The 144,179-nt window shown below is 39.3% G+C and overlaps 1 long non-coding RNA gene across 9 annotated transcripts; it reads right to left on the bottom strand.

The window, feature by feature from the left end:
- Window positions 1-64,594: 64,594 nt before the first annotated feature.
- LOC109143500 lies at window positions 64,595-119,300 on the bottom strand. 9 transcript variants are annotated; one of them, XR_005604331.1, is made up of 8 exons: window positions 109,115-119,300; window positions 79,196-79,363; window positions 77,581-77,726; window positions 75,065-75,151; window positions 72,231-72,286; window positions 71,511-71,649; window positions 69,011-70,077; window positions 64,595-68,249 (listed from the first exon to the last, which is right to left on the bottom strand). It is a non-coding gene; the product is annotated as an uncharacterized LOC109143500 (long non-coding RNA). The 9 variants fall into 9 exon arrangements; XR_005604332.1 differs by lacking the exon at window positions 77,581-77,726 and having other exon boundaries at window positions 69,011-69,092; window positions 69,466-70,077; XR_005604334.1 differs by lacking the exon at window positions 77,581-77,726 and having other exon boundaries at window positions 109,115-109,262; window positions 109,622-119,300.
- Window positions 119,301-144,179: the final 24,879 nt, after the last annotated feature.

Raw genomic sequence — 144,179 nt, 5'->3', positions numbered from 1 at the left:
ACAACAAGCCCCCCAGACCTTAAGTCACCCATATTTGATTTCACCTTACAAGGTCTTGCCACTCCTGCTTTTTTCATGCCAAATCAGTAATTACTATGGCACCCATTACTGCAGTGTAATGTAACAGTACCTGCATACAGTTTCCTGCTTTATGCAGGACTTTCAATTCTGTTGCCCGTTTTCCCTTCCAGATTTAAACAGCTCTCTAGGAGCTGACCCATTTCCTCATCTTAACTCCCAATGCTCCCCATTCTGGAAGGGTTTGTGTCAAGTGTAGTGACTGACCTAAATGCACAGTGACTCACGCAGCACTGCACCTAAATGTTGGCAGAGGAGCTCTGAAGAGTGGAAGGCATAGCCATCCATGAAATATGTGTACTAGGAAATAATAAAGATCATTAATTATCCAACCTCCGACTGATCAACACATTGTCAACCAGACCATGGCACTAAGTACCATGTCCAGAGGTTTCTTGAATACCTCCAGAGATGATGATGGCACCACCTCTCTGGGCAGTCTGTTCCAATGCTTAACAACCCTTTTCCTGAAGAAATTCCTCCTGATGTCCAATCTGAATCTCCCCTGGTACAGCTCGAGTTGAAAATAGGAACCTGAACCCTGAACCTGAATCCTATTGAAATTGAGCTAGCTCTGCATGTAGTCATCACATGTATCTTTGTATCTGTGGAATAATTAACCAAAATCTAAAAATTCGACCATCAGAGGAAAGTTACCTGGACTTTATTTGCCAGTGGCTATAAATAATTCCGTTTGAGCTCAATGACTGCCAGTCAGTGATTTGTTGGGAGAAGGACAGTGCAAGTCTTGCTGTTGCCCTTGCAATTAACTTCTGGAGACTGTTGTTGTGCAGCTACTTGCAACCACAAAACTTGCCTAGTTTACACTTTCCTCAGAGAATATATAAGCTCTGCAAAATCATTAGTTAATTACAGACATCAGTTTCAAAATTACAGGTATAAATCCTTGAGTTAACACCCTTGATCATTAAATCTGAAATAAGATTTTAAGAGTTTAATTTAGTTTTTGCCGTTTCTCCTGTCATGTCTTTTCCTCCAGCTGTCTTCTCAAGCAGTGAAAGGAGGCCAAGAGACTTGACTCTTTACTTTTCCTTCTCCAACATGGTTTTGCCTTATTGGGATTGTGACATTTAAATCCTAACAAGCCATCTTCAAAATAGAGCATAGAAACTTCTGCAATTATTATTTGCAAAACACTTCTTATACTGCAAGAACTTTGGGTACAAACAGTTTCATTGGGAGTTTGGGGTGACATTATAATAAAACCAATAAAGTATATCTTATATCCAAATCTAAAGTTTTCTTCAAACTTTTTGACTTCTCTCCACCTTTGGCAAAGCTGAATGAAGAGGGCTGTAAAAATTGGCAATTTTTTCTATGTTTGTTTTTTCTTGCTACTTCCCAACATAAGATTCCTGTGCTAAATAGTTGCTTTTGTTGCTTTGTTTAGGCCAGTGTGTATTAGTTAGATAACTAGCTTTGGTTTTCTTCACTGCGTCACTTTGCTGTGAAGGTGTATGAATATTTCATTGCCACATTTTAATTGGAAAGCTCACTCTTGTCGATAAACACCACAGATTTAAAGTATTGAATATATTTAAAAGACTGCTGACAAAAATCTATATATTTAAGTCCTTGAAATGATTTTATGTTTAGCTCACCATTTGTGGTATCACGGTGATATCAGTGAAAGTGCTCCATGAGCATCAAGCACATGTCAGTCCTACAAATAGTTCTTTTCATTACTAGTGTTTCAGCAATGATATCACTATTTTAAAAATGGGAAAATATGGCAACAGAGCTACAAAAAAAGCCAGCAGGAGACCTGGGTTTCAGTCCCAGAAATGCTGTCCAATTACATAATTTTTTTTCTTCCATCTCTTTCCTATTAGCTCTTCTAGTGCATTGCCTCAGTAAAGTACATGAACACTCATTTTTAGGAAGCAAGTGCTGGCATGCTGATAATAAGCCTCCTTTTACATTAAACTTTTAATTTGACAAAAGTGTTATTTAATAACTTCAACATTGAAATATGAGCAATTACCAGGACAAGCCTCTTATTTGAGGTGCAGCAAACTATAAACAAAAATGCTTATACTATTGAACCTTAGCTACACTTAACTGAAAAAAAAGTAAGTTGCACAGCCGGTTAATCATAGAAATATATTCAATGCATCTATTATTTTAAACCTTTACTTATGTTAAAATATCTTTTTTTTTAATTTTATTAAGAGTTAGGTTTTCTTTATCTCCTACAAAATTGAAGAATGAACTTGTCCACTCTTAGTCTGCTTTTCCTATTTCTTTCATGCTTGAAATAATTTCCTGCCATATTATGTTCATTTAAATGAGGAATGTAATGAGACAGTGATACTTCCCTTTGATATTTTTAATTATCTGCTTTGAAAGTAATTAAGCAGGGGGAAGCGAACGTGGAAATCTTTGTCCTGTGAGACAGCAGACCAGGTAGAGTAGTTTCTGTTCTGCTTGCTGGAGTAAACTGTCTGCATGTTGAATTATCACCTCTGCACCCTGGATGCAATGCCCAGAGATGCAAAGACATCCATTCACACCCAATAAAATCTCAGGTAGAGAAACAAATCTCCACTAGCAGTGAATAAATGTGATTTTGTGTGAGGACAAAACACTGCTGTTCCTTCATCATTAACTATCACACTTCATGCCAGGGAAGGCGCAAAGATGAAGCTCAGGGTCAAGGTCACAGGGAATCGTCTCCTTTTTGGGCAGCAAAAGCCCACATCAGCCACAGTACTCAGGCTGCTGGCCCCTGCCTCTGAGCCAAGGTGTCACCCTTCTCCTGCCGGACAGGTGAATGAGGATTCCCAGTGTCTCCGTCTTCACACTATAGGGAAGGAGAGTTGTGCTTGGTTTACAGCCAGGACAGTGCTCCTTGTGCAGTCTCCATTGGGTACTCAGTGTCCCAGGAAAAAGTGGGTGCTGAGTTGGTGAGTCTTTGCCCCTACTCTGGAACTTGTCAGGAGTAAGAGAGAAGACTATAAGACATAGGAGCAGTAGAAGGGGATTTGCCAGGATTGGTGGAAACACATGGCACTACACAAGTGTGTCAGTTTTCCTCTGTGATTGATGGGAAGAAAATGAGACCAGAAAACTATGAAAAGAAAACACTCACCTTGCTTTCATTCCCTGTATTGGATTCTTGGAAAGAGGACTGTAGTTTATTCTTCAGTGTTAGGAGCTCTTATTAAATATTTACACTCCAGAGGCACAGGGCCAAACTATCCACATTAACTCACAGGATTAGCAGAGCCAGAATCCAAAGGACTTTTTCATGTGGCAAATGTCTTCATGCGGGCTGTTGTCTTTTAGTCCTGTTTTGTTGGTAATTTCACCTACCATTATATTGCCAATCACTGCCTTACTGAGCAACCTTACACAGGTGAACATCTGAGCAGAAGAAACTTGTTGTGGATGGAAGTCATCACCCACATCCACAGAACAACACTCTCAAACTTCTCATGTAAAATGATGGGCACAATGCTGATAGTTGTATTTCAGGCCTTGACTGCCACAACAGACATGTCTATGAAAACTCCAGCTCAGGGTATTGTAGCAGTGAAAAAGCACACAAAATATTAAGAAAACAGAGAGGAGCAGAGAAAGTTTTTCTTTCCACAATATGAATCCAAGGTTTAGCCATGTGTTGAGATTGTTTTTCAAGTTCTTTTGTCCCATAGGAACACTGGAACAATATCATCAAAGGCATTAGACAGCAGCTCCCTCATGAGGAAATCTTTACTATCCTGGGACTTTTTACTCTGGAAAAGAGACATTGAAAGGGAAATACATAACTGTCTATGAGAAGTGACACAGAGAGTGAGAAAGGGAAAGGTGTTTGCTGTCTCCACCAAAGCAAAAGTGAGAGGCATCCAATCGCACTTACGGGAGCCAGACTCAAAACGAGCAAAAGGCTTCACGTAACACACAGTGGAGTCCTGGCACTCCTTGCCAAAGCATGGTCATGTGGCTCCAAGGGGAAATTATAAAGTGTTTGGAAAAGAAATCTACTGAGGATTAATAAATATGCAGATATATCATTTGTCTTAGGTCAGGAATCACTGACCTTAAAGTTTGAGTTGTAGAGTGGAGGAGGAGGAATTGCAGATATTTTTATTCCTGTACTTGTTCTTCCCCAGGCTTCTACTTTTGGTCAATGTTTGAGCACGGATACTGTGCTAGGTTGATTTTTGCCCTGACCCAGATAAGTCTGCTCTGATGTTCTTAACCTTTCTTACAGATGCCAAATTACTAAAATCCTCATAATACTTTTAGCAGCACATTCTGCAATTTTAGGTAAAGATCTGCTGCCTCCCTGGCTGTGGGATTCTGCACACCAGGCATGGCTTGCTCCTGAGGCAATAGAAGTAAAGGGGAGGCAAAGACCAGGATACAAGTTGAAAGAAGTCAACTAACTGGGATGTCAACCTAACATTTATGCCTGAATACAGCCTGGCTGGCTTTTGAGGTTTTTAATGGAGGAAAAAACAATTCATTTGAAGACTTGAGCTATCCATGGTCTTTCTTGCAACCAGTCCATCTCCTCATAGACATACATACAGTTTTAAGCAGTGACTCAAATATAAACAAACGGGTATCTTAGACGGTGAGGTAAAATTGGAAACAAATTTCTGTGCATGAGAACTCTGAATAGAACCTGTGCTTATGTAGGCTCTGAGAGAAGCTGCCACAACCAAGGAGCCTCTGATAGATTCATACAATTATAGAATGGTTTGGGTTGGAAAAGACCCTAAAGATTACCCAACCCCCCTGCCATGGGCAGGGACACCTTCTACTGCACCAGCTTATTCAAAGTCTCATCCTCATAACCGGGCTTTGAACATTGCCAGTTATGAGGCAATTACAGGTTCTCTGGGCAACCTGTTCCTGAGTGTCACCACACTCACAGTAAAGAATTTCTTCCTTATATCGAATGTAAACCTGCCCTCTACCGTCTAAAGCCACTAACCCTCGTCCTCTCTCTTTAGGTCTCTTGTAGCCCCCTTTAGGTGCTGGGAGCTGATACAAGGTCACCCCAGAGCCTTCTCTTTTCCAGGCTGAACAATCCCATCTTTCTCAGCCTATCTTCATAGCAGAGGGGCTCCAGGCTCTGATCATCTTCTGGGCCCTTCTCTGGACTCACTTCAGCTGGTCCACAGAATCACAGAATGGGTAAGGTTGGAAAGCACCACAGCACCTGATCCAAGCTCTCTGCTCAAACAGGGTCATCCTAGAGTACATTGCACAGGATTGCTTTCAGACAGTTCTTGAATATCTCCAGTATGATAGAATCTACAACCTCTCTGGGTAATCTGTTCTTCACATCCTCATGTTTTGAGCCCCAGAGTTGGACACAATAGTCCATTTAGGGTGTCACAAGAGTGGAGTAGAGGGGCAGAATCACCTCACTCAATATGCTGGTCACACTTCTTTTGATGTAACCCAGGATACAATTGGTTTTCTGGGCTGTGAGTGGACATTGCCAGGTCATGCTGAGCTTCTTATCCACCAACAGCCTCAAGCCCTTCTTCTCAGGGCTGCTCTGAATCCATCCTCCACTCAGCCTGTGTTTGTGCATGGGATTGCCCCAACCCTTGTGAAAGAGCTTGCACTTGGCCTTGTTGAATTTCATGAAGTTTGCACAGACCCACCTCTCAAGCCTGTCAAGGTCTCTTCTCACATCTGTGTATGTGACCTCACTCAGGGTTATTTCCAGATGGTCCTTGGCAGATGTACATAAGCACTAGGTTAATTACCTGTGCTGCTCCTTTCGTTACGAGCAAGAAAGGAAGGATGAATTCATCTCTCTCAAAATAGCTCAATCCATTCTCTGGAGCTTTTGACATTCCTCACAGCCAGCTAAAGTGGACTGTGGGAAACAGCTATGCTGCTGAGACTTTTTACCATCTTAAATGACTAAGAGATTCATCATTAGGCATGTCCTGTCATTTTCACATCGTGAATTTTGAGATAAAGCATTGGTATGCAAGACTAAGGACTCCCAGACTTCATCTTCCCCTGGGTATTAATTCTCCACACACTTTCAAAGCCTTTTCTATCAGGCAGTGGGATCTGACCCTGGTCATGGCTAAATGCCTCCTCATGATGAGCAGAGACAGAAGCAAAAAGAAGTGAGCTTTTTCACAGCTTGCTGTGTCTGCATCCAATTCCTGGTGCACTGCTGCTATTATTTCTAAGTGGTCAAATTTTAATCTTGTTTTCCAAAGCTTTAAACAGCAAATATATTTGAATACTGCATTATGATTACCTTAATTCAGCCCTGTAGTTTGACTTTTGCTATTTTATTTTAGTCTTCAAATAATGCTTTTAACTCATTTCTGTTTATTTGTGGATCTCTCACAACATTGCTTCCTGCAGGATTATTTACTTTTATTTATTAATTTATTCAGTTATTTAGGGCATAACTTGGAAAATGATCTAGCTATGGCTAAATGCAGCTTTTTTCTTTTAGGTCCCCCACATCTCAGCCTGTGATTTCTTGTCAGCACTCTCAGATTGAAATGGATGGATGCTCACTTGAGATAAATCTGGAAGCACCAGGGGGTGGTAGGTTTAGGGACTCAGTGAGTAGTAATGCTCCCATTGATTTAGCACCAAACCATTGTTTCCAGGCAATGTTGAATGTGCTATGTTGCCGAAGGTGCTTAAAAGAGTCAGCTTCTATTTTCATTTTTTTCTTAAGTGGAGCCGGTTTATTTGCACTGTGTAGACTAGGAAAGGATGTGTACAGAGGAACCAAACAGAATGAATTTATTGGGATGTTCTCTATTAGTAATAACACAGTAACAGTCATAAAATGCTTATATAATTTGATCATAAACAGTATTAAGACAGCATAATGAATCATTTCAACACTGTGAAAGGTCAGAAGTAATCTTGCACCCTTTATCTTCACCCAGTTTATATCTGAGTTCAACACAGTATCATCTTTCCCCAGCTTCAGATGAAATTCTCACAGGAAGCTCTAAACAGGTGGTCTGGAAAAATATTCAGAGATGATCCCATTGCATGCAACTGGAAAGCTGGTAGGAAAAGAAATGAGGGATGTCAAAGTCCTTTGCTGTCTCCATTATTGTTAGTGTGGTAAATGTTACAGTGTAAACACTGTATGGTCTGCCAGCAGCCCTGGGAGCGCTCCTTGGGTCCTGAGAAGTTTAACATTTTTTTTGGTTCAAAAGCAAGCTCTAGCAGCTAGGTGATACCTAGGGCTGCAGCCAGGACCAGAGCATACTGTGATGGGTGTGGAGATGGTCTTCAGCTGGGGAAGAGGTATTCCAGCTCACTGGTCTTGTGCTCTGATTGATTTGACCCTCGGTGTGACAAAAATCCAGCGTGTGAGAAGCCAGCTCTTGTTAAGAGTGACAGAAACCCTCTAGGCAGAGAGTAGGCATCCTGCTGGTACCTGATTTTGTCTCTGTGTAGGAGCTAAGTTGATCTAGGACTCTCAGCACTTTGGAGGTCATCTCTGTTCTGTTGCATCTCTGAACTTGCTCATAATGATTTCACCTGAAGAGATGCTTCTTTTGCACAGTAGGTAGCCCTGCTGCTCCGAGATGAAGAGGTTCCTGAGCTGTGTCCTTGCTCCTTGGCAAGACCCATTTAATGCTTTCCCACTTGTCTACTTTCCTGTGTTCTCTACTGCTCATATTTGTCCTGCTTTGATGTACCCTTGTTGACAACATGCTGCTTTGGGGAAACTGTCCAGTTTAGTGGTGAGAACAGAAACCTGGAATAGAATGGCACAGGTACAAATCTAGCTCTGGCAAGACCTTGTTCTTGGGTGAATCATTAAATGTCATTGTGCTATTTTTTTCCTTTCAAGTGTTAAGAGAAAATGACAAATTCCTGACATAACTATTAGAGGTATTGTGAGGCTTATTACACCACAGATTTTTAAAGTGCTCTGAGATTGGAAGTCGAAAAAACATCCTAAAGAGTCAATTAGTGGTACCAATTTTGCTGTTTATTATTAGTATTAGTTAATAGTTAAAACTAGTATAGTATAAATTCACTGAGATATGTCAACTTCATTTACCAGCATTAAAGAACATTAGACATATCTAGCAGGAAGGTATCACAGTAAAAAACGTCCTTTCCAATGAAGCATTATATTATTCATGAAAGCAAGCTGCTGTTTGCCCCAAAAGGGCTGGGGTACTGCACTGTGTGTATGAGACCCTCACAAGGAATTACCAGATTCTGTATAAAGGTTAACAGTAGGCTCAACTAAGAATCTTTAATGTATTACATTATTCACACAAATTTATTATCAATAAAGCACATAGCATGATTTGTGTGAACTACTATTAACTATGGGGTTTTTTTGGTTTTGATTTTTTTCATAAAATTTATACGATAACAATACTGGCCATACCTCTTCACATAAATGCTCTTGGGTAAAGAGCTGAGGTTAGTGATATCAATCTTTGATTCAATCTGTTACATCCAATTCTTTATTTATGGAATGAAGAGAGGAACAAAATCAGGCAGAGGGAAAAATATTATAAATCTGATATTTTCTGAGGATTTAAATTTAGCCTTCCTCCTTAGAAGTAACTTTCAGGTTTATATTTTTCTTGTTTTTACTTGAATCTGTTTATAAATGCTTGAGATTTCAACAAGTATTTCATTTGATGCCAATAAACTTCTTAAAATTATATTATATAATTGATAGTAGGTCAGGTTACAGGTTGCACAGCTTTATAATAAAAAGGATTTTATTTTAGGTTATAGAGATTGCAAAGCCTTTCCTATTATAACTACAGAAAGACACATTTGGAATTTTCTGAAGAATCGTACCAATGAACTGCTTTGCTTCCAACAAGATCCATCCTGCTATTTCAGAAGCCTCCGCAGAAGTCTCCATGAAACAGAGAGGAGATCACTTAAAACCATACTCTATCCTTTTTTCTTCACACAGGGTTGACATTAGATGCCTGTAAAAATGTGCTATTCAACAGCATTTAGTAAGGAGTAGTACTTTCTTATTTGTTGCAAAGAGAGGTGATTAGACAGCCTTCTGCTACTGTGAGGGCCAGAACTGAATGTCCATAGACAGCAAGCTAGTCCTTGAAAGGGAACTCGCTGTGCACAACACAAGCATGAGATTTACATATCATTCAAATACCCAGTTAAGCCTTATTTGTGCTGCAATAAATAATCCAAAAGCTTTGAACTGATGGACTAAAGAGCGATGAATTTCACCCAGAGTGAATGAAGAAATCAGGATCAGCAGAAGTCATATATATCTAGCAATACAGAATTGATCTTATCCTTTTCCACTGCATTCCTGAGCCTAACTATCCTCACTTCCATCTTTACATGGTATTAACTCTTTCAAAATAAAGAGATGGAACAAACTTGGTTTCTCTTACTGCCTACATAAGTGTCCTCAGGGGTTTGGATCATTATGACTAATATATTGATTATCATTTTTAATCTTTCATGATAATCAATTACAAATCCTTTTGCTTCCCTTGTTAAAGGAGATATGCACATGCATCCCTTTGATGCAGAATTTCCTTTAATTGATTTTTTTATTAAATGTTGGATAGTCTGGAGAATGACCTCACGAACATAAATATCCTTTAAAGATTTGGTCTCCCTTAATCCATAAAAATTACGTGAAGTGAGAATCTTTCTCCCAGTCCTGCACAACAGAGACAGGTTGATTTTAGTAACCTTAGCTTGTCATAGCTTTGAAGACTACTGCCTGCTGAAGAAAGGTGCTTTCCACAGGGCTGCCTACAACGTCCGTGCCAGCATCAAAAAGTGTTCACTACAATTATTGTCACTACAATGATTATCAAGAAAGAACAATTAATATGACAGCTTTTCAAAATGCTGCCCAATTTCCATAGGTTATATAAATACAGATAGTAGGAGCATATGCTGATAAACTGTCTCTGTTCAACACTAAGCATTAACTGAGTAGGTGCATATTTACTCTTTGCAGAAGCTACAAAGCAGAGTGGTGATTTTGTTTTAGACCACAATGAAGCAACAAGTTTGTAATTTGTGTCTGGATACAAAAACAGAAGGTCAGAGCCCTGTCTGGTGCAAACGGGGCTCTTCTTCTTTCCAGAGAAGCCACACAAGGGATCTAATCCCTGGTATCCTGTCCAGCATAGAGAAGCTGCATTTCATTAGTAAATTAAAGGAGGTTGGGTCTTAACTCCTGAGTTTAGTAGGTTTGTTTGTTTGCTTGCTTGTTTGTTTTTCTACAGATATCCATTAGTGATATTCTGTACTTGTAAGACTGAATTCACTTTCTGGAAATTCTGCATCCCAGGCACAATGTGTTCCAGGGTCTCACTCTAACCTGTGGCTATTTCAGACTGTAGACCAAAGTCATGTCTCAGCGGAGATTTTTGATGATTACGGATTCCAATAGCAAACAACTGGCTTGAACTTTTTGACTTTATTTAAATACATTTTGGTAAAATATCTAAACCTAAGGTATCTCACTGGACAGGGTGAGTACAAGAATAATGTTAGTTGAGAAATAAAAAAGGAGTTGTTTTTCTTCTTTCAAATTCGTTTTACAAAACCAGCAGCAGATTAAAAGGAGTTGTTTTTTCTTCTTTCATATTTGTTCTTCAAAGGTGTTTTTTTCTCCTTTCAAATTATAACTTGTAACCCTTTGACTTGCTGTCACAGAGATGTCTGCCATTCATTTAATGGAGAAGCCCAGATCAATGAATTTGACCTTGTCAGCAGCCTCTGGTAGGTTGGTCCTCCATCAAAGAGCAGATTTAAGCGAAAGAGATAGCTGGCTACCAGAGACAAATATCTGATCAGACTCAGCCATGAACTAAATGAATGGACTGGGAGAATCTGGGGTGACCTACCCAGCTTTTTAGCGGTGCAAAAAATACAGGAAAAAATACAGCCTACAACCCATATTGCGAAACAGAACAGGAAGTCATCAGAGAGGGCTGGTTTCAGTATTGCCCTTAAACCTTTCCCCACTATCACCAGCTCTGCTAAAGCTGGTTTTCTACCTCAGGGAAGAAATTTTTTCCCATTCTAATAATGGCAATGGAAATGGAAAAATGACAAGAATAAATAGTGAATGCAAAAAAAAAGTGCAGGCCAAACCCAGTTATGGGAAAAGCAGTGCTATTTGAATCACATAACTGGATAGGCTTTCATGAAATATCAGTAGAAACTCCAGAAGGAAATGTTTGGCATTTGACTCCCTGATGTGTGCATGTGTGCATGTGTGTGTGTGTCATGGAGAAAGAAAGGAGGAAAAATAATCCAACAAAACATTTATTTTTCAGGAATGCATATTTTCCTCTTCTTTGAAAAAGAGTTCCAATCTCTGTGAGCTCTGATAGAAAACACTATCAGCAGAGCTGGGATGAGGTTCCCCATCCAGCAGTCATCACTGGCACCCCCACAACCCTCTGCAGCACCCTTCACCCCATATCAGTAACATCTTTCTCATCTTCCTTCAAATGGCTCAGAGAGACAGGCACACACTAGACTCCAGGCTCCATTATGCAATAAAGAAGCACAGAGTTATAGATAGAAATCCAGCCTTTTTCTGAAATAAATTAGTTCATTTCTACTGTTGGTTCTTAGGAGGTTCAAAACTATTTCAAGGTGACATAAGTCACTTCCTCAACTCTATTTGTCCTCTTGGCCTGACTGCCTATCTTTCCTGTTATCTACATCTTGATTTTATCCCCAAAAAGTCTCTGATGCACTATCAGAAGTGAATGTCAGCTAGTTCTCAGCCTCACCTAGGGAGCCTGGCTTATTTTATTATTTTTGTTTTATGAGACCAGACACAGCTTATAACAAACCTCACTTTTTTTTTTTTCTTTTGCTTTTCATTTTGTAGCTTCTTTTTCTCTAAGTGAATTCATTGGCAGTTCAATGAGCCACTAGGCCACCCCAGAAAGAAAAGTGTCCTCTGCAACTGGATCACCACCAGTAGGACTTTCCTCCTGGAGTCTTCCCCTGTTCTGCACTGACAGGTGAAATCTAGAGAGTCAGGAGCTTCCAAAGCACCATGAACTGAATAACAGTTATCACTGACAGACCCTCTTACCCCCCAAAACCTTTTCCACTGCAAAACATAGCTGCTGTGACTGCGCAGGGGCCTGGGAGGGAAGTAACTAAGAAGAAAAATTCTTACACTGACAAAACTTGTGTCTTTTTTGTCAACTCACTTCCCTTGGTATTCTATTGTTCTTTGTTTTGTTTGCAATAAATATTAGTCATTTTGATATAAAATTTTGTCTGTATCTAGCCTCTTATGGACTTCATAGTGATACTTGTAGCTCTATTACCTAAACGGCTTTGAAAACCTCATCCTATGGATCAGTAGGATGTCAAGGTTTTACATGGTTGTGAGAAACACACAAATAATTTTAGATTTCCCTCCAAATTGCAGTGAGTGGGAGTGAGGAGTGCATGAAAACAACAGGCTGGTTTTTAAATTAAAGACATTTTATCATTGCAAATGAAAGCTCTTCCACCCATAGTACTTAGTGGCCTATGACTTTTTTGCCTAAATAAAGTCTCCTATAAAGCCCTTTTTCTCCTAAATAAAAAAAGCCCAAACACAAATATTAACTAGGTGGAGAATGGATTGTGAGCAGCCCTGGGGAAAATGACCTGGACTTCTCTGGGTAACCTGTTCTAGTGATGCTTAAGACCCTAGAAAGGAAACAAAAGACTTTCGAGATAATATTAGTACAGGAGGTAATATAAAGACTGGTCTTTTTTGAAGGCCTCCAGGGGCAGATATGGAAAAATGCCCAAATGCCCACCACTGCATGGAGTGAATACAGTTTTGTAAGTTTAGAAAATTAGCATAACTGACAAGAATTACCGATTAGAAGTAAAGATGATGAAGTATTTCCTCCTTTTTGGTTCCACATCAGGTTACCCAGAGAAGTGCATCATCCCTGGAAGAGTTTAAGATCAGTCTGGATGGGGCTTCAAGAAATCTGGTCTAGTGGAAGTTGTCCCTGACTTTGGCACGGGGTTGTAACTGCATAATCTTTAGTGTCCCCTCCAACCCAAACCTTTCAATGATTCTAAGACAGATGTTCTTCAACTGAAAAAAAGAACAGTGAAGACAGATTCATTATTTAGAGGCTGGTACAGGATTCAGATTCCTTCACTGGATATCACTTCAGCTAGTACCGGTGCAATACTTATAGCTTCAGGTAAGAAAAGGGAATTATGTACAATTCAGACTCCAGATCTTACTACCCTATGTGATGAGGGTCATAATCTGCATGATGGTCTTCATCCCATAGACTGGAATAAGTAAGAGATGTTAGTTAAGACTGGAATAAGTGTGGATCTTGTTAGAAGAAATCCCTTACCACTATCCATCTTGCCCTTTCTGAGGCTACCAAAAATTGCGACCATTAATTTTTACCATCTTAAGCACTGACACAGTACCATGATGCCCGTGCTTTGCAATTTCCTCATCCATCTTCTCCTTTGGAATGTCCCTTGCCCGAAAACAACCTCATGCCCTTCTGAGGACCAGCACAACCAGCGACAGGATGCATTGACAGAGATGAAAAGGGAGAATTACTCTGTGCTTGGCTGTCTGGGTCTAGTGTTTTGGGTCAAACACTTCCCAGCTATTGGAGACATGATCAAAATGACAAAACGCCCAGGAAATGTTGGTGTTACGGCTGACACTCCACATCCTGCCTGCTGCCACACAAATGCACACTGTCATTAGAAATGTGAACTTGGGAGCAAAAGCAGGGGTAAGGCATTTAGAATCTCCTGGCTTTTGTCAGTTTGCATCAAATCTTTTGTTTCACTGGCAATATTTAAATGAAATGTAGATTTATCTATTTTTGTGCTGAATTTCTTGCTGGTTCCTAAAGCAAAGTCAAACCATTCATGGAGGGTTGTGAAACATGCAATGCTTTCTCAGGAGATAGCCCGTTCTCTCTAGGAATATCTTGTTTTGGCTCCTGCAAATGCATATTTTGAATCCACTTATACATGTATTTGTGTATTTTTTAAAAGCTTCCTTTTTGGTCTATTAAATACATTTTCTGGGTCAGGCTGTATCTTCATAGCCCCACTCTGCACCAATCAGGTAGGATCTCAAGTAGCATTTCATTCCTATATCTGTGTTTCCTAGCAATCTGTGATATCAAACATTCAGCTCTGAGATGTCACAGCAGGATTGAATCAACATTTGTTTAAAGCCACTGGAAGTAGTTCTGATGATTAGTAGAAACAGCAAAAGAAATTCTGTCAGGCACACACAGAGCCAGCAAGCAGGAAGCATACAGTAAATTTGTCATGCAAGCGTGGTGAACTTTAAAGCATTTCCCACTGCGATAGCTCTGTCTTCTTTAGTTAAATTAGAGAGAATCAGCTTGACACTTTGATTAATATGAACACGAAGGGGCCTTAAAATAATTAGAAATTCTACACCTCTCTCCACCTCTTGCATTTGAGGTCCTCAGAGAACTTCAGGAACAGTCACTCATGTCTGGTAGTGATGCTGCTACCAGTTCATCCTCATTTTGGAGGTAGGATTGTTGAGACACAATGGATGTGGTGTGACCAAGGTTGCAGGAGCCTAGGAGAGATTCTCAGGGACCGAGGGATATATTACTAATTGGTTATTGCTCTTCAGACTCATTGTAAATGAATCCTTTTTTGTTTTTTTCCCAATATCGTTTTTAAATAGGACTCTTCACTTTAGGGACCAGAACATTCCTCCTTCTATCATTATTTGTCCAGATAATGTCAGAGAACTGTACCTCTTATCCATTTCCCTTCATCTGTTGAATGATAATTAAGTCACTTGGCTTTCCTCAAAAATTGCCTGTTGTTATCTCTGAAAAATTAGAGTTCATCACACCATCAGGATTCCATTTTTGCTTTTCTCCTTCATAAAGGCAAGGGTCTCATATAGTGTTGCCCTCACAAACAGAGCTGAGGACAGGGAAGGATGATATTGCACTGCCAAAATTCCCCTTCTCTGCAGCACTTCACAAGGCCACCGTGCCTTTTGTACTTTCTTCTGTGATACTTTCATAGCATGGGGTGCAGGTGTTGTATTTATATAATGCCTGAGCAAGAGCTATAGTTGCCCTTCAGAAAGGAAGAGGCAGAGGAAAAGACAGAGGAGGGGCAGGGCTGAAGGATCACAGTTCTTTCTATGAGGAAAGCAAACCTGGTTTTTCCTTCCATGCTGCACTGAAGATATAACTCTCACTATCCTCATGTAGTTTCTAGCCCAGCACACAGCAGGCACTCTTTTCCTTTCTTTTCCAGCGGTACCACTTCCAGCCAGGTGTGGGAAAGACAGAGGGATCTGCAGCAGAGGCACTAGCACCTCTGCACGGCCAGCTGCTGACCCTTATGAACAAGAGGGATAGAGCAGCTTCTGTTGGAAAGCCAGACCACAAAAGGATTTGGGGAGGCTGTGAAGGCACAGCTGATGGCCTTAATTGCTCTGATGTCTGGCTCATAGGGTTGGGTTTTTTGCTCTGTGTTGTACCCTGGGACCACTGAAGTACCTGCTGGCAGCCATTTCCTACTCTGTGCCTGACAGAGAAGACACGCTGCTCTTTTGTGGTGGCTTGGCTTTCATTCGTTCTTGGGTTTTTTGCTCTCCAAATCAAAAGTAAAACCTGTCTTATTCTTAAATAATTGCCTTATACTTCTCTTTTTTAATATCTTACTACAGACAGAAGAAATTTTTCAGGAATTGCTTAAAAGCATCCTGGCAGTGAAATACAGCTTTGCTTTGCTTTGCCCTCTTCAGACAAAGTGATTGCAGTTTTGTGTGTTTTATACAGATATAAATATATATACAGACCATGCTATAAAATTAAGATAGGGATTTGAGGCCTCATACTACTCACAGGTATCAGAATCCCTCATGATAATACCTGAGGAAGAAAAAAAGTTTGACAGAAAGGGGAAAAAAATGCATGGTTACAATATAGGTTAGCATCCTACATCTGCAAGTAATCCTACTGAACTGCAGAAGCATACTATTCAATAAGAGTGAGGAAATATGCCTTGAAAGAGTGGCAGAAGGGTGCAGACACACAAGACACAGAGCGGTCTGGAGTTGATCAATGGGTAGAAGCCATGAAATGGATCCCCAGAAAGAAAATATTTTGTTGGATGTTCTGTCACAATAAGTGATTTTAGTCTAAAGACTCTTGCTGTCCTTGTAAATAAGAGGTCAGTATTGGTGGTCAGAACTTTCATTTTCAGATATATCTCCTGTCTGTTGCACCAAGAAAAAGACAACCTGGTCATACAGCGACTAACTTGTTATCATTTTCCCAAGATGTTAACTTTAACCTGTGGAAGTGTTTTGGTAGCCTTGGGATCATGTCGCCTCAGGAAGAGATGTGATGACAGATAAAAGAGGAATGTACTGCATACCTCACCAATATCTGTGTGAATTCCAGATCAGAAGGGAATAAGAATCTCAGGAGAATACCCACCAAACCTGAAGGTTGTATGTCCTGAGACAGACCCCCTACCTGCTGCCTCTTTACAACATCAGAAGGAAGCTGCATCCTGACGTACACGTGCAGGGACAATGCTGTTTGCACTCCTTGCTCCAGCTTGCCACTTCATCAGACAGCCCACAGTAATCCTGCCCAAAGAACCACCTTCTCCCATCTCCTCCTCCCTTAGTGGTGGACTCAGAAAAAAATATTTTATGAGGCTTCATCCTCCGCACCATCTGTAGGTTAATGCAGATAACCAGATATGCACATGGAGCTCAGCAATGCTGCTCATATGGATGCTCACAGGCAGGTGGTGTGGGAGACACCAATGCAGTGCTGTCCTGCAGTATCCAATGTGCACTCATTTTATTATTTATCTCTAAGATGAAGAAAAGTTCTCTCCCTGATTTCCTGTCCTCTCTCTCCCCGTCCATTCAACTCATCAATGTGTGCATTAGAAATAAATCCAAAAATGCTGTGCTCTTGTGCAGGCTTGAGTCATGCTGCTCATGCTCATCCAGCCATCCCTCAGGAGGAGGGTTTGTCATGTAGGAGTGACAGCTGCCAAGTTTGCCAGTGTCACCAGGGTTACATGTTCAATGACAACCTACCTTCTGAAGATAAGCAAGGTGGCTCACACCTTAGCCCGAGAGGGCCCAGAATCAGGGACGGACTCCAAAGCCCTGTGGCTTCTCACAGGACAGCACTGCTGGAGCTGGGATGTCCACTTCAGCATCTGTATTTTTCAGTACCCAGGATCACTATAAGCAAGCAGTCAGAGTGGCCAAGACTTCTGGCTTAATTTACTTCTTTCAATAAAGTACTTCAAATGCTACTGTAACGGAGCTTCCCTGCAGTTATTTAATTCCTTCTAAGGCAAATACTCTCAGTGCTCATTTCTCCTCATTGCTGAATAGTATCCAGAGCTGTTACAAGTGCCTGAAAGGCATTTCCCCCTCTAAATAATTCAACACAGATCTTGCGCTTGTGGTGTCTAGAAGGCTCACAGAAAGGGAATCCTATGCTTGTCATCTGTAGGACTTTTCAGGCTTTTTCAAAACCTGTGTCTATAGATTTCTTCTGAAATTACTGCTATGGGCCAAAATGAGAAGACGCTATTAGTTTGCTCAGGGAGCCAGAGAAAAAATGCTGATCTGTTGTTTATCTCACTTGCTGTCTGGATTTCAAACCTATATAAAAAGAAGTGGGGGTTTGCAGGACTGTTTCTAGTGGGGCTGAGAGCCATGCTGGCACAAGCTGGCATCAGAGCTGACCCTTCCAGGTGGCAGCTTCTAGCACTGCCTATGAACCATGGAGACCATATGGTTTTTTCTCACTCTGGTTTTTTTTTCCTAGAGTCATGCTCAAGTTCACCAGAGAAAGTCATTGCAGGGTTAGCTGATCTGCATCAGTGGATACTTTTTCAGGTCTGGAAAGTAGGTGTCCATCTGCAAGGCCATGCAATTATCAGTTTATGTATCAAGCTCAACTGCCAGTCCATGCATAAAGCTTGATGACTTATTTTCAGAGCAGTACATTGTCCAGATTCACTGCCTGGAAATCCCTGCTAGACTTTTCATTTCTTTATGTCTTTCAATCCTGTGCTTTTTTTGTCCATTTTTCTTCTTCTGTCTGGATCCTGTGATTCTGCAATTCATTAAGGCTACTTCTCCCATGGTATTGGTTCCTTTAGCAGCTTTTCTCAGAGAAGTCTATGATTAACTTTTTTAGAATATCCTTTCTGAATTTTCTTCTTTCACCAAAACATAGGCAGCCTTCTAGTGGAAGGTCAAATATGATGGCAATGTTCAATGGCACAAAAAGTATAAAATTATTGAAAGGAAAAAAGAAAACAAAATGGAACCTTTCCATAAGAAATGCTTGTCTCTTAAAACACACTGTACCACTGCTGTACACTAACTAGACAGGAAAGAAGAGGGAACCTTAGACCTTCATTCAAATGAAAATAACTCCTTTTTGGTGACAAAATTACATTTTCTCCTAAGTGTATGGTTTTGTTTTAAGCAGAAATAGAAGCAATAGTAAACATCTATCAAAAACAGTTTAATTAAAATGTTAAATACCCTTCCATAGAGAAATCTTCTTTTCCAGCAATAAAACCTCACTACAGAGTTAATTATTGAAAGTAATGTATTTGCTTCTCTATGTCTGTATATAAGAGATTAACATATTAATGGGAATGTAATTATGTTATAAAACTCCTTTTTTTATTTGCCCTGGGTTTCAAGAAGCAATGTTTCAATGTCATCTGATATTTGTCTTCCTTTATAACCTCAAACATGCAGGGCAAATCTTTTAATGATGATGATTATGATGGTAAAATAGGAGTTTTGAATATCACAAAAAGAAAATTTTCCTCTTCCTTCATTTTCTCTAAAAGTATAGAGTTCATCTTTTTGAATACTTAGAGTGTGTTTTCTTGTGATTCTTGCTCCATAAATATGTTTGCTGGCAAACCAGCTGAATAAGAGAATCTGAAGCTTTTTCCTTTCTCATTATAGGAGTAAAGCTTATTCCTCCCTTTACCAGAGGGTGTGCTATGAGTTTTGTGGTCCCAATTCACACCACCCAAAATATTTGTCCACAGCACTGAAACCAACCCACGCAGCACATGCCTTATCACTCATGTTACAGCCCCAAAAACCCCTGGTTCCTGTTGACAGAATGACTTGGTGCTTAACCATGGTAATATCCCTGCAACACAGTGAGGGCTGGTGTGCAGCTTTCCCTGCTGCTGCATCTCTTCCATGATCAGACAGGAGAGTCAATGGGCTGCCACCTCTGATCAGCACGGCCGTGCAGGCGAGATGTCCACATCACCAAAACATTCAGCTTGTGCTGGCAGTATGATTCTGGTCTGTGGTCTTGTGCAGAAACCAGAGATCACTGCAAAACAGTGGTATCTCATCTCTATGGAGGATCTACTGCTGGTTGATGCTTGCCTGATGTAATGAACTGCTGGCTTGCCTCAAGGCAAGAAATTGATACATTGAGGTATTTATTCTGTGTCCAGAAGTACTTGGCCTCAGTTGCTGCTGAGTTCTAGGCTCAGCTGGATCAAGGAGGTGAGCTGTCTCTGACAAAGGTAAATTAGTTTGTTTCCAAGAGAGACAGTGGTTCCCATTTCTACATGTTGTGCAGGATTTGCAGGAATCTAGTGGAAGGTCTTGACCAGTCTCCATGCCAGGCCTTTGGAAATGACAGAAGGAGATCTCCAGCTATCCCAAGGTGCAATTCCACAGTACTGACCACATCCACAAGTTGTCGATGTCTCTGGATGGTCTTTGGTGGGAAGACTCTTAATATTCATACTTCCCAAACCATCTTACTCATATTTTATTGGATCCCTGGTGTCCAAGGGAAGAGAATATAACACTATTACTGAAAATTATTTGATAGTTATAATGACAGTAAATTTATCCATTAAAAATACCATATTTTCAGCTATCAACTGTTGAGCTGTATAACAGCATTTCCACTCAGAAAAAGCAGATGTAAAATTTCAAAAAGAATTATTAAGCTTCAGTGGTAATGTAAGAGCACAGGGAACTCTGTAACGTATGTCTGAATATTTTGGAGGAGAGATTCCTCTTCATTTTTAAAGAAACTCTACGTTCAGTCTGTTCTAACAAAGTCCTGGTGTCTTTCTCTTTCCCTTCCTGTCCTAAACATTTCTTTCTTTCTAAGTCTTCCAATTTTTTCTCTAGATCTGCAGAAATATATTCTCCCATAAAATTCTTGTCTCTGGTTGTAGATCCTGCTTTTCATGCCTGGCAAACCTATTAGGGTGTGCTATTCCTGCTAAGACAGAAGGATTGAACGAGAACAGTGTATTTGTCTTCAGTCCAAGTATGAAAGGGACTTGTTACTCTGTTCTGTGAAGGTGGATTTTCTTTTTTATTACACCAAGATAATTTTTGGAGCCTAAGTGCTTCAGGTGGAGAAGGTCAAATCCATTGGAACAAAATGCAGGAAGCCATAACATCTATGTGCAACATTTTTCTCTTCCACCCATCTCACTTGTCCTTCCAGTCTGGGTTTGATCCACTCATCCCATTCATTCTGAAATTATTTCTCTGTAATCATTCAAGACTTTCCATAAATATCAGCAGTGATTCTCATCCATGACCTCGCATTACTTCTGCATGCCTTCTGCTTCCCATTTCAGAAGGAGCTCTCTCATCTGTTTAAAATCCTTTCCTATGAAAAATCTTTTTTTTTTCTCTCTCTCCTGGGTGTCCCAGAGTAGCCCATTCATCTCCCACCAGATGAATTGATCTCCAAGTGAATAAAGAGCATGTTGGATGGACTCAGGAGCCACTTGTTTGCCACGTGAGTGGGTCTGCATGCCTGGCAGGGGACAATATTGGATCAGAAGGACTGAGTGGTGCACATAAGGCTACAGCCCTTGGCAAGTAAACCTGAGCTTTCTGGGCAAACACATATTTTAAACACAGATCTTCATAAGTTATGGGAAATCCTGTCAAAGTGTCTAAAATTGGCTTTACACAGAATGAGAGCAGCAGATTAAATACCTAGAAGAAGGGGATCAGAGGGATGAGCAAGTGCGTAACACATTGCTACATCACAGGGAACAAGCCATGGATTTGGGCAAAAGGCAAGCAGGAGGAAATCACAAGAAGCATATGCACCCTCTCAGTCAAAACTTCATCTCAGTCAATAGGAAAAACAGCTCCACTTACTCAAGACAACTTTGGAGCCAGTCCAAACCCTCCCAATTGTGAGTTTAGCAGGGCAAAGAAAAGATAGAAAATAGAAAATAGAATAGTGTGAAGGGACTGAAATGAAACAGGATGTGCAGTGCAAATGATTCCTTCTGGCCTTCTCCCTATCCCACAGTGGGAGAGAAGACTTGGAGGCAATTACTGTTTCCACTTTCCCAAAATACAGATCTTTTATTGTAATTTTATCTTCAAGGAAACTGGCTGCTCTAATCACCCTGCTGGGTACCATCATACTTCATTTCCCCTCACAGAAGTAGGAACACGGAAGCATTGCACCAGAACACTGATGGACAAAGGCTGCAGCAGCACTTAGCCTTCCCCAGACAATGATTGCTTCTCTTTTTTGCTCTCTTTTTTTTTGTTGTTGTTGAGCATGCAAATGACTGGACACATCTCCCATCCTGCAGGGATCCTGGATCTGGCTCTCTCTTTCAGTTCTTTTAGGCCTTGTTTGCCCTACATAAGAAATTCCCTGGTATTGTTACCTTGCTTTGGTGGAGGAGAAGTTCATGGTGGCACAGAGATGCTGGGTAAGAAGAAGCCCCTGTATTTTGCTTCATTTTCAGCACTGCATTTCCCAGGCTCTTTAACATTCGAGGCGCCCAAAATAACCTAAGTCACTGGAGCCCAGTCTTTTCTTTTGGTTGACTTTGCCTGAGACAGGAATTCATTAAGTGTGGAGAGAGTACAGCTAGGAGGTCCTAAGGAGGATGGAGACAGTCATGCAACTCTGAACTAAATTCGAATATCAGGTGGCTCTGGCATCATGCAAAAGTAGTCCATTAAACCTGTCAAACAGAAATATACATGAATTTTCAGGGGGTAGAGGGAGCCATTGGCAGTTCGGAAGAAGCCTTGCATTTCAAAATGAACTCTCTTCAGGAAAAATGATTGCTCCAAGACCTCCCTTGGGTGCAATAGCTTCTCATTTCTGTCTCCTAAAAACAGTCATATTAATAGAACTTGTCATGGAATCGAGCATTCAACCTTCCCCACTGAATTATCACATCTTTAATCTGCTTTATTAGTTTAATGGGGTTTTTTAATTAAAAAATATTTTTTAACTGTGTGTACACACAGCCTTTACATAGTTACATACATTTTTACTGTGTATTTTTTAGAAGCTTCTTGCTTTTGGGGAAGGTGTTCTATTTATTTGTACTTTTGACTGTGTGGTACAATCATGTTTTTTCTCTCATGGTGCCTTCTTTGAGCTACTTGAGACTCTTTGCAGCTTCTGGCCAGCCACCAAAGACCTGCTGGTCCTTGAAGCCATGCCAAATGATAGCTGCCTCTTAGATCTTAAGGATATGTTCTCTGCAGAGAAACAATTGGGCTCCTCCAAGATCCAGGTCTCAGTGGGCATGTCTGCTTCCTCTGCCTTTCATGGGGTGTTTAGAGAACATGTGTCTGGTGGTGTCTGTGGGGCCAGTCACAACTCCTCTCAAGGTTCACTTTCCTTCTCCCTCCATCTTCAAAAGACAAATCACCCACCCTTCAAATACCTTTCCACAAACTGTCCTGGGGAGCAGAGGGGGTGGCACCTGGGAAGTTCCCCTTCTGCTCCAAAAGACTTGTTTCTCTTCCCTCTGGTGCTGTAGCCAAAAACATATCGTTCTGCATGGGCAAAAGTTCCTCTGGCAGCAAACGAAGCGATGACAATAAATACTTGCAAGGCCCTACATTGAACAATTAGTATTCCAAACATGAAATTAATTTGTCCTGTGAATATAGGAACATCGTAATTTAGTTCACTTTTATTTTATTGTCAGATACAATTCATTTTCTACATGATTTTATGGTTGGATAGGATTCATTAGAAATTTTCCCCAAACTGCATCTATTAAGCGAAAGAGCGGGGGCAAGATCCTTTCTGTTCTTTTCACTGCAAATGTTGTGCTGTCTTTTCTCCTGCAAATGAGCCTTAACTCTAATCTATCCACACACAATGCTTTGCTCTGTAGCCTTAGATTTTTTTCTAAACTTTCATTTTAATTTTCACTGCTGAAGAAGATATTTCTCTAAAGATATTCAAATAAAAACTTTAAAAAAAAAGAAAAAAAAAAAAAAAAGACTAGCCAAGACTGCTTAGCTATAGGGTGAATAGACAGTCTTTCTTCTTTTATGTCAGATTTTCAAAACTAGCCTTGAAGTTAGTTTTATTCTATTCTGTGCATTGTCCCTGTCTAAATACAGGGCAGTCCTTGAACAGAAAATGTGTGGAGACTTCATCTATTTTGGAGGAGCTATATAAGCGAGAAAGTACCAACAGTCAGACACCCCTCAAATGCTCAGCTATGATTTTGCTCAGCCAAATTCACTCCATATTGAGACAAACAGTAAGAGTGCATCACTCTTTTCTATGGGAAGAACAAGAAGTGTTGTGGAAGTGCATATTCCAGCCCCCTGCTCAGGTGAGGTGCCTCAGCAATGTGTCTTCATCATCAATCCCTCTTCAGCTACCATTCTCTGCCAGGAAAAAAAATCATCTCTTCGAATTGCATATTTGCTAATTCTCTTTCATGCACCATTGTAATTTTTTGGGTTTTTTTTTCCTTTGTTTGCTTGCTTGCTTTAACTGTCAAAAAAGTCTTCTGTTAATAATATATTAGTAATTTGCTCTCCAATCTCTTGCCAGAAAAGGAAGAAAACATTCCACACACACAAGACACTGTGCCCAACAAATAAATAAATAAATGAAAAATGACTGCGTCAACCATTTCTGAAAGTCAATGTGCGTTAAAGGCATTTGAAATTCTTTATTGCTCCTCTGCCTGAGCCAGGCAGCCAGAAGTGCAGCCCTGGCTGGGGTCTGTGCTTAGACTATGAGGGTTTGAGGGGCAGGAGCAGGCAGGTACCAGTCCAGCAGTGGCGACAGGGACCCTCGCAGCAGGGACAGGGCTGGCTGTGGAGGGGCTGCCGCAGAGGTGTACACCCCCAGGGGTCTGCACTGGGCAGAGGTGGGGACTGAGCATCCCTGTTTAACAAGGAAGCATGATCCTGTGGTTAAAACAAAATGAGCTTTGTGCTCTGTGATGCAAGTCCTCTGTGACTTTGAGAAAGTCATGTCAGCCTGCAACCATAAATATTTATAGATGTCCCAGATGTATTCAGGAGACTTAATGAATTGCAGCCAGGGGTGGGAGCAGTGGTGAAGGATGCTGCAAGCTGCATACCTCTGGGTTGTGTAGTGGGATTTCCTGATGATAAAGTAGTGCAGGAATGTGGTATGGCCATATTGGCTCTGGCTGCAGCTGCCCAGCTCACTTCAAAGTCAGTGTCAGGTAGATGTCAAAATACCTTGAGGGATCTGAGCTTAGTATGACTCCTTTTTGAGTCCCACTTGGTGGTGATTTGATCTGTAAAAGTGTCACAGCAGATCTGACCTCTCTGGTACAGTCAGTCTATGACAAGGCTGATGACATGGAAACAGCCAGCACCAGCATCACCTGAGACTTGTTGGGAAGGTCTGTGAGCAGTCTACAATCCCTGGATCTAACATTTATGTTCGAGTGTATTTTTAGCATGTAAGGAGGAAAAAGAATGGAGATGTCAATGGGTTTAGGTGTACATGTCTGACCATGAGCTGCTTAGTTCACTTTTTGTGTATGTGTGTTCCCGGCAAGAAACTAGAGTAGTGCAAAATGCATGCTAAACTTCTTTTCTTCACTAACTCATTCAATTTCAGTGTCTTTCTCCAAAGTAAATGTTTGCTTATTTACAATCAAACGTATAGAAATGTAGTTGGCAAGCAAAATGTTATTCTGCTTACTTAGAGTCTCCCTATTCCAGAGAAAGTGAAGGACTTCAGTTACAGGGCACATGATAAGTAGAAAAACAAAAGAGGATGATTTCCCATTCTTCAGGAGAAGGCAAAAAGGACAACATTAATGCTGAGGATCCAAATGAGTCTTCATCTTTTCCACAGCCAAATGCTGGCACACCCCGTTCCTTTGCCTACTCTCGAAATTTTTTACAGATTTGACACAGTCTATAATTAGTGACTATCAACCCCACGGCCAAGGAAGTGCTTTCTTGGTCAACATCATAGAGGCTGAAATAGAAATCTTGATAATTAAATGACATAAACCTCTTCTAGGAAGAGGTGATTTTTTCTGCTGGGTGTTCTGGGCCACTAAACTCCAAACAGAGAAATTCACTGAAAAAAAAAGAAAAATAAAAATAAACCAATAAATAAATAAAACCAGATATGATCAGAGTTTCTCTTGTTCTGTTATTTTGGATGCTTTTTCAAAACCTGGACAATTTTCAGAGCATTTTCTGACAGACAAAGAACTATTTAGTCCTCATACGTATATTTGACTGGACTGCTGCATTCAGATATTGTCATGTCATGACTTCAATTATATTTGAAGAGGATGAGGAGATTAAAAACTCCCAGGTGTTCTCCTAGGTTTTTGGTTTTTTCGAGAGCGTGTTCATTCAGTTGGCCTTGCTTTTGGAACACTCAGGCAGCTATCACTGATCAGTGGACCAAATGTGTGCTACATGGAAACATAGTGTGACTATGAAACTACTCTATGGCATGACTAGAAATGACAGAGTAAAGAGCAAAAAGGAAAATGACAGAGTAAAAGCAGAGTATTGAGATGTCCTCTGGTTCTTCCCCAGATGTAAGGGAAGGCCTCATCTGGAGCTGTGCTGGCGGAAGCTTTTCATAATAATTCTTTTCACTCTGTAATGACACATCTATAGCTACTGCAGTCTGAAAGCTCATCTGCTTGCTGCTATCAATAGCTAACCAGCTCTGTGGTGTTAATTCTATCACTGACAGCAGTTGCAAAAAAAAACCCCAAACCTGTGCTGCCTGCAGAAATGTGCAGTCTTACTGAGCCAGAAGACCAGAAAATGTATAAGGTTTTATTTCTGGGTGGGTACAATTACAGATCCCAAGTATATTGGGTGGGGACATAAGTGTGACTTGAGCATTGGTAATCTGTCCTTTGGACAAAACCCTGAAGTTTACCAAGTGAGGTATTTCAGCCTGCTACAGTCATGGCAGCCTTGCCTTCTGTTTTACCTATGGCAATCTAATTTTATGTACATAATGAATGAAAATGCCACTGTATTTATTCAGTCCATCTGCAACGCTTAGCTTACCTTTTTCTTTCTGTCTTTTAGAAAATTATTTTGACAACAATCTGTAGGAAAAGAGCATGATATTAGGATGCTGAAGTTGATGCATAGTGAGAATGACCTGGAAAATTACAGGGAGGAGAAATAGAGGAAGCTGCTGAAGTTGGACACTCATAGGAAATACTTGCCCTGATGCTGGTCACTAATGGTTTTACAGAGCTTCAGTGTGTGGGTGATGGGCAATGAGAAAGGCTTTTCCTGAACACCTGGAGAAAATATTTAAAGAAAAATACATCAAATTCACCAAAGCATGAGCTCAGTGATGAACCAAGGTGTTATTTAAGGGATTTAGGGCACTTTTTTGAGGTGTATTGGTGATTTTCATCAACATGACTGGTTTTCTGTGTTTATGTTCAGGCATACATATCAGACAACTTTATGTTGGTTTATGCTTGGGTTTTAGTATACCTGTATGTATTTTGACATTTGTATGCTTTGACTTTGCTACCATACAGAAGAAAATGGACTAGACAAGGCCATTTCCATGAGCCATTTAATAAATCAGTGCAGCAAAGGTGGGCATTTTAATGACCAATTTGAGATACTGAGCCATGAGCTTAAGCACATTAGCTGTGTCTCATTATACATAAAACAAACACATCAACTTAAACACCTTGAGTGGTAAATATACACATTCATATATTATTAACCAACAGTGTGAAAATACAAAGCTCTTTGCAAAGCCCTGGAAAAGGAGGGAGGTGGAGCACTAAGGCAAGTTTTGTGTTGGAGAGGTTGTCAGTTTGCTGAGGTGTGATTACTTGGAATGAGGCAGGACTGTGAGTGCTCGGTGCTCAAGAAGTCCCACCAAGGAGGTGCAGACAATGGTAGGGAGCTGTAGAGGGTCAGCAGAAGCTGCAGAGCAGCAGGTGTAAGGGGACAAAACTGAGTCCACAATGCACTTTTCAAGCCAGGAATCATCCGCTGTTTTTCTTTGGATTTTAATATTCTGTTACAGTGGTCAGGCAGTGGTGTTTGTGCCTCCTACCCTCCCACGGAGCAGAGAGCATTTGCAGTATGTGACAGAAATGTATAATTATCCCCAGCTGCACCACCTAAAGATGGACATCAAATTAGATTTTCCATTAGAGACAGAAGCCTGTATTGTTCCCCAGAATGCTCTGTCCATGTTGCAATGAACACAACTTTGTGTCAGATCAGAAGTTACTTCCAAAGCTCAGAAAACACTCCTCTCAATGAGGCATTTTTTAACAGATGTTAGAGTCCAGCAGGTTTTAGGGTTTTCTTCAGCATTTCAGTGAAATAAATACCACAGGTGTAACTTAACAAGAAAGCCTCTGTATTTTCTCCTGCTGCGTGTTTGTTCCGGTTTTGTTTTGGCGTATGCTGCAATTCCTTTCTCTTTTACTCCTTATTCACATGGAAATTGTGTAACTTGAATTTTATCCTAACGTATATAAAGGCTGAATCATTTGTGTTTCCACCTATGTTTTTCTTTGCAGATCAGTGCATAGAGCAGAATTGTTTAGGATTTAGATGTTCAACTCTATATAAAATATAGCAATTTCTTTTCTCTTATGAAAAATATCTTAAGTTTTGTAAAGATTCTACAAGGTTCTCAGGAATGCTCTTTTCTGATTTTCTGAAACTGACAAAACAGAGACAGATTTCAGTTTATGAATTTTAAATACTAATTTTGAAGGAAAAAAATCAAATTATTCTATTATTGTCATTACTAACACTGCCATTACCCACCGTTGCAATGCTTCATGTCAAATTTTTCAAAATGTTCCAAGAAAGACATGTACTGTTTTGGCACAAAAAAAAAAAAACCCCACAGAGTGACTGACTTCAGTAAGCCTTAAAATAATTCTGCAAATCAAGAATCTAATTGATCTAATTGTTGGTGGGGGGCACATAGGCATTTATCTGGAAGGTCTGGAGTTTTCTCTCTTTTTTTCATGACAAGTATAAAAGAAATTTTGCAAGATCATCCTCTCAACCCGGAATAAATAAACACGAGCCTGTAGAAAAGGGGTTGATGTCAAAATCTGGAAAGTTAATTTTTATTCTGAGTGACAGACTACTATGTTGCACGTAGGTCTAGTGTGAAGGGGTTCAGGGTGCCCCAGGTTTATCAGTTAGTCTTTTCCTAGCATTTGTGCCTCAGGTGAAATCACATCTCAGGTTAGCAAGGAAAGTACAGTACTTACAAGCACTGGTTTGTTTTATAGGAGAGATTGAAGTTGCATGGTTTAAAAATACTGATAACTCAGCTGAAGAATTTTCAAAACGTTAATCTTAAAAACATTCCTGTTTACAGAAGATTTAAGTAAAAAAGCAACCTTCATACATTTGTTTGGTTGAGAATCTGTGTTGTGTATACAGTGCAAACCATGTCATTCTCATTTGAGAGCTGCATATAAAGGCAGGTAGTAATAATTGTGTTTTTAATAACTGGAATCAGGCTCTGAAATACATGAAATAGCGAGACAGGGCAAAATTAAGGATTAAGGTGTCTTGTTGAGGACTGCATAACAAGGGTTCTTGCGTGCTTTGGAGGGGTGAAGTACTTTGGTAGAAGAGAGAGCGAGGTAGGTCACTGCAGCTCATACCTGTTGCCTAGAACAAGGCATTTGCAAGACAGACAAAGGTGAAGAGTGACACTTTTTCACATTCTCAGACCAGCAAACAAACAAGCCATCTGTCATCCTCTCCCTCAGCTCTGAAACCCTCACCTGTCTTTCAGCACCTGACCCAACAGAGATATCTCCTCACCACAGCAGCCCAGCCAGCACCCTCACCCCTGCCTCCTCCCTCCTCAGCTCCAAGGCAGTGCCTACAGAATGTGCACACACACATCATCACTCCTCTGATCCCTTATTGTTTTTCTGTGGGTCAGCAGTAATGTCCCTACAAAATATGAAAGCAGAGCAACAATTTCATAATGGCTGTTGATAAAAACTAATGAACCATCCCAGGTACTCAGCCACAATAGGCCCAGGATATCAATGAGCTACTTAATGCAATTGAATTGCTAAACGCTTAAAATGCATCCATTGGCATTCTGGCCCACACCCAGCCTGCCTAAACTAATTCCACTACCTACAGTTGTTACGCAGCCAGACATCATGTGAATGTTTTTGTATATTAGCCCTGTGTTTGTTTTTGATCAGCTTACATGGCAAAGAAAACCAAGACAGGATGTTTTGAGTCTGTTTACCCAGTTTTCATCTACTGCTAGTGGTACACTGAACTGATTGAAACTTGAACAAAGAGATTAGGCAAAGAAAGCAGGATGACATATGACTGTGCTATGATTTTGCCTTTCATAGCACATCTGAGATAATTTATCACCTTCCTCTCACAAATACCATGGAGAGTGAAGATGAGCCCTGGACTTAAGACATACAATCTAGAACTTAGGGAGGAAAGAAGTGGTCTTGTGGAAGTCCAGGGCAAATCATGGACATGAAGAAAAGAACAAGAGCATTTCAAAGAATCATCATGAGCACTGGGATGTTTATTATCCATTTTCTGTCCAAGGGTGTTGATTTTTGCATCCATCATTATGTTATTGGAGTGCCTTCTGTGGAAAATGAACAGGAACAGCAAAGTCACAAACAGACTGGAGACTATAGGTTTCCCTTTTTACTACCCAAGTAGAGTTTAGGATTGGGTTTGCAAACCTGCTATTCAATGGAAAGGGCCAATTAGATTGGAGACTGGAAATATTTTTTTACTGGGGCAAAAATAAATTTCATACAGAACTTCCAGGTTTTTTTTTTTTAATTGCTTTAGCCAAGAGACATTTCTGAAGTAAACATACATTTTGTTTTAAAATGTTTCTGATAAATATCAACATAAAAGAATTTTGAAAATATAACTTGGTTTTCATCCTTCCTGTTCTCTTCAAAGAGAAGTCATTAAAATAAATAGTAGAAGTTATATTCTCTCCTTGTTTAATTCAATTGAAACCTTTCATTATGCTTTTTTTTTCCCGTGGACAAAATGAAAAATGAGCTAATATGAGGAGAAAGTTTGCAAATTAGATTTACTTCCAGAGGCCAACATGATCTTCAGAGCATAGTTTGAACAAAGTCACTGCACCCTGATTTGATCTGTATCTTCTTCTGGACTTGTGAATTGGAGCTACCACTGTTTTCCTCAGCAAGGTGGCTGGGACATGAAGAAGGGTTTGTGTCATCCTTCCAGATGCAGTGCAAAGCAGTCATTTTTAATACACATCATTCAAATTACCTCTCTTCCCCCCCCCCCCAACCCCCTCTGCCCCTGTTGGTGATCAGTCTGGGGAGAATGGTGTAATGGTGTGTGTGGGTAAGACAGAGAGGGATTGCTGTGCTATGCTGGCAGAAATTGACTTTTTTTCAGGATGTGTGTCTGCGGCTCACAAGCTCCATCTGCTAGGAAGGGTTTTCCTCCCACTGAGAGTCCTGGGCCAGGGTACAGGCAGCTGAGGAGGCCTGTACCTTCTTCACTGCCAGCCTCATGGTAATTCCCAAAGTATCACCTGTCAAGAGATCTGTTACATGCTGCAGAGCTCTGGGACACATCCTGTTCTGCACTCCTATTCCATCTTTGTCACTACTTTGCAAACTGCTCCTGTTCCTTTTAAGCCTCTGTCATCATGGCATTAGGTCTTTGGATGCCCATTCCATCATAAGCAATTTGTCTCCATCAGCTCCATGCTTGCCCATTCTTGCAATTCCTGCAAACTTTGTTCAGCTCTCCTTGAAGTCAAGAAAAATCAGTCCCTGAATAGCAGAGAGCTTTCAAGGGGATATTTTTTGATGTATTTGGAAAAATATTGAGGCTTGCATGATCTTAGTGGCCTTTGAACAGCCATCAATCTCCCACTGGCCACACAACATAATCATTTCCCTGTGTGAAATGCTTAGCCTACCATTTGTGAGGTTTTGATCAATTGAAAGTGAAGAATTCACACTGAATTTTTAAGAAAATGAATGAAGAGTGAAGGGAGGCATGCAGCTGAGCAGCAGCTGATGGTAAGAGGGGCCACTGCCTTCCCTAGTGGCTGCAAAGTTCAAACACCTTTGAATTTATGCTTCTTGGACACTTAAAATTAAGACATAGCTACAAACTGATTAGGCAGCAATCAAATTTCTCTTTAGAGGTCTAGGTCCTGAAGGACTTTTTGGTATTTTATTGAGGGAAAAAACACCCCATGTATTCAACCAAGTATCTTTTCTGGCACCCACTTTGCTCAGGAAAGGACAAAACTTCGAACAGAAAAAGGGATTTTTTCTTTTTCCACAAAGAATAAAATAGTAAATTAAGTATGAATCCAATTAAGATTACAAAAAAGAAAATCATAAAAAAGTTAAGTTTGGATGCCAGCAATTTTAAAAAATGCCAAATATTTATTTTTAGTATATGTGAAGAGAAAATTCTCAACTTTTCATTTCATAAGGCTATTTTAAAAAATAGAAGAATGGTCTAAGAATGAAAGATTAAATAAAAAGGCTAAATAACTCCAAAAGGGGGAAAAAGAAAGCATAATTTTTTTTTTCATAACATCATATTGAGTTCAAGAAAAACATCCATACTATGTTTTTATTTTACCTAGACAATATCTTCCCCTTTTATTTTTTTCCCCACTTCAAACATCAAAGGAATAAAAACCACACAAACACAATACTTGCTGCTTTTTTCCAGTAGGACCTCTCTTCCTGTTATTTGTCCTTGGAACTGTTCTTCCCACCATCATCAGGATTCTCTGCATCTCGTTTACCCAACTCTCTCAAAACACTTTCCTTATTGAATCTATTTAAACCATGTTGAAGAATCCTTCATGGTAACATCTCAGCACTGAAATCTAATCTAATCCATCAGCCAAGAGTAGTTGCTTTATAAACACTAATGGCCAGATGCTGTTACCCTTTCCTCAGACTGAAATCGATTGCACTACTCAGTTCTGAATAAAGGTGTCAGAATCTGCCCCTCAACTCATCATGTCTAATTCTTATAATCATTTCACAGCTGGGGAAATGGAGGTACTGTAACCTAAAGCTGATGAGGGTTGCATAGCAGTTCATCTGAAAATAAGAAACCAGAAGTCCAAGCTCACAGCCCCCAGTTCCCACCAGCCACAGTCAAATCACTGCTCGAGGAATTGGCTTGTGTTCTAATGCATGCAATACATTCAGACTTGTGCCTTCAGTAATAAAGTCTTAACTGTGAAATAAAAGTCCACAACCATCATGTTTACTTGTGCTTGACTGTAGGTTGCTAGCTGAATAGAAATTGCTTTCCTGAGATAGCAAAAAATTATAATAAAAAAAATTACAGTTGATCAGGTTTGCCCTCGCCCTGAGTTACAAGGAGAGCGAGGTTATAAACCAGATTTCAGGCTGTGCTGGGCTGTATCTCCTGCTCTAGATGGCCACAGGAAAAGGCATCATTCTAGGAAAATAATTTCAGTTTGTTTAAAAAGAAAAATAAATAGTAATGATAATGATGAAAGTAATTGATATTCAAAGGAGTCCTTGAGAAAATTTGATTTGAAGGAATATTGCTGGCATAGTTTCTGGGGCTTTCTCTTCAATTCAAATATAACAGCCATATAAGAAAATTAGTATTTCTAGGTACATTTGCATTTGATCCAAATTCTTCTTATTAAGTTGCTTGTTTCTCCCCTTATTCCCAACCTGTTGTTGCAAAATTACATCCGTGTGTTATAGAGGGAAGCAGAGGAAGTACACAGTGGTTCCAAACTTCATATGTTGCAGTTACATGATATCACACATTTAGGAAGTAAAAAAAAGAAAAACATGGAAAAGCAGATCAATTTTATTATCTCACTCTTTAGAGATAAATGAGATTCAGATAGCAGGAAGAGCTTGAATTTTTCCACTAGTTACAAAATACTCCTCTGATCCTGTACAGTTACATGCCTTTCCTCCTCACAAGAAGATGAGCTCTCAGCTGATGGTTGGAGATGCTTGCTAAAGAGAAGTCACAGCCTGGAGAATGGGATGGGTGGATGGGATGCTTGAACCACAATTCCCATGAGATAATTGTGATAGCATTTCAGAAAAGAAATGCCAGAGTGTAAAAAGCAAAACAACACACTGTCAGAAAAATACTCGTGAAATCTAAGACCAAATAAAATAAAGAAGGCAACCTTAAACACAGGAGCAAAAAACCCTGATGAGACAAAGATGAAAAATATTGCCAAAATCACATTAATGAGCATAATGTCTGCAGTGTTACTAAGAACATGGCTAGATAGCTGATTAAAGTAGAGAAAATGTCCTTTTCCCAGGTTTGAATATGCTGTGTATCAGCCAGTTTCAGCCAAAGGTCATAAAAGCTATAGTAGGATATTACCTGAATTTCAGCAACCATGCCCTCTTGAACAGTTGATTCTAAAAGTTCAAGGATAAGTGTCTTGGCAGCATGAATGCTGGTTTTTTTCATGTTGTCTCAGCCTGAGACAAATTAGGAGGAAACATCCTGAGATGAATGTGTGTTCTAACGGAATGCAGGTTCCAGCAGCCCCTCCCACACAGGTTTGAAAGGAATTTCTTGGAGGAAAGTGAAAAAAACCTGTTTGTTTAACAAGCAGGCTGCACGCAGGCACAAGAAAAAAAAATTAATAATGTTAGATAATAAACCTTCTCGTTGTGAAGAAAGATCGTGGATTTTGTAGAGTACTGCTTGGCTTCTCCCAAGGTCCTCTGGAACCAGGGTGCGGCACCCCAGGGCCTCCCCTCCAGGCCACAGCTTGGGGCTCCTGGCGATGTTCTGGTGTTTCGGACTGGAGCAAAGCTGAACAGTTGCAGAAGAAGAAGAAGAAGCCACAGTCCTGGGAAATCTTCTTGCCTCAGCTAACAAACAAGAAGCTATCTAAAAAGCAAAGAATTTTTAACTCTCCATCTCTCTCCTGAGAAAAAGAGCCGAGCACTGGGGAAAAAAATGACGGAGTTATCTGTGTTTTGAACACAGGCCACCAAAAGAATTCCACCAGTTTCACCCCCTTCCCCCCCCCCCCCCCCCCCATCCCAGACCTAGCTTAAGGGTACAGGACTCATGTCTGGGCATAAAGCAGATGATAGGGAATACAGTATCGTACAGTTACCCCAGGACACATGGTAGTTGGCTTCTGCCTGACGTGTTCAGAGATCATTCACCCTTCCTTTGCACATCCCTCTAAGGAGTACTAAAAGCCAGGAACTGACAGAGGCTCTCAGTCTCATACTTTGGGGTACGAGTCTGGAGAACATTGGACAATTGCCTCATTGTGATGAAATGGCAGGGCTATTTTCTTTCATTTGTGTCAATGGAATATTTTAAAGTATTAGAACCTGCTGGTGTTGAAATCTGCTTCTTTTTTTCTTTTTTCTGATTTGAGTCTGCTCACCTGAAAAAAAGAGACAGCTCTGTCAGGCCTGAACATAGGATTCCTAAATGGTATTTGGAAAAGGAAGAAAGAACAAGTGGGGGAAGTAGAGCATTTCAGAATATCTAGTACAGAGCCCACTGTAGCACATGGATACCTTTTTAAAAGCTTTTTTTTTCAGTTACAAATTGTTGCCTTTAAAGACAAGAAGATACCATTTGACATTCTTGTCTAACTTCTCACAGCCAGATAATTTCAACTAGCAATACTTGCATCAAATCTCGTTCAGAGAGAGAGGTTTTCTGGCCAGCTTTTTGGAGGAAGCTTTTACTCAGTCTGTTCTTACCTCTATTTGTTACTACCCAAATGAGTCTAGGGAACATAATCTGTTGTGAGCAGTTATCACCATCAATAGGCTCAGTGTGTTACAGGAGACAGAACTATATAAAGGGTTATACTTAAACTATATTTAATAGAAGAAATGCCACCCTCTAGTAGAAAGTGTTCCATTGTTCATACATTCATAGACTCAATAATGCTGTAATTGCTATTCACTGCAAATCAGCTTCTTGAATTCAGTTAATAGCACAGCCAAACTCATGCTGGAGACAATTTTTCTGCAAGCATAGACACCACCACCCCATTAGGAATCACAGTTGAAATCTGGGCTTATACAGACAAACTAGAAGGGAAAAGGGGAGAGAGAGACAGAGAGAGAAGATATGGATCTGTAATTACAAGTGGCAGAAGGACGTGGTTAAATTCACTGGGCAGCAATACCAGCAATACCAGCAGATATCTGCAGAACGTCTTGTCTGTAAACATTGTCTGAATTAATCACAAGGAGAGACAGTGCAATAATTGCATTTTATTAAAGCTGAACAAAAGACTATGTATGATGCTGTTCTGAATAAATGAGCTAACTGTAACATGACCCACTTCCCTGAGGTCTCAACCATAGCCAAAATGTCTCACAAATTGTGCTGGAGAGAGGCAGATGATAGGGGAAGACCTGCAAAACCACTACATAGAACTACTTAGGGAAATGGGTCTTGAGTGAGAACAATCCTTAAGCCAGCAGACCAGGTCCACTTCTTTCTTTTTTTTTTCTTTTGACTAGTCATTGAACAAATAATGTTCATTTGCTTACAGACGCAGCATCTTTTCTCTACAAATTGCCTTCAAGAAATAAAGTCTCCTGTCATGTCAATATTTTGTTATGAAAAGAAGTAAAATACTGCAAGAATTTGAGGAACCATTTTAATAGAAGATCAGAAAAGAATAAGTGCTCTTATATTTTGCATAAATGAGTTTAAGGCATGGGGAATTCTGTATGTGTGAATAAACAAAGACTAACAGATTTCCAAGACATTTCTTTTTCTAGAGATATGTCAAGAAAGTAGGGTATTAACTGAGAGGTTGGTTATACAGAGGATATATGACAGAAGTAGCTATAGATATATGCAGGTATTGGCAGAAATATCAATATTCTGAGTGTGTACACCTGTCTATGTGTGAGTGTAGTATACAGGAATGTACTGAGTTTTTGTCTGAAACCAGTTTAAAATCCGGTGCATCTTGCTGAAGTGTTTCTCTGTCTTGGTTCTCATATATCACCCAGGCTATTCAAGATCTGTGTCTCCACAAATCTCTACCAAAACCAGTCCTCAGAAAGAGCAGCCTCTGACATTACTGTCAGTTTTCAGGCCTATTTCTTGTCAAGCCCGTTCCTTATACAACACCTGCATTTTGAACCCTTTTAAGGGCTGTAGAGCATTAGATTTAACATCTTATTTCTTCAGCAACACTTTACCTTATGAAACTCATAGCAGGCCAAAACTGTCAAAGTACAGCACTCTCTGTCTCGTATTGAAGGATGTGCCAAGCAAAGACTGAAGCCCATTAGGAAGAAAACACACTTTCTGTCATGTACACAGATAGTTTGGGTTGTAATCTATGCTATGAAGCTCTGATCCAAGAGCTCTTGCTTTTTTTCAGTTAGTTGTTAAAAAGAAGCAGAAACCCTGTCTCATGCTTCACAGGTACACCGATACCTTTCAACCACAGGTATTTAGGGGTGCTCTTCTCTTTGGCATGTTATTTACAGCTGCTGTGTAAGTTTGCTGGGTTGTCTATATTTTACATATGTGAATAAATATTTAACTGCTCTGATTTCATCCAACTGACTGGCTTTTTCCTCTTCTAAACAACTGCATACAAAGTGGCTTGTATCAACAGACTACACAGATCATATACCTTAATTAACACTGTGTATCAATCTACCCCACAGTGTTTTACAGAGACAGATAAGGTTTAGAGGTGCCACGAGATCCTTGCCAGGAAGCAGGCTATATGGATGCCAGGTATTTGTAATGTCCTCCTGACTCAGCCTTACTCATGTTAGAGCTCCAGCAGTAACAAAGATCCTGGCTTTCTGTGAAAGTGAGACTGATAACTGTAGCGGTCAGCATAAATAAATATATGAAACAATATTAAGGGTCTGATTCACTTTCAGTGACATTGAACTAAATGAGAAATAAATAGGCTGATATTTATAGAACTGCCCAAGGGAATAAAGGCTTATGCAGTGGTAATAGGTTGCATGTATTCACTGACTCTTTTTTGAAGTTTTGTCTGAAATATTGTGCCATTATATTTCATTTGCATGTGTTGCTGTCTAGGCTGGTAAAGAGAGAGATAGAAAATACTGCAAGGTGCTCATGATGACTTTAAGGATACAGACTGTAAATGGATTAGGATATAAACAGTATGAAGAAAACCAAATCTGAGTTTATACGCTCATAGCAATTCCAGCAGATTTGACTTGTGTAAGCAGCCAAAGCTCCATGCCACACCACTCCTTTTTTTCAAATGTCTCCTTGACAAGGATTCAGTGATCTTTTGCAGGGTGGTGCCCTCATTGCTCTGTATGGAACAAAATCTGACTGATGGTGACTTCTGTCACACCTAGCCATCACTGTAGCAAATTAAAGACTCAAGCCACAGCATTGAAATAAATTTGATCTGCCTCTTGCTGCAGAGAGATTGCACAAGAACATGTTGGGAGAATAAAGATATTCTGTACATGTAAGAGCTCAGAAAATTTCCAGGAGTGCTTGCCAGTATCACTCTATATGCTAAATTTGTACAAACACAGCAGTTAAGAAGTTGTACTCCAGTTAAAGTGTCGTTTGACAAGATGAACGCATTCTGCTGTCTCCTCTTATCTTGTGAATGCTTTATCTCTGGAGGAGAAGAGCAGATATTCTCTGTCTTTCAGAGCCAGCCCAGCTGTTTTGTTACAGTTCGCACTCAGAATATGTCAGAACTCAGGAGAAAATATGAGTCCCTTTCCTCTGAGGACAGAAGAGTGAGAAGGACCCCTCAGACTTCAGAGCTGAATTTAATGCAGGACAAATATTTTTTCAGTCATATGTATTTCTAGTATTACCTAAGAGCAATGGAAACATGGCCTAGGCCTTACCGACACTTCCATGTTCACACATGGCTTTTCTCACAATTTTTCTTTTATTCAGTGCCCCAATATGCAGATGGACAACACAGCAGCTCTGGGAATTACCAGAGCCTTTTCCCAAAAACAGTGATGAGGATTTTCAAACTTCAGGAACTGAATGAGGGAAACACCAAGTGTTTAACATCATTTGAATCCTAGAAAATCAATGTCACTGGAAGTGTGGGTTCTCAACAGGACCATCTAATGCTTACATAGCTGCAGATACTTAGTCTTCTGAAAAATAAGGCAATTTTTCTTCTCTAATATTTTGATTACATCCACCCTTCTATTTCTCACTCTCTTTTCATATCCCTAAAAAATTATCCATTGTGGATCTATGTGTTTTGACTTTCTTGGGATTGATATGAAATCAAATGAGACATTAAAGAAATCAAGAGAGAGCTCTGTCACTGTGTCAGTTACAGAGATGTCTTCATAAATAATTTTCTGTAACAGCCCCAACAATAACTATAGTTATAATACTCTTCCTTCAGCAACTTTGTTTGAATTTAGTGTGTCTGAAAACATTGATCCTTGCTGTGAAGTTCTTACTTTCTAAAGTCTGAATTTTTAAAAAAGTAGTTAATCCAAATTGATTTTAATGGAAGTTAGTACTAAATCCTTTTGGGAGTCTGGACCCAAATGCCTGGGAAGAGTCAGTCCGTGTTCACTGAGCCTGAACAAATATTCCACTTGTTCCTTTGTTTTTATTTCTCCTTGATTCAGTATATTGGAAACTAATTCAAGGCTTTGCTAGTCCTATTACTAAGCAGCTCCTGGATAACAGCTGTTAACATTTTGAGGTACAAGAAGCAGCTTGGCACCTGAGGGGAAGTAGTGCAGGAGCAGCAGTGGCTTCATTCAGCATGCTCACACAGGAAGGAAAATGAAATTCTGCTAATGGGCTGCCAGACATGCAGGCTCAGTACCCGGAAAAGCACTCACTAGAAGGCAACCTTTGCAGTTCCCAAGGCCTGTAACGTACACATTGCAAAGAGAGTACATGCCAAGAGTGGATATGAGACAGGGAGTCCAAGAAAATCCAAACTTTCACATGACTACAAGAAAACTATTGTAATTTGCAGTTCCTTCCAGCTGCTAGCACTCCTTGGCACTCTCCAGACATCCACATGCACTGCTACTCTTTCAGAGTTTAGAGGAAGGGTAAATTCGTGCTGGTGGAAAATGTGCCAGACTGGCAGATTCGACCTGTGAATCTTTGTCTGTGTCATCTCATTGTTCCTACCCTTGCGTGGTTGTATAAATTCCTCTACAAAGGCCTTATCCAAGATGATGATCTATATGTCTCTTTTCATGGACTCATAGCTTTTGGCAGATGACTGCAAATGTTTAGAAAAAATATCTCAGCCCAGAGACAAAGGATAAAATGCATTCGGTTGAGTAGTCCTTCCAGACTGATCAAGGCTGCTCTCTGGACTCTGCAGATAGAGTGGTCTTTTTTAAATTACCCATCCTTATACAACTGAAGCCATCAAGGAGCACCATGGTGCCAAAAGGTAGCCATTAAGCACATACTTTTTGTAAGATGGATACAGGGAGCAGTCTCTCCATAGCTTTATGTTCGTTACTCTGGGACATCTGACTGAAAGTCTTTTTGCTGTCATATTCTGATTTGTCAGCTTCATATTTTTCTAGTTGGTTTCTTGAAGTGGATAATTTGCTCTGCTACTACCAATTTTATGTAGAGACTCTAATAATTTAACTTTCTTTGTGCATGTGCTGGATAAGGATGAAGACACACCATGAATGACTTGTGACTTTTTCCCAAGAGATCAGATATCCTCTCATGTGAATGAAATGGTGTTTCCAAGGATGTTTAACACAGAGTCACTGAAAAATAACTTTGCTACTGAGTTTCTGAATGCTCTCTCTTCTGCTTTGATGTCACAGGAGATTTAGTTTGGGGTTGTGACATACTCATCTCATACACTTACATAGCTACATGGTCATGTCATTTTGAGTCAGGGACATAACAGAGAGTAGGATCAACTCCTTTCTGTGATAGAAGACTGAGGGATAGATTTTTCTGGAAATAATCATGAAGCACAGTGCAGAATCAGCTCTTTGATTTTTGAGGCACAGATTACTGTCTTATTTCAAGTCTGTATGGTCAGAAAAAGTATACATGAATGTGTCATCTTTGCATTAGACTTCTCTGCTCATTTGTTCCCTGTAATGTGCACCCAGTATCTGGGATTATCAAGGACAGGAGTGAGGAGGAGTGCTACAGGTCATTGCTTACTTAGGTGCTGTAGATAAAGAAAAAGCTCAGTGAAGCTACACTTACATGGAACCCATAGACCAAGAAAAGTAGGCCTGCTGTGTACAGTCAAGTCTATATTTTTATGATAACATCTTAATTCAGAAATGACCTATTGATCTCAAGAAAATTAATGACAAAGTAAGTTATTGATTTTGGTTTCAAACAATGGAAAACTTCCTTCTCCCTTTGAAGAAAAAAAAGTCCCATTCAATTTAAAAAAACTTCTAGAAAACACCAGACAAAATTGTCAAGTGTAATGGTAGAGGTACACTCTCATGCCAGGAGACAGGATTAAATCACTTCTTACTTTGAAAATTAATTCATTTTTCAGCTGCAAAGCAAAACGAAAGGCAATGTAACACAACTCCACTGATTTCAGCAGCCCTTGAACTTGCCCTGAATTATAATTTTTTATATATAACTTTTTCATAAGGAGGACTACAATTAAAGCAGTAGCCTGTAATAAATCATTCCTGAGTGCCCATGTGTCTCCATCAGTTATTCCAAAGTGATGGTTTATTTTCTCACGTGCAATCTCTATACATGTTATCACATGACATCAATTACTTCTTTCACTTATGCACAGGATGAGAAGAAACAGGATTACATTGCAGGAAGGATGTCAGTCTCAATATTAAGAAAGATTCTGAAATATATCATTTAAGAAAGATCCTAAACAAACTGCATAAGGAGAAAGAAGTGTCTGTATACTCAAACACTTAAAAAACAGTCTAGACAAACATCTGTCATGAACAATTTAAGTAGATATTAATTAATCCTCAGGAAAGTAAGATAAACTAAGGGACTTTCTGTTATCTTTTCCAGCTTTACTTTTTGTGTCTCTATAAATTTCCTTCCAAGATGACAAAATTAGCAATTTTAGTTGGCAGTTTTTTGACTTAATCCCAGTTTTTGGGGAAACTTACATTCACTAGTAGAGCTGATGGATTGTGCTCATTTACATAGTTCACTATTTTCATCTCCTACAGAAACAACAGAAGAAGGGAGCACTTATGTGGCATGATGAGTTAAGTCAGTGTTGTAGCCTAACTAGAGCTTGGGTTACTCTGCTCTGACTGGACAGTTCCTGCTGTTGCAAGCATTCTGTCATGAGTTCTTACTCTACTCCTTCTCTTTCACTGGTACAAAACAAACATTTTAATTCAGATGGAAGCAGATCACTCAAGCGGACCAAATAAATTGTAGGAGCTTTGGAATTAAAAAAAAATCTGAATTAAAACCTTGAGCTATGTCTCGCCTGTCCACATCTTGCAATAAATCCACAGCCAAAAATTTCTCACTTGCTGCTAGGCACTTAAAGAAAAGGCAGATATGTGACAAAGGATCACTGGAAAAAAAAAAAAAAAAGACCATTCCTCATTCTTGCTTATCAAAATCTATTATCTTTTACTTAGCAATAGTGTAGTGGATTTTTTTCATTAGCTTGCACCATAACTCAATGGCACATTAAAAAACATGAAAAGAAACTATTATGTGCATACAGTAGTAAGTTAATTCCAACACCAGAAACACCTCTGGCAGAGAGTGCATGCAAAATGTACTCTCAAAAAGCAACCTATAGCACTTTCAGTAGGATGGATTTAGCTTATTTTACACCAGGCAGTTCAGGTAATAACCGAGGAGGAAAAAGAATAGTTTTTGAGGGCGAATGTATGAATTCTGCCTATAAATATCAGAAACCTCTTCAACCATCTGAGGAATGGTTGGAGTCACACACCTGAGGAAGCTGTATGAGTCAAAGACAGCTCTGAATTTACCAGTCAGCAATCTTTCCCACAGAGCTGCAAGTCAATTGAACAATATTCCGGGTTATCACTGGGACCATTCACATGTTTTCTGTCTGAGCCCAAGCTGAGATATCCCTGCAGCCTGAACATCTTCACTCTGGGTACATTCATTTAACCATTCAGTTCTCATTTTTACTCATGCAAGAAGAAAAAATATCTTATGCTATCACAGGTCTTATTCCAACACGCCCACACACACACACACATATTTTATACCAAGAGAAAACTCCAGTGTCTTTAATTAATATAAACATCCTTCAGTCATTCCTGTAGTGAAGGGAACTAGCTGTCCTCACTGTAGAAATGAATGATGTTTAACTTATTTATTTGCATTGCAATGGCATTTAGAGACTTCAGAAAAAAAAGTCAAGGTTTTATTTTGCTAGGCAATGTAGAGTTATTTATTAAAAGACAGCCCTTACAGCAAACAGCTCACAATCAATGAAGACAAGAGAGGTAAAAGATGGGAGAAAATACTCTTTTATCAAATTCCAGCTTTCAAATGCAATATCCATTTGGAGTCATCACCTGAATGAAATCTAAGATCTGAAAGGCTACTTTTATTACTTGTATCCATAAATATTTATGGCAATTTAACCTCAAAATTCCCATGTGCTCAGGACTTTATATGTGCATTTGGCACAAAGGGAATTCAGCATGCATATCTGAAGGCATAATGGTTTGAGTAATCAATTCTGTATTCCCTTCAAAGACCTAGAGCACCATTTAATTGAATCCTCTGCTTTGTATTAAAATGCTAGTAATGTATACAGGGACATATAGCAAGCACATCTTGCTAGAGGCTTGTCATGTCTGTTTTAAACAAGTCTATTGTATCCTCTGCTTTCTTCCAGGCTCTAAAATACCACCTGCCACTCCAGACTTGTGACAGCTGTGAGAGTCCTGATGAAATTTAAAAAAGAAATTGCATATTATTTTGAAATTTATGAAATGCTATATATTAGATGTAAATAAATTATGCTTAAGTCTTTCATTTTGCCTTCTGCTCCTCGACATATCACAGTTTATAGGCTCCAACTCTTGTAGTCCTTAAACTCAAGGACTAGAAATTTTCTCTTTATCCATAGTGGCTGTGAAGTTTGTGTAATCCTGTGACTCCAGGAACTGAGACTCTCAAGGAAAAATGTAGATTATCAAGAAACTTAAAAGAAAATTGTCCTAACTGCATCATTCAGCAAGTTGCATCTGAATGGCTTCTTTACATTTTGTACATAGCTGTACAGTTATCATTTCATAGTTTTGTTTTAATTTTTCAAGACAGTTATTAATAACTGATCTTTCTTCTGCATTTGTTGTATAATTCAGATATTTTCAAAGAAAACCAGCTTGGACTAGTGAACCCTTTTAGACCTTTAATGGAACTGTAAACTCCCACTCACGAATCTATGTCATTATCTGTGCCAAAGCTGCTACATGTAATTGGCTGGGGCAGGATAGCTCATAAAACTGTTAGTCCTTGTTAATGTCTTGTTACCAGAACATTGTTTAAGTGAAGCCCTAGTTAATACACTCACTACGAGGGTTCTGTATCTTGCAGAAGCACAGCATGTTGCCAAATACACTGTATTCCCATTTCAGACAAAAAGGGAAAACAACTCTTTTCTTTATGAGCAATAGGCTAATGCCAGTAGAATAAAGAAAAGAAATCTCTCTCTAATCCTCATGGATCACTCTTTTGTTCTAGACACTCTTCTGTATACTTAGACACAAGGGTGAACAAAAATACAGTGAAATTTTCATGACTGATGGAATCCAGGAGTATTTCTATCAGTGAAGTTAGACAGATTTAGTGACAAAAGTAACCAAAGCAAAATTTTTCAATACATTGATATTCTCAATATGCGAAATCAGTGGAAGTGTTGCTTAAATGCTGATTGTGTTACATGATTTAGAAATACAGAGTTAAAATCATTTATACAAGAAATATAGAAATTATAATTGTTTTAAAAATAGAATTCATAAACCAGAAATTTCCTACATTTTCAATTTTTTTTTCCTCAGAAGACACTGAAATGATAGAATTTCACACAGACCAGAATAATCCATAAAACCTCTATTTGAAATGCTTTCATCTAAAATTTTCAGCTGAAATAGGATTACGCAAAATTTTCAGATGGCAAAATCAATTTCTCTAATCCAAATATACTGTTTAAAAATCCACAGTTTTCCTTAAAAAGGAGAGCATTCATTAATAAAAACTCTTGATATCTTGAAAAAAATTACTCTAGACCACTAAAATGTATGATCTTAAATTCCATTTAACTGCAGTGTAAACAATTCATTATTCAGCAACACTGAGATTCAGGAGCACTTGGGGACACTCTAATTGGCTGCTGTGCTTGTAGTGAGCTGGGGGAATATTTTTTAAAGAACCTAAATAAAATGGTCTAATCTGCTTAGAATATGAACCTTACTATTGAAAATCACTTCACCATCTCTGGCAAAGTGACCAGTGGCTTTTCTGTGAGTTATCAAGTCTCCCAGGCCTCCTCATCTTTCAGGACCTGGGACTTCACTTGAGCTGTACCAGAGATAATGTCTGAAAGTCTATGACAGAGATGAAATATCTCATGAGTGCTAGAAGAAAAACATACACAGAACCACCAATTCATCATTCAATAAGTCTGCTGCTGTTCTTTACTAGTTTGGTTTTGCTGAATTGTATGGATTTTATTTCCAAAGAAATACATCAGCAGCAGTAACGGGAAAACATAGCTGTTTCTTCCACTGGGAAAAAACAGAAGTAAAGGAGACAGGAAAGGTAGGAAGCATGAACAGGTGGCAGTTTGAAACAGCACAGGAGAAAAGAACAGATTCTTATGCCTGCATTTCTCATATAAATTATTGACCTTCATAATTGGCTACCAATCAAAGACTTTATTCCACTATGGGAGGTAGAGACGCAGACTCATTTAGAGTGGGGCCTGGGCTGTTTTGCAAAACCTTACTAAGATGTGTCTTACTGTGAATGTCATTTTACTTCTGGTATCACCTCTTTTCTCTTCATCTACTTTGTGTTTGTTTTGACTTTTCAGACTGAGCTGTTTGCAGCAGGGACAGCCTATTTTTGTTTGTATTTGTAGTTCACAACACAGGGAGTCCCCAGTTTTGATTGGGACAGCTCAGGCTCTGCAGAGGCATAAATAAAACAATATAAAAGACAAATTTTTGCCTTTCTAAGTGTATGAAACAGTGTTAGTTTACACACACATACACATGAATGGTTCCACATCTGTTTGGTGCATATTACTACAGCTCAAAATGCTCTCAACTCTTTAAAGCAGAGACAACTTCTTAGCTGTTTGCTTGCACAGCACTGAAGCTATTACAAGCCTGGTTTTTGATTTCTGTGACTGCATGCAGCTGGGCAGATAAAAACCAAAACCACAGAGTACAGCAAAGTACTGCCCGTTTATTCCAGTGGAAGTGAAAGAGGAGAAATATGATGTTACACTCCCAGATCCCTTAACCTCTCAGCTCCAAGGAAGACCATCTTCTCCAGAAACTCTGCAACAAGAGTAACAAGGGGGGCAAGTGTGTAAGTATAGAGACAATATACTTTTCTCACAAAAAATTTAACAGTCCTTCTGAGCCACCATACTCAGAACTTCAGGAAGGAACATGATTGATAATAAATGATGTCCATAAACCAAATGAATTTGCTACTTCAGAGGTTCCCACTGATTTACATTTGGAATCTCAGTGGAAGCTGGCAAGCCCGGCAGGTTGACAAAGTGCCACACTTTGTCAGGAGCAGCAGCCATGCTCACAGTGCCTACGGAAAGAACAGCTGTCATGGTGATAAAATTATTAGTATACAGGGCAACAGAAGGGCACTCACTAGCCTGTTTGTAATCTTTGATGTAATTCCAGCTTGTGAAGGTTAAAGGCAACATGAGACACTAAAGCTTTGAAGACATCTGGTTCCCTTTCTTTCTCTGATCCTTATTCTTTGCTCTAATGAGGAGATCTTGGCAAAAGGCAGTGAGAAACAGGTCTACTGTAACCTCAGTAGGTCTGGTCATTTAAAGAGGCTGCCACTCATCATAAAGGGAAATGACGAGGCACGACAGAAATTCAAAGGCAGCCTCCCAATTCCTTACCAAGGAGAGGTAGTGGCAAATGAATACACCCATTAGTACACTGTGCCTAACTTCATGCAGACCCAAGGCCTGTGAGTATCATGATGAACAATTTGCTATATTTGTTAGTACAAAGTCTTTTTCCTTAGGAAAAAGTAAAAGCTCTTCACAAAGTGCATTAACTTAGATCTTAAAGTTGGGTGGGGTAAAGTGGGTGCCATGCATATTTTACTAGGCTTTGTCCTTTTAAAATGGGTTTACTTTCCAAGAAAATAGGTTTCATTGCAGATATAAACATTTCCAGAACGATTCAAACATAATGAGAATTAAGATATTTCATAAAGTCCAAACGAGTCTTCAGACAAGAATATTATTGAAATCCCTTTGGTGGGGAGGAACTCAGGTTCACAGCTCTGGCCAGCTTACATGCCTTTCAGCAGTGTATTTTAATTATTTGGATTCATCTAGACATTTACATCTTAGCTTCTAACCCCAAGGTACCATTTTGTCCAAAGGAAAGAAGCAGGCAATTATAGGACACAGTTATCTTGCTCAGAATAGAAATCTGAAATACATCAGACAAACCACACCTGTTGCTTTTTCCCATGGTCTCTAAAGGGATCTTGAGAGGAGTACCAAAAAATGGAGAAAGTCATAATAAAATCATTAGCTGACCGGCTGGAAAGAAGCTCTGCGGAGAAGGACCTGAAGGTCCTGATAATTCCTAGCTTATCAAGCAGAAGCCTCAGCTAGCATTTCAAGCTGCTATATTCAAATAATTAAATATATCACATTCATAAATAATTATCAGAGGATCAAGATCATAAGGTTTGATTAACAAGGATTTATCCAACACAAACTGGACAGAAATAATATTTATACACACCTTTACTCTTTCTCATCTCCAGCTTTCTTTTTCTCTTCCAAGCTACAAACCCAGGAGATGATTAATTTTGTTTGAATCAGGTTTTACTTGCACAAAACAGTGCTAAGATTTGAACTCCCTGGTCATATATTGCTTCAATAAACATATTTTAATGGCAAAATAAACAGTTAAGAGAGTGTGACTATCCTTCATTCTCTCTTAGGCATAGAAAAGGTCTCTGACAATTTTTGTTCCCTCATTTGAGAAAATGTACAGGCTGCAGAGAATTCACAGGGGTGCAGTAAGTATGGTCAGAGGCTTAGAGATCATGTTCTGTGGGAAACACTGAGTGAGCTCAAGCCAGAGACAAAAAGATTGAGGAGAGACCTGCTAAAAGTCTGGCACAGAGAGGAAACCAATAATATTTTTTCAATCATAGATAGATGACAAGTAAAGATCTAAAGTAAAGATCTCAGGCTGTAAAAATGGAGAGACAAATTAAACATTTTAAAAGTGATGGTAATCAACTGCTGAAATAAACAGATTGTCTGAAAAAGTCGTGGAACATCCACTGGCCCTTGAAGAATAGGCTGGACAAACATCTGTCAGGAGTCATTTAGACAGACTTTCTCCTGCCCATGGAGACATATCACACTTCTGTATGGCAACTTTATACTTTCAGTCATAAAAGAAGAATAATTTCTAGTTTCTTATGGCTGTTTTAAAAATTTTCCTACTCCAGATAACTGAGAAGGGTGAGGCTTGCTGTTACAATCACCAGTTTGGATAAAAAAAGTAAGACAACTCAAGGAAAGAGTTATTCTTGAGACTTCTTCAGTCAGCCCTATTTTAATTACCCTTGTTCTCATCCTATCATGGTCATGGCAGTGAGAAGCCCCCAGGAGCCAGACTGTGGAGCTCCTGAAACATCAGGCGCTGCTCACACACGTACCCACAAGCGCACGGTCAATCTACTAGAACAGATTTAATTGAAAAGGGGCTTCATTGCCATCTTCCTCTGATTAAATCAGAAATGTGAAAACAAACATGTGGATGTTGGGCCAAGTTTTAATTTGCACTGATAGTTTTGGTACTGCTTTCTTCCTAAAAGGTAGCCTTAGGAAGTTGGTAAAGAAGTTGTCTTTTAATATTGACAAAGCAGGGAAATTGGCCATAATGCAAATAGGAATTGAGTATATTTAGTACTTTGGCTGTATTTGTACTTTCACTATAATGTTTTTCTACTGTTCTGATGCAATAAGGAACTTAAGGTGAGTAATAATGAAGTGTAATTGCACTTTGCAACACTGCCCATACAAAGAGATCTTAAAGGAATCCCAGTGTAAATGAGAATCTTGGCAACAATAGCTAAACTGTGTTGGCTTAATTTTAATGTGGTTACTCATAAGCATTTTTATCTTTTAAAAAATGCAGGGGAATTTATAGCAAAAATAGAATTTTAAACTGTTCTTGGCAGTAGGGTAAAAACGGTGTTGAATGAAGAGTCCCTACACTGGAAGCCTCTGCTTCCTGGGATTTGCAGCCCACTGGTCATGATCTGTTTCTGAATCCTTTCCTGTCATCAAGGTCAGGCTGACAGGCCTGTAGTTCCTCAGATTCTCCTTCTGATCCTTCTTGTCAATGGGTATCATGCTGGCTAACCTCCAGTCATCTCGAATGTCCCTGGTTAGCCAAGCAAATGACAGAAAATGACTTGGTGAGTGCTTCCAGCAGCTTCCTCCATAGCCTTGGGTGGATCCCATCCAGCCCCACAGACTCATGAGTGTCTAATTGGCATAGCAAGTCACTGACCATTTCCCCTTGGAATATGGGGGCTTCATTCTGTTTCCCATCCTTTTTTCCAGCTCAAGGGACAAAGAAGACATTAGGTACCTCTGCCTTTTCCTCACCCAGATTCACTGTTTCCTCCAACATCCAGATGGAAATTCTCCCTAGCCCTCCTTTCTTTGCTAATGTTTCTATCCTGATGGAAAAAAAGATAATTTACACACTAGCCTCCACACAAATGAAAAGGTCTTTACTTGAAATCTGAAAATTCTAATTTAGTTTGATTTTTTTCTTATGCAGGTACATACCCACTAACTCAGTTGATTTCTGAATTTGGCCTCAGAGAATAAAGCTAACAAAAGCAGAGCAGAGCATTTATTGGCTAGCCCTAGAGAAAGTTCATCCTGGGAAGTCAAAAGAAACTCTAGTGCATCTGATACACAGTGATCCTTGAAAGTGTTTTACAATCTAAAAAGCATGGGGGACATGTTCAAAGGCATAAACACGAATCAGGAACCAAGCTTCCATTAAGAGTCATCAAGAGTCTGACACCCAGCTACCATTTGTTCCTTTGAAAATCTCTTCCTGCATCAATTACACTTACTTCCACTTCAGGGCTGCAGCACACAGCCAGAGTGGCATAAAATATCCTAAAGAAAATGAGCATCAGCCTGAGTGGGGAAAAGGAGAGCAAGCGGTGATCTACAGAGCTCACACAGCCAGAAAGCACCTAGCTGACTAGGGTGCAGCCTGGGAAGCAGCAGGAGAAAGAAAGGGGCAGAAATGGAGGGAAGGTAACAAAGAGAAAACTGAACCATAAAGACTTTTTAGCTGAAGATGAGTAGTGAGTACCTAATGAGTGACAGTGAGGAAGAGAAAAGAGATGCTGGTAGTGGAAAGAATGGATGGGTCATTACAAACGGCAGTATATTTTCTCCTCTGTCCAGATGCAGAGGGGAGTGAGAGAGAGGCTTTGGTTGGTGCTTGGCATCTAGCCAAGGTCAATCCAGTGCCCCATGTAAAGCGTTCTTCCCAACTTCAGCCCACCAACACTCTACTTTCTATCTCGACACCAAAACCATCCCTTTCTTTTTCCTTTCTTTTCATTTATTCTAATGTATTTTTTTGTGTTGCAGCTGCAGCACTGAAGACACAGTAATTGAGTGTCTTTTGTTTCACAAAGAGTCTGGCATGACTTCCCATGGTGCCAGAGTCACTCTGTTAAGTGTGAAGGCCCCAGAAGGTGATGACTTAAAAAATAAAACTGTATGTAGAAAGACAGAGAAAAAAAAATGAAGGTTCAGAGGAAGAGAGAAAAGAGGATGAAAAAGAGGAAGACTGGGATGATAAGAACAGAGGGAGGTGGAGGCTCATCACTGAATTTCCAGAGTCTGATGTTTTCTCTGTACTTCCATGCATAGAGCATTTAAATCACTTGCTCTTATTTGGCAATTCCAAAGCCATTTTAGGGTTACTGAATTCTAAGAAGAAAAAAAGATATTTTGTATAGATGCCACTTCAGGGAATTCTGTAGAAAGTCAAAAGGGCATCAAAATGCTGAGGCTGCAAGAAACAAACCAAACAACAAAGGTTTATTGCAAAGAAGGAGGAGCACATAAGGTGGATCTTTAAGAAGTAGAGGATTTCTGTTACTTAAAAATGGTTTTTCCAAAGGAAAACACCAATATATCAAAGGAATTTTTACCTAGGAATCCATATGCAGACTACAGACCCCCAAGCAATGTATTTTCTTTAACACTGATGTAAAACTACAGTAATTCAGATAATCAATCAAATTAAAGCAACAAATCTCTCTGAACAAAAGGCTGGAAAAATAATTGTGTCTTTTGTTTTTGGTGATATTGTCTCTTTCAATATAATGATTCCTTAATTGTGTTTTACCACAATAGCCCATGCCAGTGATAGCATTCCAGCTGTGATCAGAATCCAGTACAAAGAATGAGGCAGACTACATATTTAGGCTAAGTTGAATATATGAAAGCAGAGGAAAGATGATCTCCCATTCTGGGTGTATAATATCTTTCCCTATATGTATTATGGCTATGCTTGGAGAACTTTTATGATTTCATTTTCTTTGTATTTCTCCCACAAGGACTGCATCTTCAACCATCCCATGGGATTATCCTACCTTACAAAGGAAGGGGATCTAAATCAAGGCAGAATGGCAATACATTTCAACTGAGATTTGGGGGAGACAAAAGAAATCTGAGGGATGATATTGAATATGTTTTTTACAGGATTCAGAAATGTGTTGTTGAGGTATCAGGTAAGGAAGAGCTACTGAGTAACAGGAAGTCTAAGTCAAAAAGCAGCACTCACGCCATTGATGCTCAGACTGTGAGAAGAGAGGAATGAGATGAGGAGTGACCAATTCCAAACTTGTTATAGACATAGTAGAATGACTGTTCCTGTGAGCAAGACCTCAGAATGAAACCACCACTCCAACATGCATATAAAGTTGTTTTGCAGTCAAGGCAAAAAAAAAAAAAAAAGAAAGTAGAAATTAATGTCTAATGAGGGGAGCAATTCCTATACTGCAGCAGAACAAAGTCTTCACTGAACGTTTTTTAATGTGTCCTTGTGGAGAAACAGTTGAATTCCACTCAGTATAATTCTTTCACAAGTGAAGGGATTTATGAGAGACCAGAAAGTTCAATAATGTAGGCAGGATAAAGAAAGGGTGAGGGCCATATCCTATTCAATAATATATCTGGAATGAATTGCTGAACTACCAGTCACAAGAGGGCATCTGAAAGGACTTTCCAAATTGTATGAGGGTTTTGAGGTAATAATACAGCTGGTTACTAGAGTAGGACCCTGTATCTCTTTCCTAACAATTAGAAGCAATAGACTGTGTGATTAACTGCAGTGTTCAAAACTAGAATTCTTCATGTTTTGTGTAACAAGGGATGACCACCTAACTGAAAGGTAGCAGTGTGCTTCTGCAATATTTTAGGAAAAGCATTCATTCACTGTTCAGCCACTTATTCACTCAGATAGACTAAATGCCTTTGTACGATCTTCTAGTGACAAGTAAAACTTAGATCATGTCTCAATACTTACAACAAATCTATAGGACACTACAGACTTTCTGGGGGTCTTATATCTGAAGTAGTTGAAACCACAAATTTTTATACAAAGCCATATATAATCTCCTTTCTTATTTAAAATCTTAGCTCCGTTCTCATCGAAGCTTCAAAAACAGATGGCAAAACTGAGTGGACCACTCAAACCATAGGCACTATGCTACAGAGAATAAAATCTCTTTTCATCTTTGTACTGTTGAAATATTTAAATAAATAATTAGTACAGATTCTCCTCTCTCTTCTTCACTCTACGTTTAAGATTTCAGTGAAGTGCATGCATTTTTTTTTTGTTATTTCTAAACATATACTTGCACATAACCATTACAGATTTGAAGTAACTATTTATGCAAGGCAGAGGTCCAGCAGTATTTTAGACATAGTAGCAAATTAAACCCACAGCAATACAGCAGTCCAGCCTACTGAGGTTATATGGTTCCAGGCATAAAAGCATTTTGGAAACTAGTATTACATTATAAATCATTTATGTGGGTACTTCCAACAGTATTAAGAGTGGAAGGAAAGAAAGAGGGACATATTTCAGAAAGACTCTAATCTGGTTTTACATTAGAGGTACAAGAATAGAAAGCAAATAACCATCTATCTCAAACCCAGGAATGGTAGCACATTGTTTACCATGCTAGGAGAAATAAGTGTGACATGAAATTTGTTGTTCAAGCCTTGCTTTATTTATTTATTTGTTTAGGTTTTTTATTTTAGTTATAGTAATAAAGTTAAAAGATGCTTAATACTGTTAATACCTTTAAGTAAAGCTACTGCTGAAAAGGTCTGGGAATCTGAGACATTTCATGCAATAGAAGTTATTGATATACTTAGCTAAGAACTCTTTTTCAGTTCTCTATGTATCCCAACATTTTTTAGTACCAATTGAACTATGTAATTTGCTGAAAATTTGCTGCATCCTTCAGGTTCATCAGAAGCTGCTCATAGACAGCCTTTAACTACTCCAGAAATAAGAGTGACACAATGACTGGTGGGGTTTTCAAATGTATACAAACAGCTATTTCCCCAGACCAGCTCTGCTGGTTGATACAGCTCCTCCATCACAAAAAGTGAACTGGTCAGGGCTGGAAGGGATCCCACTTCCTTAATTGAAGCTGGCAGCCATCACTGAAATCAGCCTTGATATAAGCCCCTCAGACCTCTTGGAACGAGTGGAACCAGCTGAGGGTACACACAGAAAGGTCCTCCATGCATGTGAATCCTGGACCCAGAATTCACCTGAACTTGTCTGATACCTTCTTAAGGAGGACTCCTACTCTTTTAGCCCATTGTTCAATTTCTCCTTTCCCCTCCAGCCTGGCTCCAACAGACTGAGATGCTATGGTGAGCCTAATCTTCCAACAAAACCTGATGTTTCTAAATGTCAAACTCAGCTGGAATGCATCTTCTGTGTAAACTCCATCTTAGTACAAAAAAATGAGTTGTCTCCACCACTAAATGTCTGATCAGCAAAGGCTTCTCTTAGCTGAGTGACTGTAGTTCTTTCTGTTTTGAGGACTCATCATATGAGAGATATTTCATATGTCAATGTGACAGCAACCCCATAGCTAAGCCGATGAGATCTTGCTGCGGTGCCGTTGCTGGCTAGCGCGCTGCCCCGAGCACTGGGCAATCTTCTGCCTGCCCCAAAAGGGAGGACGGGGGCCGATCACAGCGCAGGAGGGCAGGCGAAGCTCCTGGTTGGGTTCTTCTTGCCCACCGATGGCAAAGGTGTGCGAAGGAGGCAGGAAAGAAGCAGAGGAACTTCTTTGTGGGGGAGAGAGTTTATTGAAGAACACAGGAAAACTATGGAGAAGCTGAGAAAATGGGACTGGATTGGGGTTTTATACCCTATAGAGTGGGCATGGAAAACACGTGGTAATCTAAAATACCTCAGTTAGGGGGTGCCACAAAGATGGGGAAAAGGAATTGTAGCAAATGGGAGAAGACGTAGGCGGGGGAGAGTAACAAGGGCCAATCAACTACCAAAGAACATAGAACTCTCTGGAAAGACAACCAAATATGAGAAATAAGGGGAGAGGAAAAGTGGCCAATGGTAAGGCACAGATCTACATATTTTTCACAGCCTTTTGGGTGCTGCCTGTGACTTCAAGGCTTTTGGGCTGTGGTGGCATCAAACCAATGGACCTTTTGGTCCACTTGATCCAGCTGACCCTGGGGTTGGCCATAGTTCAGCGCAACAAGATCTGTCAGCACCCCAGCGCTCAATGGAAGGTGGAATTTCTTGCACTTTTGCAGGACAGAAACGAATTTGAGTGGCTGGCTGGACATTGCCAACATAGGGAGAAAACAGCTGACTCAGAATAGCTGTCTCATCTAAAACTTTAAATAAGTAAATCTCAAATATCCATTCTGTTGACTCAGACATAGACCTTCTCTGTATCTCACTTCTCATGTAGGGATGAGAAATCAGTCTCAAGCCAGATTTAAGACTGAGTTACATCTACAGCATCTTAAAATCTACTGCCCTTTTCCATTACTCACGTGAAACATTTCAGACCCCACCTAGAGCTCCTGGGATCCAGTTAAGAGAGGGAGACCATTAATCAACTAATTATGCTTAACAAGAAAGGGAGTGAGAGAGATTGAAGGTGCCCAGTGGCTTCATGGGTATTGCTGTGTGCCAAGTTCCTGACATTTTCATTGCTGCTCTTGACTTCACCTTTGCCTGGATATGCAAGTGTCCTATTCAGGATATGACCCAGCTAACATATGGGACACTTCATCAATATGTCTAATTTCATCAAGGTTATTTCAGACATTCCAAAGTGTTTGATTTGGGCTTACAGACCCATTTCCAGCATCTGTTGATGGACATCTGAATACTTTATCCCCCTCCCTCCCACATGCACTCACTGAAGACAGAGAACAGTACTTGAAGCAAGCAAACAAGGAGGGTGGTCGATGGTGGTTGATTACTCTCAGCTGGAAGTGCACTCTGAAATAGCAGCACTGTCCAGTGCTGTATTTTTCTACACTCTGGTGTGAGACACTGACCTGGTTTCAATCATGCTGTCAATCTTCTCTCACAGGACAACTTTTCATTTTCTCATCTCCATTGTGTGCCTCTTCCAGTCTGACTATAGCCTCCCTGAGCATGAATAAGCAGAACCATGTGAGGCACTGTACACAGGATCCTAGCAGAGATGTGGCAGACTAATGCTTGCTGTTATTTACTGAACATATTTTCCCTGGTAGACATTTGGTGTTTCACAGTTGTACCACACCTATGTGATCATGAGTGACATGATGTGATAGGACTGTGTCTAATTGTCGTGTATTTAACCTGTGATTCACTAGAACACTAAACAATTTTTTTTGTTTCCTGACCTTTTCATGGAATGAAATATGACCTCTTTGTAGAAATCTAATTTCTTTTTTCTGTACTGTGAATGAGTCTGCAACTTGAAGTCAAGTTCCATTTCCACTACACCAGCCTTTCAGCTCACCCACTCTCTTTTTCATGATCCAGTTAATTTGAATACTGCTTAACTAATTAGCCAAATACAGTTAGCCAAAAGCAACTTTTGGGGTGACAGTCTCTGAGATTGGTACCAAGACAGATAGATCTCTGATGAGCTTTCTTCTAACCTTCCTCCAGCTTGATAGTTTTCTTGTGTGCATCTCATTCTGTTGTCTCCATTTTAACTAGTTCTTCCAAGCTCAAGCCTTGGGTTAGGGTTAGGGTAAGGGTTAGGGTTAGCTTTAGGGTTAGCTTCAGGGTTAGGGTTAGGGTTTGGGTTAGGTTTAGGAGTAGGATTCCGTTTAGGGGGTTTTTTAGGTTAGGGTTTGGGTTAGTGCTTGCGTTACGTTTATGTTTAGTGTTGATGTTAGGTTTAATGTTAGATTTAAGTTTCGCATTTGGGTTTGCTTGTGTTTAGGTTTAGGGTTTTTCTCTTCCAGTTTTCCTTTGTCTCCTTCTGAACGCTTTCTTTTCCTACAGATTTTCTTCAAATTTTTTTTTCTTTCTTTAGAGATTCACTTTTTCTCAGAAAAATGAAACTAGTTTTATATATTGCAATCTAATTTTTTCCTATGTGATATTTTCTTCTTTTTCCATGTTTTAATTATTTTTAATTATCTTTTCTTTTAATAATTATTCTTAAATCTTTACATACCATTAAGCCCAAATTAACAGTTACAATTCCTGGGTCACTTTTATCCTCTTTCCTAAATTCATGCACCACGTTTGCTATTTTTCAAGCATGTAGTGCTCTCTGAAGATGGTTAACTACTGTCTTACTTTTAAATCTTTCAGTACTTGGAAGGAAACATCATGTTTTGGGCATGCAGTGTTTCTATATTTCTATTAGAAATCCTTAAGTACCATTTGCAGGAAACCCAAGGCATTGTTTAGCCTGAATCTTAATATCCATCCAAGTCCATTTGATATTGGTCCTGAAGTGATACCTGCTGATGGCTCTATTCTTTAATTTCACAGAAATGTTAGCTGCACACAGATAACTTTAAGCCATTCATGGAGTAGCAGCTTTGGAGTCTGACAAAAATGATGCCCTAAAGAAGCAATGGTTTTTCTTGGAACGTCATATGTAATATGGCAAAGCCACTTCTGAGGCATTTTATTTGGTTTTGATGGACTCCAACCACTACTTTGTCCCTTTGTGACTTTGTAGGAGTTGATGATTATAAAGACTAGCTGTTCAAATATTTCGTGATGTACTTTGCAGGGGGGGGTGTCAGATGTCCATACATTTCAACGTTCCCACCCATTAGAGAAGTAAACATAGAGATTGCACTTCTAGAAGATTTGATAAAAATCAAGTGAATCTGAATGCCTTTTAGAAGTGATTTGTAATTGGCTTTTTTCCCCTGACTTTTGTCATTTTATGATTTTTCCCTTCCATGCAGGTCCATCAAGGTTTTTTTGGATATTATGGATTGTATTTACCCTGCTGTCCTTGATAAGCTATGCCAGCTCTGAAGTGTGGGCACCTCTGGCCTCCACTACATCCTCCAGTAAGTCTGAATGACCTCTTTTCAGGTCACTGGAACCTAATTCCAGCTGGGTGGAAAAGACTTTTAGCCCAGATTTCCTCTAAAAGATTGAGAAATTCTTCCCTTCTTCTCCCAAATTTTTTCCTTTAACTGCTACACTATTGCTATAATGTTCCCACTGGTGTCTTCATTGCAATAAACAGGCTAAGCAAAGAAAGAAGTAAGATCCATATGGTCTGAAAAGCATCAACAGACCTTTGCTGAACTTTGTGTCTGTATTATTTATTATTATCATCTGGGAAGCCCTTTACTGCAAGAACTCTGGCTGTCTCGATAATTCTCTTGTATTTGTTCAACTTCAGAGTTCCATAAAAGACAGGAAAAGTAGTATATAAGCATGAAAGGAAAATATTTATTTTCTTTAACTTTCTAGCTAATTATTTTTCCTAAAAACGTGGAAGTTTGAAGTTTCTGTACCTTCAAGGTTTTGTCAGCGTAGGAAAGCTGTAACAACACAGCTCTATTCTGATAGCTGTATAACTGTCTTTATAATCACTTGGCCAATATCATAGCCTGTCTCCCTTCCTGTCCTAGGTTACAATGTAAGATGTAACCAAAAGTATGTATTCTATTATCATCTTCACAAGCTGTTGAAGTAGGTGGGGCAGTGTTTGTTATCTCCTACCACAACTCATCCCTGATAACTCCCTCTGGAAACTATCTCTGTTTAATGGGCAATCAAGGACCCACCATATGACTCACAGAATTACATCAGTCCATTGTGAGATGCTCCGTCCAGGGGGAGGAGCCAAGCATTCCCACCTGGATATAATCCAGGGTTTGGAACAGCACAAGCAGTTCTTGCCTACTGGACTCTCAGAGGACAAGAGCTACCACTGGACCATCAGGTGAAGACCAGATGCTTCAGCAGGACCACTTTGTCTGGACTGCCACCACCACCCTCACTAACAGGGTGTGAGGTTGTATTGTGACTCTGTCAGTGTTCTTTTACTGTTGCATTTATTTTAATTTTCTTATTAAATTGTAATTCTGATTTGTAATCTCCCACTGGTTTGTTTTCAAACTAGTACACTTCCCTGCCTGCCTGCCTCCCTCCCTCTCTGGAAGTGTTGTAAACAAAAGCAAGAAAAGGAGATGGGAAAATAAGCTTTAATTCAAAAGTAAAAGAAAAAAAAGTATTACCATTTTATAGACTAAATTTCTCTGGTATCACTCACAGTAGAATGACAATCTAAGCCAAACTGTAAATTCCTTTATTTACTTTCAAGGATTTTTATTGACTGTTGTGGGTATCCTTTTAACTTCATCCCACACCTGCTTGTTCTTTCTGAGCTTGGGATATAGCCCTGCTCAAACAGTAGGAAAAACTAGAGGTACCTGACACAGACCCCCGCCCTTCAGCAGGGCTATTTTGAGGGAAAACAGATTTTATTTATGAGATTTTCTTTATTTACAAAGTAGCTATGTGTAAAACAAAACCAGTTGAAAGAGATAGCTGGAGGAAAACGTGAGTGCCCTCTCTTAACCACTTGCTCAGCATTGCTGTGAGGCCTTTCCCTTGAACCAACAGCTCCTGTATTTCAGCCAAGGTGGTTTGAGAGCTGCCTTGGAAATCGCGTTAAACCCGTGCAGGAGCTTCCTCTTGTCCTTGAGCAATCAAGGTCTCACTTACTGCTCTGCCCAGGAGGTTCTGGCAGCATTTGCATTCTCTTCAACCAAGAAGAAAATGTGACCGTAAGGATGCTATGTTTGCTTCACAGGACTTTCCTCCACCAACAAGAAACCAGATGAGCTGCTCACTTGGCTGAATGAGTAAGTTCCATTTAGATAAAAGTATAGGCAAGGAAATCCTGCAATAATATCAACACCCATGATCAGTAATTAATAAATGCTGCAAACCATAACCAAAGATGTGCTAAGTGCCTGACTTTGGCTGTTTCTTGGAATATATTGGATTTCACATGCATCCATATGACTTTATTGATTCCAATGGTTTCAAAAGGATGCTACCAGAGAAGAGTCTGGTTTTGCACCCATTATGTAAAAACATACTTATATGTGCCATTTATGTTTAAAGCTCTTCACAAAATGATACTGCAAATCCCTCTTTCAGTTACAGAAATAGAGGCACAAGAGTGATTTGCCCACAGTTGTGTAGGCAGTTAGTAGAAGAGCAGAGGGTTTGATACCCACAGCTCCAAACTTGGAGCACAGCACCTCACTGTATGAATCCTTCAGCCTCTTTTCATGTATGCACCTGCCTGTGGTTAATGAAATTACCTGCTTTTCATTTGCCAGTGTGCTGAGCTCTAGGAAGGGAAGCAGGAGGAATCAGCTCGTGTGTCAACTCTGAAATTTCAACGGTACAATCTATATACTGGGATTTGTGCATATTTTAAATCTGTTATACAAACAGCATTAACTTTCATAATTTTTATTCTAAAAATTATACAACATACTGTCTTTCTGGATATATTTTAATCTGTTTGATCTAAAAATATCCTAAGTCTGCATGGAAGATACAGCCTGTCATAGATATAATGGTAAATAAACCTATAGAAGTTATTTTCCTGATATATTTATCTTTGTTTTCAAAGACATTTGGAGTTTAAGATTTTGAGTTTGGCCCCAGAATGATGTTACATCAGCTTGTGATGTCAGTTTCTGATTGACTGTGACACAATGTTTTGCCACTCGTGGCCCAGAACATCACATGTAATGTTTCACTCTTTTCCCTTCTTTCTGCTCATTGGTTCCAAAATAATTAGAAAAAAATAATTGATCCTGTAAGAATGATGTTTTCATAATGGATGAGTAATCCTGCTAGATTACACTGTATTAGACTAGGTTATGCTGTATTGAAAATCAAATGCATATGATCAGAGTTTTGCCTAAAAATTCTTCTTCAATGAAAATTTTCCTTTTAACCAGATCTTTTAATGAGCTTCATCTGTTCTTGAATTTCTCTTCTGACATATACAAGCGACTCACATTTCATAAAACATTTTAGCTAAAAATTAGATCACCAGTTCTTCTAAATGAAATACAAGGGATTGTATTTTCAGAAAACTTCTTTTTCACAGGATAACTAACCAGCATATATACTAAAAATGTATACAACTTTCAGATATCTTAGAGGGAGGCAACACCAAAAGAAAAGTCTCCATTTCTTCCATTTGCTTTGAAGGTTGAAATATATGTTTATGAGTCTTATTGTAACAGACAGTAAAGGAGAGGTTTTTATTCTCAGCATAGAAATCTCTGACTACTGATAGTAACTAAAACATAACCAGCACCCCTCCCTTCACCATGAAAAACTACCACTACCAAAAATCCTAATACCCAAATACAAAAAGAAAACCAAACCAAAACAAAAAAATCACATGGGTTTTTTTTGTTTGAAATGTACAGGCTATAAAATGCTATTAAACATTCAATAACTTCTCTTGGATACCAATCTTCAACCAGCTTTTATTTACCAGGTCCTCTGCCTCTTTCTACGTGGCTGCAATGACACAGTTACGTCTAATGTCTCTTGTTTTCCATTCCTTGCAAGTTTTGCAAAGCTAATGCCTCCCATTTCTCCTCTCAGGTCTTTGTAGGTACCCACCCCTGTACAGTTTCCATCACTGGAGATTTTAAAAACAGATCTTCTATAGCTGCAATTTCTAACCAATCATCTACAAATATGTGCAGTGAGGTACAAATTAGCTTTCTGATAGTCTAATAACTGAATGAACATAAACGCTAATATTAAGCATGGGAGAAGGGCTTCTTCAGAAATGTGAACATATCTAAAGCTCAAACAACTTATTCTGTGATTTAAAAAAGCTTTATTGTCAGGGCTTTATTGCTCGTATTTGACTTGCTTTTCCTTCATCTCTGAGTTGCGATGTGCTGTATCTGAAGCAGCTTAAAGCCACCAAACGAGACTTTCTGGAAGGCACATTAAATTTTCCTGGGACCAGGATCAGAAATATCCTCCGTAAGATCAGCTCTGCAGTTCCAGAAAGGCTGGGTGAGTGTGTGAGCATTAAAATATGTAACAGAGTAGGGAGGAAAGAATAAGAAACTGAGGAGTTTTCTTGGAAAGAAAGTTCCATGCCCCAGTTACCCCATCGTGCCCAGTACGGGTTGCCAAAGCACGTCAGTGTGCTATATAGAGCCTGTACTGCTTGCACTTCACACATTAGGAGAGAGGCAATGAAACTCATTTCTGCTTAAGTACCTGTGGTGTTTGCAGGGCAGACTATAATCTACTTCTCACTCTGACAGTCTCTGAGACTTCTCTGACAGCTCTGAAAACAGATCTCACTCCTGGCATATTAGCAGAGCTGAAAGCAACAGTTAGATCTTGCCATTACCTACAGCTGATTTCATTGGGAAGCATCTTGTGTCATTCAGTCTTTGAACATGATTCAACTTGGACTTTCAGCCTCCCAGGAAAATGACTTGTTCTTATGTCTAGCACCAGCAAGTGTGTGGTTCATAGGCTCACAAGAAAAATATAAGCGCTAAAATCATTTTATCGTGTGCTAACAAGTCCTGCACCTGTCTAGTGTTCAATTACTGATGTGTTCTGTGAGAGCAACCATGTTGTCTCTCAGCATTCATTTTGCCCAGCTAGAAAACGCCCTTCTTTCTAGTGTCCCCTCACAAGTCATGATTGTGATTATTCCAATCCTCCTTTCCCTGCAGCTGCTCTTGCTTCCACGTCTCCTGCCTTTACCCAACTGACTTTGCAGGTACACAGGCATATATATATATATATAAATATATATATATATATATATTCCCCTCTCCCTGTTGAAAACATTTTCTGACATTTGGTGTTTCCATGCTCATATCTTATTGATTCTTGGCTGTAATTCAAAAAATTATTATCTACATACACATACATTACTCATTTTTACTGAGTTTATTGAAGAATTTTCTGTTTGCTCCTTACATTTTACATTATTTGCTCATTTCAATTATTTCAGACCTGTTGATAGCACTTTTTTTCTTTCTGTTAAATTCTAGCCCTTTCCTCTGCTGATGATGCTGTTTAACCATGTATTATCTGCTCACATCATTAGTATACAAGTTTATTACAAAACTACTAATTAATCAGTGGTCATGAGATCTATTGCAAGGGAGTCTCACCACTCTGCCTCCAGCAGAATGCTTCCTCATCCAGCACAGCCTATTTTCACAGCAGAACATTGACTTAAATATGTGTTCCTAATGGCATGGTATCTTCCTTCAGTCAAATCTTCTGTGTGGTCACAGTAATTAAGACCTCTTAGATACCAAGTACCTCTTTGTAGCCTACAGCACACCAGGCACCACTTTCATAACAGGGTGAAAGATGTGGGCTGTGCAGCATCTCTCAGAAATACACCATTATTCAGTCTGTACCTGTAAGCATGGTGATATTCTCACTGGTTTGTATTTGCACACAGAAGGGTTGTGTCTGATGCAGCCTCCCCTCACCAGGCCTGATCCTGACCCCCACCCACAGGCTGACACCTTGGCTGGTTCTCATCTCCAAGCAGGTGCCCAATACCCAGGACTGTGGCTTCCCATGGCTGCCCAGAATTTCTAACTGGGGAGATGGAATAGGGTCTGGACGGTGAGGTCCTGCCCTACCTCTCCAGGGGACCACCATACCTCTTGTCCTCAGGGAATTGCTGGTCCTCACAGTGTCCTAGCAAATGCTGGATTTAAGTTGCAGCTCTTTGGTGGCAACTGCTTTGCCCATTTTTGTATCAACATGTGTTGTGTTCATCCATACATGTTTTCCATGGGTCTGATATTGCATAATCATTTTTATTGCCCACATTTCTGCATACCACTTAACCCAGGGTTAGGAACAGAATCATCTGCATTCCCACATACTACATTTCATGCCAGCTGGGATTTGGAGGTGAAAAATTGTGTTTTGTTGGAATGAAGAGTTTTAGTCATTTTATCTGTTCTATATTCATACACATATGAATCTGAATACCCTAACAGATTTTCCACTTAGTTTTTAGAGATACTACAAGCTATTTTGTTTGAAGATTTGCAGTAAAAGAACTGTGAAATCTAAGTAGGGAAGAAATAAGTGATTTAAAAACCAACAAACTGAAGTGTGCATTTAGGTCTGGATGCAAGTCTGGTAAAATATCACCATGGTTCATGTGCTGCTGGTGAAGGAGTTTGAATACTTTCAGTATGAGGCAGACAAGACATCTTGTTTATGGGGACTGGTATGGTGTCAAAGCTCCCATGTTGCTACAGCACCCAGATCGGTCCAGCACATAGCCACTGCACACAAACCTGAACATCATATGCTGACAACTAGACATATTTCCTATTTCTGAGGAAATAAAAATGGGGAAATTGTTTGACCTGGATTAAGTGGTCAACACTGAGGCCAAATTCAAAGGTAAGGGTTTGAGACAGTCTGGATATAGGATATAAATTCATTCACATTGTATGTAGCAGGAATTGAAACCTCTTAAAATTGCATGACTGAACTGTAACATTATGTCCTGTCAGCTTTGCATTGTTCAAGTGGAAAAAAAGAAAGTTATATTATAGCTGGCCTTCACTATCTCAGAGATGGCTGAAAAATAGTCCTGTTCATCTCTGGGGAAGCAGCAAAGAGAAAGTTACTTTTGAAACTATGAACCAGTGAGAGAAAGCTTTTGGATGTTTAGTATCCAGAATCTCAACCCAAGCTGAAGACAGGGATGGGATTATAGCCAGGTCATAGATTAGAGAAACACCATTTCATTAGGCTGCTCCAGCCACAAAGGGAGGGATCTGGAGTCCAGTCCCACAGTAGCAAATATCACAAGGTGGGGGGAGAAGCTGCAATGGCAGGAATTGGGGATGCCAGTCCATCTGTATTTTCATCTACCATGTATGTTGGCAAGGCAAGCAAGGAAAAAGAACTCTGCCCGTGTGTATGTTCTTGCTCTGTTTCAGTTCTGCAGATCTGGCCAGTCAACATCCTTTGCAAGCGAGGATCTGTCTCAGGTTTGGTACTGGATTATTTCCTTTGAAGTGGGAGTTAAAAAAATACATGCATTTGGAAACATAAGCCAATAACCAATTACTAGCATGTTCAACAGCATTTTAGACTGCCACTTGAAATGCCATCCATTCATTACCCAGCAGAAGGAACACTGAAAAAAAAACGAGAATGTTTTGTGGTTTTCTGACAGACTGAATGTATGACGCAAAGCCCTTTTTGCATGTCATACAGCAAAACTGAGGAAAGTTGGTGGATTTCAAGTCAGAACACACCTGTTGCTCCAAAATTACCTTTTTTTTATATACCATATATTACATATGGTAACCTTGGCAAAAGCTAGTTAGCTGATGTGCAAGTAAATTTTTGTGGGCATGGAGTAGGACTAAGTTAAACCTCATCTCTACCTTGTTAAATAAAATAAAATGGGCAATTTGTCCCAGCAGATTGCTTTGTAGGGAAACAGGGAATCTATCCTGTTCTGTATGGCTGTTGACTTCAGGGACACGCTCCAATCAGAACCCCAGTCTGCATCCCACCCTTTCTCTGCCTGTCAGAGAGCAATGCCCTCCCAAAGAGGGGAAAATAAGCTTTAAGTGCCACTGATGGAGTCCCAAGTGGCACAGAGACACAGCTGCATCACAGCTCACATTACTAATTTCTCAGACATCTAAAGATGTGAGAGTCGAATCAAAGCCACTGCAGCGCTGAATGCAGCAGCAGACACTTTTACAAAAATGAAAGTGCTCATGCATTTGCTCACTTTTTTGCTTCTCAGTCACATTAATAACACCCTAGGCTTCTGCAATCCTATTTCTTTCCCCCTTGTTTTTATTTGCTTCTCCCTGCCCCTCCATATAGCCTATACATGTGTTTTGGGTACGGACTGTGGGCTGGTTACCCAATTAGGAACAGCAAAGCTAGCATTATGAAAATACAGTTAAAGTCTATGTCAGTGTCACCATTAAACTACTACAGTAAATAAGATATTATGGCACTTTTTTTATGGACCTCTTTATCTTAAGTGTTTTTTTCCCTCCTCATGTTATCTACATCCCCCTAGGGAGAACAGTTACCTACTATGAAAGAATTTGCAAGGCTGTAGCTTTTATTATCATTTAAATTGTCAGGAACATTAAGACGTCATTAGTGACAATGGCAACAACTAACCAAAGCAGGAGGGAAGTAGTATGTTTCCATTATCTGTTTCTTTTCATTTAAATTTTCTGTGTGCCTTGAAATGAGGAAAAAACCTGTTCTCTTCTGTCTTGAAAACGTTTCACAACATTCATTCTTCAGCCTTACTCAAAGACTTATTTAAGGATGAAATTATGAAAATACTCCTTAATCCTATATTTGCTCATGTAAGTAAACCTCCTGAAATATGTGGAATAATAGAATTGTATAAAATTAATCTACTATCTCTATTCAGAATGGAATATTAAGTGAATAATGTTATTACAGTTGAGTAAGTCGGTAGTAGGAAAAAATGTTTCTGATTTATTTTGCTATTTTTTCCTGCCTGAGCACTGGGCAGCCCATTCCTCAATTTTATTGTTTCTTGATGCAGAATACGACTGGTGAAAAACTCTTGAAAGCCAATTCTGCAGCTGTTTAACTTTACACTTTTTGAGTGGGTTGCTGACAACCTGTTAAGTTCAGCATCAGAATAAAACTTTAGAGTCCTAGTCTGGAGCTGCTGTTAAGTGACTCATTAAGAACATTTAACAGTCAGAATTTAGACTGTTCTTTAACACTGATTGTTATAAAGCATGATTTTTTTTGTTTGTTTCAGCAAACACAAGTGTATTCCAAAGTCTACAACTCATAATAGCAAATACAAAATTGCTATCTGAATACATTTTATCTTGAGCAAACCCAACACTATTCACCTGTAGACCTTCCTCTGTAAATTTCCCCCAGATACAACTTTCTAGATATTGTAGTTCTTGTCCAGGAGAATGTTGTTAGAGAGGAAGAAAAGAGCAAAGAATGACCTTATGCTCAAACTGCAAAGAAACATTTTGGTGATTCAAAGAAGAGACAGGTAAACATCATCTCATCCAAAAGTTAATACCTAATTTTGGACTGAAATATTTTGCATCAGAGAAGTCTCACTCTTTATTTTTTACTTTTAAAGACTATGGTTTTTCTAAGTATGATTTTTCATTAAATTATTTGCCTAGCCAACAGAGTGGCAGAAAATATTGAGATTTTGAAGAAATGCAGAGTAATACACAAAGGAAAATTCCCATGTAAGCAGGCATAAATTATGATGGTTTCTAAATTATCTATCATCATTCAGAAAATATTTGACTGCTTCTCTGAAAACATTAGCACAATGCTCTGCCATTTTCATAAAGGCAAATCTAATGTTTGAAGTTGTAAGGAATTAAATGGGGAACAAAACAAAACGTATTTTTGCACTGCTTTTTAAATCCATGGTATGCTCACATCTTGAACACAACCCAATTCAATCAATTTGGAAAACAGTTTGGTTTAGCTCTGAAGCCATGGTAAGGGTGATTAGAAATCAGAACAGATTTCATGTGCCTATAGCCTGCAGCTCCTCATCTTGGAAAAGGCAAGACTGAAGAAAGTCACCAAATAGGTCTACACAGTCTCAACTAGCAGACAAGAAGTAATTACAAGCTATTTTTAGTGTTAAAACTAGAGGTGCCCCAATGTTTTTATTAGGAAGAGCAACAAATAAAACTGCTTTTACACAACTTACAAACAAATTGCAGAACTCATTATTGCACGATATAGAGGTGAGCAAGAGTTTAAACATATTCAAGGCTGTTTCAGAAGGCTCCTGGGAAAAGATCTGCTGGTGTGGCGGTAAATGTGATGGAAGTGATACAACATCTAGCACTTATCAATTCTAAAGAAGGTGGCTGAGGGCACCAACGAAGAATCACCCTCTTTATTTCCTTCCATTTCTTACATTCATCCTATATATTTGCAGCTGATCCCTGTAGGAAGGAACATTTGGGGCTACATAGACTTTTGATGTGACAAAGAATACCACTTCATAGATCCTTAAGAAATGCAAGTAAATTTCTTGAACTTTTTTTGAGAGCCAAACTTAATGAATTTCATCACTATTAATATACTCGTTATTCTAATTTATTCTTATTCAATTTTGTCATCTCTATTATGATGACAGCAAAATAACAACTGATCAAAGTACTTCCTATTGGCAAGCTTTCCAAATACTGCACTTGTAAAAAAAATAGTCTAAATTTCAGGAACAACCATAATCAACATTATGTTTAAAGCTGCTGATACAAAAGACTTAATAATTGCTACATATGTTTTTCAAGAGCTAGGTCTGGGAGCCATCAGCATAGATCATTACACAGAACATTTTTAATAACTTCAACTGTCTCTTCAGAGTGAGTTTGTATTTTTTTAAGTGTTTGGGCTCTGGAAATGGGTAGATTTCCCTAGTTTGTGTGAGTGTAAATTTAAGCAATGGCTTGTGATATTTGCTTTCTGTTAGTACTTTTTATAAGGCAGATTGCTGAAACCAGTAACTTCTGCATACTCTAGTGTTTTATGAGATGTGCTTTGTCTATCTTTCTTCACTCAGTGCCTGTGAATCAGCTCTTTGGATGGAGCAAACAATACTTCATTGGTATCAGGGATGCTACAACACTTTACACCAGCTGAGAATCTGATCCTTCCAGGTAGGATGGGAGAAAGTGTAGAGAGCAGTTGTCCCTTATGCTTTTTCGATGAATTTCTGAAACACTAACATTGCTATTAACAGAATTTACAATAAGCTTGGTAAAGATGAACTGCAGTCACATCAGTTTCTCCCAGTGCTGACACAGCTCCTCCATGCAAACTTCATACACAGGGGCCAGGGAAGTGCAGGCATAAAACAATTATGCACTCTTCTGTTTTGAGCCGCTTCTGTTGCTGTCAAACTGTAAAGAAGCAAAGAAGATTGGAGGAATCTCATACAAGAAGATTTTAGCCAGCTGTTACTACAGGCTTTGTTTGTTCAAGTTTCTTTGGATAAAGGGTTTCTTTGAAACAGTTTAGATGAAACAAAAAGTTTCATGAAAGCTGGAATTCAAATCATCCATGTCATGCACTGGTATGAGTATTTCAGCCCATGTACACCCTGCAATCTCTGGTTTCATAACAGATTTAAAGTCTATTGCACTTTTGCTACAGGGGTTTTGTGGGCTTTTGTTGCTCTCCTATACATGAATTATTTTAAAGTCACAAAAACCAGTAAGAAAAAGATGCAAACCACTCCCTTCTTTATTCCTTGCTCCACGTAAAAAACTCTCTAAAAAACCCCCGACCCAAATTTCATCCTTCCAGAATATCCAGACCATCAGGATCTGAAGTTTGGAAATCTGTCCATTTAAAATTTCTCCCAGTGGGAATTATTTTTGCCAAATGCAAAGAGCAGAGACAAAGCAAATCCTAACTAACTCCTGCTCTCTTCTAGTCCTGAAAAGCAAGGCTAAATAGTTGGAGCCGTCTTCTGGAACAATGGAAAATGTCAGCCTCTCAGAGTTCCCTGAGAATTATTTACTTACATCTCTCATTTGAGGATTTCCAGTGCTTTCACATAGAATTAAACATTGTGGGAGCTAGGAGCAACCAAGAACTTTCTGAAGAAAACCTCAATGGTTAGGATCTATGGGCTGAATTTACAAAGGTCTCTAGTTACCTTGAAATGCTGGTAGGTGTCTGGCCAGAAGCAAGTAGCCACTCAACAAATCAGGATGTACAAGAAACTCCTCACAGTGTGCCTGTATGTAAGTTAAAGACTAAAGTTAAAAATCTCTTTTTTACCATGGTAACATCCTAATCTAATCTCCCCTATAACACAGGAATACTTTTCCCAGATGCTGAAGGAATTCCCCCTTTAAGGTACTAAGTACCCCTGCTTCCCACCACAGTCTCTTGTACAAGGGAGAGGAAAACTCCACAGGCTTCTCATGGGCAAATGCCAAATTGTGAAGGCAACTGGAACCAATGCAAGCTTTCCTGGAAGAAAAGATTAGGCAAAAACTGATTTATAAATTCAAAACACTACTTATTAATAGATCTATTCACAGCTGACAGTGAGAAATCATTAGTGGGTAGAAGAACAGAAGCATCTGGAAGCAGTTTTTATCTTACCTTTTGAGCCAAATACTGCCAAAATACAGTCCTCTTGCTGGACTGTTAATGCTTGCAAAATGACAGTCAGGGGTTTCAGTCAGTCCACATGATTTCTGCCTTTCCCTTTTCTAATATTCTTGGGTTCTGCATTGTGAGAACTTGATCTAATAACTTCTTCTCAGATTTGTCCCTTTCTTTCTTCTAGACATCAGCATTAGATCCTGCTGTTCTCATCCTTGATTAAAAAGACAAGATTTTCTCTTCTGCAACTTTTTTTCCTACCCTTTGAGCTGGTATAAGCAATGTGAGGAAGAGTAGAGGAAAGGGAAAATTTCAAATGCCTGCTGTAGGAAATACCACTAATCTCTGAAAATACTTACCAGGCCTTATTCAAGACTAAATGTGTGTGAAGTGTTGAATACTCTAAGACCATAAAGGCTGTCCTTTGAAGAACTGCCTGGGTGCCCTGCAACTCCATGTATCTCAGGAGTTGGAGCACATGTCCAGCATTTCACCATCCTTTCTGGGAGAGGAATCCCAGGCATGATGCAGCAAGGGCACCCCTGTTTGCAGTTGCTGACTGGATGATTACAGTCTCAACAAATCTTTTCTTTTTTCCACTTGTTCCATCTAAATTATGAAAAGAAAGGGTATTTCAGACCCATTCCTTTGAAATGTGAGGCAGTACAAATAAAGTTGTGTCAAACAAGAAAAAGAAAGTAAGAGCCTACTGCACAAACTAGGAAAAAGGTACATGGACTGTTGAAAAATTTCTTAGATGTATTTTGGTTTCATAAAAATAAACTTTTAAAATGCATGCTTTCTAGGTTTTTCACACATAATTATTGCAATTCTATATTCAAAGTCCTCTTTTCACTTTTTATAGGATTGGCACATTATGTATTATACATTACTGATGCAAACACACAAAGATTGTGAAGTCAAAGCAAACAATATTCTACAAAATACTGGTTAGGCTTTCCTACACAATTTTAACATGGAACAATTGGGTATATGAATTAGGGCATATTTCCAATTATATTTCCACTAATTATCCACAACTTTCCTTATCCAGTTTCTATCTTTTCTTCTTTGCTTTCCCTTACTACTTCTGCTTTCAATTTTTCCATTTGTTTTCCTTGCATATATCTGATATTTACATCAGCTGTATCTTGCTTTAGTAGTCCATTTGGAACCATTGTCACCTTCTTCTTATCCTGCCTTTAACTTAGTCTTGCAAAGAATATACATGTTTTCTTGTAGTCTGGAGCTAATCTATCCATGCAGTGGAAAATGAAAAAAAGCAGAGAAAAAAAACACCAAAGAGATAGATATGGTCTCTTGCATTTTTAGTCAAGCTGAAAATTATTTTACTCAATTAAAAAAAAATTCAAAATCAAAAAGAAAGAGTTATTGGCAGTCTAGAGCAACTTCCAGGAAACTTATGTTTGAATGAAAATAGATTTGAAGATGGAAACTACCCAGAGGTATTAGTTTCAGTATTTTTGACCAGCATTTCATTTTTAAGACGCTCAGCTCACATCTCAGATGGATTTGAATATAATAAGCTGGAGATCATCAATCAGATTAAGATGTTTTGGAAGTGAATTTAAACCAGGATATTTTGTACATATCTATACTCCATTTAGACACATTAATAATACAGTCTCTTTGTCTTGGGAAAACGACTTCTCATTCTTTATAAAAAGACTCCTAAGCTTCATAATACTGTGTTTTACTTCAAAGGTAAATCCTCCCACCCCTTTTGAATGAGGCTGATTTTGAGATCTAGACTGTGTTAATCCCTATCCATGCAATATATACAGATAGTATAAAGGCTGAACAGGTGCCAATATTAAGAAACATGCCCTCAGATGGGACGGTCTCAACCTACTGTGAGTAAACGTCTTGCAACTGTTGTGAAAATTCTGTGGGTAAACCAAATAAGTAGACTTTTAAAATTATGACTCAGTCTTTTTAAAGACACTATTTTCCAAGAGTGTGGTTTTTCTCTCTCTTTTAGGATCTAAATATTGCCACCCTCTGTTCATCCCTAAACTTACATAATCACATTGGAAGACTTCCCCATACTGTACATTGCCAGGAATCTCACTTCTTATCAGAGGAGGCCATCACCACGTGGCTTAGAAGGGAAGATTTTCCACAGACTGTTGTCTGCTTAGTTTCTGTGAGGACTTTCTGCTGAAGAACAGAACAGAATTCTAACAGACTTCGTGATAAATTATTATCATCATCATCATTATTTGTTTGGCTAATATTAGTATCCAGAAGCTTGAAATCTGTACTTGAAGTTGCACAAGTTCAAAACAAACTCCTTGAAATGGTTAAGTATGTAGGAAAAAATTATGGAGAAAGAAGAATATTCCTATTTCATGGATGAGGAGTTTTATAAAAATTAATTCAGACTTCTAAGGGTTGTTTGACATCTAAAGACACAAATGAATCATTAAAATTCAAAGGTTCATCAAAGCCACTGAGATCTGCTTCATCTTTAGGTGTCTGCATAGATTATAACTACTAGCTACAAGTTTGGGTTTGTCTCCCTTAGTATTACCCACCAAGAAATGAGTGTGAAGAAGAAGCTGTCTGCCTGGCTTCCTGTTATATGCTATAAGGACAAACAAGTACTTCACTGGCTGATTTAGACAGTACTGTACTGTTCAACATAAAATGACTCATGGTTTCCATTACCTACAGAGGTTTGTCAAACAAAAAGTAATAGACCACACCTGTAGCTCACAAATTCCAAACCACTGACTTACCTCATAAAAAACAATCAGTAGCTTTCCTATGGACACAGTTACATTGTGATTCCATTCTGTAAGACAGGCAAAAAAATTGGTTATAGCAACTCAGACTCCAAGCTTTATAAATCAGCAAGATATTTGTAGTGTCTAAGCTCATGTGGAGACAATAGAACAAAAAAAGCAGAGGCTGCACTGAGCTTTTAGCCACATGCAGGAAAAATTCCAGCAAAGCATTTGGCTTTAATCCCAGTACAATGTTGCAATGTATTTAGTTAGTAATTATAAATCTCAACTGTCACATGCTCTAGGCACAAGGGTTGGAGAGGCTACCAAACAATCTCTTCTGAACTTCATCTGTGATCCGTTGGAAAAAACATGTATTTTCCCATGGGTCATAATCAAAACTTAGTCTACATGCAGCGATTCATAACTCCTGCTTGGGTCTGGGTGTAGCTCCCAGCCCAGGCACTTGGGGTCTTGCTGAGGGTTGGCTGCTCAGCATCACAGCTTCCTCCAATAGCAGCCTTACCAGGAGAAACAATGACTGATTTTATTGTCATTGATGATGAATGTTTATTTTCTGTAAAGAAGGAGACATTTCTTTTAACCTAAGTCAGTTGAAAAACAGGAACCACAATTGCAGTTGGAAGTGCAATGAAGCTGGAATTCTTCACCTGCATCATAGAAAAGCACCTGTGCTTATAGAAAATTTCAAGCATATCACTAATAACCAGGTTAAGACCATCTTAAAAGGAAGGTCACCACAGTTCTTATTGGACAGAGCAAATTACTCCAGTCCTTTATTCTTTCAGCTGTGATTTTGTGCACTGACCTTTGGAAAGTATGGTCAAATAGCCTTTAGCAGCAGTTGTAAAGCATAAGATCATTGCACGGACACTGATTTCATTAGGCAGCTCTGTATAAATTAGCATTACTTACTGGGGGATATGCAACTAATGGTACCGTAAAGAAGTGAGGTCTGTTCATTCTGTGTGCTATGCCTATAAGTGAAGCCTTCCTGCCCCTCTGCAGAGACACAGCTGCCCTTCTGTGCACTGCTGCAGATGTGAGATGTTACACAGTCCCTGTGTGAAATGGTTTTTTTCCTACGAGAGACCATGCAGACTGTGTGAGGGAGAGATTAGCAGCCGTGGGCTCTTATGAAGCTACTCAGATTGATCCCAAGTAAAGGCCTCATTCACTATCAGATTTTGCACTATCAAGCAAAAGGAACCTCAGGTCAGATTTCACTCTGCCTAGTGTTTGAGCTCCTTCCAAGTAAAGCAGAGCAAGAAACAGTGAAGTCTCTTGCAAACTCCTAGGAGCCTCCAACATTTCTCCCTCATAGGGGAAATCTACCTGATGTTTTGTCCTTTAGCCTGTTTTTTCTTCTTTAAGAATATTAGGTTTTGGGAAGGGTTTTGATTCTGTCAAGTGCCATTCTCAGGATGGCCGCAATTATTGCAGCAGAAGGCTTGTTGGACACATCCTAAATATCTTAAGAGCTTAGATTTATCTGACTTTTTTCTAAGATTATTCCCCAGCTGGATCCCATCCACTAAGACTACCAGTGCTGTGCTGGTAAAAATGTCCTCTGCATAGCTGAGCTCCCACCATGTAAATATCTCTAAACCTTTAAACACCCTGAAACTGCCCGCAGTTTCAAATGGATTAGCATTCAGGGTCACTTTTAGTTTTTATGGACCAGTTTGCTAATCTCCTATGAGAACAGTTAGCTCTGTCTGAAAATCAGGGAAGGAGGAAGAGAATGAAGGATTAACAAAAAGAATAAAATTAATCAGATAAGAGCTTAGGTAATGAATTATAAACAATCTGGCAGTTGTGGCAACTGTAGAATTGTTACTTAAATTATGGAAGAGGAAAAAAACCACACTTCTGAAACAAGCATTAAAAATTCACATTTCAGCTGCAATCCTGATACTCAAACTTGTCTAACTCCTTTAAGTCATCCTCTAAGTCTGTTCCCTTCTATATTTCAACAAAACAGTAGGAACTAGCAGATGGGACAGTTGTATTCTGCTACATAGTTGCTTCCTTTGATTGCTTTTAAGAAGCTGATGGCTGTCAGTCCCTGCAAAGAAAGTTTGAAAGGCTCAGGGGTGTGCTTTATTTTCATCAGCATTGGCTGGAAACATGCCCTTTATACCTTATCCAGAGTCTTGAGAATCATCACTTGGAGCTTTGCTATCTGTACATACAAAAAGGACATCTCGAAAGGTAGCTTGACATATTTTTTGCTACTAAAGAAGGGACAATTTATATTCTCCGCTTTAATTCCCCAATGTCAAACTTGATCCATAATTTAAAGTAGTGTAATGGCAACAGAATGATCTTCCTTACATAGTTATATTTGTTTTCAGGAGGAACTTAAAAATACAGTGTGCTGTACTTGCTCTTCCTCTTTCAATTCAATTTTGCTGTGATGGTGAGAGATGGAGCAGGGTAGTCTCACAAAAAAACTGGGCAAGTACAAACTTCAGACTGTGAGTTCACTTAAACACCAAAATATGCCCAAGGAGAAATCTCTCTTCTTCACCCTTCTGTGGATGGAGAAGCAGGAGCAGATGGGGTTGAAATTAGGACAAAGGACAAAGTGAACTGAATCCTCATCTGCATTTAGGTGAGAGGGTGACCAAGGAGCCTGGGCTCATCCCATTCTTCAGCTGCAGCATATGCTACTTTCTCCTTACCTCAATATTCTGTAGCTTGGCTTGATCTAGAATGGGCTTTCATCAGTGTCTCCTTTCATTTTCATGGGCTAGCTAAAGAAATGCAGCCCATATTATACTATTGTATGAAGGGAATTAAATCACTGTTCTTTAACTTACGTTTTATTTTGGAACTATTTGCAAATTTCCATTTCATTCCTGTCTGAGATCCACAAAGTTGTCCAGAACTGGTAAGGTTCGCTTCCACTTTGGGGAGAAAAGATCAGTAGCTTGAATTAGTTTAGTCCAAGGCTTATCATTGACTTTTCAACAATGTTCGTTTCAGGTTCATTTTGAGAAGTGAGTAATATTTCAGATTTTCTTTGAGAGGTAGGCTCACCACATACTGTTAAGCAGTGTTCATGCATTATTACAGATATGTCTTAGCAAAATCAGTAAGTAGTCCTCTGTCATGCTAGAACAGTCTCAAGTATGGTTTCAGAGAGTCTGGTATTATCCTGCTGTCTCTAGCTCCTTTCATAGACCCAGTGATGGAATAGAGTGCACTTGCTAAATGTGCAGATGACATAAAGCTGAGGGGGCTGCAGCACTCTAGAAAACACTAACAGAATACAAAGTGGTCTTTGCAAAAACAAAAATCAGTCTGGAATTAAAAAGGTATCATCAATAAACTCAAGTGCAAGATAGTCCTGCAAGTTAGGCAGGAATACTTCACTTCAGACAGGACAGAGAACAACTGGCCAAGAGATAGTCTTGGGAGCACAGTGGGTCACAAACTGAATTTTAATCAATTGTGGCATATTATAGAAATTAAAAGTTCCCAAACTCTGATGTCACCATTAAGTGTATGAACAAGAAAATGATCTATGATGCTGAAAATAATCCTTCTATACATAAGATCTCATCTGGGATACTGGTTCTTATTTCAGGCTTCGTATTTCAGGAAGAGTAGGGAACGTTTGGTCTGAGAAGAGTAATGAGATTCAGAAGGCCAGAGATCTAAACAATACAACCCAATCAGAAGAAACAAAAACTAAGAGAGAAAAATGAAGGGGAAAAGGAATTAATTATATCATATAAAAAAATTACAAAAACATAATGTGGAATACGAAATCATCCTGCAAGAAATAAAGGAATAATCTGCCTGGGCACCTGGTGGATAGGACAGGAGGTAATTCATTAGTAACTAAGGGAAACTTTCTAACTGTAAGGTTACTGAAGGACTGGAGAAGTTTCCCATAGGATGCAGTTCTATCTTTTCTTTTAATTTCTTGAAGAACAGATAAGACAAATGCCTGACAGGGTTGCTTTGGGTATAGCTGATTCTGCCTTGGAGTTAAAGGATAAGTTAAGATGACCTCTTGAGATGGATTCCAGCTCCCTCTTAGCTCTAGTCTCTGTTCATTCTACCCTTTCTATGTACCTACAGCAGTACATCGGAAGGCAATTAAAACATTTAAAAAACACATTTTGTATTTTTTCCTCCTAAAACAAGCAAATTAATGATACTAATAAAAATGGTTTGCTCACTGCACTCCCTTAGTGTGCTCTAATTAAAACACTGAAATATTTGTGCTTCATATGGGAGCTCTGCTTACTGTTGAAATCCAGACTTGTGTAATCTGCTTTTTTCACAGCTAAATCTGCAGGCAGCAGTAGGAACAAGACTAGGTCCAATCTTCTTGAGACCAACAGCAAAGGAAATGAGAGCCCAGCCACTAGTTATCTTGGCATAAATAAGTATATATCTTTCCCAGACTAGCAAAAGTAAACATGGATACACAATACACCATCACAGCTATTAGTCTGCCTAGCCTTAGCTTGCCTTGCCCTTTACCAAGTGTACTAAGCACATTAGTAAAAACTCATCTTCCCTGACATTTCCCAGTGCAGCTCTAGCAGGTAATGCCCATGTTAAATCGGATTCTTTCACCGGAAATGTCTGCTGGGTGCCTGAATTACAGCAGTCACGGAGTATCCCCAAGCCTGCTTGCTGGGACTCCAGCCCCCGCAGAGACTCAGGCAGCCCAAGCTGTTTGGCAGCTGAAAGCAGGTTTTGTCATCTCAGTTATGCAGCAACTGCTCCCACGTTGGCAGGATACCTCTCTGGCACACATGCATAGGCTTTTCCTGGTCATACTTGTAAAAGGCTCCTGGGAAGGTGCCTAGATAGAGTCAGGTTATTAATGCAGAGCACAGGATTAAAACAGCATGAATGTCAGAGTAGCCCTCCTGATGCTTGTACAGTGAGGGACATCCCTAGGCAGAGGCAAAGCCTTGTTTTCTCTGCCCCAACATGTGCTCTCTTCTAGGGGCAATCCCTGGCTCCTTGCCTGCTCTCACAGCAGCTTCCTGCTGCTGGGTATCCTTGTGCACAAGCCTGCACTTGGTCTCTCTTAGTGAAGAACCTTCCCAGAAGATGTGCAGTTACACTGCCTGCATTGTGTCACCTCAAAGCAGGTGTTAGTGGCCTTGTTGTCAAAGCGAGAAGGAGAGGAGGGTCCCACATGTGGCTGAGCAATGAACAGTCCCAGTTCTGTGGTCAGCTCACAGGGTCCTGCTCCTGGCTCACAAAGGCTCACCCTTTCAGTGCAGAGATTGTTTTGGTCTATTTACTGGGAGTAGCAGCAATAATCTTCCAGACAAAATGAAGCCAATAACTACAGTGTACTCACAATAATGGGTACTCCCAGCACCTAGTGCGGGACCTTATCCCAGGAGTCTTCCTGAATGTCTTACAGTTAGATGCTCACATGTTTCCAGTAAACAAAACACCTTCCCAGACTTAGCCTACGGTTTTACTCTGTATCCAGTACACTGCCTGGAAAGAAAAACAAACCAAAAGATAGGATGCACAAATCTTTAAATCTGGACAGAAAAAGAGAAGAAATAAGAAGAGAATAAGGAGCTGTTAATTATTCCAGCCCTTCTGGCAGCCAAAAAACAGAATAAATGTAGGGAGGGCATGCCTCAGAATTCTTCTCTTTTATATGGAAATGTGGAATGTGCTGTTAAAACTAGATTAACTGCTCTGAATTAATAAAATACCAACCCTGAACATTTATTCAAAATTCAGGCCAAACTTCAAGCTGCTTTGAGGTTGACAAACAAAAACAAAGACTTGTATTACCTCCTGCTTACATTATTTTTTGGTTTTGATCAGCACAGAAACACTTCAGTGCCTTGTCTCTGTCTAAGCAAAATCCAGTCATGCTGGAATGCCTCCAGAAAATCTTCCCAAATCCATTCAAATGCTGCACTCTTGGGAGATCCAGGTAAATGGGATAAGCTTGCAGATTCTTTCACGTTTCAGAATCTTTCTTGTCTTCAGTAATTTTTCATTTTCTGAATATTTCTCTACTTCAGCACAGAGAGCAAATGCTAGGGATGTGACATACATACTAACCACTGGTGAAAGTAGGTTGAAGGAGAACGGATTTACCAATTAAGTTGCAAAGGGCATTAAGAGAAGAGAATTCCTTTTAATCGGAGGAAGCAAGAAAGATTGTCCTTCCTTTCTGGACTTCAGTGTTCTAATATGATATAAACCACTCTAGACCACAGTGAATTATCAGCCTATAGGTATCTTATTTTCCCCTCTTTATTAGCTAGTGGTGTCTTTCTTGGTCTAAGAAGAGCAAAATACGTTCACAGTATTTCCATTTTCCAAAGAGTATAAATACAATGTCTTATAGGGTAAGCCATCAGGTTATCTATTACCCACTTACAAAGACTTCTTTTGTAACACCTTTTCCTTTTCTAAATGCACTGTCCCATGGGAAAAGAAAGAAAACCTATCTTTAAAAGTCCCTTCCAGAACCAGCAGCAGGAAAAATGTATGTTTCTGCATATACACTGAGAGTGGGGGCATGGGATGTGAGAGAGTATATCCAAAGGAAGAAAATACAGAGATTTTTCTTTTTTATTTAAGTATAATACTTCTACTACACTAACATATATATTCCCCAACATGGGTCATAGTTAAAGCACTGTTTTGGATAAGAAATGATCATGTTTACTAATTTTAGTCCTTTAAAAATTTTCATTCATGGGAGCTCTGAGATAAACTGAAAACCAAGGAATGAGAACTTAAATTAGTGAATTTTCTTTTTGAAATGAGACTTACAGTAGCTCACAAAAGTGATATTTGTTACAGTAACTGGCTATGGAGGAAGGTTTCTCACTGCAGCACGAGGAAACTGAAGTATTATCCATTGAGCCACAGCTGACCTTCAATATTTTCATCAAAAGATACCAGGATAGAAACTAAAATATAAAATACCAGCTTACCATATATTTGTCTTGTGTGGCACAGAAGATGAATGTTCTATCTTGTGAGCGTTCAGGATTTCCAGCAATGAACAGCTTAGTCCCAGCTACTGTCGCATCCTCCACCCTTTTCTTTGACCCATCCAGACATCCTGGTACTTCTGTTAATGGCCTGGGTCCTCTTGCATGCTGCCACCATAAGCAAGTCCATGAATGTTGTATGAATCAGCATGCATCTTATGCTGGCTACAATTAAAATGCAAGAGTGACAGAAGTCTCAAAGGAATTTCCAATTGTAACTATTCTGAATATCTGTCACACAACCTCCTTAGAGATCTCAGAGTCTTTGGGGACTATATAACTTTAATATTTAATTGTAGAAATGAGGAATAGTGTTTTGCCCATGGTAATGCAGAATAACAGTTGGAGCTGGACTAGAACTCCAGTGTCTCACCATCATTTCTATCTTTAACCCTAAAATCACCTAATTTATATGGAGGGGAAAGAAAAGAAAAGAAAAAAAAAAACAAAAACAAAAAACAAAACAACAAAAAAAACCCCAAAACCCCCAAAAACAAAAAACAAACAAACAAACAAACAACAACGAAAAAAAAAACCCAAAACATTTCAGGTGGACCACACCAGCAACGGGGCTGAATCACTCCAGACAGAATGATAGTAAAGGAGGTAGACAATGCTGTAGGTAATAGATTATTAGGTCTACCATAATGCCCAGTTTTGTCATCTTAATTTACAGAAAATGTTGTAATATCCTTAATAAAATGTGATAAGGGAGGCATGCAGATAGCTAATTCTGAAGCATGTGCCCCTAACAAGACAACAAAATGAGGAACTGTGGCATTCCACAGATAGCAAAAGGAAAGTAATAGATGTGCTGATGGCCCACCCTGACCTGGGAAAGGTCTAAGGGGTAGTGCATGTAAAACTGGAGGACATTATATGCAACAGCTGGGAGGTGCAAGCTTGGCAGAATTGACAACCAAAGAATTACCAGGGCAGCCCTACCATAATTACTAATTAAATAAAAAATTATATAGTCAGAAAAAAACTGTGCTAGAGGGAGAAAAATAACCAGTGTTTTGCTTCTTTGGGGAGGGGATAATAGGAAGGTCATGCTGGTGAGCAAGTGGAGAAAAAGGGAATGTGAAGTGAAGCCATTCCAAAGATTGGAGCTGGTGCACTTTGTTCAGGGTGGTCACCCCAATGCTGACCAGGGAGTGTCCAGAGGGCAAAGACCCTCTTGTCAGTTCACTCCTTTCCCTATTTCACAGCTGCCTGTGCACTGGAATTTGAAGGTATCCTGAAAGCAAAGGTAGATGCTGTGTATTTGAAAGCCAAGAGCATTGTACCAAAGAGGCTGCACTAAATCGACGAAAGGTTTGCCTGCCCTAAAAACACTGTGTAAAGTCACAGGCCTTTTAGAGCATGAAAGATGCCAGTAAATTGAAAAGGACTCAGAGAAATGCAACAACAAATGATTAGGAGACAGATGGACTCACAAAAAAAAAAATTAAAAGAACTGAATAGGAGGATAAAAGGAGGTCATGCCAGGCAAAGACTGTAAATAACAAGGATAAAATAAATTATTTAAGACTGTAAAAGGAAATATAATCCACTGTCACAGTATAGTACTGAGCAGAGGAAAATTCAGTCAGCAAATCCGGAAAAAAAAGTTTCTTTTCTGGTCCAATAGGTTGAAGAATAGGTTCCCAAAGGACATGATGGATATTGTATGGCCTGAAGAAATTTAAACTTAGAATCACAAAAATCAAGAATAGATGTCAGCAGGGGTGGAAAATCAGACTTAAAATAGTAAGCAAATCATATGTGCTAAGACACTTTCCTATTTCTCTTTTTTACATCTTTATTGTGGCAACACATTGGGAAGATTGTGTATGTATGTTTTATTGTTATTATTATTTGATATATGTGTTGAGAAGAACTTCCTTAACCTGCTAGCTAAATATTTATCAAGAAATTGTGTTTACCTCAGAAACATTTGTATTGTAATGATATTATTTTGAATCTTTTGAAGTCTAAAATTGATTACAAATATTTTGAAGCTCAACCTGAATACCTTAGAAAGGTTAATGATTCATTTTCCTTGATTAGATGATCCCTTGCAATGCAAATATTAGCATGTAAGTATTTAAATTTCTGAATTTTTTAAAAATGTATGCATGTGGCTTTGAAATTTGCCTTTCAAGTTTGTGTCAGTTGCAAAATAATCAGGTGGTAACACCAAGGGAATACACAAGAGACCTGCACTTAATCTTAACAGAAATAAACTGAATAAATGTATTTATTCACAAAAACTTTCTCGAAGTGTTTGCCTTGCTCTGGTTTAATTACACAGCACTCTCATTCCTGTTGAACAATAAAGATTGCTGCAATTTTTCAATAGACATACAATGAACCAGGATATTCAGCACTGATTTGCGGGGGGATGCTGGAATAGACCCTCAGGACACAGATCAGGAAAACATTTAAATTCTTGCCTTTTCAAGGCAGCAAAAATTAAATATTTTCCAGAAATTAGAGCCACTTTCAATTCTTTTCTGAACAAAGGGCTTAGGACTGTCAATTGTTATGTGTGGCCAAATGGGCCCTGTGAAGGCTTGAATCCACGACCACACCAAATATAATCACAGTATCAGTATCATAGAATGGTTTGGGTTGGAAGGGACGTTAAAAATCATCTAGTTTCCAACCCACCTGCCATGGGAAGGGACATTCTTCACCAGACCAGGTTGTTCAAAGCCCCATCCAAACTGGTCTTGAACACTTCCAGGGACGGGGCATCCACAGCTTCCCTGGGCAACCTGTTCCAGTGCCCCACCATGATCATAGTAAAGAATTTCTTCCTCATAACTAATCTAAACCTACCCTCTTTCAGTTTAAAGCCATTCCTCCTTGTCTTATCAATCCATGCCATCGTAAAAGTCTTTCTCCAGCCCTCTTGCAGCCCTATTTAGGCACTGGAAGGTGCTGTAAGCTCTTTCTGGAGCCTTCTCTTCTCCAGTCTGAACAACATCAACTCCCTTATCCTCTCTTCACAGGACAAATGCTCCAACTCTCTGATTAACTTGGTGGTGTCCTCTGGACTTGGTCCAACAGGTCCATGTCCTTCTTATGTTGGGGACCCTAGAGCTGGATGCAGGACATGAGTGGAGTCTCACAAGAGCAGTGTAGAGGAGGAGAATCCCCTCCCTCACCTGCTGGCCACGCTGCTTTTGATGCAACCCAGGACAGTGTTGACTTTCTGGGCTGTGAGTGTACGTGGCTGCGTCATGTTGAGCTTCTCATCCACCAGCATCCCCAGGTCCTTCTCCATCAGGCTGCTCTCAATGTGTTCTCTACTCAGGTTGTATTTGTGCTTGGGATTTCCCCAAGTCACATGCAGGATCTTGGCCTTGTTGAATTTCATGAGGTTCACACAGGCCACCTCTCAAGATTATGAAGACCCCTCTTCACAGCATCCCTTCCCCTCAGCATGTTGACTGAATGACACAGCTTGGTGTCATCATCAAACTTGCTGAGGATGCACTCAATCCGGCTGTCCATGTCACCAACTAAGATGGTAAACAGCAACAGTCCCAATACTGATCCCTGAGGAATGCCACTTATCACTGCTCTCCCACTCATCACTGCTCTCCACTTGGGCATTGAGCTGTTGACCACAACTGTTTGAGTGTGACCATCCAGCCAGTTCCCTATCCACCAAATGGTCCATCCATCAAACCCATGTCTATCCACTTTAGAGACAAGGATGTTGTGTGACAGTGTCAAATGTTTTGGATTATGTCAGTTGCTCTTCCCTTATCCACCAGCACTGTAAGGCTACCATATTTGTAAGTTATGATTTGCCCTTGGTGAAGTTGTGTTGTCACCAATCACCTTCTTATTTTACATATGTATTAGCTTAGTTTCCAGGAGGATCTGATCTAAGATTTTGCCAGTCTCAGAGGTGAGACTGACTTAATTCCTCAGGTCTTCCTCATTTCCCATTTTTAAAAATGCGCATCGTGTTTCCACTTTTCTGGTCAGTGGGAACTTCACTGGACAGATCTCAAGTAAGATGAATAGTGGCTTAGCCACTCCTTCTGCCCATTCTCTCAGAACCCATGGATGAATCTCACCAGGTCCCATGGACTTGTGCACCTTCAGATTCCTTAGATGGTCTCAAAACTGATCTTTACAGTAGGGAGCTCACTCTCACAGTCCCTGCCTTTAATTTCTGTGATTTGGGCGGAGTGTCTGGGGCACTTGCCAGTGAATACTGAGGTAAAAAAATCATAGAGAACCTCTCCATGTCCTGTATAATCAGGTCTCCTGTTCCTTATGGACAGGGCCCACATTTCCCCTAGTCTTTATTTTATAACAGACATGCCTATAGAAGCTTCTCTTGTTGCCTTTAACATCCTTGGTCAGATGAAATACTCTTAAGCATTTCTATTATTTTCCTGTCTAGAACAGATAGAATTAGATAGAATTTCTATTCTGATTCTTTCTAGATTTTCTACTCTATTACATAATTAGATATAATTACATAATAACCATGATAGCTGTTAAAACCTTCTTCATGGGAAAGCCACTTGAGGAAAGCTTTCCTGAGAAAGCAGAACAAGAGTTGCACTGCAGACTTTATGCAAAATGTTTTGGGGGATAGTGGCAGGGGGTCATATCACACAGAACTGCTTCTCACCCTCATAAACCCAAAGAGCCTACCTGTAATTTCTCATCTGTGTCCCATAATTCAAAATAACCCAACCACTTTCCTAAATCAGGGGTGTTCCTGCACTGGACAGCAACACACTCAACAGTAAAGGAAAAAAAGAAACAGGAACCATTTTCTGTAAGAACTTCAAATGTAAATTTATGCTGTCCCTACTACACCAGATAAAATGAGATGGACTGCCTGATCCTGGTCATTTAAACCAAAGATATTTTAAAAGGTAACTTTAAAGTCTTATTTGAAATAATAATTTTCTCAACTTTGGCCTGGATTCCATTGTTCCATTGTCACCTCTAAAGTTATTATATCCCACATGGACAAGTGGTTCCACTGTTCTGGGGTCATATGTTTCATTTTAAGTGTAAAAGTGTGAAGCATATTACTAGGTGTGATATAAAAATTACTTGTCAGCATTAGCCTACCTGTTCCCTTAAACTGCCCTGTTTAAAGTACATAATTTTCCACTTAGGCAGCAGAAAACCACATTCTGTTCCCATTTGCCTTAAGATAAAGTCGGAAAAACTCTGGCAACTTTAATATAGTTTCTACTGACTTCCAGCAGGGAAACTGAGGACAAAGTTTGGTCGTTGAGATTCACCTACTGTTTGCGTGGAAAGGATCTACTATCTCCATGATACTAAGGAAGAAAGTAATTTGTAATATAAATAATATCAATAAATCAATAGTGAGGTCTCTATAGCTAGAGTTGAGATACAGATCTTTCAGTACCTCAAACACTCACAGACTTAGATGAAGTGCCTCTTCATCATTGCTGGGGAAGGTAAGCCTAAAAATGTAAAATTGAAACTAAGTGGCCTGGTTTAATTTTCTGGTTTTGCTGAATGTCCACAGTTAAGTCAATGAGACACAGGATTACACATCATGTCTAGAAATCAGTCCAGATATTTAAATCCCTAATTCATATTGTTTCAGAATTTGGAATACATGTCTTCCCTAGAGATGTAGAAAGGATAGAAACCCCGAGCAAGGAAGTTGTATTTTGGGCATACCCTAATTAGCTGTATGTAAACTGTTGTGTTGACAGAGCCTTGAACATCACAGCCCACATTAGTCCAGGCCTGGATGCCCTCCATGCAGACTACATCAGTCCAGCTTTTCTAATAATTTCAAGCATGGCTGACAACACAGGCAGGGCTGCACTGTGCTCAAGAACAACAGCTCATTTAAAGAAGATAAAAAACCCATGCATAGTACCTCAACAGGATTGCAAAGCCTGCAATTATGACAGACACATATCACAAAATATCCACCTTTTGGGAGATTTAAAAATGTTCATGTGTCTGTGGACACCTTTTCAGGTGCAGTCTTTGCTTCCCTGCACATAGGTGAAACAGCAAAACATGCATGTTGGCATTTTTTTGCAAGCATTTGCATCATTGGGCATTCCTCAAGAAATTAAAACAGACAATGATCCAGCTTACAGAGGACGAACCCTTGACACATTTCTGAAAAATTGGGGTGTTCATCACATATTTAACATTCCTAATTCTTCTACGGGCCAAGCCGTCATTGAAAGAACACACCACACCTTAAAATCCCTTTTGGATAAACAGAAAAGGGGGGAAGCAGAGGCTACGCCTCAGATGCAGTTGAACAAAGCTTTGTATGTTTTAAATTTCTTGAATAGCTCCTTTGCAGAACCTACTCCACCAATTATCAGGCATTTTTCAAATAGTACTCAGGCAAAATTGAGGGAAAATCCTTTAGTCCTGATCAAAGATTTATAGACCGGAAAGATCGAGGGTCCATTTCAACTAATAACTTGGGGCAAAGGGTATGCCTGTGTCTCAACAGGTGCAGGACCAAAGTGGATTCCAGCAAAAAACGTGAAACATTATCAAGTTCAGAAACAAGTAGGAATCGACTCTGGGAACAAGGAGGCGAGCACGCAGACATAAATCAGTGTCAATACTGCTGTTGATGTCACAGACATCAGTTATCTTTCTGTGCAAGAACTGTGGACTAAGTCTTATGCAAAAGTGTGGGAAAGTTAATGGTGTAAATTTTATATGTAAGAGTGTGGTACAAGTTGTGTTGCAGATCAGAGATTTCTGTGTGAGATAAAGCTGTTGAGCATGAAGCTCAATCAGGTATTATACTTGTGCCTTATTATCTCACTGACTGCCTTAAGCAATGCAGCTTTGCCAGTGAAACAACCAAAAGAAAATGTCTGGGAGACTCTGGCCAATGCATCAGGCATAGACACCATTTGTCTAGACCAAAGAAACCATTCTCAACATGTTTGATTGGCTTACCAGCAGACAAATGGCCACCTTCCAAACATGCTAATCTAAAACTTTCACAATTCGGTTCGAATCCAGTGGAAAGTTGGGATGTTTGGACCAAATCCCTTCCTGAGGCTCCTTATGAACCTTAAAAATTGGAAATTCTTGGTTCAGTAAAGATGGAGTTTTGTGTCATATTCAGTTCTCCAGGGTTGAAACAAAATAGATACAAAATAACAGATGTTACTCCAAATTACAAAATATATAGAAATGCAACATCTTGGTGCAATTCAACAGTAAAAATGAACACACCGTCCAACCAGGTTCCATTGCAATTGCCACGAGGGATGTTTCTCATTTGTGGGGACAGAATTTGGCCTGCAATCCCCTAAAATATCAAAGGTGGTCCATGCAGTTTTGGGAAGCTTTCCTTGATAATACCTAACGCAAAAATGATAAAAGAACATCAGCGTAGGGAAAAAAGATTTGTTGAGCAATATACATCTGATTGGAGCTTGGAATTTTGGACAAAGGTTTACTGCAGCTCTCCTTTTACCTGGTGCTGCTGCAGGAGCAGCCTTGAGACAATTGGATCAATTAGGCTGTTGGCTAAGTAAGAACTCTCATGCTGTCTCTCTTGCACTGAGCGATACATTAACTGATGTTCAGAGTGTGAGACAAGCAACTCTGCAAAACCAAGCAGCAATTGATTATCTTCTATTAGTGCATGGACATGGATGTGAAGAATTTGAAGGTATGTGTTGTATGAATTTGTCGGATCATTCGAAATTAATTCATGAAAGTATACGGCAATTAGAGAATGGAATAGCTAAACTTGGAGAAGAAAGTGGATCTTTGTTGAACGATGTGTTCAGTTGGTTTGACCTTACACCCTTACGGAGAAAACTTTTGAAGATAGGTTTGTATGTGTTGATTGTTGTTGTAATTCTTTTAGTATTTGTGCCACATATACTTCACCTTGCTAGATGAGCCACGGACAAAGCTGTCAAGGAAGTGGTTTTGGTTCAAAGAGGAGGGGGAGATGTGGGAAACCAGAATAGAGAGAATACTTCTCTGTCTGTTTTGAAGGGTTCTATCCCCCTGAACAACACAGTTTTTGACCTTCATCCATGAAGAAAATTGCCTACCCTCTGGGAAGAATTAGAATCTACAATGGTGTGAATTAGGTGATAGAATATGTAAGATTGACACAGGGTGAAAATTTTAGAGGTTTTGGGTTTATTAATATAGTAAATAGATAAAAGCAAGAAACATCAAAATGGAGGATTGTTGTTGTTCTCCAGACCTTCTTCTTCTTCTTCATATACTCCATATTCTGCGGTAGAAGTAGTCTGGGATGACTGGATAAAGAATTCCGCAGTTCCTGCCTGCGTGACCAGATGAATTATTAGACATTGGTAGAAAAGTGAAAATACCTTGTGTTTGAAGTTTTCATTGGATAATTTACCTTTCAGAAGGCTGTGCAATCTTGATAATTCAGCTTTTGCTGCATTCTCTGCTTCATGCTATGTCTGGGTCACGTCAGTGGCTTGTACTTTTCTGATAAGACTTAATAAACAACTTCAGAAGAGAAGGCCAAAAGTCCTGTTTGTCTCTGACTCCTGGCAAAGACCTTAAAAAGTCTCCGCCATCAGGGGAGACACAATTAAGGCACGGACCACGTCACATAGTGTCAGCTTGCTCAGTATAATCCACGAAGAGAGCCTCACCTTGGAAAATGGGAAGCTGGGAGCTGAACTCAGATGCCTTCAGTCATAGACCTATACTTTACAAGCGGACAGCTTAGTTCTTTCCCTCTTTTATTTAGTCAATTATTTTGAACAGCTAGCTACTCTTTGCAAAGCTAGAAGTGGGAGTGGGTGATTTCAGCACTGCAGGCTGAAAAGCCTGTAGCTTGGTATGCAGTGTGTTCTTTGTATGTGTGACTGTATACAAAGGCAGGGAAAAGAGAAATGTATTCTGCAGGAGCTATTTAATGGCCAAAGCAACATAATGTTCAAACAGCACAAAACCTCAATTTTTTCTCAGTGTGCCATGATATTAGGGTAGGGAATTAGTGACAAGGAAGAGAGCATCTGACTGAGCAACGAGCAGCAGTCTCTGCATGAGTCTCACTAAAGCTAGGCTTCCAAAGACTGAGCAGTACCCATGTCATTCTCTTCAATCACAACTGTGACAGCTCTTCCCTTCATTGACTACTGTTAATGATGGCTGAGCAAGCTGGAGGGAGACAGTAGCTGAGTCAGAGCAAGCAGAAGACTGACCTTGTTTGAAATGGTAGTAGCAAAACTGGTGGTCACAGATGAAGGCATCTGAAAAAACAGTTATCTCCTTTAATAAGGCAAATATTATATCCAGGAAGAGGTCTCCACAACAGAAAACGGCACATACTTGTCTCAAGCCTCCTTCCATACCACCATAAACCTCAATTGTCCATCCCTTTCTTCTACCTGTGAACTAGCATGCATTCACTTGCATTTGCTGCTAATTTTTTATGGGTGGCAGAAAGAATTCTCCAAATATTCACCTTCTGAGACCCTGTAAGAGGATGAACCGATAGTTAGGGCACAGCCTCACTTATTCCCACACATTTGGGACACTAGCATAGTGCTGTTAAAGCCCTCCATACCGAGAAGTCAGATGGATGAACAGATGAGACCATCGTGAAAAAGTGATCCACTGTCTACAGGTTGCTGGTCCTGAGTAGGATGTGTGAAACAATCAACAGGGTTAACTTTTTTCTCAGGCAGTAATGGATTAAGTTGCCTATCTAAAAGAGTCACATCAGCATGCCAAATAAAGAAAAGTCTTTGGATTATTAACTTGTTTTAATCACTGAAAGAAAGATCCTTTTTATTTAAGAATTTCCCTAGTCCATTGTCATCCTTTCTTCTCTGCATATCCAGGCATGTCTAGGGCTGTCTTGATCACTGAGGGAGAAGTTCATTTTCAGGAAGAGATCCTGTGCCCTGTGATTTTAGTTGTGAATTCATAGCCCTGTTAGTTATCTGTAAAAACTTAATTGGTTGTTGTACTGCAGTCAGGAATAGCAAGACGAAACTGTCTCTATGCAGCAACATTTTGGTGGGATGGCAGGAAAAGCGACACAATTATGAACACCTGCATCTGGACTGCAGTTATAAGTGAACCTCTATTGCCTCCAGCTTTTCTGGGCTTTCATTTTGCTGGTAACAGAGTAATTCCACATTTTACCAGCCCTACGTGTTCAGCACCTCCTTACTGTATTTCCTCATGGTTTGGCACTGAGCCACAAAAGTTGGAATCATCTCTGCTGCACAAAGATGGAGATGGAGGTTTGAGGAAGGCATCATCAAGCTGTAAAGTTCAGCCTCATAAGGAGATCTGGATATCTTGGAAGTTCAGATGAAGTTCATTTATGTCTCTAAAATCTAAGGATAAAACCATTAAAAAATACTATGCTTTAGAGGGGGGAAGGAGAAGCAGAGGGGAAATAATCTAAAAATCCCTTCCCTGTTGATATGATTTTAAAATAAACTTCAAAAATAGCACTTGCTTACAAGGAAGCAGTAAAAGAAGACTCATTTTTCTGTACCTTTCAGAGCTAATGGACTAAGAGAAGTGACAGGCAGACTATAGTTTAGAAAGCTGTATTTTACTTGATATTTTATTTAAAATTTTTTTGAGTATCAAATATCTATCTATAGAATGCCCTCTCATATAAGGACATGCCTGTCTGCCAGATAAAGCAGCATGAAGTACAGAGAAAAATGCTTTGAAGCCTCTTAGGAGAAAACAGTTCTACCTTAATGAAGTCCATTACGGGCCTCAGCTTTCAGTATGAGAAGGCACTTTCAAAACATGTCTAGCAATGAAAATGAGACTCTCTCATGAAGTGTAAAAGTTGTGACAAGCCAGCCACAGATGGAAATGACAAGGTTTTGCCTGCCACAGACAGTTCAGAAAACATCCCAAAGTGTACTGGAGCCACAAGGAGTTACTGGATTTCAATCAGGGCTCAGTGAAATCAATTGCAATTGGAAATGCATTAGCTGCACTGTGTATTTTCAGCAAGGTAAGAAATACATGAGAATGCTTTTCCCTTGGCATTATCCCTTCAAATGTATGAAGCTACCTGACTGAGGCTGGAAATCTATTTTTATAGTTAGGATGGAGGTATAAGACTTAGAATACAGGTTTGCTTTCCAGCTCTACACTGCCCAATTCCTGCTTGAGATTTTGTACATTTTTTTATACATGCTTCAGATCCCCCTCTGAAAAGTGAACCAATGTTTTTCTATTTATTTATGTGCTTGTTCCTGTATAGCATGGGTTTTCCTCATAGTATTATGGAAATTTGTCTTTACCTTGAGGTTTCCAGCTTAATAAAAGTAATAACAATAAACAAAGTGCGGTAATATTCTGAGTTAATTCAAGATGGTGCCTCCTGATGATGTTAATAGATCTGCTATTGCTTGAAAAAGAAGGAAATCACTCTCATCTGAGAGTTTTACCTTTGGCATTCTGAATACACAATATTTGAAACTTGTTACGAATAAAGGAAAGCCAAGCTGACAGATTAAACATGAGATCTATGAAACTGAATCTTTTGCCATCACTAGATTTCACAAGATTTTCAAACTAGCCATCACATCCATTATGCCCAAAATGTTTCCAGGCCCAGAGGGACCAATAGGCAAAGAACTGAAATCCCCCATTGAAAAACTTTCTGTCAGATGCAAAGAAGCAAAAGGCTGGCACTTTCTTACTTGGAATACCATACTGACAAAATTTTAAACACATAGTATGTTTTACAGATCTCAAGCAGGTTCAGACAACTAAACCCAAACTCTGGCCAGATTTTTCCATCATGATAGAAAAAGCAGTGTGAACCTGCCATGGAAGGGGAGGGTCCTCAGGTTTTTTACACCTGTCCACTATGATTCTGCACAGATGCTTATTCTTTCCCACTGTAAAAACATTATATGAGCTTTCTAGTGGGCTCCTTTGCAGCTTCAATGAGTGTTTCGAGTTCTCTTCTACTGTCACAAATTAACAATGCCTTGCTTCCAGAAAAATGAACTGTGCTATGTAAATCTGCTTTAAAGTTCATACAACATTGACCACAAATACCAATTCACAAAGCAACTGTGACTTTTCTGTGGCAAAAATCCTAATTCAAGGGTTCCTTGAGAGCCCCTTCTGTGTCTGAAAACTGAAGGAAAGTAAAAACACATCTTTCTAGCTGCTACAGTCTGGTCTCTTCTGTTTGTTCATAAACTCTAACACTGACAGTGTAAAGACTGACTGATTTGGAATATTAGAATAGCAGACCTACTCTTCTGGAAATCCTTTACATGGTAATTTATCTTTGTTTGTGCAGTCTTTGCAAGCAGAACTTAGCCTCATAATTTCTATGAATTCTCTCCTTCCCTCTCCCGTATATTATCTTCATCTTCCAGACTTCTAAACCCAAGTCATTTTATTATTGATGAGCAGGATTTTTATAATGTTTGTTGAGAGATTTGATCTTAAGGACCATAAACTTAATGTCATAATTTTTTCAGCCAATACTGCTATGCAGGCCTCTCCAGTGTGAAACACGACTGCCTGAAGATGCCTTGCAGATTAGGGGTGAGAGAGAAGCTTGCAAGAGCATGAAAATTAATGTTATGCATAAATTTAATTACTTATTAAGACCCCAAGTTCAGCAGTTTAGTTAAAATAGTCTTAGTTTCTCATAAAGTGCCAACAATATTTATCCAATTCTAAAAATCATAGAATGCTTATTCTGCAGACTACATGGCAGCACATACCTGCAGCACACAGCACAGAGACACCTGTCCAGAGGTGGGAGGAGAATTCTCCTCATCATGGCTCATGAGCAGCCTGCAAGGCTTCCCTCCACAGCACCATTCCCACACCTTCAGTGGGAGATTTGAACGAAGACAAATGCCTGAACATATCTAAACTTTCTTTCAACCTCCCCATTTGACACTGAAAAGGTGATGAGGAATTTAATTGGGGCAGGAGAGGGTACATTTCCTGCAGAGTAATTTTTTCAGGCTACAGCACTTGTTTCCTCCACCCAGATCTCCTTGGCTGTCCAAACAACCAGCTATTGCACTTATCAGTGAGCTCTGAGGCAGAGCATTCTATTGAGAGAAGTCCTCAGATTTTTTTGGAGTAAGCATGCATACAAGCACTGACAAAATCTCCTCTGAGACTCTAAATCCCCAAAGTTAAGAGGGCTAGGGAAAATATGTAGCCATCCAAATGTCATGAAATAATCCTCTCTAAGTGGTGCCCTGAGATGGGTTTCACTCACTAGAACTCTTCAGAATGACAGAGGCATGGGGCTAGGGGACAAAAACCAAGGAGGGAGCACACAACTCAGGAGACAGAGAGTACCAGGGACTTTCTCCTGTACTTACTCTAAACAGTTTTTGTTCCCATCTCTGTAAAAAATCTTCCAACACTATTCCAGGTAGTTTTGATCCCTCCAGAGCCAAAACGTGACTTCATCCAGAACCAGGTGTTATGAAGCATGGATGCAGGCAGTTTGTGCCATTGCACTTCAGGCCAAAACATGGCCTCTGGAGATTATATTTAACAGTAAAAATGTAGACTCTTAGTTCCAGCAAAATCAGAGTTTTTCTGGGATGGTAATGAAGGGACAAAAAACATTTTTACATCAGATTGTTTGAATTAAGCAAGTAGAGACAGAATTCATTTTTTCTCCATTGCTGTCATGTTTGATGGATGATCTCAGCTGATGGTGGATTTTCAGTTATATTTAGGAGATTTACTTTTGTTGTGATAAAGGGATAATCTCACTTAGAGGCCTTCTCTGCATTCACTGCTCATTGCCTTTACACAGCAGCAGAAGAAAAACAGAGACTAAATATGCAAGAAAATTACAATAGTAGTAATAATGATAATAAAAACAACAATCACTGAACAACCTGGGACAGGAGAGAGGTAAAGTGCTTTGTATTTAGGTTTGGTCTTCACACTGGTAACAAACAAAACAAACAGGAAATGGAGCAGTTATGGAGTCACACGCCTCCATGTGCAACAGAGAGGAAGCCACTTTGAAATTTGAGTTAACCAGGAATTTATTACGTCAGGAAATATTAGATTTGAGACCTAGTGCTCATGTCAATCAATTTAATTTTTTCACATACATTGGAAAACATGTCTTTCCCAGTGTGTAATATTTAATTAGACCTTCATGAGACTTTAAAGCAGGCTCCAAGGATTTTCATAACTCCCATGTTCACATGCCAAATTTACATAAATGGAGACAAAGAGATTAAAAAAGCAGGGAATGTAATGAAAAATTCTGCCATCTAAGACCTTAGGAGGAACAAAAGGGATAAGAGGAAAAGATAGTTAAGAAAAAAGATGAAAAAAGAGAACTAATAAAAGAAATGTGCATGAAAATATATTTGAAGAACCCTATCTTATGAATGCCTAACAAAAATAATAGCTCTTTTAATCTGATCTTGTTCTTCAAAGTGTAAAGGAAAGCTCACTATTGTAGTTTTAATAAAAGGAGGAAACTGAGGTATCAAATTTTGATTGACCCAATGAGGACAGAAAACATACTGTACCTCAGTCTCGTCCTTCCTCTTCCTGTTGGCAAGTGGTTATCTCATCTATTCAGTTTTTCACAAAAATAAGTCCTAATCACCAACTTCTTTTGACACTGTCTCCAGAGGGGAGATCACTGTTAAAAATTGATCTCCAGCCATTGGTATTCCTCTTTGTCTCCAACAAGGAACTTCCCTCAGGTCTATAGATCAGCTCACTTCTGGTGTACAGTTCATGCTACAATACATTAAACAGTTAAGAGTCAAACTACCTCCACATTCCTCTCTCAGTCCCCATAAACAATTTTAGAACATGTTCTCACTCCCCTCTAAACACTAAAATCACCATGCCTGCATGGTTACTGTAGAGCATGGCATGATATTCCCATGTTTTCCCTGCCATATAGGAATTTTCCCTCCAGTTGAACAAAGAGATTTTCTATAGCTTTCCTAGCTCAGGAACAGCAAAGAAACTTGTTTCATTTGTCTCTCTCCTCCCACTGACTCCTGCTGGGATCAAGTACATCTAAAGCCAAATCCAGATATTAACAGAATGCTTTCACTAGGTGGAGTTCTTGAAAGCCATTTTATGCATCCCTTCAGGGTGCTCTCACCAACTGAGTTATCACTGAGAAAAAAGATGGGGGAAGTAAAGGGGAGAAACAAGCAAAGAGATGACAGAATGTATCATAAAAGTAATTTTTTTTTTTAATAGATTTGAGAGGTAATCATTTTCATTATGTACACCAGAGAACAGAGGCTGACTTCAGGAAATAAGGTGTAAAGCAATGAGTAAATAGTAGAGCTCAAGCAAGAAAAGAGTGAGAGATGGCATTTGAGCAGGACCATACTCTGGAGAGTCAGAAGGCAGAGTCTGAGTGTTTTGCTACTCTAAATATTCCACCAGATTCCTGTTCCCCTTATCCCTCTGTCTTGGTATCTCAGATATACCACAAAATTATGCCACCGAACAACAGGAAGAAATTCATAAAGAAGTGTTAAGGAACAATTAAGACGATTCCCACAGCAGCATGTTGCATTCCTGATATGGACCAAGACAAAAGCACCAACAAAAATGACACCAGTCAAGGTGAGAGGCAATAAGAGCTGTGATGTTAATAGGTTTAAAAGATTTGCAGTGATGCATCAAGAAAAAGCAATGTGATTTTAGGAATAATGACTGAAAAATAAAATGAAATTCTGTTGATGAGAAGGAAAAGGTGCCTAGAGACCTGCTCACTTAATTAAGATATATACAGTATAGAAGCACAGATTTTCTTTATATTGGTCATGCCTTGATTAACAGCAGACAGTAGAGTGGGAAGTAGATGAAGATTTTATAACTTATGATTATAAAATCTCCTGTTGCATGTCTTCACTTGCCTTACTGGTGGAGAACTATCAGGTCACCTTCCTCCCATGGGGGAAATGGACAACTAGCCCCTGCATTTACCCTATTTTGTGAAGATACCAAAGAGCCACAGTGTTTATCAGTCTATCTGGCACTTGTCCCGCCAACAGGTGAATGGAAAAAAATAATAGGTAGGACAGAAGGAAGATCCATCTGAACATAAGGAAAACCTTTTGTACTGTAGGGGTAACTGAGCATTGCCATGGGTTTCTCAGAGAGATTGTAGTGTCCATCCCTGGAGATACTGAAAAGCCATCTGGACAAGGTCCTAAGGAGCCTGCTGTGGGTGGCCCTGCTTGAGCAGGAGGGGCTTACACAGATGACCTCCAAAGGTCTCTTCCAAGTTCAACCACCCTGCGATTCTGTGACTGTAGAAAAAAAGCATAGGGGGATTTTTGGTGTATCTACCAGCTTTTCTTACATATCAGTTTGAGTTTGGACAAGCCATTTCATCCCTTAATTCTTCTCTTCCTTCATCTGCAAGTGGCATTTAATTATATCTGTTTCCCATGGAGCACACTTCATTAGGAATCCACTCACATGCTGAAAACCTATGCACTGTTTATACCCTTAAGTGGAACACCAGTGATGCCCAGACTTTGCGGTTAGTTCAAGGAGCTGCGGTAAAGGGATACCTGGAAATCATAAGCATTAACACTGTAAAACACTCACCTTGTTCTTTTTGTAGGCTGGGGAACGCCACTATTACCAACACTTTATGTATGATTTCAGGACATTAAAATTTGTCTCGTGTCATAATCCATACGCTTGGTTTGTTATTTTGTGTAGTTAAAATTTGAACATGCTTCCCTGCTGCAGATAATTAGTGATATGCACATGGGAGATGTTACAGCTCGTAGGACATTCTTTGCTGTGACAGTTGACAGTGACGGCAATGCAGTCTGTTCCAAACAGTGTCACCGGGAATTGATTTTTGCCTTCATTAAAGCCTCCTCTTATCCACTGTTTTCCCCTAAACCTACCTATTGCTCAGATTTGTTAGAAAGTATAAAATTAACTTTTTACTGGTTCAGTTTTATTGGGTAGGGGTTTAGGTATTTTAATATGCTCATCACTCAAGTTGAAGCCTTTGTGAAACCTAACTCTACATCCATCTTTTGATGTTGTCAGGGTAAACAGTATACAAGGAGTTTACTTCTGGATGCTGAAGGGTTACATATTCTAAAAGATGTGGGATACCAGTATTCATAATATTTGGTTTACACCAGACTATGAGGACAGTTAAATTAGAAGTTGAAGAACTAGTAGTCAATACATAGTGAGCGGTTTCAGTAATTCAGTGGAAAGGTAGAGTGAAGAGGTGATAAAGGTTTTTTGTGAAGATGATGATGGCGATGATGATGATTGATGATGCCATTGAGCTACTGATAATCTGCTACAGCCTTCCCATCTCCTTCCCAGACAAGGCCAATCTCCTTTTTTTTTTTCTTTCATTCTAAACTATCAAAACAACCTTCCCATTTAGATCTTTCTTGAAGAATCAGGTAGTCAAATTTCAACCTTCAAAATCTATTCATGAGACTCTGGTAGAACTGAAGGAGAGACAGAAGGTTTCATAGAGAACACTTTTTTTTATTTCAGCTACTGGGCATGCCTTCATTTTCCAGCTTCTGGGAAGACAAACCACAAATCAAAATCCTTATGGACATTTATGAAAAGTTCCATGTGCCAAGCAGTGAGTTGGATGTTGTTTTACTTTTGTAGGGCATGGAAGTTGACATTTGCATTTTATGTAGAGTGTTTATCTGGTATAAAAATGTTGCACACATTTAGCCAGAGAAAAATATTTTAATGGTCTATTTGCATGTATTTTATGCCCAGCCAATCAAGTCCACTTTATCACTATGTTCTACTTTGTCCATTGGTGATCACATTTGGGAACAAGTTAATAAACCTAATACGCCTGTCATGTGATTGATTACATCACGCTCAGTGTTTCCACCTGGAGAGCAAAACTATGAATCCCCAACTTACCCCTTGGAAATCTGCATCCCTGATTTCAAAGGAAGGCTAACAAACACTGCCATGTCCAGTACCATTATCAGCATGATGGTAGGGACACAAAGAAGTCCTCCTCTTCCTCTTCCAAGCCTTCTAGATCTGTCACAGTTCTCAGACCTTGTAATATCCCATCTACTGTACTCTGAAAACTACTGGATCCTTCTGTCCTCACTGCTTGTCCCTAGAAGTCACAACAAGTTTGCCCTACTGTCAGTGTAATCCACTTTCCTGTTCATAAAAGGATTAACCCCAGTATTTGCAGGCAACATTATCCCTGAGTTTTAGGTTTGGAATATTTGACCACTGATGTCCAGAGTCTTAACATAACATTATACTGCAGTAATGATGTCTTAGCTGTAGGTGCCACCTATGCTCGATGACTTCACAGGAAGCATTTTCCTCCTCATTCTTTCCTTGGTTTTGTTGTCCAGTTTTATATGCGCACAAGGTTTTCTGGCTAATTTTTATTCCATCTCTAATTAAAGCTACTGAAAAATATTTTCTTGTCACCTGCATACTAAAAACTGACTCAAAATACAGTACCTACTTGCAAAATTTTGTTTCCATGTGCCATGAGGTCTTGGATAAATGATCAAAATCACATCACTCATTCTTATTATTCCAGTATAACTATGCATGGAACATGACTGAGAAAATGAGAAACTGCTGCCCTCTTAAGCTTCTCAAAGTACTCAACTAAAGAAATACCCTATCACACCTGAATATTACCCATGACATCCAGTGACACGATATAACTAAAAAAAAATAAAAGGAAAAAAAAGAAATTCAACTACTAGCAGAAGAGACGATACATTTTATGTGTGTGTATTAATCACAAACATTACCCTCGAAAACTTCAGACTTAATTGCTAGAAGCAGTAAGAAAAACTTGGTAGGAGTTATACTAGCTGTGTAGAATTCTTTTCCTTCTCAACAGGATTAGCTGAGCTGAGCATTGTACATGACACCATGGTACAGGATCAGTGCTAGCACTAGAAAATCAGCTCTCGGGCAGAGGCTTGACAAAGTGCATGGCATGCACACAGTTTATGCTACAAGTACAGATTCAGGGGGTTCAGAGATTGACAGCAAGCTTTAGATAGGCATGCAGGCATAGACAGCATCACTGATTCAAACTGACAAAGAAGTAATGCATTCATTTCCTTTCAAATCCAAGGTTCTCCTCACAGCTTCTACCTCTGGATGTAGAGAGATTACACGTTTCTGCAACCATTTTTTACATGAGATTTGAGAAGAGATTATTTTTTTCAGAGGAGAAAAGCCATATTGAGGAGCCTAAGACCTATTTTGGGGCAGGGCTACCATAAGGAGAGAGCAAGAGAAAAGGAAGAGAGGAAGTGTCAGAGACCATGAGGAGAAAAACAGAAAACAAATATCAAGATGTACAAAAATTCATAGGGAGAGACTCATGATCATCCTTTTATTTAAAAAAAAAGTATCCTCAACATGCGGGCTTTTACTTTTGGGTGGACTCTGTCTTTCAAGGGAGTGAAGCCAAGAGGGAATTCAAGTGTTTTCACTGCAGTGGGATTTCTTCTCTCCTGGTCTGGGTAGAAGTATCATGTTCTGCAAAAGAGCATCTCATGAGCAAAAGCACAGATGATAATCTTGTGAACAGACTGTCATCCAGCCCATGTGCACGTGAAACTCCCAAAGTCACCAAGGTTGTGAAATGGAGAAATAACATTTGTTGTTATTGCAGAAGAGGGAGTGAGAAAAGGAGGGGAGAAGTCAAAAGTGAGAACAAACTTTGCCCTATTTCAAAGTCACACAGAAAGTCAACATCCCAATAATTTCAAAGGAAGCAAAACTCCCTGTCCTGAAATATGGGGAAAGAAGATATTTCCTGTTTCCTTTTGCCTTAAAATTTCCCTTTGAAACTGTTTCATACCAGCACCATCAAAACCTTGGCAAACACAGAGGCAGAGAACAGACATGAACCAGATTTATAATGAAGTGAGGTAGAAAACAGGTGAGGACAGCTTTTTCCCTAGCTCTTCCCAGCTTTGCAATGAAAGGTTTTCAGAGCTCTAATTATAAATCAAAGCTTAAGTTCTTCTGTGAATCACTGCTAGACGGAGCTGTAATTTTGCCCTTTAAAGCATTTTCTCAGCCAGGCAGCTGGATGGGGGAAGGGTGATTTTTCCATGTTTTATAAGGTGGGCAGAGAAGGACAGTCAGCTGCAGAGAATAAGGCAGCACAGCTGCCCCACATTAAAGAGTGGCACAAAAAAAGCTGGTGAATAGCTCAGCCAGGTGGATTTATTTTTCTCACCACCCAGCAGCTGTGGTAAAACACCAAAGGCAAAAATGTGTCACTGTGGAAACAAAACCAAAAACAAAACCAAAAACTGTGAGTCCAGTCCATGACACAAATGTTGTATGGGGAAAGGTCACATACATGCATACCTGTAAGGAATCATTCACCTGACTCAGTCACTGAGTCGTTGGGGAGCATTAAGCACATTGCCTGGGGTTTTCTTAACTGTGCTTTTCAAGGCAGAAAGTATTGGAGATAGTAACAGGTCCTAGTATTGGGCTTCAGTGAAAATAAGATCCATGGAGGGTTATGAAAAATTCAGATATTTAAAGACTGAGAACAAAAATATTTTGCTACGGAGAAAAAGAAGAGGATAATCCACTCTCATTTAAAACAGGATGCAAAGAATTGCTTGAAAAAATCTCTCTGTGATACTATCCAGATGAATCCATCTCCTCTTTGAAGCTCAGTAACACCTGGGCATAACCTGTACAGTTACAGGGGCATTTTGTAAGCTTTTCCACTTATGTAGTTCCTCTGTGTTTATGGAGACCATTCATTGTGTTCCCATAATGCTCTTTTCCTCTGCACTCAGTTTTGCAAGGACCAAAGATCATCAATTATAGAACAATTACATCTTTAATGATATTGTGAACAAAGCTCTCATGACATTCATCTGTTTTTCTCTACCCTGCTTTACCAGAAAATTCTCATCAGCATCTCTCTGTAAAGTGAGCAGACCTCACCCTGAGACCGGATTTCCCCATGCCCTAGACAGGGTGTCAGTCACGAACTTGCAAAAATTAAGAAAGAAGAAAAACAGTCCATATAAGACAATGAGCTAATTAAATTCCGTACTATTACATTTTACAAAGAATAAAATATTACTGATAGTAATTCATGTGTATAGCTCTGTATCAGCAATGATGGTTTGGATTCATATAAACATCAAGGGATGCTTCTGAGTTACCGCATCTGAGAAGCCTTACGAGAAATAGAACAGTGATTGATGTCTCTGCTTTACCTGGTAATTTCACGCACATTAATGTTTTCTGTGCTTGCTTTCCTGGGCCTCACAAGCTCTCCTCATCACAGGAGCCTTGGAAAGAATTATCCCATAGGGACAGGTTTCTATTCTCAGTATGGTATAAATGCCTGTTCTCACAGCTGTGTCCAGCTGTAGGTAGCCTTTACTTACAGCAAAAAGAGACTAAAAAAAAAAAAAAATCTTTGTCTGCATCATTCATAAGGGCCTTTCAGGAAAATACTTAGAGAAAAAAAAATAGAGAAAAAAAACCCCACTTTGCATTAGTACAACTCAAGGAGCCAAATGCATATATGAAAATCCCACTCAGTCCTGCTATGAGACAAGATTTAGCAGGCTTAACAATCTAGACTTTAATATGTCTCTCATTTGAAAATGATAATTTCATTCAAGGGGATAAGCTAATAAAAAAAAAGTTATAGAATTGATTAGACAGAGGGCAATGCATGCCCCTGATTTTGCAGGGCTTCTTTTTCTCAAAAAAAAAATTAATTTAATACCAGAGCCCTTATTTAGACTAAATTACAAAGAGAGGAAAATTAAAAATGTGATGCAACAGTTAGAGAAGCTAAACAGGAAAATTACTTGATGTGCAATGCATATTGAGTGTTCGTGTTTCCACTGTGAGGAGAGGAATCAGTCCTACAAGCAACAGAAAATCATGCAGCTCAGATGGCTTCAGGTGTTAGTTTCCAGCTGCTGCAGAAGTCTCTGATTTACGTAGTGGCATAAACCACATTTTTTTCCAACATATTAGGGTCTAATCAGTACCACTGGATCACAACAAATGACATCCCTCTGTGCTGGAGAATATAAACAAGTAGATTTCGCAACAATTAGAGATTATAAAATAAATCTTAATGAAAATTTCTTCTGATCCATAGAAATTTAATTTTTTATGGATCATTTTTTAAATACGTTGTTCACCCTAGCTACCTGCAGTTATTTAATACGTGGTTTATGCGCACTCTACCCTATGGAGAGCATGGCTTGTTGATATAGGATCTATTGACTTTGTAGATGTGTGTCTGTGTGTACTCCTTTCACATGACACCTTAGAGTTTTAAGAGTGTAACACCTTTTAAAGCAGAGTGGAGTTGGGAGGAGAAATTTCTTCCCTGCTCCCTTCAGTTCTGCAGATTTCAAGGCATATCTCTGAAATGGAAACATCTATTTCACATTGTTTACTTTAAAGAGGAGTAATAAAATCCTAGATTCACATGACAATTTTTTTCTAAAAAAGTATAAAATCTCTTTATAATGATACAGTGTGTATTATGAGACTGTTGAGAGAGAGGCACGTAGATCTGTATGGATGCATATACAAGCACACACTTTTACAAATGCATCCACAAATATACATCATGTAATGCAATGCTAATAGACAGTTATGTTTGTAATAGACATCAGGCAGTGTGATACTAATAGACCTCTATATTTAAAGTAAAGTGGGCAAATGCTTTTAAAATAAATTCATTTGAAGAAATAAAATGAACAACTTCTCTTCCTTTTGCAACACACCTAGTCAGTGCACAAGTGTGAATGTCCCCCATATGGTATTACTGAGTCCCCTACAGTTCTGTGGCTCACATGCATGAACACACAGAAGCAGGGATGGCTTCAGTAATATTAAGCCGACGGCAAGGAGTTGAGAAGGGTCCTTGCACAGCGTTCCACAGAAAGCAGTTTACTGCTACAACTTGTGAAGGGTTCTAGAGGCAAATGACCCCGAGCGTGTGACAGCTCAGGCTTAAGTACAGGGGGTGGCTAACACCAGGAGCCAACCGGGGAAACAGCACTGGGGTACATTGCCATAACTGAACATGGCATTCTGGGGAGAAGCTTCTTTCCCTCACCATAACCGGTAAGTCTTTGGCACCAGAGACTGTCTTACCAAGAGCTCTCTCTGTCTCTTGTACCACAGGTCACTCGGCCACAACAATATGGGTATTAAATTTCAGTGGAATTTAAAAGAATTAATAAAAGCCTGCAGGAAAAATGGTGAGAATGAATCTGCAGTATATACCTACACTGTGAGTGCCTTTCTTTTCCTTGCCTTGCATGCTCTCCTCTCAACATATTCCCTTGCTCTGCTCCCAGAGGTTCCCACAGCACTTTTTCTGTCTTGCAGCACGCAGCCCTCCAGGCAGCACACCCTTGCTGTACAAGATAGTGTAGGGCTACGATCTTCAAGAGAGCACCCAACAAGCTCTCCCCTGGAGCCAGACTCTGTAACTGTGTTAGGACACTCAGACTGCCATCGGAGATGACATTTCTGTACAGCTTTGGCTTTGTTCAGAACGGGCATGCCCACGCTTACAGAGATGGCTCAGGGATTGCTGTAAGGGCACGGAAAGGAGAGGTGCTTTTAAACAGTCCCAGCAGAGGAGAAGAGTTGCTCTCACCCACTCCCTGTCTCCACATGCCCTGAAGGGATCCAGCTCTACCATCTCTTTCAGATTTTGCATGTTCTTCCCCAGCTTTCCAGCATACCAGAAAACTTTTTTTCGTCTTCCCACATTTCTTACTTCTCAAGGAAACCTTCAATCCCACAAGACCTTTAGACCATGCCTGGTAGAATTTCAAAGACTTGCTGAAAATTTGAGATAATGAGCAGAAGCAGGAAGAATGACTGTGGAGATAGAGAGTGGGCCTGGAGGCAAGCTCATTTATGCAAATCCATTGCTAAATGTTCTCGCGCAGCTGGGCTGAACTTGCCTGCATAAAATGTCCCAGCCGTAGATAAAACTGTATTTATGCCCCAGCCTCAGAAAATAAAATAATATTTTTTAAAGGACAATTAGAAGAGAATAATGATTTGAAGTCCATGCAGATGAATTTATCCTTTTCAATTGCCAGTTTGTTTTTCTGAGACAAATGGAAGACTCTTACAATACCAGCAATACATAATACATTGAAAGCTTTATTTCTGAGACACAGTGAACTCTCATACGTGTGTTGGGCCCTTGTGTCACATGTCAAAGCAGCTAGGAGCATCAATAGATGTAAAATGTTCTAATAGTAAGCAGCAAATCTACCTAATATGTTTCAAAGTTATGATAGGTCTCCTGTCCTCAAATTCAAATTTTGGGGGTGTTGGCTTGTTTGCTTGTTTTGATTTTTCGCTAAGTGTACACCTGCTTTTTTTTTTTTTTTTTTTTTAATGTATTATTCTCTAGGATTTGTAGAATCCATCAGATAAAACCAAACCAGACCCACAAAGACAAGCTGAACCTAAACTTAACCAAGGGAAAAAAATCACTGGTTTTAGCAACAGATCCACACCTGCTATAAAAACACAAGCAAGTCCTGATGACCTTGCACCGTTAAACGGAAACAAGTATATCACAAAAGCAAATCTCCAAAGTCCAAAGAAGCCACCAACTCTCAATTGAGTCTGTGGTCACAACCCTCCTGTCAGACCAAACTCTTAGGCCATTTTCTGTTCCTCAATGTTAGAAAACAACCATATAAGCAAACCAGGGAAATGTATTCTCAAATAGATGCAAAACTACAGTTAGAATAGTTGACTCCTGGTCAAACTAGAGAGAATTCTTAAGCATTAAACCACAGGTATTTGGCCTGGCTTTGGTTTTATTTGTGATTTTAATTGACCAGAAAAAAGTTGATTTGGTTTGGGTTTTTTTCAAAAGTGTAAAAAGCAAGCTGGACAAGATTGCAAGCTCTTTGGAAGACAGGATTGAAAATAAAGCATATTGAAAAAGTGGAAAGTCACTCTGAAATCCATAAGATGAAGTTCAGTAGGCACAAGCCCAAAGAAAATCAAGTGTACAAATGACTAACCTGACTGCATGGAGGAGAACCAGTGAGTACAGCACACCATAAACTGCATGTGCTAAAATTAGAAGGATGCTGTCGCAGAAAGGGAAGGTCTCACACCAGACCATATTACACAGGAGCACTGGGCAGAAGAAACCACAGTCATGATTCCAGTTCAGCTCATGCTGATACCAAGGCAGTAAGTGATTACCTCTGGTTTTGGATGGCTTATATTGAGAAAAACAAAAAGAAACTACTATAAAGAATAAAGCATCAAGAAATATAAGAGGATGAACAGATGTAACCTACAGGGAAAGGCCGATGGATATGAAACTATTCAGGCTAAGAAAGAAAAGGCTAATAGGAGACATGGTAACAGCCTTCCATTTCACAACTGGTTTGTATAAAGAGGAAAATCAACAGCTCTTCTAGAGCCAGTAAGGAGAGAAAACGAAAGAGGAATTTGTAGGAATCTTATTTGGTTTAAAAATTCTGATTGTCCCAGTTAAATATTAAGAAAAATCCAAACCAGGCTGAGGCATGGGAATAGACTCTTTAAGGATTGCTGCAAGAGATATTTCCCTGGAGTTTTGTAAGAATAGATTGTACAAATATCCAGTAGGTGTGTTCAAAGTGTATTTACCATGAAATAAAGAGGCATTTTGCTCTCTTGAGGTCTTTTCCCATTCTGTGTTTCAATGTTCACATATATTTTGAAGATGAGTTCTAATGAAAAAAATCAGCTTATGTATTTGTTACAAATTATTCATTGTTTTAAACAATGTATATTGGTCATCTCCTATACTACACAAATCCTTTGGAATTTTTTCTGTTCCCTGATAATTCAGTGTTTTCAGCTATTGTACATTAAACTTCTGCTAGAAATATATTTCTGTTATGTATTTGAAATTGTTTTTTTCTGAGAGCTGATCAAAGTGGAGAACAGTATTTTATGTTAATATTTCTATTAAGATTTTGAATTCTTACAGATTATAAGCATTCACATCAATTATTTGAAAGCTATCACAGATGTTTATCAAATTCTTATGTTTCTCATAAATATCTGATGCATTTTTAATGAAAAAATATCATTGTTACACTTTTCTTTGCAAATGGAAAGAAACGTCAATTGTACTCCATGTAAATATTATATTTCTCATGCAAATATTCAACAAGAGCAGATACTACTTACTACAGGTATGGAAAAAGCTGAATGCTACTTTCTCCAGATGCTTCTAATCCATTTTTTCCATATTAAACCAGTTCTCTTCATATCAGAAACAAAAGCCAAAAAGAGTAGAAAGAGAAAAAAGCCATAAAAAATAGCACTGCCTGGAGGAATCAAGGTTTCCCTTACTTACAGTTTTGTGATGTCCTTTTAGTAAGCTGTATTGTTATTTTAAAGCCAGCTCCAAGAGTGCACTACTTTTAGCACAAGGAAAAAAGTTCCTTCAAAAGGGCAACACACCTTTTTAACAGCACAGCTGCCTATTGTGCTAGGACAAAAACCAGGGTTTGCTGAGATAACTAGATCAACAGTAGGATGAATGTTAGTGTAGCTCAATCTGCCTGGGATTTCTCTTCTCTCAAGCCCAGATCTACACAGCTGTGCTAGCATAAGCCTGAGGTGCCGATTTGGCTTCAGACATTCTGCAGCAGGCACGTGACTCATGATCTGGAAGTATCTATTTGTCTCAATATCCTCTAAAGGAAGCTGGGTATGACTGGATTGGAGTTACAGAGCAATCTTTTAGATGTACAAATGAAATTGCAATCTTTTCCCTGGTCTAAAATGGAACAGAAATTGCTGTCACTTTCTAAATATCAAACCTCACAAAATGACTGTAAAATCAGAACAAAGCCTGAAGGACTCTTAGAAATCTTACCAGTGGAGTTGTGTTTCTTGGTGAGAAGTGCAATCATTCACTTGATATAGTTAGAGTGAAATAAGAAATGACATAGGTCCATAAAGGTATATGAATATTTATTTGCATAATTATAACTGATCCCCTAAAATAATAAAAGAAATAGTTTTCAAGAAAAATTCTGATTTCTCTTCTTAAAAAAAAAAGCAGAAAAAGTTCCAAAGCCAACAAATGTACCTATAACAGTATGTCTGATGATGATGACGTCTGTGCTAATCAGTCCTCTCTAGCACTGCAAGATAGAGAACAAGATCATCCCATAGACTCTAAGCCCACCAGGGCACATCCATAGAGAGGCATCTCCCCACCACATACCAAACACAGAATACTGCACGTGGAAATGGCCCATTCCATTCAATTTTACTGCACAACATCTTAATCCAAACTCAGATGAAACCACCCTAGAACTCCTCAGGAAAACTACATTTCCTGATGAGTGATGTGAGCATTGCACGTGGCAGCGAGGTGCAATGAGTTATTTAACACAGGATGCTTGGGCATGCTGAGAATTGATTTTTGCTAAAAGCACCACAAAAGACCAGGTCAAATACAGCCCTGAAGAGCAGGAGAAAGCCACCACTCCACACCTTTGTACCCTTCATTCCTCGGGACTGTAAATGTTTTCTCCCTCAAAAGCCTGACCTGTCTGGTGTGCCTAGTGGCTCATGTGCTTTGAGATCTCTGTCAGAAATGTTTGACCCTGGGGATTTAGACCAGAAAGCCTGTCTATTTTGTGTAGCAGGTGAAACTGACTTATTTTGAAGCCTGGTCAATTTATCAAGTTGTTGTAATGGCAAGATTGTCACTTGCTGTTATCGATGACACAGTTCAGAGCAAAGCTGGCCGTCAAGTTAACTGCAGGCAAATTCACTGGAGCACCAGATGCAATATAAACAAATCCCACCACCCTACTAATTGAGGTATTGAAACGTACGTGACTTCTGGATGAAAGATAAAAAAAATCATGAATTTCAGGCAGGTGAGCAAGAGAAAGTGAAGGAAATTGTGGCAAGCTAGTTTTAGGCAAGTTTTGCTAGTTTTTACTGTCTCTATTGCATCTTGCTCAGAAAACATGACTTGTGACAAAAGACAGCAGCTCTACATCAGGTTGTGCCTTCCCCTTGCCTCACAGCACCTGTATGTCTCTGCAATACCACAGATGTCAATGAAGCTGCACCAGTGCAAGGGAGTGAAGGATCAGGCAAAGTAATTTCATCTCAGCTTTGTTTTGATGCATTTAAGACTCAGACTTTTGAAGCTTTCATAATAAAAGTTGCATCATTTTCATCAACTTTCTGCATGTACAAAATAAAAGGTGAACTGTACAACTGTACAACTGTGCACAGTTAAGAGGGATACATTAATTTTGGAACCTGTTTTATATCTGAAGGAAATAGAGTGCTGTGAATACTTTATCTGTAAAGGATGTGATTGAATGGAAAATTAGCTCAAAATATCCCTGGTATTTTAAAATGTAAGTTAACCTGATATTTCAGTTGTCAAAGAACACAGTTGCCTTACTGTTAGCTAATTCCAGTACTAGGCATTAGTTACTTGTTGGGAAGCATAGGATGCCTATTGCCTCCTGAGGAAGAAGATGTGCTTCCCAAAATGTCATGACTCTACTTCACTTTTCTCTGACCGAGATAATAAACATTATATAAATAATAAAATTATTTATATTATTTTATAAATAAATAAAAAATTATTTTATTAATAAATAAAAAAGGCTAATGACGTTTATCCATGTATGTTTTAAGGTGCTTTCAATTCCTTGAGTAGAAAGGCAAACCTTTGTTATTGCTGCAATGAACGCAGATATTTGAGACCAGACAACTAGTGAGTTAAGCAGAGAATATTTCCCAGGTGAAGATGCAGAAAGAGCAACCCTCCCTCATGAAGGTCTCAAAATACTCCAGTCTACTGAAGCTTTGTTATAGAAAACTTAATAATACAGTATTGTTAGGACTGGATAAGATATGCTTCCTTTTATGCTAGAGATAGCATTGAAAATGGTGAGGATATTCCTGAATTATATATATAATTTTCCAGGAAGATAGGGGAGCAGAGCTACACCTGATGGAAGTGCTAGACATGTTGCTTACTGCAGCTTTACAACGCCAGATCCTAATGAGTAGAGAAATAGATAATGACATGAAAAGGAGCTATTTAAATTCTTGTGCATTGGATGCATGCCTCAGAAAATGTAATCATGCCAAAAAAAGATATATAGATGGTCACAGTTTTTCAAATTAAAAAAAAAAAACAAAAAACAGCCCAACATTTCTGTGCTGGATTCAATATTAAGTCAGAATTGTTTCATTATCTTCGCTTTTTCCCATGCTTTCCTTTTTTACAAGTGCAAGCTCTTAGGAAATAAAATAGTAATTTGCTGCTATGTATTTCTGTATTTCTCTGGGAATACATTGTGTGAAATTTTTTGGAGAAAATCAGTAGGATATGCCATCTCTACTTCTTTTTAAGCCATCATTTTAAAGGCAAATTTATGCCCAGAGGCCAGTTCATTGAGCATTTTTTACCCATCACTCTTCTTGCTACCTGTCATCCACCCTTCCTCTTGACATTCTCAACTTTTATTTTTGTTTAACATCTGCGTCAGATTGTAAAGGCCATTACCAAGTTGCTAGGCTCTAATCAGAAGAGACGTTGTCAAAATGAGGAAAACAGTATCAGTTTCATCAAATCTGAGAAATCACAACCTGTTTTGCTGCAAAAACACCAGGGTTTTCTTGTACTAATACTTCTTCTCTTTCCTTGTCCATCTAGCATAAGAGCAAGATTATGGTTTGGCAAAGACAAATCAGTCTGAACGCAAATTCAAAAATAAATAAAAAAAATAAAATTCCTCATCAACTTACCTTTGCTACAGTTGAAATATTTTATTGACATTTCCATTAGTTTTTTATCTTCTTTCACATGTTGCTGCTTTCCATTAATTACAAATGCCACCCAGATTCATTGCAATGTGTGTTGTTCCCAGCCCCAGCTGATTCTGTAGGTGCTCATCTTTAGAAGAAACCATTGTGAAGCATGAAAGGGAAACAAAAGGTTTGGATTCATCCTCGTGTGCCATCACTCGCTATAAAGCCCTGAGACTGGTTCACTCCCCTTAGCTATTTAAGGTGCAAGTGTGTGTGGTCATCCTGTCATGGAAATGTTTTTGATAATCCTTAGTCTACTTGCTAAGAAATCCATCTCCCACTCTCCCTAACAATTTCTGTACTGACTTTTTGTGCTTTTCTTTTTGTGGGCTGAAGTTATACTGTATTTGAAGAGCTAAGACAGCATTGTGGTCCTAGACTGTCAGGGCTCCCACCATTGGGACCAGAGAGCAAAATCCATCCCACTGCCTGAAAGTGACTTACCTTTAACAGAAGTCAAAGTTAACAACCCTTTCTGGAGGCTTTCTTCCTGTTGCCAGCTTTCAGGTCATATCGAGAATTCATTTGTTTCAGGCTGCTGAAGATGCAACATTGTAGTGCGTGTCCACATACAGGCAAGGCAAGGAATTGTTTTTCCTCCCTACCTGATGGTGCAGAATTATTGTAGACTGCATGTTTTGCTCATATTTTTCAGTGCAGCCATCTCATGCTTTTTAGTAAAAGGAGAAATTTTATGGCTGTTTACAGCACTTGGGCTCTTAATCTTAAAAGAAGGCAAAAATTACTTATTCTATCATACACAAGAGTCCAGAAAGAATCCCTCAGTGAAGTAAATTGTAACATTTCAAAGGAAAATACTTCTGTATTGGATAAGTATGGTAACTAAAACACAGACAGAAAGATATCAACAAAAATGGAAAATGTTACATTCACTGTGACAAAACAGTTATCTCCACAGCTGTTTGAGTGTGGATCATGGGTTGAGAGAAGCTCATTCTCGGAGTTACTTTGTTAGAACCCCTCAAACCCAACAGCAACTGTACTTGTTAACACGCTCTTTCTACAAGCAGAGGAGAACTGCAAAGTTTGGAGGAGTATTTGACACATGGGCAACACTAAGGCAGTTGAGTTTGTAGCACAAGGGAGTACCAATTGCTAAGATTTCTCCCAGAAAATGTAGCTGCCAACTCCTTCTGGCAATAGAGGCCAAAGGAAAGGACAGGGACATATCCTTTTCAAGCAGGCTGTTCACCCTCCAGTTGCTATTATCCTGAAGCATGTAAGGTAGTGCTGAGAGCTAATCTAGATTTGGGTCAAGACTGACAACCAGTGAATGGACTGTGTGGTAGGGCCTCAAGATTTCTGTGGGTGTCTACCATTCATTTTTCTAATTTAATGTACTTCCAGATAATGATTTCCAGATAAGGTATTAAACAACGTCCTAGTTGTAAAACGGAAGCTTTTTCCCCCCATCTTCAAATTTTGAATCCTGTTACGTATTTCAGAGGATTTTCTCTTTTTTCCCTCATTCTTAGTTGATTTTTATACATACAATATGGACAGCTTTCCATAAAACCTGAAAACTGTGTAGAGCTGGATTAATTTATCAATCATATGAAGAAACTGACCCATTCCAAGAAGATTTCCTAACCATAATAGTCTCATAATACATTTTCATGTTGCTTTGGCAGAATGCTCAAAGGGTCTTCCTTTGTCATGACACCATTAATAAAAAAATGGCTCCAAGGAAACTAGCCATGCATTGAAACTCATCCGATTCAAATCTATTTTTCTCACCCAAAAAGGTTTAATTTGGACCTTATACAGCAGTGAGGTACCATGCTCATACCTGTAACATGCTCCACTCTCCAAAGAAAAGAGCTGGCAAAGAGTCATTTAGGTAGGGCCAAAGGGCCAGGATCAGACCCAAATGCACAGGGACAGGGAAGAGAATGCAGGAAGAGATGTGAGGAAGACAGGAGTCCAAAAGAATTGAAGAGTCATTTCCTGAGTCAAACTGTTGGTAATATAAAAGGGGCAGCAGGGATTTCTGGAGGCAGCTTGGTACAGCAAATCATGCTAAATTTCCTGATGTCCTTCTAGCAGAGCCTGGACTCCCAAATGCTCAGGCCTCTACGCCTTACATGACCAAGCTCATCACTCCTCCTTCAGGCAGGCTTTCCTTTTAACTATATCCTCATTGTACAAAGAGAGAATGCAAACCAGAATCTTGAGCTTTTCTTCTTTAAAATACCACAGCATGTTAAAAAGATCTCCTCAGAGAGCAGCACGCACTTACCTCTAGCCCTCAGGGTTTGGTATTATGTCCTTTTCCCTGACACTGTGCTGCTAATCTGAGCAAACATGCCACGTTCCTTTCTATAACAGGACATGTGAACTACTTAGCACCAAGAAAGGCCTAAAACCATCAAAGTGTATGTGGCAGTGCAGGTGGCTGCAACCACCCTGACCCCGGAAGGTACAACTTAGGTAACAACCTATGGTGATCAGGCACCAATGTCTAACAATACATTCGTGGTCAGGGAGAGAACCCATCATCCCCCAGTTTAGTGATTTGTGTATTTCAAAATGATTGGTTAATGTTTTCCCCTCCCTGTTTTACATATTAATCTGTAAATATTCATTTCCCTTAGTTAATTATGTATTAGTTCTAGAAAGTTCTGTGCTCCTCGACAGCCTATTGGTTACTTCCCTTGTTCCCTCCTATGTGCTGTTCCCATTGGTTCCCTCAGCTTCAACCCCGCCTTCTTCCCTTTCTCCCATTGGCTGTATCCCTCATCCCTGCCTTTCCATCCCTCAATATAAAATCCCCAGAGCCTTGGATGTTTTTGGCTCTTCATCCCTAGTCCCTTTGTGCCAGTGAACCTCCTCGTAGAACCTATATGGGGAGTCCCCTCTCTCCTTCTTTGCCTGCGTGCCTGACAGCTAGCCCAGGAGTAGCTCCGTTGAGTGAGGAGCTCGCTCTCTACCCTTTTTGTGTGTGAAGCTGCCTGAATCAGAGCAGCCAGACCTCCGGGCTTCTTTAGTGTTTTCCTGGCCACTGGGCTCTCTAGTTTATGCTTTTCTGTGTACATGGAGAAAGATTTTCAACTGGCAGTGGAACTGGTTTCTTCCAGTCTCTGCCCTGCTTCTCTCTTAGGATGGTACAGCAGCCAGCAGGGGGAAGCTTGACACAGGTGAAGCTCACTTCCCCTTTGTTTGTCCTTACTGCTCAGATAGTCCCTTTTCTGAGCAAATAATGCTTTGTCATACTAATGCTATGTCTCTTTGGGTACATCTCCTGCATTATTAATATCATCAACTTGCAAAGAAAATTAACTGTAGAATTTGCCTCTGCATTTTGTGTTAATCCCCAATAAGCTCACACCTCCTGACCTTGTTAGCTTCAGCCTTGAGCATCTAAAATAAAATCCTGCCTAGCAGGCTACTTTGGCTGTGTGGTTAATCCAGGAGATCTCTCAGGTCAAAGGCTTAGATTTAGCTAGGGCACTACTGCAGCATGTCTGAAACACTTTGCCCAGGTAAAGAGCTTTGGAAATCTGCAAAAAAGGGTCAGAGGCTGACTTTATAGCATCATACTTCATCAGATTCTTCTCCAAGTGCCTCTAAGCAAAGATCTATTGCACACAGCAGCACTCCAGCCAGCCAGGCCCAGCAGGACAGTTACTCAAACAAGTGCTGGTGTCAGTAAAACTTGAGCTCACCTCAGGCTGAGTGTACTGATCTTCTATCACCTTCTCATCTCAGCCTCCACACCCTTTCTACTCCTAAAAGGGACTCTTCTAGTGTCTAGGTTTGACATTTGATTTTCTTGTTAGAGTTTTTTTGTTTGTTTGGGAGTTTTGTTTGTTTGGGATTTTTGGTGTTTCATTTTGATTTGGGAGGGTTTTTTGTAGTTTTGAGATTCTTTTTCCTTTCAAAATCCACTGACGTTTATATTTAATTACCTTCCCCAGCAGATTGCTGTATCTGCTATATTTTCTACACAGCTACAGCTATACTAAAGACTTCCTCTCTTAAAAGATGAAAGACTCAGAAACACCACCTTACACACACTGTTCCTCACTGGAAGAGTAGAAACAAGAAGCTTAGCAAACTTGAAATTTTCTTACTTCAAAATTACTATCATTTTTAGGAGCTTACTATGAAAGCAACTAAATTCATTCATTATCCCTTACCTCAAATTTCTCATTTTATTGTTTTAGGTTTTTTCCACTGCTGTTAGTTGGAATAAGGCAATCATTCTGCTCCACTTCTAAATAACTAACTTTCGGCACTGTTATTCACCTTTTGTAGAAGGAGTAGGGATGCTATTTAATTCTCCACACCTGATAGAAATTAAATTTCTGTCAACAACAGTGGGGTTATGGCTGGGCTGTTGTATTCTATTGTCTTTTTTTTTTTTTAATTGATAAAATTCACTCATTGATGGAATCTCAAATTTAAACATTTGGGTGTTTGTCATCATTAAAGGCATACTCTCTCTTTTTCCCCATGTGTCTTAAGGAATTGTAAAGCAGAGAGTGCTGCTTCAGAGCAGAAAGAGCAGGTGAAAGAGGGAAGCAGCTATACAGTGTTAGGTAAAGTTTTTCCTGTAGAAGATTTGTCAACCCACAACAGAGAACTGAGACAGACAGACAGCAAAACCACTGCAGAAGTTCCCTTTTGCAGCATATTCTGTCTTACAACAATTTAATGATGATTGTTGGTAGTGAGTGGTCAAAGGGGTCCCAATCGTGAAAAGAAGGTAAGAAGATAACATCCCTGTGTATAAACATGCCCTACATTAGAAAACTTAGCATATTCACAAAATATGTGAGGGGAGTCCTCAATGACATTTAAAGGCAACAGATTTACAGTGGAAAAAATGGCATTATTTTCCAACATAGCAATCAGTAAAATTAATCTGCTTATTATGCAACTTGCAGTTTCACTGTGTTATTTCACTCAATGAGACAAAAAGCTTTGTAAATTTGAAGAAAGGATTTTGCAGGCATAAGCACAAGATTAGTATCTGCTGACTGTTATCCAGGAAAATATCTCAAAAGAAAATATCACCATTCTCAGGTTTCAGGATACAAGATTGTCTATCTTGGGAGGTCAAGGAGAATTCCCTTTATATTATTACAGAGTTACACCATATTACCACAGTGGTTTATTTATGAACACAGGTTATATATTTCCTAAATGTGCAATGTTGATAAAATATACAAACGAAAAATAACCTCAAAAACCAAGCATTGTTTTAAAGACTATTTTCTGGGTTTTGTTCAACATTTGCCAATTTGTTGAGAAATGTCTATATTTCACATTTTATAGAGGCTTTTGTAACATTTCAGAGCACTGACACAGAAACTGAAGATGTACTTTCTATATTTTGCTTTGACAAGTGAATGCTCACACACGGCTTTGGAGACAGGGTGACCACACAGTGACTCTCTCAGATAGGCTTCCTTAGTCTGTGTTTTCAGGAGTGTGCCCTTCTGCCTTTAAAACCCCTTTGTTTACCTCAAAATGTACCTGTGTATCTGTAGTAAAGATAACAGTGCAAGAACTAATCAAGGGCTTGGTATTTGTTTGTGATTAAAGGCATTAGGCTTTAGCCATAGTGTTCGGTTATCATTATTATTTAAAGATCATTATTTTATACTAATAAAGTATATCTTATTCAGAACTTCAAAGTAAACTGAGAAAAAGAAAAAAGCCAGTGGAAAAAACTCAAGAGGAACATGACCACTTTCTCCTTTTTCTTCCTGTAGCCTTCAGTCATCGCTCCCCTGTGTTTATTTCTGGTTTTGGCTATATCAGTATTTGTAACAATTTCCGTTCCATATCTTGTTTTCACAGGTGTTTGATACAGCTGGAAGCAGAACATATCAAGCAGTAAAGGCTAGCCAATCCACTAAAGGAAATCCTTTGCTCACTCTTAATTTTTCTTAGTAGGCATTTGCCTGAGTAGAGAGGAGCAGAGGTCCTACCCTAATAACTGATGACCAGATGTACAGACTGCAGCATGTATCCAGACATGGCACTGCTGGTTTCTGAACTTAGTATCTTCTGCGTCACATATTCCATACTTAATTACCCCAATGGCAGGTGGAAGCGTATCTCTAAGGAAGAATTCTCTTGCGCTTGATACGTCTGATTTCTAGTGGCAGGAGGCAGCTTTTAAAAAATTTATTTTCTCTTGGCTTCAAATAAAACTGTATTATAGCCACACTTCTGAAAGCTACACCAGTTTATAAGGCTTTTGGAACTACCAAAATGTTCTGATGCTGTAAAGTTATTTTGATTTGATGATGCTGAAATATTTCATTGAATTATATCAAAATATTTTATTCTGTTAATGTGAAAACACTGTAGCGTAATCTTTAATCTTCAGTGCAGTAGGCTATTTAAAATCTCATATTAATCCAATACAAAAAATTAATGTGTATAACGAAAACCAATTAATCAAAATGGTGTAGTCAAAATGATATGTTTTTACTTCAGCAAAACAAAATGTTTTGACATAACAGAAATAAAACAAGACAGCTGAAGTGATTTGTTTCAGCCCCTTTTCAATGAAAATTTCATCAAAATTGACATATTCTCCCAGAACACTTTGACGCTGATGAAACAACATGTCACAATGAAACACGGTCCTATTTACACTGGTTTTGTTTGCCTTAATTTTAGGAAAAGGGAAAAAAACCCATGAAAACGGCTGGTTGCAATGACACTGCAGATTTTTCAGGCATACTTTTACAGGTTCCTGGAGGTGCTAGCAATTAACGTATTTCTGTCCACTTACATCTTTAATTCTGTTTCCAAAAATAACCCAATAAAATTCCTGGTTTGTTCCTTAGGTGAAGATGACTTAAAAGATTTGTCATTCCCCATTCTTTTCTACAGTGAAAGCTCAGGAATAGCTGTAAGCATTTAATGACATCTCTCTCTTCTTGTCTTCTTTATTTTGTGATTGGGGGTGATTTTGCCTCCTGCACACTTAGCCCTCACCCACCTTCTCCTCATTTCCACAGTACAAAAGCTTGGGCAAGCTTCGTTTTACTTTCTCCTTGAGTATTCATAGGTCTAATTAAGTTAAATTCAGCTTGTCTGATTTGAGAAGTCTTATCAGGAATACTTAACCTGTGCAAATAATATGCATAGACTGAAGTATTCCTCCTGAATGCTAATTAACTATCATACAAGACTTCATACATAATCAAATTTCCAAATGCACCAGAAGCCTTATGGGGAAAGAAAATAAAAATAAAAATAAAACAAAGAATAAAAGAAATGCTTTAGAAAAAACAACAAACGAAAATCCTTTGCTGGCAATTCAGAGCAGCCCAATAACCCCAAGCACATTTCCTGATTCATGCTGTGACACCACCTTCTAATTTTAACTGGGAGAAGATGGATCTTAGCCATTCCTCCACTTGGGCTGCAGACACCTCAAGATGGTAAAGAAGGAATAAAAAAAGCTAGGAGAGTCATTTGGCCTTCTTCATATTCTGCAACAATATTTTCAAACTGAATTTTGAAGAAAGTAATTAATTTTGTTTAGCTCTTCTTAGTGACGACATTCACATCTATGTCTTCCCTTCAGTGTTATCTGGTTTTTTCTTCTAGAACTTCTTACCTTAGATTGCAAATGTCTCAGGCCACAGCTCTGCCTTTGTGCAGACTAGTTCTCCTGATGATCAGAGAGTAGTCCAAGCAACCTGACACAGACCCAAGAAGGAGGCTATTATGAACCTGAAGATCACAAAGAAGATCTGCTGGACTTGTCCACCTGGATGGCCTGCAAGGGCTCTCTTATGCTAGCAGTGTGATTGATCTTGCTGAACCTAAATATATATGACGCACATGTCAAATCTGAGCCCCTTGCCTAGGTCCTGCCCTCAGTCAAAAAACCAGAAAGGGTAGGAATCCATCCAGCCTGTTTCTGGCATCTGCATTTGGGGGAGATGACCTGAGCGCTTTTCTCTCCAGTGATTGCACAGGAGCTCAGTGCAATCAATAGACATTCATGGTGTTAATGCGTGAAATCAAGTGAGATGATTTCCTTACCAGGTTTACTGGCTGGTCCTTGCTGTGTCATAGGATAACAACTGCACCCACAGTGGGACCAGGCCTGAGTCTGCCAGGGTGCTCTGTATCCCTATGCCTGAGGTGTCCTTTGAAACCAGGGTAAGAGATGTGCACGTAAAACAGTTTCTGCCCACTGGACTAAAGCCAGACATGCAATCAGGAAGTTGGTGGTACAGTGTAACTGTCCTTTTAGGTCCCAACAGACTTCCATGTCTCAATGCATGAAAACCTGGAGCACTAAGAGCTACAAATAACTTCATTCAATGTGCCTAGAATACTCAGAGTCCTATTCCTACACGTGTTTCTCATTATTGTCCAATTTCTTTCACTAAGTAGGTCAGTTCTTCCTCTCCCTTAACACTCCATCTAATTCTAGTGACTCTACCATAAGAATTTAATTTGAGAATCTTTTGCTGGTATCAAACTTAATTTTTCCCTCCCACAGTTTTCAACTATTTCTTCTTATCCCTTCATCTTCTGTTACAGTGAATTAGTTCTTCCTTTCCATCTTTTGTTGCTTTATTTCCATCTCCATTGCTACTCTGAATGGATCAGGCTATGATCAAATGCTTTTCACCTTCCAATCTTGTCATAATTTCTTTTCTCTAAATTGGTATTTTCTTCAGTTTTTTACAAACTATTTCTTTTGTCTCAAGCTCAGCATGGAAAAAAATGGACAGTTTTGCAAGGCTACACAGAAGGTCACTGGTATCTCCACAGCTTTGTGTGAGATCCTGTAAAATCTATAATACAAACTACATAGCCCAGCTTGACACTCCTGTGTTTGCTTGTATCCTCCCCTATTCTCAGGCACACAGCAACCAGTTCTCTTTTTTTATCTTCTCAAATCAACAAAAATTTCACTTATTGTAGACTGTGGGAGCTCAGGACTTCTGAACAATGAATCAATATGATTTTGCAGATGACATTTATTGTTTACACTACACTCTACTTATGCATTTTGCAACTACTGAACACATGATCACGCATTACTTGATTGGTCCCTCTATTTTGTCCATGCGTTCTGCATGCACTTTTCAAAAAACATGATTGGTTCTAGTCCAGGGCGGCACAGTTCTTCTTTATCTATTTCTCGCTGTTTGGTATTCTGCTTCTCAGCTTTTTTTTCCCCAATTTAGCGCAGTTTACATTTCCATAACCTTGATGAATTCCTGAGGGCTCTGATTAAGAACAGCTAAAGATGGTTTGGCTGGGGCACACTGTCAGGGTTCACATACTTTACAGTAGTAGACCTACACTGTTATAGTCACAGGTGTCCATTGCAGGATAGGAGAAAAGGACATGCTAAGTTCTATATTTGTGTAACTTCTGCTTTTATTTTGTTCTGCTGAAAAATGGTATGTTCAGTATGTTTAGTCAAAGTCCTAAAAATTATGGTAGGAAAATGGGGAGAGAAGACTCACATTGCATCATGAGGAGGGAGCAGATGCATTTTTGTTTAGTTCTCATTGCCATAAGCATTTCTATTTTCAGACATTAAAAAAAAAATCCTTCCTTTTGTCTTCTTTTCTGACTTCAACTCAGTGAATATTTTAATATCTACTGCTGTTAATCATGGAAAAAAAGTACAGTTATGTGTAATGTGTAAAGATAAAATAGTTCACTATGCATGAACACCAGTATATTAACTGGATAAAACATACAGAAAAAGCTGACTGATAGAAACACTGGTAGGGAGGATTTGACTGATGACCCTATGTGTGTGACTAATACATGAATGTATTACATGGATGCCAGGGAAGGACAGATGGATGAGATAAATCAACAGGCAGATGGATTGATTAATGTAGTATAGCTGTATTGAGGGGAAAGTCAGGTTAAAGGAATATCAGAGAGAAAGTATGAGTGCAAGTATACTTGTGGAATTTCTTCTTTCAGAATGTACCCTGATGGATCTCTTTGGGAATCAGCTGGTTAAATGCAACTCCTTCTTTGCAGTGAAATTGTGTTCACTACACAGAGGTGCAAGGAAGATGAGAATAACCTTTGAACAGAGTGAATCCTAATTTAGAGCTGAAAGCACAGAGAGGTATTAATGAGAGGAACAGTAGGACAAGATTCAATCTTAGCAGAAGATGTAGTCTGGCTTTAAACAAAGAAAAATATAGAGTAAATTTGCAGGTAAAAATAGAATCCTTTGGGTTTTTTGAGTTGGTTTTTTTTTTCTTCTAATGAAACCTAAGATTTTGATGTAGCTTTCATTTAGCCTGTGTTTTCCTTAAGCCCACTCACACTTTTTAAATGTCTGAATTTTACATTTTGGACCTCAGTGACATGGAAGCTTAGCAAGAATTGGGCCTTCCATGTACAAAAGTGCTGCAGTGATCTGCAGTACACTGACAGCAAGGGGGCAATATGATGGTGTGTGGTTACTTCCCGTGACATTACCATTTGCAGCTGACAATTTCCATTTACAGTACTAGATAGCTCAGGAAGCTCAAATTTAAACAACTTCTCCTTCAAGCTTCTGCTTTAAATCTCCCCAGGGAGGTAGTACTTGTAACAGTACTTATTAATTCATCCCATTTTGGTTTTCAATAGGCATTTGTACAATGTTTTGTGCATGCACACTGTACAAATATTTGTGGGACTTTAGCCTCCTAGGTAACACATCCTAAGCATGTCATACTCGAGTAAGCCATGTGAAATAACCACTCCTCAGGACTAGCAGCCTTCCCTACATAGGGCCCTGCTAGCAGCTGTAATGCAATCCACCATCTCATTTATGCAACAGATAAGGCACAGCCTCAGTGTTTAGTAGGCAGCTACTCAGTATGAGCACAGCTTCTCAGAAAAGATCAAAGTAACTGATACAAGCACTCAACAGATTTTCACATACTTTAATTCAAAAATTATTCTACTGAAGCGCATGTCTTCTGACCAGTATTCACCAGAAAAATTATGTGTTTTGAGTTGCCAAGGCAATTCACAACAACAAAAGTTAGAGTATAATATTCTTTCTACTTATATAAGGAAGACCTTTGAGAGAAAAAATAAGTGAGGGTAGAAATAGCATTTTGCGGCTGACTTTGCTGAGTTTATACTCACAGTCACATTGTTACTGAGGCTATTAATTTCTGCATCATTTTAAAATCTGATTGGTTGTGAGAAGCAACACTGCAGAAATGAATACTTTCCATTATGTGTTCTCAGTATGTCTCCTGAGTCATTTCTGATTAGCTTGCTGGAAACATTACATTGTCAACAGTTCAGAGAAAGCCAGCTGCATTATCTTTTTGTCTTCTGAGCAATGCAACATCAGCAGTGACCAGCTGATTTCAGATTCTTCTCTACTTTTTACTGCAATAGTGAGGTGGTACACTTTCCAAAAATTTGGCAAGGTGGCAAGGTTACATTTCTGCCAGGCTGAAGAAATTAATTTTGAGGTGTAAACCAAAATATAGAGTTCACTGAGAAAGGATCCAGAAAAAAGGCCAATTTTCTTTTTTCTTTTTGCATTCCATAGTCTCAGGTTTTGGCTTTAACCACATAGAACTTGGGGGGCAGGGGGGGGCGCAGGGAAGAGAGAGAGAAAAGAAAGATAATTGTTTTCTAAATTTTCTAAAGTTATATATTAAATGTAATTTTTCTGATGACAAGGGATGTTTCAGAGATATTTCTGACAACAGATATAATTTTCTTCTTCTTCTTCTTTGTTGAACAGCTACAACAAAGCTCTCAGCCTTGGCATCAACTCCTTTATTGAAAATGTCCTGTTCTTCTCAAAAAGAAGCCTTCCTCTTACAAATCCCCAGCACCATTTCTCTTGCTTGCTTCTGTCCTGCCATGAAAGGACTTTCCATCCTGGAGGAATATCTGGGTTCTCCTATTTCCATATATTTCTCTCAGATAGCCATTTACTTCCAGTCATACTTGGCAATTCATATGAGTATATCTGTTAACCAGAACGTAGCCCACATATACCAAGCTCATTTCTCAGTTACCAATGAAGAGTTACTGGATATTAGCAATTCCCCCTACATGGCTTATCTTGAACAATGTGACTAAAATATTAATGAAAATGCTCAAAATGCTTCTTTTATCTTGAGTCTCTCATGCCACACAGTTGAACTCATTTTCCCTGCTGTTATGGTCTTCCTTTTTGGTAGAGGAAGCTTTCCACCATTTATTACATAATTTATTATGTGTTGATCTTAAACCTAAAGAAATATTTATGATATGTTTTGTCTTCCCTCTCAATCTTTACTTTTTTGAGTTCAATAAAGAATCAGTATTCTCTTCAGGGATCAAAAAACACATACACAGACACTCAAACATATATAAACAGTAGTAGAAAAATTACCAAATCAAAGATCCAATTCCTCTTATTTCAAAGACTACTACTTATGAATAAATATGCAGATAATTTCTAATTTTTCAGTCTCCTTGAAAATGCTGCTGCCTGCCTAGCCTGGATTAATTGGCATATGGCTGTGATTCTGGTGCCATCCAATTGATTGTTGAGGTTGGCAGAAGCAACAGTGGCACCTGGTCAGCCTATGGTTTTAAAAATGAATGAGTGCCAGAATAATTACTCTTTGTTGTACCTGCTAATTTCTCCTAGAAAATATCTTAATAAATTGATTGCATATTTCAAGCAAACCTCTAATGAGAGGATTATTTACAAAGGCCACACAGAAGTTGTTATTAAAAAGCAGTCAGAAAGAGAAAGGAACAATGGCAGGAGGGCTCCGTGGGGAAACTTTAATGGTGGGGAGTTTAGGATTTGGTTTGTGTTATCTTGCTGACATTCTAATTAGAAACACTTTCTCCCATTTCATTACTGTCACACACTTTATCCGAATTAGCTTTCACACTTGATTAAGGAGAAAGTAATTTTTTTTAACGTGCCAGGATGAGTCAGTGCCAATCTCTTTGCTTTTGTCTCTCAAGCCTGAACCTGCAAAATCCTGGTGTTCAGATCAGGGTTCTGCTGATGTTGGATTTAAAAGTGCCATGTGAGAGATTTTCCTGGGACACCTGCAAGCAGCAGGGTCCAACAGAGTAGCTGGTCCTATGGCTTGTCAAAAGGACCCTGCAATCCTGCAGGGAATGGAGGTGTTAACCAGACCTCTGCAGACATGGAGCTGACCCTGTTAGCTGATATAAGATGTTGACAGTAGGGAGAAGCCAAGTAATTTATTCAGCCCAATCCTGTTTTAAATGTTGAAAATTTTAAAATGTAACTGAAATAAACTTTCTGTTACACAAAAATGGTGTATTGTACCATAGTACCCCCTCTCCCCAGTCCTTCCCCTCCCTAATTAGTAAATAGGTTTTAAAAACAAACAAGACATTAGGAATCTGGAGAATCTGAGGTGTGAAAAAAAGGATGAAAAACCCTGAGTATGTGTAATTAGTTATAATTAATTAGCATATGTTTGCACAGAAGCTAGTAAACCCAAGTGCTATGCAATTGCTGCAGTTCTGGGGAAGGATGTCTAAATGATTGGGAAGGCTGGGTTTAGGATAGATGTACCGGCATCTAAAGAACGTAAAATCCAAGGTGAAGAAGAAGCATGCAGGATATGAGTAATGTTCCTGGTAGAAAACAGCAGAAGGTCTGGAGCCTGAAACCCTCATGGATGCCAAGCAGGCTCAAAGCTGCTTCCCTGGGCAGTGCTCTCACTTCTTTCCCCTTCAATATTGCAGCCAGATGGACAATGGCTGGTAGTTTACCTTGGGTCTGAATGCAAAATAGATAGAAAGGATTTTCAGAATTGTTCTCTGTTAGTTTTTGTAGGACTCAATACAGAAAATCTTCCAGAATGGTTTTGCTTTTGCTTCAGAACTCATTAAAAATAAACACATGACCAAACCCAGGAGGTTTTAACTGAAAATGGTGTGTCAAAATCACATGGGAACTGCAGATTAGTTGTGGGTTGTTTGTACCTGTGCACAAGGTTTATAGGTTGGTACATCTGCTCTGGCAAGACACCAGGGTGAGCAACCAACACCTCTTTTCTCTAAGGAAGGAGACTGCTGAGCACCACAGGAAAGATGCACTACCACCAGTCCCCATTCAAAAGGCTGGAAGTGATGCTGAGGTACACAGATAAACTCTGGGCCATGACAACTGTCCAGTACAGATTTAGTCAGTTTGTGTTAGGATATCTCCCTAGGGAAATGGTAAGAAGACATTATCTGAATCACTTCAAAATAATCTGGGGTTAAGCGCTCTCTCTGTCACCACAAAAATCACTCTCAATCCAGTTCCTTTATTGTTATCCACTTCAAAGGTGGTGTCATGTTGTTTGAGATGTGGAAAAAAAAAATAAAAGTATTAAACCCATAAAGCAAAGGGGAAGAAGTCGCTCTTGCTGTGTGCAGTAAGACCACACAGCAAAACTCATCCTGTGTAACACCTTTCAAAATGACTTTTATAAAAATATTTGGAATTAAAGATTGAGAGACAGCAGTGAATATAACATATAGGTTACTTTAAACCAGGCTGTAAAGTGAAAGATTAACACAGTTTTCACTTAATGAGTCTCACAAGAGACTTGAGAAATGAAAAAGAAGAAACAAGCATGATGAGACACATTCCTAGCAGAGATGCAAAACATGATGAAGAGACAGGTATGTGAAGCAAGACAGAACCTTCTATGAGGTAGTAAGAATTACAGAGGAGCTCACATTGAGAGCAGCCAGCCGGAAACAGACAGTGACAGAAGCCACAGTGAAAACAGAGAGAAGACCAGGAGGGTGGCTGCAGCAGATCTCTGGAGGATACTTTTGTATTGGGATTATCAACAGATAATGGTGCTTCTTCCTGAGCCCAGGTTCCTTCTGGGCTATGTAGACAAACCTTTCAGTTACTCAGATCAAAAGTGGGATCAAAATCATCCATAGTCTTTTAGCAGCTGCTTGAAAAAAATTCTGGTGGACAATATCTGGAGGTATCAGAGTCTTGGCAAAAAATCAAACCAGAAGTTGAACTAAATGGAGGAACCTGGCTCCTTTGATTCAGCCTTTCCCTCCAGTATACCTGTGAGCATATATCTCTGTTATTTTTCTACTGTTCTGTTCCTGTTTTTCTTTAAGGGGAAAACAAGTTTTACTCCAGGGCAAATATCACTCCCACTTGTAGTAGTTCTCTTCTCACTAAGAGCACTCTTTACCACCAGCCTATAAATCCTCAGAAGATCTCACTGTAACAATCTTTATATCTGGCAGTTTTCTTGTAAAATGCACAGGGTTCTGGTAACTAATATAGTAGAAAATTATCATCATCGTTACATTTCTTAGTGTTATGGTATGTTAAACTACTGATGTACTGATTCAAGAATAATGCCCTCAGCACATGGGCCAATGCTGAGGCACTCTTTGATTTAAGGAAAAGCTGACTCTACCAAGGATCTGCAGTACCATACCATAAGCTATAATCTTAACTCATTTTAGAATCTACTTTTTTCTTGTAATATCTAGGGACGTTTTATGATACCAGATCTGTAGCAGTTTTTCAAATAAGCATGAACTCTACCACGCTGCACATAAAGCTCTATGCAATCCTACCAACCACCATACAACAACCCTTCCTCCCAAAGCTGGAATATATTACAGGATATTAAGGCAAATCATTGCAAGTCCAAACCCTTGCCTGACACTCCAACTGAAAATCTGTTTAGTGGTCAGTGCAGTTTGCTGAACACTGATATAATCTGCTGGTCATGAAAAATGTTATTTTGATTTCTGCAGAGTTTCATTCCAAGCCAGAAGTTTCTCAGTAGTTTCAGGAACACAGGAAAAGTAATGAATTAATCCGCACTTTAAATGAAAAAGGTTTGGCTATCTGGGACTAGATTTCTTGCTGGAAAAAGCATGGCCCAGCTGTTTTCTGAGTACTGAACAGAAACATAGTTCTGACAGAACACTGATTCCTGCCTAACAGATAGCAAATGAACTGGCAGAGTCATGAAATGGAATGGGAAATGCAAGTATGCCTCTCTAGGCACATTATCTCCGTTAGAAGTGGTAGAAATAAAAGTTTTCACATTTCCAAGTTCTCAGGTAGTACTGATATTCTCAAACTTCACTTGGAATTTTTCCATTCGAAATGATCACGTGAAACAACTTTCCACCATCCTCCTAAAATGGAAGTTGGCTGCAGTAAGACATTTATTTGTGACAGACATTAATCTCTTCTTTTTTCTTTTTTTCTTTTTTTTTTTTTTAAAGAGCCCTTCATATTCTAGGAAATTCTTCTGGCTATCTCTGCCAAGCCCTGTAGAAGTAGAGTGTGAGCACCAATGCTAGTGGCTTGGTTTGGAGACCTCTGAGAGAATCAGCAGTCACCACATCCAGTTCACTGAGCTCTATTCAGGCATAGTGAGTGGTTTCCTGCATGAGCACAAAGCCCCTGGTAATGTTGCACCACCACACAGCTTCTTGCCTTCTTCCAGCATGCAAGTGTCATGCCCCTGTTCACTTGGTGGATTTAGGGGAAGGTTGTTTGATTTACTCTGGGCAGTGCACAGGAGAAACAACAGAATTCTCAGGAAGTTCAGTAAGGAAGTTTTACTTGCAAACTTTATAACAGAAAGCTAGAATGAGGTACCTGGCAAATTTTTAAATGTAGCAATTTTGGTTAGACTGTAACAATATAAAAGCACAAAAATAACAAAGCAAAGAAAATGTAGAAAAGAAAGGAAAGGAAGAGAGAAAATGAAGCAGGAATAAGAGTAGAAAGGCATATAGTCACCACCCTTGGATCCAGTGATGAAACTTGATTATTGGAATTTCCATTGGTAAAAGTGATGATTGCAGTCTTCATCCATCAGGTGTGGGGGAAGCCCACAAAACACAAAATCCAGTGGCTTAATAGACATTCAGGATAGGTGGGAGCACCCAGGTATCTTCCATGGGATGGGAAGTTTTACACTGAGAGATACAATAATGTAGATCATGAGACACCTTGAGAGTCTTCGACACGGTCTAAGACCTGGCAGTTGCCTATCACTTCAGTGTAGTTGAGTTAATTATGGCCCATTAGAAGGGATAAATACCTTCAGGCTTTCACAAGAATGTCCCAGTACTTCCCTGGAGGGGTGTATTCACAGCTGAGCCACTTGTGTAAGGACATTGGCACAATAAAAACCACCATCCCACCTCTTCTGTTATCAGGCTCAGCACCCAGCCTGTAGCCACCGGTGATGGTGTGCACCCCCTCTGCACCACCTACCACCTGGGCAGTTACTGCAAGTAGAAATTGTTTGAATCATTAATCATTAACATTCCAGTCTCTCACAGCATGTCACTGGTAACATTGCACATCCCTAGGATTTAGACAGAGTGCTCCTTTTAAAGAAGTTAGCTGATTAAAGGAGGCTGCTGAGTAGTGTGGAAACACAGTTTAGGGCACTTCATCAAGGACAGTGCAAAGCTGTGTACTGAACCCAGATCTGTTGGATTAGATCAGTCTCCCAACAGGTGCTGTTACCTCCTTGCAGCTGTAAAAAACACCAAAATAAGACACAGGTTCCATTTCCCCTCTCCCCAGGCCCCACCTAGCATGAGATTAGCCATTCGGTTATGTTTAGAAATACTAAAAAAATACTAGGAGAGGAACAGGGGATGTAGCAGAGGAATAGGGTCATGATCAATGGCACAAAGTCTAGCTGGAGGACAGTAATATTCAGTACAATCCAGGGCTCGTTACTGAGTCTGATCCTGTTTAACATCGACATTAATGGTTTGGAGGATGGGGCAGAGTGTACCCTCAGCAAGTTTGCTAATGATGTGAAATTACATCCCAGGCCTCTCCAAGCAGATGAGAAATTGCCCAATATTCCCTCCAGTAAGGTCTCCATCAGCCAGAGGCTTTATCAGAATTTTAAGTCCCTCTTTCCAACTGCTGATCAAGGTAAAACTTCCTATTACACTGAGTATAGAGAAGTTATGTATCAGGGTTGTGATTCATCAAGTCTTTATTGATCCAGCCCACACAGTTTAGTTCTTAGAAAGAGAGAAAAGTAGAATAAAGCCTAAATTCCATAATCTTCATTGGGGCAGATATAGTCCTTGTGGAGAAGTCACAGTTGGTACAAAGAATTATATTTTTTATATGCTTCTATGAATAGAAATGACTGATTAGAATTATAAGTATTCCATGCTCCAAACCCCAAAATTAGATTTGTTAGATTATTTTTTTTTTAAAGACAATTCAAGCATTCCCCAAGCAAACACCTTTATTAGGTGATACAGTCCATTATGCCTCATTCTCTCATCTTTTGGTATAAATCATTGCAGGTCTGCAGTTTATTTCAATTTTCTTCTTGCATCCAGCCACTACTGTTTTATTTGCCCCCTTGCTATAGGCTGGGAAGCTTTAGATATTTCCCTTTAAATTCAAAACTAGCAAATGGACTCAACTAACGACCGTCTCTTTCTTCAGTAAAGACTTTACCAGCCAATCTTAATTCGTGCTGGGTACATATATATTATAGGTTGTGATATGTTTTCAATCCCAACTATAATAATGTGTTTGTAAGTGGTCTGCATACTTCTTTGTTAAATAAAGATGTATGCACACTTGCAAATATAAGCACAGACACCTGGATGTGGATGTGTTAACATTCCTTAGAGCTTACATATACACACACCTGTCCAAGAAGGGGTGTATTTGCCTACAAAGTCTGGGTTACCAAAGTGACAAAGAGTTTGAGGTTGCCTTTGGTTGTACTCCTGTTTAAAGTACCTCAGAATTCTGCTCCATGGTCCTTTAAGTATCTGATCCTTTTGTGATTTTTCAAGGTAGGCATTCAAAGGTTCAACAGGGAGCAATAGGTGTTTTGCCCAAGGATTATTTATTCAAATGCACACATACAGAGCACAATGATGTGTGTGTGTGTCCACACACCTGCACAAACACATGAATGCTACTCTGTGTGTATAACAGCAACCATGTAACAACTCAGTCTTTTAGCTGGAATCTTGGAAGCTCTGTAGGATAATGAATACATTTTATTTCAACATAATTTATTTTCCTCATTTTAATGGTAAAAGTTGTGACTTAAGGAGCACATAGTAAAATAGAGACAGGCCTTTAAATACTGATCAAAACTCCAACACTAAAGCTGTATGTGACTCTACAGCACAGCTAGATAGACTAATACGTAAAATGATCGATAATTACAGTTGCAGATTTACATTAGCATAGAGGGAACACACAGAAGTCCTGGAATTTAAACACTGACAGCCAATTTTTTAAAGTTGTTTACTTGCTGTAGTGTCACCACATCCCAATTGCCATGGCTGCCTGTATGGAGATACCACTGGACCATTTAGGAACAGTTTTCTTCTGGCTGTTTATTCTCTTTCTATTCATCCATATTAAAAGTTATTCCTTTAGGGACACCTGCAACTTCTCTCTTCTGTGATAATGCATGGGCTTGTGTGGTTTTGAGAGCTATTTATGTAATATTTCCATTAACAAGCTGTAATTAAACCATCTAATTAAAAAAGCAGTAATCTATTTAACAGGGGGTTTATTTTTTTAAAGAAAGCCTAACCGAACTGTGATTAACTTTCTCTGCTAGATGAGCATTATGGTTTTTCATAAAGCTCTTAATTACTCAACCCAAAATGTCAAATAAATTAAATTAAAGACATAATTTTATTTTTCTGAAAAGGAAAATAAAATAATAACACAGACTAGAGTAAAAAGCTGTTCCAAAATATCAATTAATATAGTGGAGATTGTTTTTAATGTGTTGTGCATTTCAGCCTAGACAAAAGCTGATTAGTGATGTAAAATATAGTGAATAAAATCTGGTACTTATTAGACAAATATATAGCTAATTGTACTTTTTATTCCCAAGATATGCCTACTGTTTGAGAATAGGAACAATCCATTGGGACCACAGCAGTGGTACCCCTCAACCCAGCAACTTGCTCCCAGTTGGGTTGAGGCAAGAGACTATCCTGGGAAAGCACAGAGGCCTGGACATTTCCCTCCGTCCCCTTGTGTTTCTGCAGCAATCACCTTTGTTGGATCAGGATGTTAGATTGTACATTTTGCTTGTTAGATTTAGTGTCCATTTACAGCTCTGTTGTCTGCAAATTTTTCTAATCCCATTTTGAGCCTGCTGATGCTGTCTGCCTCTGCAGCCTTCTGGGCCAGCAACGTCCAAAGTTTCCCTATCCACTGTGTGAAAAGCTGCTTTCTTTACATGTTTTGAGCAGCTATCTTATTAGTTTTTATCAAGTGCTCTTTAGTTCCATTCTTGCAGGATTTGTTGGATAACAATTCTGCATTCACTTTATCTGTGATCTGTATCTTTTCATAACCTTACTGGAAATCTTCATTTTATCTTGCTGTATTTTAGCTGCCAGTTACTTTTCCTAAACATGATCATTCTCATCAACATTTCCCAGGACCATAATCAGTCCCCACTCACTCACTTTCTAAGACAAATGTTTCTGACAGCAAAAGTAAGTCAGCAAAAATGGGCTGCAATTTCCGAGAATGAAATTATGTCTTCTTCTCTGGCTGAAAAACAAATAAACTTGGACTCTACTGAGGTACTTTGAAACCTCTTTGAAGAGGTCAACAGGAATCCTCTGCCTTGTGGAAAATGTATGTGACACCTGCCTAAATCAGAGTAGCCATGCTCAGTCCTGATGTGATGGAGTTCAGTGTTTAAATTTGCACAGAACCTCCCACTCCCTGAATGCTCAAGGGGCTCCTTGGGTGGCACTCTCTCAAAAGGACCAGGCACACACTGGGACTGTGGGTGCTTCAATTAAGATGGAGCATTTTAGCTGCTGCAAGCCACAGGCACAAGAGCTGAAATCCACTGGACCCTCCTGAGTTTCTTAAGTTTGCCCCTGCTCTTATACAAAGGTAGCATGATGGAGAAGGAGGGATCAGCCTACTCTGGATGCAAATGACAAGAAAAGGAGAAAAAATGAAGAAAGAGAAGATATCAAGAAGGGATTTGTGGAAGCAAGACACAACCCTGCTGTTCATGCATGTTTGTGGACCTGCTTGGTTTGCACCTGTATCTTTTGCCATGCTAGGGTTTGTCTCACTGCCAAGCCCAACAAGAACAAACAGATTAGGCCAAAAGAGGGTGTTGTTGTTTAGTTTGAACACAGAGCAGTGATATGTGAAATGAATTTCTGTATACTTAATCTTAGCCAAATGAGGCTGTCAGATGTTTGTTTCTCCAATCTGAATCAGCACTTTATACCAAGAGGAAAATGTTCCCTGGGTGTAAAGCACAAGTGAGTGAAACGAAAAACCATGGACTCCAATATTTATCATTTGCTTTCTCATTAGGATTCCTTGTTCAAAAGCCAGAACAGGCTGCCTGTGGCTCCTCCATCTCTATAAGCTGCCTTTCTCTCTTGTTGCTCTTCCCACAGGCAGTAATTAAAAGCAGCCATTTGAGATTGTCATGTTGGAGTGCTCCAATGAGTAAAAGAGTAGGAGGGGGTGAGAGGGTTGCCCTGTGACATGCACCCAAACTTCCAGGAGCTGTTGCTCATGCCTCACCCTGGGAACAGGAAGGTGGGCTGAAGGTGAAACCACCAGCTCCCCAGTGGTTTCAGTTGTCTTAGGCTGACCTGCAAGGGTCTGAAAGCATCTCTGTCTTGTGAGCAGGACCCACATATTAGCCAAAGCAAACAGGACAGCTTATGTTTAGCTACGGTTCAAACTGAGGAAGTCAGGGATCAAGTAGGGATGCTGAGCTTTTAATTACAGGAATTTGGTATTGAGAATGCAAAAGCAAATCTTGACAGATCCTTGTTCTCAGTTACAGCACAGCAGCACCTGTTTAACAGGACTGATCCATTCACCTGTATGTAAAACCTTGGGCATAAAGCCACATTTGCCCAGTATGAGCTTACTGGCACTAAGGGAACGACAGAATAATTTGTAGTTCAGCCTGAAGTTTGATCCATGTTGTTCCCTTCAGAGACAGCCCTTCTGCAAATCTCCCACTCACAGGGATCCCAGATCTTTCGTATTAATTGAACAGGGAAAGACTGATCCAAAATTTCATAACTATACACTTGGAGCATTTACTTGCCCCTCTAGATAGTCATATCTGGTGTTGTCATTGTTTAATCCCAGCCGGCAACTAAGCACCATACAGCCACTCGCTTCCTCCTGGTGGGATAGGGCAAGAATCAGAAAAAATTAATGGAAATTATCTTAATCCAGTTTTCTAGGATATCTCAGGCTTTAAAAAAGCCCAGTCTAGGCTAGAAAATCATAATACAAGATCATCAGCTAGTTTGAATGTTTCTAGATATCCCAAAGCCAAAAGTCCTGGTGCCTGCTCATGTTGGAGATGGGCTCATGCAGCTCGTGTACTGAAGAAGCCACTCTCCAAAACTGCTTTCAGAAGCAGCTCCCTGCTGTGTTACTAACCTTGTCCAAGCCCCAGCACAAGATGCTCATGTTTAGTGAGGCAACACTCCCTTTGGCAACACTGGGAGCTTCTTAATAGACAGTGGCCTACTTCTCACCTTGTGATGGTCTCCCACTGTTGACTTCAATTAATTTATTGTGGTTTGAACTGATGGGATATGATGTGAGGTCAGAACTATTTTCCTACAAGGACATTTAGGCACAGCACAATGAAAGAAGGAGGCTAAACCAGGAAACAACTTTACAACAATAAAAACACTGCACAAGAACATATTACCTGATGAAGATGTGGAATATCCAACAGTGGAGCCTTTTAAGCATGGATTAGGTAAGAATTTGACATGTGTAGGATAGACACATGAGATCCTGCATCAGGGAAGGAGGAACTGTATGCCTTCCTGAGGTCTTTTCCAGCCCTGTTTTCTGTGATTACTCAGTTCACGTCAACTATATTTAACTAAGATAACAATTTTGGCAGTAAGTCAAATGTCATTTTTTACTTAGCTCTCCCTAATTCTTTCTGCACTGTTTCCTGGGCCTAAATCACACAGACATGTTTACCAACCTGATTAATTAAATTCTTTCTGGGATCCCAAGGAGATATCACTTTAAGAACAAGCAGTGCAATGTTTGATTTTCACTCTATTAAACTTTTTTGGGGTTAGGCAATTGGGGGGGGGGGGTCGGTTTTTTTGTTTGGTTTGCTGTTGTTGTATCAGTCAATGAAAATATGTCAACAGACTCTCACATCAAAGGGAATATCAAGGGGGAAAATGCCCCTGCTGCCAGCTGGTTGTTTCCAAAGCTTATTTACATACTCTGTATGTGTGCGCTTGGGGGAAAGAGAAATGGCAAGGAAGAAAGTTTTATATGGGAAGCATATAACAAATGTAGAGAAAAGATGAGAAATAAAGAAGCTTTTTATCCTACCACAAAAAGTCAAAAATCCTCATCGAAAGCAGAAGTGAATTTGTAGATGGTAATTATATCACTGTATTGCTTAATGTAAATTCTTTTTACGATATACCGTTATTACTCTTATTAAGTGCATAGGAAACAGGAAATGAAACAGGTCATATATGGAAATGGAAGTGGATTTGTTAATTTGATTTCATAGTGAAAAAAAAATACAAAATTGCAAAAGGTGAGAGGGAAGGGGAGGGGAGGGCAGGCCAGAGGAGGAACTCGCAACAGGGAAAAAATCCGCAGCTGTGGAGAAAAACAGCCTTGTGATTTGTAGGGGATATTTTTCTTCTTTTTCTTCCTTGAGTCTCTATTTTTTTATGTTGTTAGGATATGATAGCTTCTTACATTCGTAGAGCATAATGTATAGTAACCCTATTATACACAGCTTCATTACTTTACAACACAATATTCTTTTTAAAGACAGATTTTAAGCTAACTTATTAAATGCATGTGTTGTAGTTGGCATTATCTCTTCAAAGGAAATTAAACCCTGTATCTGAATTTCAACCAATTCTTTGCAAAAAGATAAAAATCAATCCAATTCTACTTCTAGAAACACTGGACAAATCCAAATGCATGTTGTCATTGCAGATTTACGCTTAAAGCTAACTGAAAGTTCTTGATGTGAAATGGTAAGAACCAGCATTTTGTTTCCATCAGGTTTTGAGGAACAAGACATTTGTGCACAATGATATATTTTTAATACCACCTAAAACCTTGACAGAAAAATGCACTGAATGCAGAGGGTTCTGTTTGCCTGGCAAAAGGGATGAGGGGAAGAAAAGCAAGAGTAAAAGACAAGGACTCTTTCTGGGAAGAAAGGAGGAGAGACTGTCAAGCCCGCATAGTGGCTCAGTTTTCTGAAAAGTGCTTCTTTTGCAAAGCACTAGGTGTATAATACCAGGGAGAGTATACAAAGATGCAGGAATCAGAGCAGCATCTTTCTCCTTTTTATTTTCTCTGAGCTGCCACAATAAAGTTTTATCTCTGGACTCCACTAAATGAAAAATCCATTTCCTCTCAGATTAATGACACAGAAGACACTTTGGTTGGAACCTAAAACCTGAATAGGACTTTGTTCCAGCTGAACTCAGGAAGAATAATCACAACAACAGCATCAAAGGTAATAACATCCTGAACATATTGATGCTGTTGTCTATGTGGGATTTGCGTTAGTGATTCTGCTCCCATTGCTATTCTGGGATGTGGGGCACTGCAAAGAATGACAAAAGTGCCTTTATTTGGTTATGTTGGAGGTACTACATCTTTCATAAGCAGATGATGTCTAGAGCAAGGAAGCTTTTAGGGTAAGAATGACTCTTCTGCGGTGTCTGCGCAGGGTCTGTCACAGTGGGTCCAAAGCCCAATGAGATTGCTTGGAGCTATAGGAATACTGCACAGAGCGATATGTAGGATGTGTGAGTGACACCCACGGTGTTCTTCAAATGCAGATTGATCACTAAGTTTCATTAGTGTTAGTGGTTGCGACCTACAGAGAATAATTTATACCCCCAATCCAAATGTCTCTTGTTTCAGTCACCAAAAAATAATAAAGTAAAGATCTGAGGTAAAATGCAGTAGCAAGTATGTGACCTACGTGTGTTTTCTATCACAAACTGCTTGAGATTTTCCACACAAAATGACAGTTGTCTTGGCAGATGACAAATTCTTAATGCTGACAAAGTCTGGTACACCAAAAGTGGAAAATAAAAATACTTGCCTGGCTTCAAAGCTAACCACATCATATCACATTTCAGTATTTCTCCTGGGTCCATAGCTGAACAATATGTTCTGTATTCAGCTAGCCTAGAAAGAGTCCTGTGTTTGAACCTGGGTATTGTCATAGATGAGAAACATGAGGCCAATAATCACTTTACTTAATAAAAGACATGGTTGGTGGCAGAAGGATCAGTATATTCTTTTCCATTACCTGTTTAAGGGGAGTCCCACACATATTGTCATGAAACATATTTTACTCAGCTGAATAGAGAGAAGTGGTAAAAAATGTCCATTGAAAGCATTCCTTGTAATCTTAAGGAAGTAAGGCAAGATAACAAAGCCTACACCATTACCAAAACAACACCACAATTAAGCATATTTGGCTTGCAGCAGTATGCTATTTTGCATTTTGAATTATTTTTAAAGATCTCCTGCTTAGGGTGAGCATGAGTTGATAAGTTAATGGTCATTTCCCGTTTATAGCATGGGAATAACAACACTGTGACACATTTTTGTCAGAAAATTGCTGTGTACCTTTGACAGCTTAAAGGTCTAGGAGGGATGTATTTTCCACAGGTGGCCAAAACATCTGAAAAGTGTCAGTTCTTTAGAAGGTCCTGTTACCTTTAGTAAACATGAGATATGCTCTGAAAAGACTAGGACTTTATCTGATTTTTCTATTGCAATGAAGATGAAGTGTCTCCCTAAGTGTAAACTGATCCGTCAGGCTCACATTTTAATGATAGACATAAATGTGTCTCTAAAGATTTTCTTTCACAAGAATTACGTAGGGAGTCTCCCTGAAAGTTAGTTAAATGAGACTGTTATAAATCTGGAACACAAGCATCTCCCTGCATAAATTTACAAGCACTGATTCCAAAAGGTTAACAATATGGCAGATGGATATGATGATGTGTGAACTCAGAAAATTCAAGGTTTGGTTCCAAAAGCAGTTAAAAGTCTGAGCATTTCCTCAGTCCTCAAGCAGGCTGCCTTGACTGACGCAAACCACCTGCTGCTTCAGTTCAAGACAGAAATAGTCCAAGAACAGCACTTATGTGTCTTTTGCTCTGCTTCTGCTCTTCATTTCATTGAGAATCCAAAACTATAGAAGTAGAGGTAAAAAAATGCACCAGCATGACCTATCCCATTTAAACAAATAAATGTCATCCCCTGGAAGAAGTTGGAGTAGTGTCCAGTTCTCAGTTATGGTCAAATGTTTTCAGTGCTCATTTTATGCTGAGATTCCTCCACTTGGACGAATATTTTTGCAATACCAGGAAAAATATATTTTCTATCTTCTCTGTGCAAAAGCTGTTCCTGCATCCTTAAGCATCTGATTTCATGCTGTGCAACTTTTATTCCTGTGGATGCCTTCCTTTCATGTGGACAGCCTGAAGCAAGTGCAGAGAAATGGAAAAACCTCAAACTAAAAAAAAAAAAAAAATTTTTTCTCATCTTTCTATCCTTTTTGTGTATTATACTGCTGAGACTTTATTTACTCATCAGGAAGAGCAAGGATGATCTCCCATGACCTTGGGTAAGTAACTACTGAAAATATGTGTACACAGCATAAAGTAGAGCTATTCAGGTGCCAAGCTAGGTCTGACTAAATGAAAATGAATGGTGTAACTATACCCTGAACATCTATTGATCATGGTCTCTGGTGGTGCATGAAACTGAATGAGATTAGTACCTCAGGCCCCATGCAGAAGGGAAGTTACCCATGAATAGAGCTAACCTTCCTCAGGCTGATTCACCTCTTGCACGGAACAGGTTTGCCAATACAGGTAAGGTTTTCTACTTTAAAAATGCCAAACATCTTACTACTCCTCCTCAGCATGGTGCTGTGTCTCCCTCTGATGGCATCTGGACCACAATTCCAGGCTGATGAACATGATAAAATCTTGTGTAACAGAGGGTGTCTTTTTAGCTCAGCTAATGAATTTATTTAGGTCAGAGGTCCCAGGTTTAAAAACTTCTGTTTCATCAAAATGTGATTTTCTCTTTAGCCTTCTAATGAATCAAGTCGTAGGGACAATTTTTCAGACCTGAGCAGTTCTCAGCCACAACTGAGCTCAATTCATATTTGCAAAACCACAAGAACAGAGTCACAGAGGAGAGATTTAACAACCAGTACTTGCTAGAAAAGCTGTAAGGACTTTAGCTATTTCCAAGTGAATTAACGTCAGGCTACTCTGAACATTCAGTTTGTGTGAAGGCTGTAAAACAGCTTGTCTTGGGTGACTGTATGATACTGTATTTCCTATTGTCTGCCCTATGCCAGACATGAATCCTGTGCCTTTCTGTGTGTTTAAGCTGGGTCTGAGAGAAAGGGAGAAAAAAAAAAAAGAGCAGTTTTGTGTTCAAGGACACAGATACACGCTCCCTTGCATTCGTGCTGCTGGGGAGCAGAGAAAACACCTTCCTGCTTTTTCCCAGCTCTTGGCTCTCTGCAGCAGGGAAGAGAGTGGCATCCTCCTGGTTTTTAGCTAGTTTTTTTTGTTGTTGTTAGTTAAAGCACGGAGCCCTGGGACTTTCGTTTCTTCTTTTTCTCTTCTAGACTGTTCAGCAGCACCAGAACATCATCCAGGAGACCCTACACACTGGCCCGAAGGGCCCCGTGCTGAACCCCAGCTCCGGAGAGGAGACAGAGCCACCCACAAAGGACTCTCAAATCTACACAGGTTCTCTCCACAGCAAGAGGTTTTATTATTTAGCATTATTCTTCTTCTGTGCCTGTGTGCACTCTGCTTGTTAAATAAGTAGGTTTTTTTCACTTCCCTCCAAGGAAAATTCTTTCCAAACCTGGTGAGGGAGGGGTGGTTGTAACCTATGTTCATTTCAGATGTTCCTCCGAATTTCTCTCATACTGGAACACAGCTACAGGGATCTGTAATTTCTCTGTTTCTCAGGACTTGCCAGTAGACTTGAAGTTCTAAACACTTCCTAGCTGTCTACAGCTTGTGACTGGCACCCTGAAGACTCTGAGGAGGCTTTGTAGCCACCACGTGCTGCTTTACTGTCCTTCACAAGCTGCATCCTACTGAGTGACTTAGCTTTGAACCCCCAGTCACAAATAATTGCAAAATATTTGTCCCACACTAGCAATTACAGGAACTCTCTAACAATATTTTTCAGCCTATTACTTTATTTAAAATGCTAGTAATTGCACTCTCTCTTTTAGCTGAGTCCAGCCTGGTTAAGGACTGTTGAACCAGGTAAGTTTATTAGGAAAAATAACCTGTGTGTATTTGATGGTGACTGGAAGATTTCAAAATAAAGTGAGAAGCTTTGCAAGAAGGGTCAGCTTAAGGTCCATTTAAATATTCTTCCATTGTTAATACTTCATATCAGAACAAGATAGAAAATTCCCACTAGTAATTCAGTACTCAACTCAGTACTCACTAGTCACTGAGTGGCTTTGTGCTGAAAAGAAAAAGGGTGCTGAGGACCAGATTCCTTTCTTCCCCTTACATAAGCAACAATGATCTGTTTATGTAGGGTTAAAAATGCTGTCTTCTCATTGTATTCCAGCACAGCATTTTAGCAAAATGCTCAAGGCATTAAGAACAGTAAAATGGTAAAAATCCTCCTGTGATGAAAGCACACAGTGATCTAGGGTCTGGGGATAAGGATGAAGCAAACATTTCTTGTTACGAGACTCGTCATCTGTACGGCCTGGAAAAATAAAAATAAAAAACCTGTAGCAAAACTGTGATTAAAACCAGCAGTACTGCCATTGATTTCAGTAAAGTCACGCTGATTTTTAGTGTTTTAGGGTGTTACGCTGAGCTTCAGAAAGAACAGCAACATCTTAGACTGACTGCCTCTAGGTTTGAAACCTTTCCATCATCTTTGAATCCATTTTATTTCTCAAAAACAAAACAACTAAAAAGTAATGCTATAACACAAAAGACTGATATTAGTAAGAGGAGATTGGAATGCTAGAAATGCCTCTGCAGGAGCCAAGACTAGTGCCTGTTGATTCTGCTGTGGGCATCGATACAGAAATTCACATGAAACTGTCTAATCAGAAGTAAATGCTCTTTTTGCAGGGCATTCTTTTTGTTTCTTTAAGCCATGTGTTCATGGAAGGGTGACTGCATGGTAGTAATGATTAAACCCAGAGGGAGTTCTTCATTTTTGTGTCCGTCCAAATTTCATAGAGAAGTTGGAGACTCCTTTTCAAAGTTCACATGCAGGGATTACTGCAAGCATGTGAAAATCTATTTTTCTTTGATGCTTTACACAGACCCCATAGAATTAGTTCATTAATAAACTTATTGAAAAGAACTCAAGTGGGTTATATTTTCATATTTTGCAGGTGGCATAAGCTTATTTTGCCTCTAATGTGAGGTAAAACCTCAACCTATTTATGAACCTCTCTGCAGTGAGAGCAGAGCCAGGCTGCAGCTAACAAGCCTTGTTGTGGATCTGTGGATCTGGGGCATGCCTAGCACATTTTTCAGAGTGGGGTTCTGGCCAATCAAAGCACGGGCAGATCAAGCCAGTGTCTGCCTGCAGAATACCATAGTCATCCATTTCATTCATCATACCCATTACTATGTGGATTCCAGATTGGATTCAGCTACTGCTATTTTTACCTGCTATCAGCTGAACCCTGTGATTAGAAGCTCACATCAGCCTAACCCACTCTGTTCCTGGCAAAGGGCACTGGTCTCTACACAATACTGGAGGCATCTTGAGATGGAATTTGTTCCAATTGAAGTAAGATTTATCACTTGGTTTGAAATCTCTCTAAACAAGTCTGTGAGTTTCTAATGGGAGAAACTGTTTAACTGGCAAAGGTTAGCTCAGTGGGTCCTCACCTAAGGCAGTGGGGTTCAATGCTCCAGGGATAGTAACCAAGACCTGGATTCCCCTCTTGGCTGGGCTACCAGTTTGGATGCTTCTCTAGAGATATCTGAGACTGAGTTAATGATGGCAGTATTTGCCTGAGACTGCCATTGGCAGGTTTAACTTCTGAATGACTTTATGATGATCAGACACTGATATTTGGGAATATAGGACATGGAAAGTATAACAGACAGAGGTAATGAACTCATCCTGGCAGGGCAACTGTAAAATTCATTTATGTCTTCCAGTCATTTGCTCTGAAAAAGAAAAAAATACAGGGAGTCTTATGTAGGATATGACTGAAGTTTTTTTCCTTGCATGTTATCTTTAGCCAGACTAGCAATACCTATCTGGTTAACATTCTGCATAGAAAGCCAAAGTATACATATCAACAAAAAGAAATACTATGAGAGTCAGAGAACCTTGTCAGTTGGGATCAGCCAGTTTAGTTTGCTCAGTGTAAAGGAAAAGTTCTGAAAGTCTTACAGTAGGTGGCTTGTGAGGCATAATACAGCCAAAGAAAGGGGACTGGTCTGCACCAGATTCTAAGACTGAATTAAAAATGGGATCCTTGGGCAAAATTCTAGCTAGGGCTTTCAGACAGGAAAACATGGGTAATTCGACTGCCCAACTAGAGCTCAAGCTGTTGTGCTTATAACACACCAGATCCTCTGATTTTTAGTGGGAACAGTTTACACCCGCATCTGAGGAGAATATGTGTCCCCAGTGGAGATCATGGGAGTTCACCATTCCCTCAGAGCACCATCATATTAAAATTCATCCTGTTGCTTTTCCTGCTCTCTTTCATGCACATGCACAAAAATATGTTTTAAGCAATGCACACAACTACCTCAGCTTTTGGAAAAAAGCTGTATGATAACACAGGGTAGAAATGGCCTCTGACAAAGGCTGCCTTTAACAGCACAGCTGCTAAGAAGAATTGTTCTGTGCACAGGGGCCATTAAGCCACGCGAAGGTGTCCATAGGAGTAGGACTGTGCAGACTTACACATTTGGGAAGAGAAATATGCACAAGCTGTCTTAGAGGGAAAAGAAAAGTGTGCGAGGGAAATATATTGGGAAAACTTACTATTGGTCCTCCAGGCTGCATAGCCCAGGGACTAGGGTTGCTGTAGCATAAAATGGCATTGCCGCTTTCACAGGTAATGATTTAGATAATCTCCAATCTGGATATAAACCCTTGAGTTACTGTGTATTGTCACAGTGTCAGTGCCTTAACCAGTCCTCCCACTCGTGCTTTATAGATTGTACAAGAACAGGATTGCATCGGTCTGTTTCAAACCTCTAAGCAGTTAATCTAACTGAGGGGTTTAGGGTTTTAGCAGGTCCTTCTAATAGCTGCTGTGCTAGTGTGCAGTTAACCTTTATTGCCGTGAGGGCCCTATTAAAAATGAGCTATATTCAGTCCCTTTAAGGAAAGAAAGATTATGCTTCCAGATGTGTTGATACACTTGACATATGCCCTGTGATTGCAGGGGCTCTCAGGCACCAAACGAGTGCTGTTTTTACAAAGCTGCAATTTTTGTTTACACAATATATATACATGCTTGTCATGGTAATTTGTGCATGGCACTCATAACCTGAGTGATGAAAATACAAAGAGAGAGAGATTTAGTAAAGCAGAAAGACTGCATCATGCATAACACTGTATGCGGAAAACCCATCCTCACAAGCAGAGCCTGTGTAAAAACAGTTTTCTTTGGCTTGCTCCAATTAGAACATTCATAAACATTTTCAGTTGTTGCTATCATCACAACAGTTTGAACACAGAGAACAGTGTAATTTGTAAGGATATGCAATTATATTTGTGAATGAAAGCATCAAATTTGGTTCATTTAGACTAGTAGATGTATATTTTGTTTTGCCGTTCACCATTCAGAAAGCAAAAAGGCAATTGCGTGATTGTAGATTTTGTCGTTGTTACCACTGACACATATACATCCAGAAATCCATACCCAAGACAAGGGATTTTTCACTCTGCTCTTTTTAAAAATCTTTTACATCCTCTGCTCTGTGAGCAGAAGGTATGCAATGTTCCATCTACATTGTAGGCTGAGTCTGGGAGTGACCTTAACCCCAGCTCCTTTCCTGACACCTCCTGACAACCCATTTCCATATTTCTTATAAAACCAGGAAACATCAACAAACTAGTCTAAGGGGATCTACCTGGAAGATTAGTTATTCTTTTCCACTTTACATCCCATCTCCCAGCCTTACTATTCTTGTATCACTGCATCACTTGGGAAGATATTCACATGTCAATGCAAAATCTGTGGCTGTGGCATAGGGCAAAACCATCTTATCGTGCTTAACCTGACAACCTTTGACAGGCAACCCAAAAAAGGCTGAATAACATCATTCACAGATAGCAAGTCCTGACTATGGTAGGAACAGGCATGGTTCAAAATTAATATGTCTCATAAACATAAAATCTTTGATTCACAAGAAGAATAGTTACTTATGCAATATGAGAATGAGTTTGAGAGAAAAACACCATCTAGGTTAAGAGTCAACTAGAGGAATCCAAAACAATTTATTAATTCAAATCCCCTTCTAAAATTGATGCAAAATGCCCTTATTTCAAAGTAGCTCAACCTGGGCATTACAGCAGTTCTGTCATCTTCCATTCACACAGGGGTCTCAGGGGTTTATATTTCTGGCTGCCAGCAGCTACTCTTCTCAAAGGCACATAAGACTGGATCTCATTTCAAGAGGGGGCTGGGGTACTTTGGAGAGTCCACATTCAGAAAACATTCAGACAGAAGTCTAGTAGGGTTTAATGATTCTGCAGCAAATCCATGGGAAGGTCACAGGCCTTTGACCGTTTGATGACTGCTTGGTGTATACTGATCACAACTGGTCTAAGGAATCTCTCTGCTGATTACAAGACAGAAGCAAATTATGTAGAAAAGTATTAGAGAACATGAGCTCACAAATGCTATTTTTGCTTCTTCTCTACCCCAGATCCACTTGGGATAACAACACTGAGTCATATCCCTTGCTTTATTTAAACCCTGTGACATTTGTTTTTCCTAGTAGCCCAATGTATGGAGGACAAGATCTGCATAAATATAAACCTAAGCAATCTGATTCCTAACTGGTAGTGAAACACAAAAACACCCTTTTTTGCTCAAGAAGTCCCTGAAGCAATGAGGCTGTGACCCTACTCTACATTCACTTTTTTCTACATCTGCCCCAGGTACCTGAGAGACCCTACTGGTGCAGATACTTACCTAAAGAGTCTTTTGGCCTGACCAAACTCTAGATGCTGCTAGAAGCTTTTGTTTGCTCAGTTTCTGTGAAAACCTAGAAGCATATTTAACTCTTACTGAACAGATTTTGGATCCTGATTTTTAAACTCTGACTTTTAAGAATCTGCCCATTCTGAGCTGTAACACCTGTCCTGCTTCTCCCATGGTGTCTTCCAGTGAGAATGGGTTGAAGTGCATGCTGCCAGTTTTTCTAAAACAATACACACATCAGCTACACATTGGTGACCTAATTTGAAAGTGAATGTAAATAATTTGCTGGATAGAAATATCCTAATGTACTGCTGAGTAATGTACTGACCATCCAGATGTTCCAGATTAGAGAAAAGTATTACACACACAGACATGCACATATGCACACACCCCCTGCAAAATTTGGTTAGTGAACAAAAGAAATAGAAGAAAAAGCAATAAAATTGGGAACTTCCTCAGAGGTTTGGGCTAATTTAAAGTATAATCCTCAGAGATTTACCTTGAATATGGCAAATGCCTTTTTAATTTCAGTGCAAAATATTTTTGTTTGTTGATTGGTAATTTTTTTCCAATAATTTTAATTATTTTAGACTTTTCTAAAATTAAAAATAATGTTCAAAGTAAAAAGGAAAACAATTAATTAGAAAAATGACAAAATGAAGAATCTTATTTTTTCTGTACTTGTTTTTTTAATCACTAATTTGACCCAAATCATCAGAGCGATTTGGTACCCCTGAAATCTGTCTATGATTATTTTGGCAATTTGCTATATAGCAAAGCTTTTCAAATGTTTTTTTAATGATTCATTGTATTTGTTCTTCTTGAATGTTAACAGAAGAACACTTGTGCTCATAAGAAAGCTGGAGTATCATATGAATGTGCTATTTCTGTGGGAGCTGCCATCGCAACCATTGCTTGGCATGAAACAAGTAGCATGCAGTAAAAATGCAATGTGACTGCAATGATAATTCACCAAACAGGAACTAGCTGGTGAAACTATGCTGCTGAAACATCTGCACACCAACCATTGATTTGATCATTTCAAACAATGAGAAAAGCCTGTCTGTAAACACACACTAAAAAGAGTGGCTAATCCATCAAATAAACTGTTTGCTACAGATGGTCCTTCCAGCTCCGTCTATAGGTGTGTAAATAAAAAACAGATGACCATATAATCATTACATGCAGACGTACTGGGTTATTTGGTGTACTAGTTTATCTCCAAAGAACGAGCCCCAGAATCCAGAAGTTAGCCAGAAGTGCTTACAGACATCTTATTGCTCCTGGAGAGGTTTAACTTCTATGTTTTCTGCAGGGTTTTTTCTTATCCTGGGGGGTCTAATATTTACTTGCAGGTTCAGGATATGCAGCACAAAAGGATAAAGAGCCAGAAAAAGGAAAAAGGAAGAAGGAAGTCTTAAGATTGTGGATTCTAAGAAACAAAAAAACCCCAGGCTTTGGAGATGACTGTATATCACTAGCTGACACTGAACCATCAAACAATACCATCCAGTACTAATCTTAAGAGACAGGGAGCTAAAGAATCTGAGCCAAAGAACCACTTCAGGAAGCCATTACATGTGGTGCTTCAAGTTACCTGTGAGCACAAACCCCTTGCAAGTGAGAACAAAATATAAACCTAGCAATAAACCTTACAAAATCTACTGTGCTAATCCACTTGCAATTTTGTGCACCATCTCATGCTGAAGTCAGACAAAAGGTGGGCGGAGAAG

The sequence above is a fragment of the Corvus cornix genome, chromosome 3, assembly GCF_000738735.6.
Source record: "Corvus cornix cornix isolate S_Up_H32 chromosome 3, ASM73873v5, whole genome shotgun sequence".
In the NCBI taxonomy this organism is placed as follows: domain Eukaryota; kingdom Metazoa; phylum Chordata; class Aves; order Passeriformes; family Corvidae; genus Corvus; species Corvus cornix.
This window is presented reverse-complemented; position numbering and strand designations above follow the sequence as displayed.